The sequence below is a fragment of the Typopeltis vanoorti genome, chromosome 18 (assembly GCF_054136105.1).
Source record: "Typopeltis vanoorti isolate ZY-2024b chromosome 18, IOZ_Tvanoo_1.0, whole genome shotgun sequence".
NCBI lineage: Eukaryota > Metazoa > Arthropoda > Arachnida > Uropygi > Thelyphonidae > Typopeltis > Typopeltis vanoorti.
Genome location: NC_143566.1, coordinates 89048607 through 89192785, shown reverse-complemented (window position 1 = coordinate 89192785; position 144179 = coordinate 89048607). Strand labels below are relative to the sequence as shown.

Below are 144179 nucleotides of genomic sequence, written 5' to 3'. Positions count from 1 at the left end.
CGTTTATTTTAATCGATTTAGTTTAAAATGCCGTAGAGACACCACCATATAATTAAATTATTCAGAAAAGCATAGTACCAAGATGTTCCCATTTTGGAAAGAAATGTAAGTTAATTTTTTTTCTTTAACTTAAACATAACAATTGATAATGTAATTTCAATACTCAATGCTCGTATGTTTCAGTAAGCATAATTCTAATACTGAATAGTTATTTTTTTTTCATAAGAATAATCATAGGGTACATATTAGAGTATCAACATGGATACATTAGAGTTTTCATGTATAATGTGTATGAGGGACACCAGCATATAATAAAATTATTCAGAAAAGCTCGAAACACAGCCGCCACTAGACTCTACTGTAAGAATTCCCACCCATTAACAGGAAAGAAATACCCCATAATGTATTGGAAATTAGTACACCATCTATAATTAAATTATTCAGAAAAGCTCGAAAGACTGCCGCCATCACGACTTACTCTAAGAATTCCCACCCTTTAACAGGAAAGAAATATCCCATAATGTATTGGAAATTAGTACATCCATCTATAGACAACCAAACAAAACATGACGACAATGACGGATGTATGTCACCCTGGGAAAATTCCAAGATATGTTATCTCAAAAACATCACCCACAATTCCATAGCCAAACCAAAATACCATGTGATATCACAGAGAAACATATGTTCCCCAGAAATTTTCAAACACATAACGTCACGATTCTTATCTCTAAATATCACCAAACATACCATGTGATGTCCCCGACAGACGAGGGACCCAGCGAAATTCCGAACAATGCAAACTATATAACACACACATCCACGTCAAAATTCCTTACCTTATTTTGATCTTGTCAGAAGTGTCCCACCAATAACGACACAATTCCTTATACACTAATATATCTCCTCTTCCATTCAAAACAACGTCACTTATTTACAACTAACAAATGACGTCACTTATCTTCATCTGATAACAACAAACATTCATGTCACGATTCCGTATCTTATCTTGATCTTGTCAGAAGTGCACCACCAATCACGACACGAATCCTTATCTCTAATATATCTTCTTTTCCATTCAAAACAATAACGTCACTTATTTACAACAAATGATGTCACTTATCTACATCTCATAACAACACACCCATGTCATGATTCCTTATCTTATCTTAATCTTGTCAGAAGTGTCCCACCAATCACGACAAGATTCCTTATCCATAATATCCTTTCCATTCAAAACAATAACATCACTTATTTACAACTAACAAATGACATCACTTATCTACATCCAAAAACAACACATATCCATGACACGATTCCTTATCTTGATCTTGTTCAAAGTGCCCCACCAATCACGACACGAATCCTTATCTCAAACATCACCAATAATACCATACATGAACAAAACACAAGAACTGAAGCCATTCACACGAATCCTTATCTCTAACATCACCCATAATTCCATACGCGAACCAAAACACAAGAAGTGAAGCCATTGACACATATGCCCACAGGGAAATTCCAAACATTCCAATCTCATGACGTCACGCCCAGAATGAAGTCATCAACAACACGTCACGAATCCTTATCTTATCTTGATCTTGTCACTAGTGGCCGGTATACTACTAACGTTCATACATTATTTTATGTTATGTGAGATGTCTTAATTTAGGCCTACTGTTGCACTACACTACAGTGCATTCTAGTTAGTAAAATTAAATAGGAATTGACTTCTATAATGAATAATAAAAATTTTTCGAATAACAAGTAATGAACGAAAATTTATTTGAATTGAACTGGATGTAATGATTAAATTGGAGGAACTGAGTTTATTGCATGGATCTTATTGTTGCTCTCACCAATAATGTAATATCTGTTGTAATGCAAATGGTTTGATTTATTGAACTGTGGAAGAACTTTTATGTATGGCCAAGTTTTGACAATATCATGTGTATTGGTGGTAGTTGACAATGAATTGAGATGTTATGGTAAATTTCAAAGTTTTTAAAATATAATTTCATTGCATGGACATTGTGCAATTGTTTAGATATCTCTTTACTTTACATTTCCTTACTATCTATCCCCTCTTCCTCCTCCCCATAACACTACTCCTAAACACCATTAACTGTAAGAAACAGGGTAGGCCTAAGTGGCTCTGCCATAGAAATTGATTCTAAAAAGGGCTCCATGAGTCAAAAAGGTTGGGAACCACTGAGCTGCAGTATATAGCTTAGACTCGCAACCCAATTCTGCTTCAGCTGGGAAAGCAAGAACAACTGCAACCTCCCTCCAACTCCTTCATTTCGTGGGAAAAATTATCAAAAGTACAACTGGAACACATTGGACCCGACATCAGTTCCAAAAAAGAAATTGGAAACGCAATCAAAAGTGTGATCCAGCAAATCAACACAGCCTTACACCTTTATGCCTAATCGACTACGTGAAGACATCATGAACTTAATTAGGGACAAAAACTAAGCAAGGAAAAGATCCCATAACACCCATGCACCTCAAGAGAAAAAGATCCTCAAAAAGCTAAACAATGAAGTTAGAAAAGCACTTAATCCTCTCGCGACCATGGGACATGTGTGTCCCCACATAAAACTCGATTGTGTAAGTAAACCAAAATAATGTCAATATTTTTTTCCAGTAAATGCGTAATCTGGAATGTATTTTTGATCATTTGATTACTGGAAACCTTACGTTAAAGCCACCAGTCAAAAGAAAGTTTCACAGCAAATTGTAAGTTCCGAGTGCAAAGTATTCAGAAATTTTCATAAGTGTTTCTGCATAGAATATAATATTGTTTGTTATGTTTATGGTGTAATATTTTCATTTGATGGTAAGAAAATAATAGTATTATTATGTTTTTCAATAAAATTTTGAAACAAAATTCCATAAAAACTAGTAAAAACATAAAGGAACACCATTGTCCCTGTGGATATCAAGGGGCACATTTTACAAGTAAATTACTTGTTGCTGCAATCGGTGTTGTTTTTATTTATTTTTCCCACTTTTGTACTTTGTCTTTTTATCATTAGAGACATGTCGAGAAAAGGGTGCAAGCAGTTTGAAACGAAAGATAACGAAATTTTGCAGTGTTCAGTAGCAGAAGATAGTGATGATGAAGATACACTAGAATTCGATGAGGAAGCAAGACTTTGTATGGTTGAAATTGAAGAACTGGCACAAAACACTGAATTATCAGCAACAGAAACTGAAACAGAAAATAGACTGCAGGTAAGTAGCCATACATTTATGTGGGGAAAAAATACATACCAAATAGCTTTCCTGTTGTTGATTATATCTTCAGAGAAGTTCAGATTTGTAGAGACAGATGATTCATTATTGACGCCCATTGAAATTTTTTATTTGACTACTAACTTCGAAGATTTAGCTAGAAAAATTAGAGTTGAATCTATACGGTACGCTGAGCAGAATGGCACACAATACACAGTCGATGGTGGTGATGATTAAATGAAAGTCTGTCTCAGCATGAATTTGATGATGGGTTATCATGTTTTGCCATCATTGAGAGATTACTGATCTACTGATCCACATATGGGCATTTCCCACATTGCAAATGTAATGCCTAGAAATAAGTTTAAAAATATCTGCAAAAACTCACTTTTTCAACAATGAAGACCAACCAGATAGAAATAGCACTATGACAGATCACATAAAATTAGGCCTGTAATGGATCATCAGAACAGTTCTTTTCAAAAAGCGAACGATACACCAAAACACAATCCATTGACGAACACATGATCAAATTCAAGGGGCACAATATTATGAAACAGTATATCAGAAATAATCCTATAAGACGGGATTTCAAAATGCGGTGCAGAATTGATGCTAAAATGGGTTATTTGTTTGAATTCTATCTGTACATGTGAAAAAAAAATCATCAAAAACTGAATGTGGGTTAGGTTAATCGGTAGTGCTGGAGCTTGTTGTGAGGTATACTTTGATAACTTTTTTAAACTCACCCATGCTGCAATATGAGTTGAAAACCCAAAACACCAAGGCATGTGTTTTGGGTTTTCGGTTAGGGTGAACAGTCCCAGACTGTTCACCCTAACCGAAAGCATCTTCCGAAATCTGCACCATCAGATAAACATATGAATCGAGGAGATATTCATACCAAACGTTTCGATGGTATATAGTATAGGTAAACTGGATGGACAACAAGTTGGTATATCTTTTGACGAACTTTATGTCACCTATACTTACAGCCACTATAAAGCAGCAAATGCAGGATCTGCTGAAAAGATTGACATAAAGTGCCCTGAAATTGACATCAAGTACAACAAAAACATGGGCAGTGTCAAACTTATGGATCAGTGCAAGGTGTGCTATGAATGGGATCATAAATCAAAGATAAAGTACTACCTCAATCTATTTTTTTATCTTCTGGATATAGCTGTCAATAATGCCTATATCATTTACACAAAGTTTCACAAAAATAAACATGCAGTGGAATCAGTACTATGCTGCCTCGAGTACAGACAGGTCATAACTCGACGTTTGAATGGCGATTTCTCTTTGAAGGTCATACCTATGACTCTGACAAGTACAAAACATGTATTTCTGAAATGTTCCATGACTAAACATCCCATGGCAAAAGCGAATACACGTAAAAGAAGTCTCAACTGAGCTAAAAGTAAAATTGAAAATCACACTAACAACAATTGCACTACATGTAACGTTCACCTATGGAACGTGTGCCAGAGGTGGCACATCCGAGAATTTTGCTGGGATGTCAACAATTTACAGGCGATATCCTTTTATATGCTTATAAATTATCCAACCTTTTTTTTAATTGTTACAATATGTGCAAGTCAAATTTTGTTTTAAACAACAGAGCAGCTATGAAGAGGAGCATATGATTGGTGCAATATTAACAAAAGGTCGCACTACTCAAAAATAACCTACAATTGTTGAGTTGAAATGCTAATTCTCTTTAATGAAATTCCATAACGTGTAACTGTCATAACAACATTCGTTATATATTTCTTAGTTTTAACATTCACGACTGGGTGTCGTTCATCATTCTGGCAGAATTTCTCTTTATCGTTGAATCAACTCAAAAAGTTTCCAACTTCGGTTGAATTTTATTACTGCTTGTTTGCATTTGAGCTGGTACAGGAACTCACGGGTGCATTATAAATGGCATATTTCAATTCATGGTAGAATTTTATTTGAAGTTAGCCTTAGTGTTCTGTCATAATTACATTGAGAATTCAAAATGCAATAAAACAAAACACTTATATCACGTAAATGAAAAATTGGACAAAAGTTTTTAGTTAGATACTGTGTTTTGGTGCAACATATGGTTTTGCTTGAGTCTATACAGCAAAGTTTCTGTAAGAGGGAGACATGTGATTCAATAGTTAGTGCCATTTTTATTCCACCTGTCTCTAATCACACTATTTTTTGGGAAATATATTACACAGACTACAAAAACCTCCATACTTCAATCAGGGATACAATAAAACTACTTGTTTTTCTTGCATCTCATTATGGCTGTTGGGGAGGGTTTGTTGTTACCCACAGGGTGCTGTAAAACTCGACTGTAGCTTAAAAATATCAAAGTGCTTTACATCGATTTTTACATGTCAAGTCTCATGAGAACTGTAAATAAACTTGTTTGTTTCTATGTATATTTTGCTAAATATTAATGTAGTTAACCTGATAGGAAGTGACCGTATTTATTGTTTTAATGTCAAAAACAAAAGGAATGCTTTGCCATCAGAATTTTGTATACAGCTATGTCTAAGAGCGCAGGAAAGTTATTTACTATTTTTATAAATAAGAAAGCTGCTTACAAGTTCTGCGCATAATACCTTTAAAGTTAGTATAACTTCTCTAAAAGTAGGTTTAGAGAAGTTTCCACAGCTCAAAAAGACAAGCAAAGTATCAAAGAGGTCTGCTAGTTTTAAAGACAAGTTTCTGCTGCCTGGCAAAATACGATCAACAGAATGCATGGAGGAGAACAAAGAGTGGGTCAAACTTAAAAGAATATGAAAGAGTCATGCCTAATTCTTCAGGGTTTACTATGCATAGTACAAGATCCCAAGATCACAAAATAAAAGGGGACTGAGCTGAGCATAATGGGCTTCCAGTTGTCAACAGAGAGCGAATCCGGTTGGCAGTCAGAGAAGTATAGGGCTTCCAGTTGCTGAAAGAGAGAGCTTCCAGGTTGCCAGAGAGAAGGCTTCCAGTCACTGAGATAAGAGAAGAATGACATTCAAGGGTCAAAGGAGAGAGTTGGCAGCAGCAATTAGAGCTATTGGAGACAGCAGATAGATAAAGGAGTCAGTCGTCAGGCAGTACGGCAAGCCCAAGAATGAGAAAGGCCGATGTAGATGTAAATTACCCAAAGCAGCTTCGCTCGGAAATTATTCTTTTCACCGTGGGAGAACAACCTTTTGCCAGAGCTGTATGAGTACTGCAGGTCACAGACCGCTATTTTTCCGATTAGATACTGCTGATGCCAGACATTCCTGAAGGAAGTTCAAGATCTGAGATGAAGGAAATACATAGAAACTTTTGTCCAAGACTGTTTACTGAATGTGTGATACAGAGCCTTTATAAGTTCCATACTTAAGTACAATCCTCTTTTAGTATTATATTTTATAGATGGACTATTAAGAATTTGTTTAACAGTAATAAGTGTGTTTAAGAGAATCAATTGGCATGTGGAAGTTAATATCAAATTTGTAAAAATAACTTTACAGAGAGTTGGCTAACCTCTTTGCGAGTATACTAGAAGTTTAATAAGTAGATAAAAGCAGAGAGTAAATAAGATTTTGAGTAAATAGACTCATTGGTGATTTATTTCCTGGTATTACTCTTGATAAAATGACATGAAGAGCTCCAAGAAGCTATTGCCAAAGAATGATAACTTAAATAATCACCGTTTCTGGAACCTTAAAGTTGTTCAAATTTAGTGCTGCCATGAAGGAAGATATCCAGCTTTGGGTAAATTATTTGACAACAACAACTGATGTTTTGGAACAATGGCTAATTGTTCAAAATTTATGGGTCTATCTGGAAGCAGTTTTTCTAGGTGATATAGCAAAACAGTTACCAAAGGAAGCAGCAAAATTTCAATCTATTGCAGAGCAGACTGAATTATTAACTTTATGGGCAGAGCTCTTTAAGTTAATAATGTAATTGAGTGCTGTGCTGTTGATGATCTGAGGGAGATAAGCAAAAAACTGCCTGATTTACTACAAGAATTAGAAGTTTGCCAGAAACCTTTGGTTGGGTATCTTGAATCTAAGAGAAGAGTTTTCCCAAGATTTTTCTTTGTCTGATTGCTCTGCTTGAAATCCTTGGCCAAGCTAGTGATTCAAACTCAAATCAGGCACATCTCTCAGGAGTGTTTGAAAATGCCAATGAAGTAACATTTCAAGAAGATGAATATGATCTAATTTTAGCTGTAATTTCAAAAGAAAAAAAGAAGTGCAGCTGTTGAATTCAGTGATGGCTTCAAGATTTAAAGAGGCTGAAGGGGCATGGATTTGAAATATACTCCGAAAGAAAAGCATGAAACACCTACATTACACACAAAGAATAATGCCAGACAAAATAATCCCTACCCTTCCCCAGTCGCATGGCAAAATACCCAAAATGTTCTATGAGATTGTGGAAGGATATAGGTTCATTAACAATTACATAACAATAAATGAATTCCTAAACATGAAACCCAAAACAGCACAAATCAATCTCATGCTAGCTGTAATACCACCCCCTCAGCACCATGAGATTGAAACAGGACAAATAAAACAATCCCTTGTACTAAAAAAGGTATTCACATTACTCATTTACCCTAAACTTAAAACATTCTTTTACAAAGTACACCATGCCTGTTTACCCACAAAACTATGGTGCATAGGGAAAGGCATTCCACTGCACCATCCAGCCAAATGTCATTTTTGTCTCCAACAAGAAACCCTACACCACATAATGCACTACTGCCATCATACGTCTAAAATATGCAACACCGTACAGCCTCATACACAACACGAACTACCCATCACAGAACACACACTCTTCTGGCTAAACGAAGGACACATTAACAGCACTACAGCAATAATCATCATTTCAGCGACGTATCCTATCTGGACCTGCAGATGTGATAAAGTTTATGGCAGAGAAGCAGGCCCAGATATAATTACAAAGCTGAACAACTACTTAAAACAAATCATTACAGACACTATACACAGAAAAAAGATTACAAGAAACCAATGATGCAGAACAGGTCTCAACAACAGAAAATGTGGAAGAACAAGTACTTATTCAAGAAATAAAAGACCCACCGTAAAACAAGAAATCAAGCCTATCCCCTATATACGCATAAAAGAGATAATGATGTAGCAATAATCCAATTAATGATATACAGCCAAAAATATATGAAAGAAACTATATGTATAGAATATGTATAATAGGTAAAATAATTATATCTATAGAATATGAATGATCATATGCAGAGAATATGTATTATATGTAAAGTAGTAATAGGCATATATGTATATACATATATAAATATGGTATATGGAAGTAGAATTTCAGTTGTCAGATTAATTCACAATGTAAAATCCGAACCTGTATATGTTAAACAAACCTTACATAGACTTGTTTTTTAAGTGTCTCCTAACAAGAGATAATAATGTAGATCGAATCCCATATATAAGTGGAAATATACAACAAAAATATACGAATATCATGTAATAGAAGGAAATATGAAAATAGATATGCGACTGTTAAATTCATATTATAGATTGAATGGATACAAAAGATATGTTATATTAAAAGAAAAAAAATACTGCTCAGCTCATGTTAAAAGGACTTTAGGAAGAAGCAGACACTGAGCAGATTATGATAAAAAATATGGAAGAATAAATGATAAAAACATACATATTGCTAAGATATGAAAAAATGTAAATCAAAATGCCCAATAGAATAAGCATTCTATGTACATGTGTATATATATTGTAAATAGTTGTACATATATTTATTTTGAATGTACTTAGATGCTTTGGTGTAAATAAAATATACCTATATACAGGGTGTCCCAAAATTCATGCATGATTTAAATTTAGCGCATTTCTGCGGTAAAGTGTTGCCAACGAGGAAAAAAAAAAAAAGACTGTGACAGCTGACAGTTCAGGGTTATTAAAAATGGAGAGCTCCACGAAAGAATAATGCATTTTCATTGTTGAGCAATATTTTTAAAATAATGAAGGTTTGGCAGCTACAGTTCGCAATTTTCGTACAAAATATGGTCAGAATAGTGATTTAACTTCATCAACTGTGAAAAGATAAATTAAAAAATTCAAGGAAACTGGATCAATTAGTGATCTTATACACTCTGGCCGTCCTTCAACAAGTCGTTCAACAGAAAACATCGAAGCAGTTTGTTTCATTTCAGAATCATTTCAAACCAGTGGTTAATTGTATTTACTTTGAATGCTCTCCAGGGAAGCTCCAAATCTTCCTCTCCCTTTCATTACCCATTCGTAATCAGGGACTGTTGATATTGACTTTATATACATATCAAACTCGTTTTATATTATTACTGTCTTACGAGCTAGTTTTCTGTTACCAATAAAAGTTTCGCATATACTTCACATGAAAAAACTTAAACAAGTTCATGTGGGGATATAGTAACTCCCTTGCAGTGGTAAACAACACGCCCTCCCTAAGAGCCACTATACTGCAGAGGCAATAAAAACAAGTACTTTTATTATGCCAGTGAATAAGGTATGAGGAGTCTGTGTGTAATATATTTCTCAACAAATAGTGCAATTAAAGTCAGCTGGGATAAAAATCACATGTGCCCTCACACAGAAACTATGCTGTATAGACTGAAACAAAACCATATGTTGCATGGGCAAACACAGTAACTAACTAAAAACTATTGTTATTAATTAGATGTGTGTGATTTCGATTTCCCAAGCAGTAATAAAATTCAACCGAACGTGTTAAAATTCCGTATAAGTGTTAAAACTAAGTAATGTATATATATATATATATATATATATATATATATATATATATATATAATGAATGTTATGGCAGTTTCACATATGGAATTTGGTTGAAGAGAGTTAGCATTTCAACTCAATTGTCAGCTATGCTTTTATCTTTCGGTTGCGTGATCTTTTGTTAATACCGCACCAATCATATGCATGTTTTATTAACCTGCCTTTGCTGTCTGTTTTGCGTTAGGCTTAATTACCTTAAAGGGAGAAAAGTCACAAAAGAGAAAAATGTTCCTGGTCTGGGGATTCCCTTATTCAGGTAATATTCACTAATTTTATGTTATCAGTTTGTGGTGTGCCAGTATCGGTAAGTGGTGATATTATTTGATTTATTCTACATTAAAAAATTAACCTTGAGATCGATAGGTAGCTGATAAAAAAAAATAATAAAAAATTCACGCGAACAATCAGAAGCAGAAATAAACTCAAAAAAAAAGGGTATTTCATATTTTACCAGAACAGCCTGCATCATCTTCAGAACCAAATGGTAAGAGGCAAAAAAAGTAATATATGCATTTGATTTTTGCAATATTCGCTGTGTATGTTTTGTATTGAATATAAATACAATAAATATAATAATATATATCGATTACAATATTTTTTCGAGGGGGGGGGGGCCATGAAATATTTTAATTTTTGCAAAGGGGGCCCTGACATCCAGAGGTTTGGGAAGCACTGCTCTAAGAGAAGAAGGGGGAGAAGCAAACCGTTACCCCATACAGTCCCGTGCTGGCGAAACACGAGGGCGAGTAGCGAGAGAATCGGACGCTGTGACGTTACAAGTATGTAACGAACGATGTTTGCACCTTGGGTGAACGGCCAAGTTTACAGTAGCAGCCAATAGGAGAGGGATATAAAAGGGTTCGAATCCACACACCCCTCGAAGTCTTGATAAAGCAGGAGTGGTTATAGTTGGTTTCTGGTTTTGGTTTCATTCAGTACAGACATGTTTCTCAGCACTCTTCATAGTTAATGCAGCAGTGATAAAAGTTTTTGAGATATAATACTGATGATTAGTTCACAGTTCCTTTCTACATTAAAATAGTGACTTTGATGTTTCTCCTGTAGCATCAACAGCGTGCTCGATCAGCAGAGCAGGTAAGACTTATTTTCATCTCCAAAAAATTTTTTCAGGCCCTCTCCTGTTCCCGGCCCTGTGCAGCACTTGGTGGTTGAAGGGACAAGGCAGGTCCATCCCCCACTTCAAGTCTAGATTTAATTATGGATTCACAATGAAAATCTCCCTTTCAAGGAACGTGTAGTAGCTATTTTTAGGCACATCGGTAACATTTTACACAAGAAATGGCCAGGAAAGATTGAAGTTCATCAGATTATGGAAGTCGAGACAGAAGACCCTCAAACATCCATACTTTCTCCCAACTTTACACATGACAGCGTCATTTCCCCGCTACAACAATGGATGTAGCTGCTAATGATTACCAAGAGGTCAGCAGAAAGAAGAGAAAGAGTCTCTTGCTGCAGAACTTGAATTAGCACCTCAAATGAACACACCAGCACTATCTGGTGCAAGAACAGAGACAGATATATTGACACAGCTCAGAGATGATTCCACCTAATCTTGTGATCTAAAGAAAAATGGTCGTCACTTGCAGAGACGATGAAGAACAATAACAGCAAGTTCTCATCAGCTAAAAACACAGCCAATGGAGTCCGAATACAGCCCGAAGGAGCAACGGAGTACCGCCAGCTCACCAGACTTATGGAAGAACAGAAAGTCTCATATCACACATACCAGCTGAAAAGTGAAAAAAATCTTAAGGTAGTCATCAGAGGTTTGGTAGAAAACATAACATCTGAAGAGATAGCTACTGACCTCAGATCACAAGGCTTGGAGCGGATCAAGATTTCTCGCATGTATCGAGTAGCCAAGCGTCCCATGCCTCTGGTCTTAGTGGAGATCAGTAAAGATCAGAGAGAAATTTACGATCTTAGAAAAGTCTGCAACTTGATCATCAAGACTGACTCAGAAGAAAGGCATTGGCTGGTCAATGCCATTCCTGCCAAAAATGGGCATGCGCAAATGTTATGTAGAGCAGATTACAAGTGTGTAAAGTGTGGTGGCAACATTCCCTCGCACACTTGCGTCAAGCCAAAGACCACACCTGCTAAATGTGTGAACTGCAGCGGCCCACATCCTGCCGATTACAAGGGTTGTTCTCTCCACCCATCCAACCTCCAAAAGTCTAACCAGGAGCAAGTCCCGCCCATTCAGAAAAATATCATGAGATCTGCACCTGAAATCAAAGCGCGGCTAGTTACACCAGATAAATCTTATGCTTCTGTGGTTCCCTCGCATATCACCGAGGTACTCCCTGCAACTAGCAGTCAAAACTCCTCACCAATTCCCGCTCCCTCACTAGGGAATGCTAACGCCTTTAGCAAAACAAATCCAAGCCAGGCCAAAACTAAAAAATCCCTTAGGAATACTTCTCCATGATTAATGAACTAATCCGGCTTCAACATCAAATTCTATGCAGATAGTATTCTGGAATGCAAATGGTCTCAACAATAAAATTTTGGAATTACAGCAACTTGCAGATCATTTACAAATTGTTGATATTCTCATTAACGAGACTCACCTACGTCCCTGCGATAATCCCAAACTCAGAAACTACTCGTTACTTAGAAATGACAGGTGCAATGCTAGAGGTGGAGGCACTGCCATCTTTGTCAGGAGAAACATCCGCTATAACAAGATTAAGAAGACTAATACATCTAACCTCGAGGAGACAGGCATAGAAATTCATACCAACAATGCAGGCAGCTCAAAGATTTATTCTGTATACAACCTCTTATGGCAAACCTCTCCTACCCTCTGATCTCTCTCAGCTACTAGATACAAACGAAGCAATAATTGTGGCAGGAGATCTCAATTACAAGCATCCTTTATGGCAGCGCTTCCCAAACTGGGGACTGTGGCCTCCTTGGGAACAGTAGGTTTTGTTGAGGGAGGCCATGAAATAATGAAAACAAATTTAAAATGTTTTAAGACTAAGTAGATTTTTTTAGTTTAACTTTATAACGTATGATGTTAGATACGTATAAACATATAACGTTTAACGTATCTAACTTTTCTTTTTTATTATTTTTTATATTTTAATGGAAAAATTCACAGATTGGTGTTGGGTCAGAAACTTTTCTTCCTGGGTATTTCGGCGCTTAATGAATATTAGTACATATTGCTTATTCATATGTTTGATTTCAAAGAAGTGGTTAATTGTAATTACTTCGAATGTTCTCCAGGGAAGTTCCAAATCTTCCTGTCCCTTTCATCACGCGTTCGTAATCGGGGACTGTTGATATTGACTTTATATACATATCAAAACTCGTTTTATATTATCACTGTCATCCGAGCTAGTTTTCTGTTACCAATAAAAATTTCCCATATACTTCACACATGAAAAAAAACCTTAAACAAGTTCATGTGGGGAGATAGTAACTCGCTTGCAGTGGTAAACAACACGCCCTCCCTAACAGCCACTATACTGCAGAGGCAATAAAAACAGTACTTTTATTATGCCAGTGAATAAGATATGAGCAGTGTGTGTCTTGAGAAATAGTTGCCTCTAATTGCACTATTGTGCAATTAGAGGCAACTATTTCCTCTAAGTGCAATTAGAGGAAACAGGGATAAAAACACTAATTAATGAATCACATGTCCCCTCATACAGAAACTATGCTATATATACTGAAACAAAACCATATGTTGCATGGGCAAACACAGTATCTAACTAAAAACTATTGTTATTAATTAGACGTGTGCGAGTTCGATTTCCCAAGGCAGCAATAAAATTCAACTGAACGTGTTAAAATTCATTAAAGTTTTAAAACTAAGTAATATATATATATATATATATATATATAATGAATGTTATGGCAGTTTCACATATGGAATTCGGTTAAAGCAAGTTAGCATTTCAACTCAATTGTCAGCTATGCTTTTATCTTTCGGTTGTGCGATCTTCTGTTAATACTGCACCAATCGTAGGCACTTCTTAATAACCTGTCATTGCTGTCTGTTTCATGTTAGGTTAATTACCGTAAAGGGAGAAAAGTCACAAAAGAGGAAAATGTTCCTGGTCCAGGGATTCCCTTATTCAGGTAATATTCACTAATTTCATGTTGTTAGTCTGTGGTGTGCCAGTATCGGTAAGTGGTGCTATTATTTGATCTATTCTACGTTAAAAAATTTAACACTGAGATGGATAAGTGGCTGATAAAAAATAAAAAAAATCCCGCGAACATTCAGAAGAAGCAGAAACACAAACTGAAAAAAAAAAAGGACAGTATTTCATATTTTACCAGAACAGCCCGCATCGTCTTCAGAACCAAACGGTAAGAGGCAAAAAATGTAATATATGCATTTGATTTTTGCAATATTAGCTGTGTATATTTTGTATTGAATATAAATACAATAAATTTTATAATAATATATGTCTCTGTTACGATTTTTTTTTTGACGGGGGGGACTGTGAAATATTTTAATTTTTGCAAAGTGGGCCCTGACATCCAAAAGTTTGGGAAGCACTGCTTCATGGAACAGCAAGAGTTTTAACAACGGAATGATCCTCTACAATTTTGCCTTGAAACGAAAGTTATTGCAGACCCAATTGAGCCAACACATTACAGAGCAACCGGCAGACCTGATGCTTTGGATATTGCTATATTTAAAATATTTCTCATCAATTCGAACTTCAAGCGGTTGACAAGCTCAGCTCAGATCACAATTCCGTACTTTTAAATTTATGAGGGGATCCTGAGCTCATTCCCAGTCAATCACACACTGACTTTGCAAAATTCAAGGCTAAAATGAACACTATCATAGACTCAGTACCTACTATCTCCTCCCATTAAGAAATTAACGCAGCAGTCAGCAATCTTGATTGTAAAATCCATTCTGGCTTATCCGCAACTAGTTCTACTTCCACCCCAGCTCAAGTAAACTTACTTCCTGAAGAAATCCTTGCTCTAATCAGAAACAAAAATAGACTCAGATGCCGCTAGCACAACATGCTATCTCTGCAAGACCGTCGAGAACTAAACAGAGCGTCCAACACAGTCCGTTATGCATTAAAAGATCACAGGAATCAGCAATGAGAAAGAAAACTCTGTTCTCTCAAAACGGAAGATAATTCTCTGTGGAAATTGACTAAAGCTCTCGGTACGGATCGCTCTAACATCCAGCCGATTCACGGAGAAAGAGGCCTTGTTTACAGAGACGATGAAAAAGCAGAAGCTCTTGCTGACGCTCTTCAACTTCAGTGCCGTCCTAATTATGCGAATGCGGATTTGATCTTCACAGAGAAAATACACCGTTGAGTTCGTACCGTGCTTCGGCAGCCTTGTAACCGTGAAAATATCTGTCCCACCTCGCCTAAAGAGGTCTATTCAATCATTAAGAAGCTTAACAACAAAAAAGCCCCTGGTCCAGATGAAATTACCAACAAAACAATTAAGGCCCACCCACACAAAGCTGCCATGCATTTAGTAGCCATTATCAATGCAATGCTGAGATTAAATTATTTCCCTCACGATCGAAACAAGCTGATATATTCCTTATTTTCAAGCCTGGTAAGGCACCTCAAATGCGACAGAGCTGACCTAACCTATCAGTCTTTTATCATGTCTGGGAAAAATCGCAGAAAGAGTCATTCTCAATCGACTTAATGAGGAGGTGAATAAAAATAACATAATTCGAAAAGAACGATTTGGTTTCCTTACCGGACATAGCACTACACAGCAAATTCACGGACTTAGAATTCATCACTACAGGTTTTAAGTGGAAACAACACACAGGAGCTATATTTTTAGATGTTGCAAAAGCTTTCGATAAGGTGTGGCACAACGGTGTCATCTATAAATTAATTTCAGCCAACATCCCTCTTTACCTCACTAAAATTATTGACTCCTTTCTAAAGGTCCGTCAAATCCAGGTCGTTGCACAGAATTCGATCCTTACTGAAAAAAAAAATCACTGCTGGTGTCCCTCAAGGTTCGCTGCTCTCACCACTGCATTTTAACATCATTGTTTCTGATGTTCCTAGCACATCACTAACCACTATAGCTAGTTATGCGGATGATATGGCAATTCTTAGCAGATCTCTCTGCCGAATATAGCTACGCAGTGCTTACAAACTGCAGCAACAAATGTAGAAAACTGGTTCAGTAAATGGAGAATATCTGTAAATGCCGATAAAAGCACTGCCATTCTCTTCACAAGAAGACAAGCATCTCACTTCGGAGAAGAAACTTTTTAATACAGCCATCCCATGGAGATCTAGCGCCAAATATCTAGGCATTCAACTTGATAACCATTTAAACTTTAACTCCCACATAGTTTACGCATACAACAAAGCAAACTCTAAACTTGTGCAACTCTATTCTCTCCTCAATCGAAGAAGTCAAGTCAGCTCTGAAAACAAACTACAAATGTATAAAACAATTATCACCGTCGTTTACTTACGGATTGCTGGCCTGGGGTCACACTTCCCCCAACCAACATCAAAAAGCTACAAGTTATTCAAAACAAGTCACTCCGTATGATTTTCAACGCTCCGTGGTTTGTCAGAAATACCCTCTTACATCGCAATGCCGATATTCCAGATATTCCCACGTTTCTCCATAATATTGCCACTGCTTATTTTGCCAAAGCAGCTGTTCATCCCAATCAACTCATTCAAGAGTCATCTAACTATGACGAACACGGTAGGTGGAAACATAAGTGCCCAAAAGCAGATCTGCTTATCGGTTCAAGCACCTCCATACAGCCCTAAATAGGGTGAGCCAGGTGCTCGCTAACCTTTAATATGTCTATTTCATAGCGATGTAGGGATCAGAATCCATGGGATTGATATTCATCAAGCCACATCAGTTATCAGTCCCTCGAAGTCTTTTGGTCTTAGTCCTTGTGTCCCAGAGTTGTGCTCCTGAGATCTTCGTGGATGTCCCGGGGTTTTATCTCATGGTCAGCCGCGTATCATGGTGCCGATTCCATCACTAGCATGCGGAACGAAAGCTTGTCAGCGAGATTCCGATTCCAAACTTCCACCAAATAGCAGCATGAAGTGCCCAAGAAAGTTTGTAGCTGGAGTGCTAAGAAATTAGAGTTCTATAAAGAAGGTGGCATTAGCATATCGTCGATTGGAGGAAAAGAAAACAAAGCATATTGATGAGTAAAATTTTGTTCTCTGATTTGTGTGAAAGCAGAATCTAAGAATTGTAAAAAAATCAATTAGCAAAGAACTCTAAGAATAGTTAAAAATAAGGACTGTAAGAAAGTGATTAATTTGATCTAAAGAAAGTATTAAATGAATAGGCACTGTATGGTTGAAAATGTTAAACTTCTCCAGGAATATTAGAATGATATTTGATCCCAAGAGTGAATGCTTTTAAAATTGTTAATTCAAAAACTAGTAGTGCATAAAGGATATATTGAATGGAATAATTAAGGTTAAATGAATGGTGGCCTGTATGATCCCTTATGACTAAGAATGTATGATTATCGCATAGCATGTGTATGAATTAAGAGCTTAATCTCACATAGAATTATTGTAACAAAGAACCCAGAGACAATTATTATGAGGATATCAGGACAAAGAGAGCCAAGTGTGTGGAATATTATGAGTAATCTGATGAAATGTGTATTAGATTAATACCTGTTTATAAGAGGATTAATAAGATTGTGTCTAGAATGATATGTAATTAGAGATTGTTTAATTGAGGTTTATAGAGTTAAATAGTTGTAATAAGAGATATATAAGGTTAATTGAAACTTACTGTGAATTTTTATTTGAGTGACTTAGTATTGTTAGACTTGACTTAACTCTAAACCCTTATTGGATGAAAAACTTTTTTGTGTAAATTGTATTGTATGTCTTATGTTAAATAAATTTTGCTATTCTTTAACTAATTCCTGTGTCTGTATGGAATTTAATGCACCACCTGTTAAATAATACGGATCTAAGCGGGGAACACATTCAGTGTAAATTTTTGGTCACGATTGCAATTTTTGTGATACTTTGGCAAAGCTCTCTACAATTCTCTTGATTAACAATTCAATTAATCTAAGGGTCCTAAGTGGTGCAGTGAAAAAGAAATATTCTTATGGCTTAACGAAAGGTTGGTTAGGAAGAATCATCCATATAGGTTTTGACTCGACCCTCGGAATATTCCTTTGTGAACCAGAGATATCACGTCACACACAAGAGATTCCTTTGAGGTAAAATAAATAACTAATATATATAGAAGTATGGGACATAACACAGTGAAGTTAGCATGCCTGGATTTTACAAATATCTTCCAAACCAGAGAAAGCATGAGACATGATACAGAAAGATTTAAATAAAAAATTTTCATGGCTTAAACCTGCCAGGTTTAAAAATGCTCGAAAATTCGCATATGAAATTATATCCATGTTTGGAAGTACTTATTGGTGTGAGCAGTTATTTACAATTATGAAGGGAAATAAGTTTTCTGTCTGATCCAGAATTACTGACATTCACCTTGGACCAGTTTTGAAAGTAATCACTGCAAACAAGATTTACCCCGAAGTAGAAAAGATGGTAGCAGAGAAAAGATGCCAAGGAGAGAGTTGGTGGCAGTTGGTTATTGGAGGCGGCAATTACAGCTATTGGAGATGGTAGATAAAGGAGCCAGTCATCCAGGCAGTACGGCAAGCCCAAGAAGGAGAAAGGCCAATGAAGATGCAAATTACCCAAAGTAGCTTTGATGGGAAGTTTTTCTTTTCACCGTAGGAGAACAACCTTTTGCCGGAGCTGTATGAGTACTGCAAGTCGCAGTGCGCTATCGTCCCGATGAGATACTGCTGATGCCAGACATTCCTGATGGAAGTTCAAGATCTGAGATGAAGGAAATGCCATAGAAACTTTTGTGCAAGACTATTGACTGAATGTGCGATACAGAGCCTTTGTAAGTTCCATACTTTTGTACAATTCCTCTTTTAGTATTTTATACCTGGAATAATTAAGAATTTGTTTAACAGTAATAAGAAGTGTCTTTAAGAGAATCAATTGGCATGTTGGAAGTTGATAACAAATTTGTAAAAATAACTTAACAGAGAGTTAGCTAACCTCTTTGCGAGTATACTAGAAGTTTAATAAGTTGATGTAAGCAGAGAGTAAATAAGTTTTTGAATTAAAGAGATTATTTAGTGTTGAAGAAAAAGGGTTTTAATTTTATGGTAAAGATAGAGAAATCGATAGAGAAAGCAACCTCCCTATTGTTTAATTTATGTATAATATGTGATAAATGTGTTTTAAGTGTTAGTTAAAAGAGTACTGCCTGATTCTTTATTTTTCAACTGCACTGTTTCTAAATATAATTGGACTTGTGAGCGGGAAACAATTAAGGCAAAAAAAGTGGTTTAATTACCTAAACACCATGACTGTTTATGTAAACTTTGTTGAAGAAATTTACTCTAGTAAAAGAGAGAGAGAGAGAGATCTACTGGAAGTTTTATTTTCTTATGCCGAATATTTGATATACTGATGGTGCAGTCTGACAAATTTTTCAGTGTTCATAGGCATACGACTAATAAATACAGAAGATGGATAAACATAACGTGCAGTAGAGTAAGTGAGTAAGTTTATGAGAGAGAAAGTGCACACTGCTAATTAGTAAAATAAAGTATATGAATAGCAGTATATAAATAGCAGTAGACAGCATTATTATTACAATGCTGCAGCGGACAGAATTCGAACCTGCAGGGAAACCCCAATGGATATGAGCATTTCTTTAATAGTCTCATTGGTGATTTATTTCCTGGCATTACTCGATAAAATTACATATGAAGAGCTCCAAGACAGGGTTGCCAGATTGGCCATTTCATGGCCAAATTTCAAAAATTTGGGAGTTTTTTGAACTCTGGGGACATGAAAATATCAGTTTGGCCTTTTATGCAAATGTGGCCATTAATTTGGCCATTTTTACAAAGATTTCAAATCATATTCCTTATTTACTAGTTTAATATTGTTGTCGCATTGTAAGGCTAGCTGTTGGTACCCCTTTACGTGCCGTTTGGTTGTAAATACGAACGGTAGTGATGCTGCTATGGTTGGCAGTAACAATTCCCTGTGGACTAGGATTAGAAATGAAAATCTGAACTGCATTCAAATGAAGTGCATTTGCCACTTTCTGGCAATTTGTATACAGCATGCATTTTCAAAGTTGCCATCCAATGTTCGATGCATTTTGACTGAAATTCCTTTGTGATTTTCAATTAGTAATATAAGAAAAGAGAAGATTTTAAGGCTCTTTTTAAAGTGATGAATTCAGTAGTTGAAGTTGACCAGGAACGAGATGCACCCCTTCCATTTATGAAATTGTCCAAGACAAGGTGGTTAGTGAGAAGTAGTCTTCAATAATATACTACTATATTGGGAAAAATTAATTGTCTGCTTCACCTGCTGTGAAAAATCTGGAGGTCAGGATACAAGCATGGTTGATAAAAGAGATGTTACAAGATAAGATGAATTATTTGTACCTTGTATTTGTTACTCCCATTGTTAGTTTGAAAGGCTTAATGTTTTGTTTTTCCAGAAAACCTATGCTGATCCTTACGATCTTGACAAAGAACACCGCACACACAGCAATAGTCTTTATCAAAGGCTGTACAACGAAGATTGAACAAGCAAAATAGCAGAAAATGTACACTTTGGAATTAAATTTGATCAAGAAATTAGGACATACTTGATCAGCTTTAGCACTTCTCCTAATATGGAACAAGAAAATAATAAAATAAAGTCTGTGAAATTTAGGTGCCAAGTCATGCTTCGAGAGCCATTGAATCAAGTGAACAAGCAGCTTCCTGAGTCAGCTGATATATTTAAAGGTCTGTCACTTTTAAATCCTACTGTTATTCTAAGCCAAACAAAAAATGGGTAATTTTCTGATCTGCCATTTTTCCACCTAATAAACGATGTTGATGTAATCAAAGACCAATACAGAAAAATTAGCCTTGTTGCGTGGAATGAAGAAGAAAAGTTCAAACAAGATGGAATCCCTAAGGAAGCTTTAGAATTTTGGGCAGTATCCAAACACAATAATTTTAAAGAACCGTAGAATTATGCTCTAACATGCCTTATCGTGCCAGCAAGTAACGTAATAGTTGAATGAATTTTTTCTTATGTAAAATCTATCAAAACTAAACCCAGAAACCGGAATGCAAATTAAACTGCTGGATTCAATTGTAAGAATCCATTCATTCTTAATTGATAACAATATGTGCTGCCAAAACTTTAAATCGACTGCAGAAAAAGAACAAGATATTCAATATCTTGAGGAAGTGCTGTCAAATTAACAGCTGAGTTTCACAGTAAGTATTTTAAGTTTAATTAAAAGTATTTTTGATGATATGTAATCGAATATATAGGCGTAATTTATGCGCACTTAATCATTGGCATGTTAATTCACACAATTCAATCATTTTATATCTTTGGCCATATTTTTCACCTAATACTTTACCAAAGTGGCCATTTTTGGCCATAAGCTGTTGTGTTCATCTGGCAACCCTGCTCAAAGAAGCTATTCCCAAAGAAGTATCTAATGATGACTTAATCACCCCTTCCTGGAACCTGAAAGTTGTTCCAATATAGTGCTACCATGAAGGAAGATATCCAGCTTTGGGTAAATTATTTGACAACAACAACTGATGTTTTGGAACAATGGCTAATTGTTCAAAATATATGGGTCTATCTGGAAGCAGTTTTTCTAGGAGGTGATATAGCAAAAGAGTTACCAAAGGAAGAAGCAAAATTTCAATCTATTGATAGTGACTGTGTAGAAATAATGAGCAGAGCTCATCAAGTTAATAATGTAATTGAGTGCTGTGCTGTTGATGATCTGTGGGAGATAAGTAAAAAACTGCCTGATTTACTACAAGAATTAGAAGTTTGCCAGAAACCTTTGGTTGAGTATCTTGAATCTAAGAGAAGAGTTTTCCCAAGATTTTTCTTTATGTCTGATTGCTCTGCTTGAAATCCTTGGCCAAGCTAGTGATTCAAACTCAAATCAGGCACATCTCTCAGGAGTGTTTGAAAATTCCAATGAAGTAACATTTCAAGAAGATGAATATGATCTAATTTTAGCTGTAATTTCAAGAGAAAAAAAAGAAGTGCAGCTGTTGAATTCAGTGATGGCTTCAAGTAAAGATGAACATGTGGTGCGAGATTTAAGTTGAGCGTTTCACATGAGTGGTTAATTCTCCAGGATACCTCCAGAACTAGGGAAAAGATAGTTCTTGGAACCGACTTTTTAGAGAGACCTAAGTTCTCTTGTGATTTTTCTAAAAGGGGAGATTTCCATATTAGGATTTAACCAAGCTGCCCGGCATAGAGGTAGTCAAAGGCGCCACGCTGTTGAAAATGTTGATGAGAATAACACACGGAGCGATCGTTCCCAGTTAGGAAAGGGAGGTGTATAGAAAAATAAAATTCTTGATAAGAAAGACAGGGAAAATTCTTTGCCTGATTCCCCAGCTGTTAGAGATAGTGAACAGATAAAAAAAAGGGGGGGAGACCTTACACATCTTCAGTTTAAGTCATGGGTGTCAAACTCACAGCCCGGGACGAATATTTTTGCAACCCAGCCAAACGTTTGCCAATGAAAGCGATTACTACATATAGCTGTGTTCAATGCATTTCCCCCACTATTTCTACCAGCCGATTATATACCTAGTATCACGTGCCAGTGCCAAGCTCACGTCTAGTTGTCAGTCTTGTTTGAATGACTTGTTTCGTGTACGTAACAGGAAATATTTCGCTTTCAGTGAACAAGAAAAATAAGTTTATTTACGTTACGCTTATTAATTTGTGCAGTTATTTAGTGTCTGATAAGTTTATGTTCAAGAAAAAATATCAGTTTTTATTAAAATATTCCATTATTTTATGTTAACTATTATTAATTTTTATCAGTCCTTTGTACTCAGCATGTCTCTATATAAGCCAAGTGAGAGTAATAAACGAAAAATTGCTGACGAACATCGAAATTTCCAAGAAAAGGGGGAGTATTTGTTCTGTGAAGTAAAAAATAAAATAATCTGCTTAATATGTCATAATGTTATCAGTGTACCAAAGTTATACATTAATCGTCACTATGAACGACATATCAAAATATGATAAATACAAGGGATTAATGAGACAAGAAAAGTTGAAAGAGCTCATAGTCAGGACTGAAAAAACAACAGTTCATGTTTACTAAAAAATCACCGGTAAGTGAAGCAGCAGGGCATGCAAGCTACATCTAGTCGGAGTTGATAGCTAAACACTCGAAACCTTTCACTGAAGATCATTTCATTAAGGAATGGCTAATTAAAGCTGCAGAAATTATTTGTCCTGAAAATATGAAGGCTTTTTAAACAATCTCTTTGTATCGAAATACAGTTCTGGAAAGAATTACAGATTTGGCCAACAATTTGAGTGTTCAGATCAAAGCAAAATCATCTAGTTTCGAAGCTTTTTCCATTGTCTGTGACAAGTATGGACATTGGGGAGGGAGCTCAATTAATGGTGTTTCTTCGCTTGCAAATACGGATTTCAACATTTTTGAGGAATTATTGGAACTAGTACCAATGCATAACACTAGTACAGGACAAGATATATTCAATTGCGTTTTTGAATTTCAGCAAAAATACGATCTCCCTCTGTCGAAAGTAACTTCTGTAGCTACAGATGGAGCACCTTCTATGACCGGAAAAAACAATGATTTCATGGCATTACTGAAAAAAAAAACAAAGTGAAATTTATCACGGATCCAATATTCATCATACGCATTGCATTATACATCAAGTATTATTCGCGAAAGTAATCAAAATGGAAAATGTGTTGACATCTATCAAAAATATTAATTTCATAAAATCTCAAGGCTTATTAAATCAGCAATAGTTCTCTGCTTTCTTAAGTGAATTAGACAGCAAATATTCCGGTTTGTCCTACTATACCGAGGTACATTGGCTATCCTGCTCCAAGATTCTTACACAATTCTGGGACTCGAAATAAGAAATATGTCACTTCTTCATAACTAAAAATCTAAACACAAGCCTGTTTTTTGACAGTGTGGTTGCAAGATTTATCCTTCATGATTGATATAACAAAACACTTATATGATTTAAATTTCAAACTGCAAGGGAAAGATAGGATCGTTACGAACATGTGTGAACAAGTGAAGGCATTCAAATGTAAACTAGTTCTTTTGGAAAAGCAGTTGAAAAATGAAGATATAACGCACTTTCCAACAAGTAACATGAACAAATCAAGTCTAAGTGAAACTGCATCGTATCAAAAATACGCAGAAAAAATTGTAAGCCTTAGAACTGAATTTGAAACAAGGTTTGCAGATTTTAAATTTTTGGAAGACAAGTTTTCTTTGTTTTCTTCAATTTTTTCAATAAATATTAAATCAGAACCTAATCAAATGCAAATGGAGGTAATTGAGATCCAGTGCGATTCAGATTTGAAGGCAAAATTCAGTTGTTTTACCCTGATAAGTTTAGAATGTCATGATTCTACTTATGATTGTATAACAATGTATAAACTATATATATAAACCAAATACAACACAGATAGATCCCTTCTACAAAACAAAACTGATATTAACGCCCTGAAAGCCAAATTGAGACAATTCGAAATTAAAGAGGCTGAAGGGGCATGGATTTGGGCGAAGTCCAACACTATGGAACAAGATGAAGGTAAAACTAAATCAGGGTTTCTGTTTGAAGACTTAAGAATGCAAAAAACCACCTTCTGTAAAATCAAACGAGGGGATGGCGCTCTAGGGAGACGCAAATCTCATCCGCCACTTCCACTCAGAATATACAAAGATCTTTGCCGGAAAAGACAGTTACACAAGAGATGCAAAAACCATTAAAAAACTTTCCTGCACTCAAGGAGACAGAAGCAGAACAAATAGACTCACCAATCACATTAACAGAATGCAAAAACACCATTAAGGCCCTTCCACTACACAAATCACCAGGACCCGATGGTCTCACTTCGGAATTCTATAAAGCGTACTACCCACTTTTTGAGACACTATTTGTGAACATGCTTTAATCAGAAAGCATCCCAGACTATTTCAATCTTGGATACATAACACTTGTACCCAAAAAGAAAGACAACACAAACAATGGAAACACACAATGGAGAGGCATAACACTTCTCAATACAGACATTAAAATCATGTCAAAAATATTGTCACACAGAATACAAACACACATTCATAAATTAATATCGCCATCCCAAGCCTGCGGTATAAAAAGCAGGAAAATATCAGACAGCATCCTACTGGCTCGTTGCGTATATGAGCATTATCAGACTACACAGTAGCCTTACCTGATGATAAGTCTTGATACTGAAAAGGCCTTCGATTCAGTTAGCCACCACTATCTGAACGAAGTCCTCATAGCTGCAGGCTTTGGGAAGACATCCCAAAACATAATATCTAACATATACAACACAGCACAGTCACGCCTCATAATTAACAATAAACTGTCAGCATCTATTAAAATTGACTGTTCAGTCAGACAGGGAGACAGTTTATCTATGATTCTTTTCGCTCTTGCCTTAGAATCGGTGATACGCGCAATCTCAGAACATCCCGGCACAGCGGGTACTCACATAGGAGGTGAAGGACAAACAAAAGTGCTCGCCTATGCCGATGATGTAATATTAACTTCAACAACAGCCGGGTTCTTCGTGCTGGCTCTCGATATATTCCACACATTTCACAAAGCTTCAGGTCTAAAGTTAAACCTAAACAAATGTCATGCATTGTTCGGCGGCAGGTGGACAAATAAGCCAACCTTGCCGAACGAAATAAAAATCAACGAATACCTCACACTCCTGGGAATCACAGTAGGAAAAACCAACAACAAAACGCACCATGGGAACTAGCCCTTAGAAAAATAGAGAAAATATCACAAATGAAAACCAGACAACTTTCGGTTAGGTCGAGGGCAAAAATATGAAACCAATACCTACTATCAAAGGTATGGTGGAAAACATCAATTATAACAGGAGACAAGTAGAAAAAATACACCGAGAGTGTGCGAAATACGAACGCCTAAGAAGGACCACAATTTTCCATGATGTTGAAGCCCGGAGGACTTCGCCTGGTCAATGTACACCTCAAAACTCTAAGTACAAGAGCAAAGCTCATAGAGAGAGCCTACTCCGAAAGAAAAGCATGGAACACATATATTATACACAAAGAATAATGCCAGACAAAATAATCTGTACCCTTCCCCAGTCGCATGGCAAAATACCAAAAATGTTCTATGAGATTGCGGAAATAAATAGGTTCATTAACAATTACATTACAATAAATGAATTCCTAAACATGAAACCCAACACAGCGCAAATCAATCTCATGCGAGCTGTAATACCACCCCATCAGCACCGTGAGATTGAAAGAGGACAAATAAAGCAATCCCATGTACTAAAAAAAAAAGGTATTCACATTACTCATTAACCCTGAACTTAAAACATTCTTTTACAAATTACACCACGCCTGTTTACCCACAAAACTATGGTGCATAGGGAAAAGCATTCCACTGCACCATCCAGCCAAATAACACTACACCACATATTGCTCTACTGCCCTCATACGTCTAAAATATGCAACACCGTACAGCCTCATACACAACACAAACTACCCATCACAGAACACACACACTCTTCTGGCTAAACGAAGGACACATTAACAACAATACAGCAATAATCATCATTTCAGCGATGTATGCTATCTGGACCTGCAGATGGGATAACGTTTATCGCAGAGAAGCAGGCCCAGATATAATTACAAAGCTGAACAACTACTTAAAACAGATCATTACAGACACTATACACAGAAAAAAGATTACAAGAAACCAATGATGCAGAACAGGTCTCATAACAGAAGATGTGGAAGAACAAGTACTTATTCAACAAATAAAAGACCCACCGTAAAACAACAAATCAAGCCTATCCCCTATATACGCATACATATATACAAGATATAATGATGTAGCAATAACCAAATTAATGATATACAGCCAAAAATATATGAAAGAAACTATATGTATAGAATATGTATAATAGGTAAAATAATTATATCTATAGAATATGAATGATCATATGTAGAGAATATGCATTATATGTAAAGTAGTAATATGTATATATGATGTATATACATATATAAATATGGTATATGGAAGTAGAATTTCAGTTGTCAGATTAATTCACAACGTAAAATCCGAACCTGTATATGCTAAAACAAACCTTAGACTTGTTTTTTAAGTGTCTCCTAACAAGAGATACTAATGTAGATCGAATCCCATAAGTAAGTAGAAATATACAACAAAAATATACGAATATCATGTAATAGAAGGAAATATGATTTATGAAAATAGGTATGACTTAACTTAAATTCATATTATAGAATTGAATGGATACAAGAGATATGTTATATTAAAAGAAAAAAAAAAATACTGCTCAGCTCATGTTGAAAGGACTTTAGGAAGAAGCAGACACTGAGCAGATTATGATAAAAAATATGGAAGAATAAATTATAAAAACATACATATTGCTAAGATATGAAAAAATGTAAATCAAAATGCTCAATAGAATAAGCATTCTATGTACATGTGTATATATATTGTAAATAGTTGTACATATATTTATTTTGAATGTACTTAGATGCTTTGGTGTAAATAAAATATACCTATGTACAGGGTGTCTCAAAATTCATGCAAGATTTAAATTTAGCGCCATTTGTGCGGTAAGGTGTTGCCAATGAGGAAAAAAAAAAGAGTGTGTGACAGCTGACAGTTCAGGGTTATTAAAAATGGAGCGTTACACGAAAGAACAACGCATTTTCATTGTTGAGCAATATTTTTAAAATAATGAAGGTTTGGCAGCTACAGTTCGTAATTTTCGTACAAAATATGGTCAGAATAGTGATTTAACTTCAACTGTGAAAAGATCAATTAAAAAATTCAAGGAAACTGGATCAATTAGTGATCTTATACACTCTGGCCATCCTTCAACAAGTCGTTCAACAGAAAACATCGAAGCAGTTCGTGAGAGTGTTGCTTGAGAGTCCAGGAACATCAATTCGGCACCTTGGTCTTGAATTGGGCATTTCGAGAAGCTCTCTACAGCGTATTCTCACGAAAGATTAGCATCTTTATGCTTACAAAGTTCAATTGACTCAAGAATTGAAGCCTACTGACCGCACACAGCGAAGAGAGTTCGTTGAATGGATTAAGGAACAAGTGGATGCTTATTTTTCGAACAAAATCATTTTCAGCGATGAGGCTCATTTTCATCTTGATGGCTTCGTTAATCGACAAAATTGTTGCATTTGGGGTTCAGAAAATCCACGAGTGATTGTTGAGAAACAAATGCATCCACAACATGTCACTGTTTGGTGCAGAAGGCATCATCGTTCCATTTTTCTTCGAAAATGCAGCTGGTAAGGCAATAACGGTTAATGGTGCTTGCTATCGCGACATGATAATCCAGTTTTTTGTGCCTAAATTGCAAGATTGTTGAATCCACATGTGGAAGACGTGGTTTCAACAAGACAGTGCCACATGCCATACAGCCCGAGAAACAATTCAATTACTGCATGAGTCATTTCCTGGTCGTGTAATTAACCGTTTTGGTGATCGGAATTGGCCACTCAGATTATGTGACTTAACGCAGTTGAACTTTTTTCTTTGGGGTTTTTCTGAAATCTAAGGTTTATGCCAACAAGACCACCCACGCCTTGAAGGAGGAAATTGAATGCCGTATCAACGAAATTCAGCCACATTTATGCAAAATGGTCATGGAAATTTTTGACAAAAGAGTGCGTAAATGCCAGCAAAGCCATGGAGGCCATTTACCCGATATGCTATTCCATGCATAACCCTATACTGTATACTTTATCAATAAGAAATTACACTTTTTAAAAACCTGTGTTATCTATCAAAATTACCTTTTGCATGAATTTTGGGACACCTTTTACAATGCTTACTGAAAAATACTTGTCTAGGTAATAGTAATGTGTACTTTAATATCAAGTGTATTAACAAGAAAAGAAAAGGAAGAAATTATAAAATATCTAAAGGAAGTGTTATGTACTAGTGTAAAAGGAAAAAAAGTTGTTTACTTTAAGAAAAGGAAAGAATATTTAAGAAAGTAAGCTAACATTATAAGTGATAGTAATGCTTAAAGTTTGGACAAATTGTTTTTTTTTTTATAAAACAAAATAATCAAGAAAATTCTATGCTTACGTATGCTCTGAGAGAAGAAGGGGGGGAAGCAAACCGTTATCCCATACAGTCCCGTGCTAGCGGAACACATGGGCGAGTAGCGAGAGAATCGGATGCTGTGACGTTACAAGTATGTAACAAACGATGTTTGCGCTGCGGGTGAACGGCCAAGTTTACGGTAGCGGCCAATAGGAGAGGGGTATAAAAGGGTTGGAATCCACACACACCTCGAAGTCTTGATGTTTCTCCTGTAGCATCAACAGCGTGCTCGATCAGCAGAGCAGGTAAGACTTATTTTCATCTCCAAAAAATTTTTTCAGGCCCTCTCCTGTTCCCGGCCCTGTGCAGCACTTGGTGGTTGAAGGGACAAGGCAGGTCCTTCCGCCACTTCTAGTCTAGATTTAATTATGGATTCACAATGAAAATCTCCCTTTCAAGGAACTTGTAGCTATTTTTAGGCACATCGGTAACATCTTACACAAGAAATGGCCAGGAAAGATTGAAGTTCATCAGATTATGGAGGTCGAGACAGAAGACCCTCAAACATCCGAACTTTCTCCCAACCTTACACATGACAGCGTCATTCCCCCGCTACAACAATGGATGTAGATGCTAATAATTACCAAGAGGTCAGCAGAAAGAAGAGAAAGAGTCTCTTGCTGCAGAACATGAATTAGCACCTCAAATGAACACATCAGCACTATGTGGTGCAAGAACAGAGACAGATAAATTGACACAGCTCAGAGATGATTCCACCTAATCTTGAGATCTAAAGAAAAATGCTCGTCACTTGCAGAGACAATGAAGAACAATGTTCTCATTAGCTAAAAACACAGCCGATGGAGTCCGAACACAGCCCGAAGGAGCCGCGGAGTACCGCCAGCTCACCAGACTTATGGAAGAACAGAAAGTCCCATATCACACATACCAGCTGAAAAGTGAAAAAAATCTTAAGGTAGTCATCAGAGGTTTGGTAGAAAACATAACATCTGAAGAGATAGCTACTGACCTCAGATCACAAGGCTTGGAGCGAATCAAGATTTCTCGCATGTATCGAGCAGCCAAGCGTCCCATGCCTCTGGTCTTAGTGGAGATCAGTAAAGATCAGAGAGAAATTTACGATCTTAGAAAAGTCTGCAACGTGGTCATCATGACCGACTCAGAAGAAAGGCATTGGCTGGTCAATGCCATCGCTGCCAAAAATATGGGCATGCGTAAATGTTATGTAGAGCAGATTACAAGTGTGTAAAGTGTGGTGGCAACCATTCCTCGCACACTTGCGTCAAGCCAAAGACCACACCTGCTAAATGTGTGAACTGCAGCAGCCCACATCGTGCCAATTACAAGGGTTGTTCTCTCCACCCATCCAACCTCCAAAAGTCTAGCCAGGAGTTAGTCCCGCCCATGCAGAAAAATATCATGAGATCTGCACCTGAAATCAAAGCGCAGCTAGTTACACCAGATAAATCTTATGCTTCTGTGATTCCCTCGCATATCACCGAGGTACTCCCTGCAACTAGCAGTCAAAACCCCTCAGCAATTCTCACTCCCTAACTAGGGGAGATGCTAACACCTTTAGCAAAACAAATCCAAGCCAGGCCGACACCAACAAATTCCTTAGGAATACTTAATGATTAATGACTAATCCGGCTTCAACATCAAATTCTATGCAGATAATATTCTGGAATGCAAATGGTCCCAACAACAAAATTTCTGAATTACAGGAATTTGCAGATCATTTACAAATTGTTGATATTCTCCTCATTAACGAGACTCGCCTATGTCCCTGCAATAATCCCAAACTCAGAAACTATCTCGTTACTTAGAAATGACAGACTCAATGCCAGAGTGGAGGCACTGTCATCTTTGTCAGAAGAAGCATCCACTATAATCAGATTAAGAAGACTAATACATCTAACCTCGAGGAGACAGGCATAGAAATACACTCTAACAATACAGGCAGCTTAAAGATTTATTCTGTATACAACCCCCACGGCAAACCTCTCCTACCCTCTGATCTGTCTCAGCTACTAGATACAAACGAAGCAATAATTGTGGCAGGAGATCTCAATTCCAAGCATCCTTTATGGCAGCGATTCCCAAACTGGGGTCTGTGGCCTCCTTGGGGACAGTAGGTTTTGTTGAGGGAGGACGTGAAATAATGAAAACAAATTTAAAATGTTTTAAGACTAAGTAGATTTTTTTATTTTAAAAGAAACGTATCTAACTTTTATTTTTTTATTTTTTATATTTTAATGGAAAAATTCACACATTGGTGTTGGGTCACAAACTTTGCTTCCTGGGTATTTAGGTGCTTAATGAATATTAGTAAATATTGCTTATTCATATGTTTCATTTCAAAGAAGTGGTTAATTGTATTTACTTCGAATGCTCTCCAGGGAAGCTCCAAATCTTCCTGTCCCTTTCATCAAGCGTTCGTAATCAGGGACTGTTGATATTGACTTTATATACATATCAAAACTCGTTTTATATTATCACTGTCATCCGAGCTAGTTTTCTGTTAACAATAAAAATTTTCCATATACTTCATACATGAAAAAGGGCTTAAACAAGTTCATGTGGGGAGATAGTAACTCGCTTGCAGTGGTAAACAACACGCCCTCCCTAACAGCCACTATACTGCAGAGGCAATATACTGCAGAGGCAACTTTTATTATGCCAGTGAATAAGATATGAGCAGTGTGTCTTGAGAAATAGTTATCTTTCAGTTGCGCGATCTTCTGTTAATACTGCACCAATCGTATGCACTTCTTAATAACCTGTCATTGCTGTCTGTTTCACGTTAGGTTAATTACCGTAAAGGGGGAAAAGTCACAAAAGAGGAAAATGTTCCTGGTCCAGGGATTCCCTTATTCAGGTAATATTCACTAATTTCATGTTGTTAGTCTGTGGTGTGCTATTATTTGATCTATTCTACATTAAAAATTTTAATCCTGAGATGGATAAGTGGCTGATAAAAAATAAAAAAAATCCTGCGAACAATCAGAAAGAGCAGAAACTCAAACTCAAAAAAAAAAAAAAGGACAGTATTTCATATTTTCCCAGAACAGCCAGCATCGTCTTCAGAACCAAACGGTAAGAGGCAAAAAATGTAATACATCCATTTGATTTTTGCAATATTCGCTGTGTATATTTTGTATTGAAAATAAATACAATAAATATTATAATAATATATGTCTCTATTACGATTTTTTTGAGGGTGGGGGGGGGGGGCTGTGAAATATTTTAATTTTTGCAAAGTGGGCCCTGACATCCAGAAGTTTGGGAAGCACTGCTTTATGGAACAGCAAGAGTTAAAACAACGGAATGATCCTCTACAATTTTGCTTCGAAAAGAAACAGTTATTGCAGGCCCAATCGAGCCAACACATTACAGAGCAACCGGCAGACCTGATGTTTTGGATATTGCTATATTTAAGAATATTTCTCATCAATTCCAACTTCAAGTGGTTGACGAGCTCAGCTCAGATCACAATCCAGTACTTTTAAGTTTAGGAGGGGATCCAGAGCTCATTCCCAGTCAATTACACACACTAACTTTGCAAAATTCAAGCCTAAAATGAACACTATCATAGACTCAGTACCTACTATCTCCTCCCATGAAAAATTGACACAGCAGTCAGCAATGTTGATTGTAAAATCCATTCTCGCTTATCTGCAACTAGTTCTACTTCCACCCCAGCTCAAGTAAACTTACTTCCTGAAGAAATCCTTGCTCTAATCAGAAACAAAAATAGACTCAGATGCCGCTAGCACAACACGCTATCTCTGCAAGACCGTCGAGAACTAAACAGAGCGTCCAACATAGTCCGTTATGCATTAAAAGATCACAGGAATCAGCAATGGGAAAGAAAACTCTGTTCTCTCAAAACGGAAGATAATTCTCTGTGGAAATTGACTAAAGCTCTCCGTACGGATCGCTCTAACATCCAGCCGATTCACGGAGAAAGAGGCCTTGTTTACAGAGACGATGAAAAAGCAGAAGCTCTCGCTCACGCTCTTCAACTTCAGTGCCGTCCTAATTATGCGCATGCAGATTTGATCTTCACAGAGAATATACACCGTCGAGTTCGTACCCTGCTTCGGCAGCCTTGTAACCGTGAAAATATCTGTCCCACCTCACCTAAAGAGGTCTATTCAATCATTAGGAAGCTTAACAACAAAAACGCCCCTAGTCCAGATGAAATTACCAACAAAACAATTAAGGTCCTCCCACACAAAGCTGTCATGCATTTAGTAGCCATTATTAATGCAATGCTGAGATTAAATTATTTCCCTCACGATGGAAACAAGCTGATATATTCCTTATTTTCAAGCCTGGTAAGGCACCTCAAATGCCACAGAGCTGACCTAACCTAACCTATCAGTCTTTTATCGTGCCTAGGAAAAATCGCAGAAAGAGTCATTCTCAATCGACTTAATGAGGAGGTGAATAAAGACAACATAATTCCAAAAGAACGATTTGGTTTCCTTACCGGACATAGCACTACACAGCAAATTCACGGACTTACAGAATTTATCACTACAGGCTTAAGTGGAAACAACACACAGGAGCTATATTTTTAGATGTTTCAAAAGCTTTCGATAAGGTGTGGCACAAAGGTCTCATCTATAAATTAATTTCAGCCAACATCCCTCTTTACCTCACTAAAATTATTGACTCCTTTCTAAAGGTCCGTCAAATCCAGGTCAAGTTGTGCAGAATTCGATCCTTACTGAAAAAAAATCACTGCTGGTGTCCCTCAAGGCTCGCTGTTCTCACCGCTGCTTTTTATCATCTTTGTTTCTGATGTTCCTAGCACATCACTAACCACTATAGCTAGTTATGCGGATGATATGGCAATTCTTAGCAGATCTCTCGGCCGAATATAGCTACGCAACGCTTAAAAACTGCAGCAATAAATGTAGAAAACTGGTTCAGGAAATGGAGAATATCTGTAAATGTCGATAAAAGCACTCCATTCTCTTCACAAGAAGACAAGCAGCTCACTTCGGAGAAGTTAAACTTTTTAATACACCATCCCATGGAGATTTAGCACCAAATATCTAGGCATTCAACTTGATAACCATTTAAACTTTAACTCCCACATAGTTTACGCATACAAAAAAGCAAACTCTGCAATTGTGCAACTGTATTCTCTCCTAAATCGAAGAAGTCAAGTCAGCCCTGAAAACAAACTACGGATATATAAAACAATTATCAGACCTTCGTTTACTTACGGATCGCTGGCCTGGGGTCACACTTCCCCCACCAACATCAAAAAGCTACAAGTTATTCAAAACGAGTGCCTCCGTATGATTTTCAATGCTCCGTGGTTTGTCAGAAATGCTCTCTTATATCGCGATGCCGATATTCCCACGTTTCTCCATAATATTGCCTGAGTCGTGCTCCTGAGATCCTCGTGAATGTCCCGGGGTTTTATCTCATGGTCAGCCGCGTATCTTGGTGCTGATCCCATCACTAGCATGCGAAAGGAATGCATGTCAGCGAAGATTCCGATTCCAAACTTCCACCACATAGCAGCAGACTATACAGCATGAAATGCCCGAGAAAGTTTGTAGCTGGAGTGCTAAGAAATTAGAGTTCTATAAAGAAGATCGCGTTGGCATATCGTCGATCGGAGGAAAAGAAAACAAGCATATTGATGAGTAAAATTTTGTTCTCTGATTTGTGTGTAAGCAGAATCTAAGAATTGTAAAAAATCAATTAGCAAAGAACTCTAAGAATAGTTAAAAATAAGGACGGTAGGAAAGTGATTAATTTGATCTAAAGAAAGTATTAAATGAATAGGCACTGTATGGTTGAAAATGTTAAACTTGTCCAGGAATATTAGAATGAAATTTCATCCTAGGAGTGAATGCTTTTAAAATTGTTAATTCAAAAACTAGTAGTGCATAAAGGATATATTGTATGGAATAATTAAGGTTAAATGAATGGTGCCTGTATGATCCCTTATGACCAAGAATGTACGATGATCGCATAGCCCATGTATGAATTAAGAGCTTAATCTCACATAGAATTATTGTAACAAAGAACCCAGAGACAATTATTATGAGGATATCAGGACAAAGAGAGCCAAGTGTGTGGAATATTATGAGTAATCTGATAAAATGTGTATTAGATTAATACCTGTTTATAAGAGGATTAATAAGATTGTGTCTAGAATGAGGATATGTAATTAGAGATTGTTTAATTAAGGTTTATAGTGTTAAATAGTTGTAATAAGATAAGGTTAATTGACACTTAGTGTGAATTTTTATTTGAGTGACTTAGCATTGTTAGACTTGACTTAATTCTTAACCCTTATTGGATGAAAAACTTTCTTTGTGTAAATTGTATTGTATGTCTTATGTTAAATAAATTTTGCTATTCTTTAACTAAATCCTGTGTCTGTATGGAATTTAATGCACCACCTGTGAAATAATACGGATCTAAGCGGGGAACACATTCAGTGTAAATTTTCGGTCACGATTGCAATTTTTGTGATACTTTGGCGAAGCTCTCTACAATTCTCTTGATTAACAATTCAATTAATCTAAGAGTCCTAAGTGGTGCAGTAAAAAATAAATATTCTTAGAGCTTAACGAGAGGTTGGTTAGGAAGAATCATCCATATAGGTTTTGACTCGACCCTCGGGATATTCCTTTGTGAACCAGAGATATCACGTGTCACACGCAAGAGATTCCTTTGAGGTAAAATAAATAACTAATATATATAGAAGCAGGGAACATAACACAGTGAAGTTAGCGTACCTGGATTTTAGAAATATTTTCCAACCCAGAGAAAGCATGAGACATGATACAGAAAGATTTAAATAAAAAATTTTCATGGCTTAATCCTGCGAGGTTTAAAAATGCTCGAAAATTCGCATATGAAATTATATCCATGTTTGGAAGTACTTATTGGTGTGAGCAGTTATTTACAATTATGAAGGGAAATAAGTCTTCTGCCAGATCCAGAATTACTGACATTCACCTTGGACCAGTTTTGAAAGTAATCACTGCGAACAAGATTTCCCCCGAAGAAGGAAAGATAGTAGCAGAGAAGAGATGCCAAGTGTCAGGGAGAAAACAGTAATTTTATCGTTGTTCTTTTTTTACACTGTACTTTTCAAAATAAACCTCCGTCTTTATGAAAATTGAAGTTTTTGTTTTTTGCGGCCAACATAAACTTAAAACCACGTTTATTTGGCCCGTGTTAGCCTTTGAGTTTGACATGCTTGGTGTAAGGTCTTCGGTAATCTCCGGTGGAGGAAAATGAGAAACAGGAATTAGAGGCAAAAAATAAAAATGCAAAGAATGAAGTTGAAGTAAACATTATAGAGAGAAACAGTAATAAAAATCACCACCCAGGCAACGGGAGAATTAGACGGAGAGCAAGGTATCATAAAAGGGTAAAATGCCCAAGATAATACAAACATGAGTCACAGCGCCAGTCGCGTCAAGAAGACCCACTTGGTCAGGCTGATGGTGTTCCCTCCTCAAAATTAAAAGACAAATTTGAGTATTTTCCAACCCAGAGAAAGCATGATACATGATACAGAAAGATTTAAATAAAAAATTTTCATGGCTTAAATATTTTTCATGAAGGGGGTGGGCCTCTGTAAAACTTGATTGAAAATTAAAACTATCAGTGCTTTACATCGATTTTTAGATAGGTCAAGTGTCATGAGAACTGTATATAAAGTTTTGGTTCTATGTATATTTTGCTAAATATTAATGTAGTTAACCCGATGGGAAGTGACTGTATTTACTGTTTTAATGTCAAAAACAAAAGCAATGCTTTGCTTTTGTTTTTGACAGGAAATTGTTTACTATTTTTGTGAATGAGAAAGCTGCTTAGGAACTCTGTGCATAATAGCTATAAAGTTAGTATCTAAGAGTGCCGCTACGTTTAGAGAAGTTTCCGCAGCCCGTAAGTACAAGCAAAGTATCAAAGAGGTCTGCTAGTTTTAGAGACAAGTTTCTGCTGCCTGGCAAAATACGATCAAACAAATGCACGGAAAACAAAAAGCAGGTCAAACTTAGAAGATGAAACAGTAATGCCTTATTCTTCGGGATTTCCTACGCCTAGTACAAGGTCCCAAGATCACAAAATAAAAGGGGAATGAGCTGGGCATAACAGGCTTCCAGTTGTTAACAGAGAAAGTGAAGTGTAGGGCTTCCAGTCACCAAGAGGAGAGAAGGATCTCATTCACGAGTCAAAGGAGAGAGTCGGTGGCAGTTGGTTATTAGAGGCAGCAATTACAGCTATTGGAGATGGCAGATAAAGGAGCCAGTCATCCAGGAAGTATGGCAAGCCCAAGAAGGAGAAAGGCCAATGAAGATGCAAATTACCCAAAGTAGCTTTGATGGGAAGTTTTTCTTTTCACCGTGGGAGAACAACCATTTGCCGGAGCTGTATGAGTACTGCAAGTCGCAGTGCACTATCGTCCCGATGAGATACTGCTGATGCCAGACATTCCTGATGGAAGTTCAAGATCTGAGATGAAGGAAATGCCATAGAAACTTTTGTGCAAGACTATTGACTGAATGTGCGATACAGAGCCTTTGTAAGTTCCATACTTTTGTACAATTCCTCTTTTAGTATTTTATACCTGGAATAATTAAGAATTTGTTTAACAGTAATAAGAAGTGTCTTTAAGAGAATCAATTGGCATTTTGGAAGTTGATAACAAATTTGTAAAAATAACTTAACAGAGAGTTAGCTAACCTCTTTGCGAGTATACTAGAAGTTTAATAAGTTGATGTAAGCAGAGAGTAAATAAGTTTTTGAATTAAAGAGATTATTTAGTGTTGAAGAAAAAGGGTTTTAATTTTATGGTAAAGATAGAGAAAGCAACCTCCCTATTGTTTAATTTGTGAGCGGGAAACAACAAAGGCAAATAAAGTGGTTTAATTACTTAAAAACCACGACTGTTTATGTAAACTTTGTTGAAGAAATTTACTCCAGTAAAAGAGAGAGATCTACTGGAAGTTTTATTGTCTTATGCCGAATATTTGATATACTGATGGTGCAGTCTGACAAATTTTTCAGTGTTCATAGGCATATGACTAATAAATACAGAAGATGGATAAACGTAACATACAGTAGAGTAAGTGAGTAAGTTTATGAGAGAGAAAGTGCACACTGCTAATTAGTAAAAAAAAAGTATAAAGATAGCAGTATATAAATAGCAGTAGACAGCATTATTATTACAATGCTGCAGCAGACAGAATTCGAACCTGCAGGGAAACCCCAATGGATATGAGACTTTCTTTAATAGTCTCATTGGCGATTTATTTCCTGGCATTACTCGATAAAATTACATATGAAGAGCTCCAAGACAGGGTTGCCAGATTGGCCATTTCATGACCAAATTTCAAAAATTTGACAGTTTTTTGAACTCTGGGGCCATGAAAAAATCAGTTTGGCCTTTTATGCAAATGTGGCCACTAATTTGGCCATTTTTACAAAGATTTCAAATCATATGCCTTATTTACTAGTTTAATATTGTTGTCGCATTGTAAGGCTAGCTTTTGGTACCCCTTTACGTACTGTGACGCACTTGATGCAAGTTGACTGTTAATGAAAACGTTTCTTCGATGACGTCATAATGAGTCTTTGGTAGCTTGCTTATAGTTTGTTACTACGACTGCCTCAATAACTCCAAGCATGCTTGAGCTTCATTCTGTACTTGTATAAAACAAGTACACAAAGCACTTGCTCGCTATTGTTGCAATAAACTTAATCCAGTTATGTTGATAAATACCACCAAACATGATGCAGCTTCGTTTTGTACTCGTATAAAACATGTACGCAACAGCCATACCAGTTTGGGTCCATGTCTGTTTTGATCGTCTCTAATTAGTTATGGCATAGACTTTGTGTTGCAAGTATCGTTCTGTTGAGTGATATCAGACATTTGGTGCTGTATGGTGATAGTTCTATCACATAAGCTTTCATAATGGAATATTTTGCATAAACTTTACCCGCATTATGACAATATGAAAGTAATATGTTCAATTTCGTAAGAATGATGATTAAGTGATTTTAGTATAATTAATGAATAATTTTGTAATATCGTTTATAAACTTCTTTATCTTGCTTATATTTTTGTTATTTTTTTTTCCATTCAAAACAATCACAGTGACGTGATTGTTTTGAATGGAAAGGGAAATATATTAGTGTATAAGTAATCGTGTTGTCACTGGTGGACACTTCTGACAAGATCAAGATAAGATAAGAAATTGTGTGATTTTTAACATATATTCACGGCCCAGAACACAACTCTGAAATTCATTTGACTTTTTCATTTTAGGTTTTACTTTTTAAAATTCAGTTAACTACATATTATAACAGAATAACTGAGTAAAATAAATAAATTGTGTGTGAATTATTTTCCCACACTGTTAATTTTCATTAACTTTGTTTGTAGATAACTGAGTGACTCATTTCCGGTCAGGGAATCATTGTTCGTCTCATAGCAGTAGCGGTTCTTCAAATGTAAAAATTTTCTCAGTGATGTGTATTAGTCATCTTTCTGATTTGACTAATGTTTAGACTAGTGTTAGGTAGCAAAGTTTCGTAATTTGACCTTTGTAATTATTACAAACTAATTTGTTCACATCACTTCCTATACGTATCACGCTTTCTTCAAAGGTAAGTTCCCGAGGATCATGTATTACTCAACCTTTCTATTGTGACTAAGCGTTTTCGAGGTGTTACACTACTGATGGGTAGCAAAGGTTCGTAATTTGACCTTGTGTGATCGATGAGAACTAAGTTATTCATTGTCACATGATGTGTATTTTGGTTTTCCATTGGTTCTAATTTTTTTTTATAAATAGACTAAAGGGTCACTCTTTGATTACAATTTGAGTTTCTAGTAGTAACTTTCTAGTAGTATTTGTAACAGTTGTATACATTCAGAAGATTATTATAGTTTCAAAATGAGTTTTTCTGGAGAACAGGTAAGTTAATTTTGTCATTTTATAGCAATGTCATTTGAATTTTAGTGACTACATTAGCGATTTTTGTCTATAAAGTTATAAGGTGGTTTTTGCAATGGAAAAATAAAAATCATGTTTATGATAATCAATCTGTTTTGTTTTTAGTGAAATTCAATAAATATATATATATATTATATATATATATATATATGTGATTTTTTTTTTTTATTGGGAAAAGATATTGAGTGTGGTTATTTAGTAATATTGTGTTAGTGAAACCATCGCGTAGTGTCGAAATTGCTAAAAATTATGAATAACATTTAGTTTTATTTTTTTTTTTGGTTATTAGGATTTTTTGAGGAAAATTTTTGAGGGGTGATATTTAGTAAATGTGTGTTAGTGAAACTCTCACGTAGTGTCGAAATTGCTAAAATCACCTTGAGTTTTTTTTATTTCTGAATGATATTTCTGAAATCTAGAAAGTATTTTTTTTTTTTTTTTTTTTTTTTTAGTGACCATCTGTTATTTGTTATGTTGATGGTAATGGGAATATATTCAATCATCAACCCACCATTGTAGAGGTTGATTTGACTGGAGAAAATGGTTGCGAAAGGGTACAAACCATAGGACGTGGTTCTAAGTCTAATGTAACAATCGCTGGTGTGGTTGGAGGAAGTCGCGACCCTCCCCAAAATTCATATGATTAGTTTCACATTCAGTTACTGGATGTGAAACTAAACTCTCTACAACTATTGAACCCTCACTCTACAGGGACTTTTATACTGTTTCAGTGGCCCAATCACGTAAATCTATAAAGTATCAAACTCGACAATTGGAGTATCAAGTTCGATTTCGTGATCTGGAACTCTTTTCACCAGTGTTTTTTTTGATATATTTCGAGATATGCTTAATGAGATCATTCAGCGTTTATCGGGTTCTGGAACTTTTTCTCACGTTCAGTTAGGCGTTAGTGCATCCAGTTTAGAAAGCAACATTAACTTACTGTTCATGTTGCTTTCTGAACTAACTATCCAAAGGATAGTTGATGCTTTTTATGCTGTCGCCCAATCGAAACGAGAGTTTCTTTTGGCAAATGATCTTGTGATCGATGTCGTACTTATCAATATCAATGGTGGTGGTAGAAAAACCAATGTTAAAAGAAGAACGCTGCTTAGCCTGGATGAATATGTGAAAATCAAAAGAGCTATTGTGGAAATTAACAACAAAGACAATCTTTGCATGGCCCGAGCACTTGTTCTTGGTGTTTCTGCACAAACTGAAGATGTCCAAACATACAGACAATTGCGTTTAGATCGTAAAAAGTTACAAACCAAAAGGGCTTTAACTTTGCACAAAATTGCCGGGATTCCGCTCATTTCTTGCGGTATTCCAGAAGCAAATCTCTTTCAAAAGCATTTGACTCCGGAATACCAAATCGTAATTTTTTCGGCAGATGCCGATTTTTCTGTGCTATTTCGGGGCCCAAATGCAAGTAAACAGATCTGTCTTTTATACCGCAACTCTCATTATGATTTAGTGCGTAGCGTGCCAGCTCTGTTTGGGAATAACTATTATTGCCCCAGTTGCATAGTCATTCAAAAATTCAATCAAATTGCATATGCATAGATGCCAAAATGTGTGCATCCGCTACCGAACAAACGCCACTCATAGTGTGCGGGACTTTGTTTTGTGCAAATCATGCAATAGATTTTTCTACGGCAACGAAGGTCTGAATTTGCACATACAAAATAATACTTGTTGAAAATTCCATCGTTGCGGATAATGTTTGGCTACTTTCTCTACAGATAAAAGCCACGTTTGTCCACCTGAAACTTTCTGCACTCACTGCAAATTAGTTCACGCAAAACAGAAATGCTTTGTGCAAAAATCAGGTCTCAAATAAACAAGTTTCTATGATTTTTTTTGACACAGAAACTATAGCTAAAAATCATCGTCATGTACCAGTCTTATGTACAGCTGATTTTGGTAGTTCTGGGGTGAAAACTGTGTGGGTCAGTTTCTAGATGAGCTGTTTTCTGTCAAGAATATCATGAAAAGAGATCGAGATGGTAAGATCCTTCAGACTGTCAAACCAAAATACCAAAATATTCGTGTGATTGCACACAATTTTCGTGGTTTTGACAGGTATTTTATTTTGGAATATCTTTTTTCAAAAAATTTCCAACCCCGTGTAGTGTTTGATGGTTCGAAGATACTTGCTATCTATTATGACCCTTTAAACATCATATTTCTTGATAGTTTTTCCTACATTAGTATCGCTCTTAGGTAACTGCCAGCCATATTTGATCTCCCAGAAGTTCGTAAGGGTTTCTTTCCTCATAAGTTTCACACATCCAATTCTCTGGATTATCGAGGAGTCAATCCCCGAAAAATCATATTTCCAGCCAGAATTTATGAATAAAGAAACTCATACAGAGTTCGAGCCTTGGTACGAAAATTGGCTAGACACTGAATACTGTCTGAAAGCGGAACTTTTAGCTTATACTAAAGATGATGTGCGTGTTTTGCGTGACAGTTGCAACACTTTTCGCACTCTCTTCATACAGCTCACCCAGATTGATCCCTTTCTCCATGACATTACAATTGCAGGAGTATGTTTGAGAGTATTTCTCCAAAACTTTTTGAAACCTAATACAGTGGCCATACTTCCTGCTCGGGGTTACATAGGGGCAAACATGCAAAGTCGAAAGGCTTTGGCTTGGCTCAAATGGCAAGAACAACAGAACAACATAACCATACAACATGCACGTTCTGTGGGGGGAAGTCTGCATCGGACCTTATTTTGTCGATGGGAAATGTGGAAGCATTTTATATGATTTGTACGGTTGCTTCTTCCACGGTTGTCAAAAGTGTTACAGGCCAAATACATTCCAACCATACAGAAACGTTGACATGATTTCCCTTTTTGAGCAAACGAAGGATCGCGAAAACTTCTTTCGTAGCAAAGGATTCGACGTTATATCAATTTGGGAATGTCAGTTTAATGCAATAATTTCTGAAAACACAGCCTTGAAAAACTTTATTGCTGCTCTTAATATTCCAGATCCCATATTACCTCGTAGTGCTCTGCATGGTGGCAGAACCGACTGCTACAAAATGTAATACAAAATTCAGTCAAAAGGAGAAGTTATTCGCTATTTGGACTTCAATAGCCTTTATCCATGGGTAATGAAATACCAGGTATTTCCTATGGGGCATCCCAAAGTTATTATCGATAATTTTGACTATTCTCCTGGGGTATACTTTGGTATTTGCCATTCAAAAGTGGAAGCACCTACCGATCTCTTTTTACCGGTTTTGATCATCACAGTTAACGAAAAATTAATCTTCCCCCTGTGTGGAAAGTGTGCTTCCGAAATGGCCCCATTATGCTCTCATACGGACTGATCATTTACAGGTTATTGGTGCAGTGAGTTAGATTTAGCACGTTCTCGCGGTTATAAAGTTATTGAATTTTACGAGGTGTGGCATTTTTCTCAAAAATTTGAAGGGGAAGAAAACTTCTTTGCTCACTATATTGATACCTTTCTGAAGCTGAAACAGGAAGCATCTGGATGGCCTGAAGGTCAAAACCAACAGCTTATCTGGATGATTTTTTGCTAAGGGAGAGTGTTATGTTAAATAGTGAACATATTAGCAAAAACCCTGGTAAACGTTCACTTGCTAAGCTTTGTTTGAATTCTCTATGGTGAAGGCTTGGCATGAGAATGTTAAGAACTCAGACCCAGGTGACTTCCTCTTATGAAGATCTCGTAGAACTTTTTTAGATAACAGTAAAGTTATCCAAGATGCCAGGTTAGTTTCAGAAGAGCAGATGATGGTTGCCTACTCTCCTATTGAAGGCACTGAGTCTGAAAATAGGAAAGGAAATGCCATCTCCTCATTTGTAGCTGCCTATGGTAGGATAAAGTTATACGAGGTCATGGAACCTATGCAAAGACTGCTTTTATACACAGATACTGATTCTGTCATTTTCAGTGAAAAACTGGGCAATTACTCAACGTCCATTGGTCACTACCTTGGGGAGCTAGGTGACGAACTCGACGGTGAGTTTATTGTTGAGTTTGTTACCACAGGCCCCAAATCTTATTCCTACAGAACGCATGGAGGTAAGATTGTGACCAAATGCAAAGGCATTACTTTAAATTCTTGCACATCCACAGAGATTAATCTGGAAAATCTATGATTACAGCAGTAAGGGGTGAGCCACAAAATATCCAAATTCCTGTACCATTTTCTGTCCACAGAGACAAATGGAGCTGTCAACTCAAAACAACCTCCATAACAAAAAGATTTGGATACACTTTTGCGAAGCGCATAGTGTCAACAGACACATGCACTTTTCCCTATGGGTATTTTAAAGGATAATTCCTTACATTCACATACCCCATAAGCAAAAGATGCCATCTATGGGACAGAAAACTAAACACCTTTCTACCTGATAGGTAAAAATCCATGGTTGTTTCCCAACATGATTTGCAGTGTCGCCCTTCTCTTGTGCTTTTTTACATCAATGTTATTGTTACTATTATTCCACAATAGCTTTTTTTTGTTAGAATTAAAAATAAAAATTCGTCTTGGCATGATTACATGGTGACTGTGATAAAAAAAATGTTGACAAGGAGATTTTTTTGATATTAAAACAAGTATCTATTTGTTTTTAGATGATCTCTGATTATATAAAAACAATCACAGTCTTATTATGTTATCATTTATTATTTGATTATTTATTGATGAATTATTTGTACCTTGCATTTGCTACTCCCATTGTTAGTTTGAAAGGCTTAATGTTTCGTTTTTCAGCAAACCTATGCTGATCCTTACGAACTTGACAAAGAACACCGCACACACAGCAATAGTCTTTATCAAAGGCTGTACAACGAAGATGGAACACTCAAAATAGCAGAAATGTACACTTTAGAATTAAATTTGATCAAGAAATTAATAAAATAAAGTCTGTGAAATTTAGGTGCCAAGCCATGCTTCAAGAGTCATTGAATCAAGTGAACAAGAAGCTCCCTGAGTCAGCTGATATATTTAAAGGTCTGTCACTTTTAAATCCTACTGTTATTCTAAGCCAAACAAAAAAGCGGTAATTTTCTGATCTGCCATTTTTCCACCTAATAAACGATGTTGTTGTAGTCAAAGACCAATACAGAAAAATTAGCCTTGTTGCGTCGAATGAAGAAGAAAACTTCAAACAAGATGGAATCCCTAAGGAAGCTTTAGAATTTTATCAAGCAGTATCCAAACACAATTTTAAAGAACCGTCGAATTATGCTCTAACATACCTTATCGTACCAGCAAGTAACGCAATAGTTGAACGAATTTTTTCTTATGTAACATCAATCAAAACTAAACCCAGAAACCTGAATGCAAATTAAACTGTTCGATTCAATTGTAAGAATCCATTCCTTCTTAAGTGATAACAATATGTGCTGCCAAAACTTTGACAAATCAACTGCAGAAAAAGAACAAGATATTCAATATCTTGAGAAAGTGCTGTCAAATTAACAGCTGAGTTTCACAGTAAGTATTTTAAGTTTAATTAAAAGTATTTTTGATGATATGTAATCGAATATATAGGCGTAATTTATGATACTTAATCATTGGCATGTTAATTCACACAATTCAATCATTTTATATCTTTGGCCATATTTTTCACCTAATACTTTACCAAAGTGGCCATTTTTGGCCATAAGCTGTCATGTTCATCTGGCAACCCTGCTCCAAGAAGCTATTCCCAAAGAAGTATCTAATGATGACTTAATCACCCCTTCCTGGAACCTGAAAGTTGTTCCAATATAGTGCTACCATGAAGGAAGATATCCAGCTTTGGGTAAATTATTTGACAACAACAACTGACGTTTTGGAACAATGGCTAATTGTTCAAAATTTATGGGTCTATCTGGAAGCAGTTTTTCTAGGTGGTGATATAGCAAAACAGTTACCAAAGGAAGCTGCAAAATTTCAATCTATTGATAGTGACTGGGTAGAAATAATGAGCAGAGCTCATCAAGTTAATAATGTAATTGAGTGCTGTGCTGTTGATGATCTGTGGGAGATAAGTAAAAAACTGTCCAATTTATTACAAGAATTAGAAGTTTGCCAGAAACCTTTGGCTGGGTATCTTGAATCTAAGAGAAGAGTTTCCCCAAGATTTTCCTTTATGTCCGATTGCTCTGCTTGAAATCCTTGGCCAATCTAGTGATTCAAACGCAATTCAGGCACATTTATCAGGAGTGTATGAAAATATCAATAAAGTAAAATTTGACGAAGAAGAATATGATCTCATTTTAGCTGTAATTTCAAGAGAAAAAGAAGAAGTGCAGCTTCTGTGTTTAGTGATGGCTCCAGGTACAGGTGAACATGTAGCTGCCGGATTTTCAGTTGAGCATTTCACCTGAGTTGTTAATTCTCCAGGATATCTCTAGAACTACGGAAAAGATAGTTCTTGGAACTGACTTTTTAAAGAGACCTAAGTTCTCTTGTGATTTCTCTAAAAGGGAGATTTCCATATTAGGATTTAACCACATTGCCCGGCAGAGAGGTAGTCAAAGGCATTGCGTTGTTGAAAATGTTGGCGAGAATAAAACAAGGAGCGATCGTTCCCAGTTAGGAAATGAGGGAGTACAGAAAAATATAATTCTTGATAAGAAAGACAGGAAAAATTCTTTGCCTAATTCCCCAGCTGTTAGAGATACTGAAAAGGTAAAAGGGGGAGAGATCTTACACGTCTTCAGTGTAAGACATGTCAAACTCATGGCCCACAACAAATATTTTTGCAGCCCAGTCAAATGTTTCCAATGAAAGTGATTACTACATATAGCATGCATTTCATTTACTTGCAAGCGAACTAATTACCCCACTATTTCTAGCAGCCGATTATACACCTACTATCACGTGCCAGTGCCATGCCTAGTTTTCAGTCTTGTTTGAATTAACTTGTTTGGTGTGCGTAACAGGAAATATTTCGCTATCGGTGAACAAGAAAAATAAGTTTATTTATGTTACACTTATTAATTTGTGCAGTTGTGTAGTGTCTGATAAGTTGATGTTCAAGAAAATATATCAGTTTTTATTAAAATATTCTACTATTTTCTGATAAATATTAATTTTTATCAGTGCTTTGTATTCAGCATGTCTCTATCGAAACCAAGTGATAGTAATAAACGAAAAATTGCTGACAAACATCGAAATTTCCAAAAAAAGTGGGAATTGGAGTATTTTTACTGTGAAGTAAAAAATAAAATAACCTGATTAATAGGTAATAACGTTAATCGTACAAAGTTATGCAACATTAATCGTCACTATCAACAATATAAATCAAAATATAAATACGAGGGATTATTGAGACAAGAAAAGTTGAAACAGCTCAAGCCAGGTATGAAAAATATTAACAGTTCATGTTTACTAAAGTATCACCAGAAAGAGAAGCGGCGGTGTATGCAAGCTACGTCTTGTCGGAGTTGATAGCTAAACACCCGAAACTTTTATTGAAGGTGAATTCATTAAGGAATGTCTAATTAAAGCTGCACAAATTATTTGTCCTGAAACTATGAAGGCTTTTCAAACAATCTCTTTGTCTCGAAATACAGTTGCAGAAAGAATTACTGATTTCTCCGACAATTTAAGTGTTCAGATCAAAGCAAAATCGTCTAGTTTTGAAGCTTTTTCCCATTCCCTGTGACAAGAGTATGGACATTGGGGATGTAGCTCAATTAACTGTTTCTATGTGCTTGCGATACAGCTTTCAAAATTTTTGAGGAGTTATTGGAACTAGTACCAATGCATAACACTAGTACAGGACAAGATATATTTAATTGTTTTTGAACTTCTGCAATTATACAATCTTCCTCTGTCAAAATTAACTTCTGTAGCTATAGATGGAGCTCCTTCTATGACGGGGAAAAAATGGTTTCGTGGCATTACTGAAAAAGTTCTTAATAATAACGAGAAATTAAGACACAAGCCTGTTTTTTTGACACAGTGTGGTTGCAAGATTTATCCTTCATGGTTGATATACCGAAACACTTATATGATTTAAAATTAAAACTGCGAGGAAAAGATCAGATCATTACGAACATGTGTGACCAAGTTAAGGCATTCAAATGTAAATTAGTTTTTTGGGGAAAGCAGTTGAAAAATGAAGATTTAATGCACTTTCCGACATGCAACATGAACAAATCAAGTTTAAGTGAAACTGCATTATATCAAAAATAAGCAGATAAAATTTTAAGCCTTAGAATTGAATTTCAAACAAGTTTTGCAGATTTTAAATTTTTGGAAGATAAGTTTTCTTTGTTTACCTCAATAAATATCGAATCAGTGCCTAATCAAATGCAAATGGAGGTAACTGAGATCCAGTGCAATTCAGATTTGAAGGGAAAATTCAGGTGAAGTTGGGGTGCATAGAATTTACAAATATTTACCTGTCAGGTTTAAAAATACTCGAAAATTCGCATATGAAATTATATCCATGTTTGGAAGTATTTATCGGTGTGAGCAGTTATTTACAATTAAGAAGGGAATAAGTCTCCTGTGATATCTAGAATTACTGACATTCACCTTGGATCAGTTTAGAAAGTAATCACTGCAAACAAGGTTCCCCCGAAGTAGGAAAGTGTAGCAGAGAAGAGATGCCAAGCGTCAGGGAGAAAACATTCATTTTATCGTTCTTCTTGTTCTTTTTTTATACTGTACTTTTCAAAATAAACCTGCGTTTTTATGAAAATTGAAGTTTTTGTTTTTTCTGGCAAACAAACTTAAACCTCATTTATTTCGCCCGTGTTAGCCTTTGAGTTTGACATGCTTGAGTTACAGTCTAACTGCCGCAGAAGTAAGTACTTGTGAATTTTAGTGTGTTGATTTTAGAAAAAAGAAAAATTATACCGTTATAATATCAAGATGGATGAGACTAATAATAATTATTTGGATGTGGAAAATGATGAATCTGATGGTTCTTCAATACGATTTATTAGCAGAAAGCTCAGCTCAAGAAAACGTTTATGTATTTCTTTTGATTTGTCATCTGATTGTAGCAGTGAAAACATTACAACAAATAATTCAATTGGGCAGAAAAGAAGTTGTAATCCTGATAAATGAGCTCGAAATGTCCAAAGCCATAGAAGAATAAAAGGTTTGGAATACAGAAATAGAAGGTGAAATTTAATACCTGTAAAAACATTTGTACATGTAATATGTCGAAGTCATCAGAAGTGCAATGAAAAAATTACTTCGGATGAAAGAGAAGCTGCCATGGAAGCATTTTAGAATTTGGACAGTCAACTTGAGCAAAATATTTTTTTAAGAGATAGTATTAAAGTTAACGAAATAAAAAGAAGGCTTTTTTTTTATTTCGTTAACTTTCGTTTTCTTGCAGCGAATTCACGTTCATAGCGAATAATTTTTAAGGTATATTTGAATTGCATTTGATTTAATGCATATATTTCATGTTTATTACGATTTTGTTTCACAGGAATAGCAAACGAATAATACACGTTACTCGTTCCTTTACTGACATTTTGTACATACGCATTTTCTGTTTGTGGAAAAATGTCAGTTGCCAAAAAAGTAGAAATTATACGGAAAGGTGGAAAGTGTGCCAATCAAATCTAACAGTAGCAAAGAAGAATTATGGTTTGTCCCCATCTACAATATCAACAATTTGGAAGAATTGCGAGTTGACTCTGAAAGCTTTTGAAAACAATTTATCAAAGTGTAAAAAACTTAAAAAGCGTAATAAAAGTGATGTTGATGAGGCACTTCTTTCGTGGTTTAAAGTGCAGAGAACCACTGGCCTCCCTATTAGCAGACCAATTTTGAAAGTACAAGCTGAAAAATTTGCTGTTCAACTTGGTTATAGCGATTTTAAATGCAACAAATGGGAGGATTGATCGCTTTAAGAACAGAAACAATACTGTCTATACAAAAGTAAGTGGCGAGGCATTGTCCATTGACAAAAACGTTTCTGACTGGATTAAGAATGTATGGCCAGACATCAAACGACGGTATGGATACAACAACATTTATAATGCAGACGAAGCAGGGTTTTTCATAATTTAATGCCCGAAAAAACTTTTCAAAAATAGACTCACAGTTTCGGAAAATCGGCAAAGGCTAGATGCTTTAAAAACATTAAGATACTTTCCGTTGATTATACAGTGAATAAGAAGGCCTGGATGACATCTTCAATATTTTGAAATGAAATTCGCAAGTGGGATTAAAATCTTAGCAGTGAAAACCAACTGTTAAGTCGGAAGACTTAACATTATTATCGCTCATATAGGAAAAATAATAATTTAGCAGAAATAAAGGAACTTATATAAAATAGAAACTTAATCTTATATAATTTTATTTAGTATTGTAAAGTTTCATTATTAAAAAGTTTTGTAGTTGCTTAGTCAGAATTAGTATGTGAACAATTAACCATTTACTGGACAAAAGTAAAACAAAGTACTAAACTAAATGTGAAGCAGCCAACTTTGGGATATCTGTTATGTAGCATGGTGCCTTCCCCCCTCTTTTTCCACTGTAAAGTTACGAGTTTCGGTAGGTTCCCGCAAGTGGCGCTATGTGCAGCGAGACGTAAGGAACATGTGACGCATGCTCAGATGACGACAGAGAGAAACGGCACGTGGTTTGAAGGCAGAGGTATCGCTACTAACCAGGCTTTTTTGAGGCGTTTTTCCTGCTGCTCATTCCTGTGCCACGGAAGTCTGACTGACATGGAGCATCCACATGGGTTTTCTTTGTTAGTGGAGGATATGACCGAGTGACAAAGAGAAACTACCAGTCAAAGACAAAAAGACCAGCAGAACCATATGGTGAAAAACGAGTGAAGAATTCCATTCGAAGTACAAACAAAGGGAAATCTAGTAAGAGTCCTATGGAAGTGAAGAAGTAAGACCATAGTCTGATATAAGATCTGAAGTGGCCTAAAGAGAAAATGCTGCAAACCGGTAAGGTGAGCTTTATGTCTACTACTTAGAGAATTAATTGAGAAGATCTGAATTGTGTGCTGAGAGACATTCCTTGAACTATAGCTGAGTATTAGGAAAGAGAATATGTTAGTCTCGTAAGATGTGTCTGAAAGAAAATTAAGTTTTGTTAAGGTTTAAGAAAGAGATAAATGTGTTAATTGGATAAGACTGTTAAGAGAAATCTTGAAGGGAATCTTATGTGTAATTAAGAGAGAGAGAGATGAGACCAAGTGACTAAACTTTAAGATTTAGTATTCTGTGATATGAAATTTGAAGTGTTTATTTAACTATGTGTATGAGAGTATGGAGATTTATGAAAGATTTTTACTGAACGATTGAATAAGCCTTTTCTAAATGTATTATATAATTTATCAGTGTAATTAAATTGTTTCATTATGAATTTTGTCTTACCTGTGTCTAGAACTACTGCACTTGCTCATAAGATAAAACGAAGAACACAAAGGCAGGAAAGGTTAGATTAAGGTCACGATTGCAGGTCATAAAATTTTGCTGAGAAAAGTGAACGCTGACTGGTTTCTAACTCCCTGGTCATAATTTTCAGTATATCCTAGGATTCAGAGTGGTGCAGCTCACACAAATAAATTTCTCTGAGATTGAAGAGGAAGATAGAACCAGAGCCAAGACAAAGAAATCTGCCATCTGCCAATTCTTTGTCTCACAAAACCTCAGTTTCATTCTTATCAGAGATACGGCCAGAGATGTGTTGAGAGATAAGAAAGGTATTTTAAAGAAAAGTCGACACGACACAATTGTCCTGCCCATCCTGTAGTGGCTAATTTAACAAACATAAAACTTGTTTTTTTGCCACCAAATGTGACATCTGTCTTGCAACCACTTGATCAAGGCGTAATTAGATGTTCTAAATCCCATTTTTGTCGTCTGTTAGTCTTGGAATTGATAGAACACAGAAAAATCTACAGGAAATGCTTATGCTTACGAATCGAAGATCAGTGTACTTCATGCAATATGTTTAAAGTGTGATGCTTGGAATATGGTGTCATCGTCTATGATACAAAACTGTTTTAAGAAAGCCGGTCTTGCAGAATACGAGTGCGAATCTGAAGAAGATAAAGAGGATAACTTACCGTTATCAGAGTGGGTAAAAGTGTGAAACTTGAACACTTTTGAAATGTGTGCAGAGATTGATAATTTTATAGACATTGATAATGGTGTCGCAACATCGGATATACTGACAGACGCTGACATCTTAAAACAAATCTCTCGTACACCAGAAGAAGATAGTAGTAGTGACTCTGAGGAAGAAAATAGCAATGATGAGAAAATTGTTACCTGGTGTGAAGCAGAAAGTGCTTTACATATTTTAACAAGATTTATGGAATCACATTCTGTAAGTTCAGACAACACATTCAAGCATTTAGTGGTATAAGGAACAATTTCAAACGTATGAAATATGCATCTCGTGCAAAGCAAAGCACTTGATATTATTTTTATGTAAAAATGTGAAGTTTTAAAAATAAATTTTTATTCTTTATATGTATGTATGCACATATGTATTTATGTTACCCAATATACCTATGCTGATAAAAATCTGAAAACATTTTTAATTCGCTCAAATTATGACCTTCTTGGATATAACCAATAACGGTTATTACGAACAAATATATGAGGTCCCGTGGAATTCGTTATAACCGAGTTCTCCTGTATTACTATAAGGTATTCTTCACTAAATTTAATTTACATTTCAAACAACTGTCTAAAGATACACGGCAATCTTGTGATAATAAAAATTTTTTATCACATTTATCACTTTGCAAATAAAAATTCAGGCTTCGGATAGTCAGGGAATTCGGATGGCAAAACTTGAAAAGGATGCTCACTTACAAGAGGCCGAACAGCCTCGTAGTCATTTGCTGCAGATGGAATGGCAGCATCCGAAGAAATTTTCTTTCATATTGGAAAAAGCTTTACTCTTTCCTAAACTAACTACATAAGCGAAATTTATGTTTATAATTTCGGTTGCCACGATTTTAATAAAAATATAAGCTGCATGTTCGTTTGGCCAGAAACTTAAGGATCTCGCATGTCTCAGGAAATTTCATCATGCCTAATAAAGTATATAAAGACTTATGCTAAAAATTATGAAAAAATAATAACCTATTCAGATTCGTGTACCACACAAAATAAAAATATCAAAACTGTCTTAACTTTATTAAAATAGGTTTAAAGTATAGAAAGAAGAGCTGAGGCAATTGAAATGAAATTTTTGGTAAGGTGGACATAGTTATTTGTATAATGATTCAAATTTTGCCATTATCGAGTCACATGCAAAAAAAATTCAAAATATTTTTTCATTAGATGATTGGTACAATATAATCAAAACCAGTAAAAAGAAAGCACCATTTAATGTGGTTCAAATGACTCATCAGTATTTTTTCTCAACAAATCCTAGAAAATTCTATCATTAACAGAAAAGTAACAGTTACAGGATTACTGGTATATTGGCTTAAATTGCACTGGATAAAATTAGAAAGGTCAAAACCATACAATTCGAATATGACTTTAACGAAGATTCAGAATTTCATCCCATTAATATAGGAAAATCTGTAGCAGGTAGACCACTAGGTCTGAAAAATGTAGACCAGCCTTTGTTATATCCTACAGGTAGAACTGTGTCAAGAGAAAAGATATGATGGACTGTTGAAATTCATTCCTCCTATTAAACATGATTATCATAAAAACTTAAGAACAAATCGACATGACGGGACCTCAAATACAGCTGACAAAGAAGACATCGTTTATGTTGATGATGAATTTAAACAAACTAATAATGATAATTGTAACAGTAACAGGACAGTTATTCATTTTTGCAAAACAAAAAAATGTTTAAAATATTTTTATAATGAAGTTTTTCTGTAATAAAAAAAATAATTTGAAGACTGAATTTCATGTTATTACTTTTTTTCAGTTGCCAAATCGACTAACTCCCTAAGTCACGAAAAAATTGTAATAATAATAATGATTACTCCAAGGATATTCCATCTTATACATTTTATATGTTGTTAGATAAAAGCTACATCTGCAATAATCCATTCTACAATGTTTATTTGAATTTATATTTTAAAAGGAATTTTAGAAAATAATGTATATTATTTTATCACTTTTCTCCACTTTTTGTTTAATGGAGTTAATCGATTTGGTAAGTGAGCGGTTCATATCTCTGATGCTTTACAAGAACTCAGGTGGTGCAGTCATAAATAAAATCATTTTCCTGACTTCGTTTCTAATAGGAGATAGTTATCTGTACTCGTGAATTAGCCTAGTTCACAGGCATATTCACCAGTAGTGTCACCGTTTTGTGGGAACTTTAAAGTTTAAGTAATAAGAAAATGGGATAGAATATTTCAGAAAGAAACATCAATGTAACTAAATTCAAGTAATATAACAATTCATCATCGTAATAGCTAGGGTGCAATCTAAGAAGTTAAAAGGGCTACACAACAAATAACACCTATAAGAACAATAGAAATTGCAAGAAGAGAAGCAAAATACAATAAGAAACAGAAGGAGAACACACTCAAATAACAAATATACAAGATATAACACTGTGATCAGAAAACAAAGAAATAGTTTAGAAAGTTCTCGCTTTTTGAATATCCAGGCTTAAGGACAAATAAAACCTTAGATATTAGAACGATTTCAGTTTAAATGGTGTTAAGTAACTTTTAATGGATAACAAGCTTGTTTGCAAATTACATTCAATTCCAAAGAATTTTTGGACTGTGCTTTTACATCCCTCTCTCCCTCTGGAAAAAAAAATTCTATGAATTTCCTTTTACATCAAATTAATCTTAATTGAAAATAGCAAACCATAGCACATCAGATTAATTAATGTGTTCAAATTCAGTACCCAATATTATTTTTGCTTATATGCTTTTATTTCAAATGCATTATAATAATCCCACCAACCACACCACAGATCATGTGATTACCATACGTGAGTTACAATACACACAGCCGTGGATTGAACACATCTTAAAACGTTAGAAATAAGCTTTCCTATCAGTATTATTCCAGTTTCTATACAAAATGATGTGCTATCCAACACATCTATTCTATAATTTCCGAATATAGAACCACAGCACTGCTGTACACTCCTACCATAATAGCATTCCCAGGTATAACAAGCTACACTGGTGCACCTGACCTCGAAACTGTCCCCAGGAGAAAGAATCTTTCGTCACATGTAAACACAGACACCTCAGCACATTCACTAATCATTAATGCTTCATTGAAGATTCTTGCGAGTCGATTCCACGCAATGACAAATTCAGTCATCCTTTTTTAAGACTAGCAGCAGCCAACCACTTCCGTAATGAAAGAAGTTAAATTGTTAATCCCTGAATGTCATGTAACTACATGTGTCGTTTTCGATAAACCATCATGGAGAAACACCACTTCACATGAACACAGCTCTGCCTTTCATATAATTAAATGGAGAAGCCGGCAGGGCCAAAAACCTCTTCTGAAATGAGGAAGAATGCATAAGGCCTTTGGTAATCTGAAAGATAACAATCAGAAGTTAAACAATTGAATGAAGTCATTATTCAGAAAGTATTATGTGTTCAGTGCAGTCACATTGTTTCTTTTATATTATAATTCCCTTTGTTCCTTTAAAACGCATTGTGAATACCGATTTAGAGTACCATTACTTTTAAAAGCAATGTATAGAGGATTTTGCATGTCCTTGAACAGCATCTCTGCCCAGTCTTTTTCATCAAAATAATTTTGATGTTTTCAACATGGTATTAACGGATTTCTCTGCAGTCTCAGGAATATATGCACTGATAGCCTGTGGTTGTTAAGTGTTAATCACTGTAGGCTAACGATTAATATTACCATCCACTAGCATGCACTGCATAAATATTTATATATAAATACATAAATATTTGCTATTCTAACAAATCTGAAAACGCAAACGTTCATAAAACAAAAGTCTGACCTTCCTGCAGTTATCCTATAATAAATTCAGATGTGGACTGAAGACCCGTAATTCTCACAAAACCCAAAATGCTCAATGAACATTTTTAATTGTTCTATAAGTCTCAAAACATTGATTCGCATATTATCAGATAACCACAATGGTGATAATGCAATGCATGTTACCTCTGAATATAACTTCTACATACTGATGAGTTAAACATGAGCTCTCTACCTAAAAGTTTTTGAATCCCAGAAAACAATGAAAAAATCCAGTTACATATACCAACAGAAGAATGAACAGTACTAAAAATTATAAAGAAACTAATAAATTTTGCAATATGATTATAATTTTAATACTTATTCTTAGAATGAGTTTATAATAATCTCTAAGTGCTTTTGTTTGTTTTATTTAAAAAAAAGTATCTATCTACGTCTTTTCATTTGATTTAACACTAATGGTTTCAACATATTTTGTTCAGTTTCAGGAATTTTCAGCAATGCATTGTTGTTTCTAAAAAATTAATTACGCGAAATAAACTTTTCTGACCCACGAATTGGAAAGATTTTCAATTCATGGGTCAGAAATGCTGGTTGTTTTAGAATATATTTGTTCCTGTATCAAATTTTTGATTTCGGCATCATTCAATTTGCTATTGGTTTAATAGATAAACCTCAAAAATAAAATAAGAGCAAGTATATAGTAAAATTAATAATGAAAAATCTATAGCATCTGAATGAATAATAAACGTTTGAAAATATATAGATATAATTATTTTAAATAATTTAATGCCACAATTGAAAATAAATATGAACCCTTTTAAAGAAAGAAGGCAATTTCAAACCGATAATTTTTTTGTATCATTCCAAATGTAATACAGTAACACCTCTAAGTTACACTGTAGGTGGGACCAACAAAAAGCACGTAAGTTGAATTCGCATAACTCAAGGTATAATTATGCATGTAATTTATATATACAAACATACAATTGGGACCAAAGGTTTACAAAAACACCTATATTTTTTAAGACATAATAATAATTGTAGTTTTTCGTACATGAAAAAAAGTTATTTCGATGTCGTTGGTTTCATAAAATCTAAAATTCGTCTGACGGTATAACGTTTTTCTTGTCATGTAAAATTTCTTCATAGCAAGCTAATGATTTTTTTATTCCTTGCCTTGTGGCCACAATTCATTCCTCATTAGAACCTATGTCCTCCAAAATCTGTAAACCTTTCTTTTATGATTGTTCTTACTGTGGATTCCTGCAGATCGAACTTCTTTGCTAGCTCACAAATTTTCATTCTGGTTCAAAATCCTTAATAATGTTGAGTTTTATTTCCAAAGTCAATGTTTTTCTTTTTTTGCTAGCTGTAGAAGAATCGAAATAGCTTCTTTTGGATAGCATTATAATTTTTTATGTGATAAAATTTTTATCAAGAACATAACATTAAACAATCGTAAGGTTTGTGGACTATAAAAAAATCGTGTAGGAATGGAGACCACGCAAAACATGTCAGTGCTTGTCGAGTTGAGCGTAGCGATGGAGGCTGTAGCTACACAGAAAGTGATGTCAGAATGAATACCTGTGTAAGGACTTATGCAACGAAAGCTTGTGAATTCTCTTCAAACTGTGCACTGGTGGCGAGGAAACGTTGCTGACGTCATTTCTTTTGTGAAGGGGAGCGTCGGTGAGAAGGAAAGATATAAAACAGTTAAGTGAGTTTTGTTTCGGAAGAGTGCAGAGTGTACACGCTCTGTAGTATGGCGACATTTAGTTGTGAATGTTATATTTTTTTTATCCGTTTGTTCTGTGCTGCTGTGTGTTTCATTTCAATAAAGGATTAGCAGCTAATCTCAGTGAGCATTCATTCTGCGTAATGATCACCACTTTCACCAGCTTTACCACTCACCACAAGTCCGAGTTTTACTGGTGCAATCGACAGGATCTACAAGGTGAGAGCAATTCGTTATCTAAATGCACGCTCCCATGTTTTAAAGTCCTATTTTGATTGTTTGGGAAAAAATCTGTTTTAATACAAAAAATTGGTGTTCGGAGTTTGTTCCATCCTGGAACAGTAGTAGTTTTGATTTCTCGCCAGAGAAAGAATACATCAGTATTCAGGTTTTGTTCCATCCTGGAACAGTAGTACAATAGTTTGGATAAAAAAACACGCCAGTGTTCAAGCTATATTTTCGTCCCAGATAATTCAGAATAGTTTTTTTTTTTTTTTCATTTTAAATTTATTTTGTTCTGTTTTGCATTTACCATTTTGTCCTGTTTTGCATGTTTGTTCCATCCTGGAAGTCAGTACCTTTGATTTCTCGCCAGAGAAAGAACATGACAATGTTATCATAGTTCATTTTTGCATACTGCTTTGATATTTATGTTCTGGTTTGATATTTATGTTCTGGTTTGATATTTATGTTCTGGTTTGATATTCTATTTGATAGTTCTGTTTTGAGATTTAAGTTATTATATAGTAGTGGGGTAAAATCGAAACTGTTTTTTTGTTTTGTTTTTATATATCCACATATATAATATATATATATTTGTGTATTTGAAATTGTAGTAAATTGTGTAGTTGAAGTTTTATCTGATAGTATTGTAAGATTTATCTATGTTTAGAAATGACATGTTGAATTTAATTATGAGTCCCATAATCACCAAATATATACATCTCTATTTGGGCATTCAAAAAATTGTCATTGATTTTTTTTTTATCAGTAAAGAGGGTTATTGTTAAGCACCATGGCTTATTTAACCAAAGGTAAAATGGAAGATTTACCTAAATTGGCTGAAGAATTGGGAGAGAAACCAATTGAAATGTAATGTTGAAATGAAAGTGATAGATCTTAAAATGATTATTACGGAAAGTAAATTTTATGAAAAAGAATTTGTTAAAGGGATGTTAGAGAAGATTATTAGTACCAGACTCGGGGAAGAATTGATGAAGAAAGAAGAATTAGAAGCTCAACGGTGGAAAGAACTAGAAGCCCATTGCCGGAAAGATGAATTGGGAGCACAACAGAAAAGAGAACAAATGGACTTCAAGTTGAAGAAACTGGAAATTGAAGCGAGTGTTCAACCAACCTCAACTCCAGTATCCAGTGACAATAAACAATATTGTCTTGAACTAATTAAACTAATGCCTAGGTTTAGATTCCAAGAGGATGACATTGTGATATACCTATCTCTGTTTGAAAGACAAGCTAAGAAAACCAAAATAGATGTTAAAGACTCAATATCATGTCTCTTGACTTTGTTACCATTTCAGATTGTCCAATTAATTGGTAGAGTCAGAAGAAAATTGCGAAGATTATGAATATATTAAAACAATTCCACTAAAAAGATTTAAACTGAATCCTGAAAGTTTCAGAAAAAAGTTTGTGATGCACCAAAAGGTTGCTGAAAAATCTTGGAGGAATTTCTGTTATGAAATAACTAATTATTTCGAAGAGTCGATTGGTGGCCTTGATATCAAGGATTTTGAAGGGTTAAAAATCTAATTATTACGGATCAACTGAATAAGAAAGTACCATATGAAGTGAGAGAACATCTCTTAGACGACTAGCCAAAATTCGTTTCTCCAACCAAGTTAGCTGACAGACTGGACGAACACGACAGTGTTCATAGTACATCAAAGAAGCCCATTGGAGCTATTCAGGAGGGCAAAGTTACTGAAAAGTTTAGACCTTATACTCCACGTTCTGAAGGAACATTCAAGAATAAGTCATTATCACCCTCTCAAAGTCCACCAAAATGATAATTCATACAAGTCTCACTACAAACCAACTTGTTTTACTAGTAGAAAGGAAGGTCATATCGCCAAGTTTTGTGTGAAAAATTGCCAATCAAAAGTTACCCCTGCTACAGCACACAGTAACATAGATCAGACGTCTACCACTGAGAATGACAATAAACAAGGTGTGTTGAATGCCAAAATTTCCATTCCAGTACCCAAATCAGTGGACATTGATCGAAACGATGATTTAAAGGTCGTCAAAATCAAATGTGGAAGTAATGTTATAAATGGAATAATAGATACGGGAGCGCGAATATCAGTAGTGCGTGAAGATTTAGTGGCAGATACCCCTCATGATGGAGAAAGTAAGATAGAAATATCTTCTGCTTTCGGAGAAAATGAACCCCCCCCCCACCCCAGGATTTTTGAAATGAAAATTGATGATAATTCACAGGGTAATGTTCCAGTCACCTGTCTCAAGAAGACTGGTTACCAATCTGCTACTAAGCCCCTCTGCCTAAGAAATGCTGGTCGAAAGTGTCAAGCTACATGAGAGTAGTCACCATTGGGAGACACCGGTTTTGAAATCAAAAGATTTAAGTGATAAACGGTCAGAAGATGAAGATGAAGACATGCCTTCGAAAATAACAAGTACAGTATTGGCAATAAGTACAGTAGAAGCCCATCGGAGCCAGAAAAAACAAAACTCGAATTCAGCAAACTTCAAAAGGATGATGTGACGCTTCGAAGGTGTTTTGAATGGGCAGAATGGCAGGAAAATTCTTATGCATTTGACGATGGGTCTACTTCATAACGAACATATTTGTATTAAGAATATTAGACAAGTAGTGCTACCGCATGTGAAACGAGAAAATGTCTTAAAGATGGAACATGAAATCCCGCTTGCTGGCCATCTTGGTGAAAAGAAAACCTGTCAGCGAATCAAGTACTCATTCTTTTGGTCTACCATTAAACAAGATGTGAAAAAATACTGCGAAAGTTGCAAAGAATGTCAAATGAATAGGACTGCTACATATACAGATAGAAACCCCATACGACCTATCGTCAGACCAGAAAATCCATTTGAGGAATGGATTGTCTAAAACTATATGTAACGTTCTGATGAGGATTTTTACTCAGACTAGATTTCCTAAAATGGTCTGTACTGACCAAGGTACGAATTTACATCTAAACTCACTCAAGCTTATGAAGATCTGCTAGGCATAGCTCCACGTTTTTCCACTCCAGGACATCCTGAGGGTATGGGTGCTGTTGAACGTTGGAACAGAACTGTAAAAGAGATGATGAATAAGAATATACAGGGACATGGAAAAAATGGGATTTACATCTTCCCTATCTTTTATTCACATGCAGAGAAATACCACATAGCACTACTGGTTTATCACCTTTCCAGTTGGTATATGGAAGATTACCTCCAGGCTCTTTATCTTTGTTAAAGGAAATTTGGACTGGTAAATGAGGCATTCCAACCGCGGCCTCTCGCTCGAATGAAAATTATTTACAAGAGCTTATTGAAAATCTAAGAAAAGCTCATTAAATTGCATCCGAGAATGCCAAAGGTCTCAAGAACAATACTCCTCCAGATATAATCTTCGTTCCAAAGAAAAATCCTTCATTGTTTGTGAAAAGGTTTTAGTATTGTTACTTTCATCCTCTCATAAGCTTCTAAATACTTGGATAGTACCTGCTACAGTTGTCCAACTTACTAGATCACATTCTGCGAAGGTTGAGATGGAGGATAGAAGTATCATGGAGCTCCACATAAATAAGCTGCAACCATATATTCAAAGAATTAATTATGTCGGTCTAAATTTTGAACTAGATGAAGACTTCGGAACCACTCCACTATGCACCCGCTGACAAGATGAAAAAATCAGTTGAAGATATTAGGAAACACCTTGAAGGATATGAAAGCTCTCTTGACGGGAGAACAAAAAGAACTTTTTGACATCCTCTGGAAATATGTAGATGTTTTTAGTTCCAAACCTGGTCATGTCAAAGTTGACAGGCACTCCATCAAAGTTACAGAGAACTGTTCCCCTAAAAGACTGAAACCCTATAGCATGCCAACCACTCTACAAAAGGAAGTAGATCGACAAATCAAAGAACTGTTAGATATGGGTCTCACTGAGCCAAGTGTCGGTGAATGGGCTCATCCTGTGGTTTGTGTGGCTAAGAAAAATGTAGTGTCAGACTATGCATTGACTTTAGTTTGCTAAATAGTTTTACTATTCCAGATGCTTATCCAATGAAAATAGCTAGATTTATTATTTGAGGTAGGACAAGCAATATTTATTACTGTAGTTGACCTCACCAAGGGATATTGGCAAATCCCTATGGAAAGGGAAGCAAAGCCCTTCACTGCATTCGTGACGCATTCTAGTCACTATCAATGGAACGTATTACCGTTTGGAATGAAGAAGGCTGGAAGCACATTCCACAAATCATTAGATAAAGCACTAGCTCCTCATAAGGCATACTGCCAATCTTATATCGATGATTTGGCTATAGTTTCTAAAACATAATCTGAACATCTCATCTATATAGATGAAGTCTTGAAAACATTAAGAGAGGTGGGTTTAACAGTAAACCTAGATAAATGCTAATTCGGGAGAAATCAAGTGAAATTCTTAGGTCATTTCATTGGATCCGGTCAACATTCCCCAGACCCAGAGAAGGTCGAGGTTATAAAAGGTTTAGCGAAACCAGCTACAAAGAAGATTATAAAAGGTTTAGTGAAACCAGCTACAAAGAAGGAAGTAAGAAGTCTACTTGGGCTGACTAGCTACTACCGTGACTACATTCCACGATTCTCCCAAATTGTATTACCGCTGACAAATCTGACCAAGAAAAGTGTCCCAAACAATATTCCTTGGACTACCGATGCTGATGAAGCATTTATGAAACTCAAAGAAGAGCTTATAAAAATGTCCTCTTTGCATACTCCAGATCTCGACAAACGTTCCAGTTGTATACGGATGTATCAGCAACAGCAATTGGTGCATAATTAGCTCAAAACAAGGAACAAGGGAAAGAATTGCCCATTGCTTTCTTCAGTAAAAAACTAAATTCCTGTCAAATGAAATGGTCAACCATTGAAAAGGAAGGTATTTGTGTCTTGGAAGCATTGAAAAAGTTTGACACATGGGTATTTGGTGCTGAAATACAGATAATTTCAGATCATAACCCTCTGACCTATCTAACTAAAAGTGTCCCCCATGGTGCCAAGTTGTGTCGACGGGCTTTAGCCCTACGACGTTATAACATGATCGTTAGATATAGAAAATGTAGTCGGCATGGTAACGCCGATGCCCTTTCCAGATTAAAAACTGATATAATTAATTGTTATTTACTTGTTTTCTTAATAATGATTATATATTTTCTTGATGTTTAGTTAGTGATTATATAGTTTTTTTTTGTGGGAGCTGCATCGCATCATGAAGCTCTCACCTCATTTCTTGTATTTTAGAGTCAATAACTCGACCTGAGTTTTCATTTAGATGCAACATCGACACTCCTGTGATGGATGTGCTTCCCCCAAAGGGAGTTGTAAGGACTTATGTAATGAATGCTTGTGAATTCTCTTCAAACTGTGCACTGGCGGTGAGGTCATTTTTGCTGACATCATTTGATTTGTGAAGAGGAGCGTCGGTGAGAAGGAAAGATATAAATCAGTTAATGAGTTTTTGTTTCGGAAGAGTGGAGAGTGGACACGCTCTGTAGTATGGCGAAGTTTAGTTCTGAATGTTTTTTTTTTATCCGTTTGTTCTGTGCTGTTATGTGTTTCATGTCAATAAAGGTTTAGCAGCTAATCTCAGTGAGCATTCATTTTGCGTAATGATCAGCACTTTCACCAGCTTTACCACTCACTATGAGTCCGAGTTTTGCTACCTGGAATAGGGTAATCTAACAGATTAGGGAGAGTGTAGGATCACCCAAGGGGGATGAACAATGCGGTTCGTGGGTAAAAAACACATCGAATAGAGGACACCCGAAAGGATGAATCAAAGACAATATTACACGGCTTTTTCTTCATTTCCTGGATTCCAGTTTTTGGAGGTTTGTCGGGGGATTCATGAGAGAGCGGTGGGTCGACTACAGTGATGTCGGACGACGAGGCCTATTCTTGAGGATGATTGAGGATTTTCAAGCGAAGCTAATCGTGTTATGATGGCCTATGCAGAATCGAGCCTTCGAATAAAGTCCCATCTAGCAGAATTGAGAAAATTTCCTATGAAGCGGTAGACAGCACGCCACAGTCCAGAAATAATTCAAAGAAAAGCGTAGTGCATTGCCATGTGCAAAGACGGCCGATAACTATCCAGTAAGGTAATCTAGACCTACATGAGATGGCTGCATGAAATCTGAAAGGATCCGGTAATGTAAAGAATTTCATTCCATGTTAAAAATCGCTTAGAAGAATAAGAAATTTGTGTATACTGTAAACTAAAAAGACACTAATAGGCCTTTTAAGTGAGAATTTGATTTAATTAGTTAAGACCTCATGGAACAAAGAATTGTTGATAGGTAGTACTTTGATTGAGAATGGCTAGGTTTGACTAGTGAAATTTAGGATTAACATGGTTATTGTTATTGAGTATTAATGAAAGTCTTCAATGCATGTTCTGTAAATAACTTGTGAAAGGAATTATATCCTAGTAGTGTTATGCTAACACTTAATCTTATCTTTTTGTAATTGAAGGATTTGGCTTACTCAATTTCATTGTTGTGAAATTGAGTAAGCCAAGTTTAGTTTAGTTTGAAGTTTAGTATGAACCCTTAGCTTAGAGTGAGTTTTGTTCTATTGAGTATTTGAATTTTCTTAACTGTAAATGTTTTGTGCTTTTTTCCAATAAATGTTTTCTATCTTATACCTGAGTTTCTGCCTGATTACGAATTCAAACCACCACTTATGAAACAGAACCTTTTGGCAGGAAGGAACTAGATATTATTGCTTAAGTGAGATTCAGGTCACGACTGATAATTGAATCTGCACAGCGCTAGCATAAGATTAATAATTGTGTGCATCCCTTTCGAATTTAGAATTATTTCCCTGAACAAGAGTCTCTTCTGTCATAGGATATTGGCTGGCGCAGTATAAAAATAAATTTTGTCAATATCCAAAATGGAAATAGTACTAAATTAATATTTTAAGGGCACAACAGTAGATTAGAAAGCAGGCTATTTAGAAGTAGAACAACGTAAAATATAGTGAAAGTAAAGACATAACAACTCGGGGACAGAATAATAATTTGGCCGCCGAATTAGAAAAGGTTGCCCATGCCTGTTCTAGAACATCAGTGCAAAAGAGGTGCTCTGAAACGAGATCGGGGGGGGGGGGGGGGGAGCTTCACTGCACACCATAGTGAGATATTGGACAAGAATGAGTTAAGTGAAGTCAACACTTGCAGAATGTAGTGTAGCCATAGCAGAGATACAAGGAAGGATGCCACTGTCCCTAGTGGAACGATTTGTTGAGGAGGTCCCATGCAGCTTCCTGTTCGACACTGGAGCCCACGTGTCAGTGATTCCCATGTCATTGTTCAAGAAACTCAACACTTTGACTCCCGATAGTTGCACTGAATTGCAGAAACCAGTTAGAATCATAGGTATTGACAAAGTTGAATTCCTTTCAACAACCAAGGTTAATTTAAGACTTTCCATACCTTCCTTCCCCGTGAGCCTCGCAGATGAAATGCTGATCCTCTCTGAGCTCGCAGACACGAGCAATCAGGTCATATGAAAGTCACACACGAAATGATGTTTAGAAAAACATCATTTCGTGTGCGACTTTAATAGCCAATCACTATCTCTCTGTGGGAAGACATTCCGACCGAAGTTTGAAACAGGCAGTGAATGTGAAGTGCATGAGACTATGCGAATTGATTTAAAAAGCTTAGAAGGAGATCCAAATGGATGGAAGGAAAGACTGATGCATGATGCTGTGTTTGTCTAACTCTGATCGTGAGAAAGCGGAGATCGAGCAATTTTTTCAGTCTGCATACAGAAAATATCCCAATGTATTTACCGAAGAGATTGGCTCCCTATCATGCACTGATAAAGTTGAACATGTTGCATAGAGCATCAGTCTTCCATATATGTCAAACAATATCAGACCCCACTCAAGCACTTTGGCAAACTAAAAGGCTGTTGCAGAGTATGAAAGGGCAGGAATCATCGAGATCTTATTCCCAGTGGAACAGTCCTTTCATCCTCGTGGAGAAGCCGAATGGTAGCCTAAGGTTTGTTCTAGACTTAAGAGAGGTTAATAAGGTCACCAAACCCATAGATTTCCTCGTATGTAAGATTGAGGATCAGCCTGGAAGGAGCGAATTACTTCTCTAAATTAGACCTCAACTCTGGCTATTTTCAGATTCCCCTCAGGAAGGATAGGAAATATTTTGCTTTCACCACCAGATGGCAAAAATATCAACTTTGCCGACTTCCCCAGGGAGCCAGAAATTCAGCTGAGTTTCCAGTATCTAATCCAATTAGACTCTAATGAATTCTGTTCTGTCTGACATGTTGGGGAAGGGAGTCATATGCTTCTGGGACGATCTGCTAGTTTACTAGTCTAATTTAAAGGAACACAAGAAAACCTTGATGCGAGTTCTGGGCAGACTAAGCGAAGCTCGACTATCACTGCAATTTTCAAAGTATAAATTTTTCCTAAAAGAGGTGGAATATCTAGGGCATGTGGTGAACAAGGCTGGAATAATTCCCAAAATAAACAATCAATGGATAATCCAAGAAATCCTAAGCACAATAGAAGAAAAAAGAGGCCAAGATACTTGTAAGCCAACAGAAACAAAGAGAATATAAAAAATGCACTAAAAAATAAAGTTGATAACCTGTGAAAAAAGTCAAAGAAAAATGGCTAGATAAAAAAGCTAAAACATGCTAAGAAGTATACTAACAAAACAGCCTAAAAGTTTTCCATGACACTACGAGAGAAATCATAAAGGAATTGTCAGCAAAAAAAGTAACAGTGATAAACAAGATGACTGAAACTAGGGATACTGAAGAGATAAGGAAAATATGGTCGAACCATTTTAAGATTATCTTTCATCAAGGAAATAAAACTACAATGCCAACAACAGAAGAAAATAACGATCAACCAAAAATTTTAAGTTAGATATGAAATAAAACAAATGAAAATCAATAAAGCACCAGGTATTGCTACTATCCCTACTGAACTGTGGTCATATGGATACAGCACATCAATAATATATTTAACCATCTTATTAAACAAAATACTAGAAATAAGAGATACCAACTGACTGAAGAACTGGAAAGATCATCCCAATATACAGGAAAGAAGACAAAAGAGACTGCAGAAACTACAGAGCAATCAATTTACTCTCCCACACAGCTAATATATTCATAAGATTATATAAAAGATTAAAAAGCACTTATGAAGAACTGATAGCGTTAAAGTTTGATAAATTGAGATTCCTAAGAATTCGAATTTTATCATCATTTAACAGGAAAAACATTGTAGGGAATTGCTTGCTTCTGGGTATGTGCTGTATGAAACTGGTAAAATATAGATTACATTATAAAGAAAAAAGATTGTGAATATTTTGAGGAAGGAATACTTGATTGTATAATGCCAGTGATACGTTATAAATTAATAATATTTTGTTAGAATTGATAATACATTGATAATACATTGTTTTGTAGTATGAGTTGAATTAAGCTGCTGTGAACAAAAGTTCAAAGTGTGTGGGCACGCCAACGGAAGGCAGTCGTGCGCCCACGACACGTGCAGAAGCGAGTGGTCAGAAAAAGCAAACGATATGAAACGAGACCCATATGGGAGAAATTATACACATTGGGCGAGCTACGTGAGTTACAGTGATTGCCGATAGGGGAGATGATATAAAAGGGTTAGGACCCCCCCCCCACACACACACACACAAGGGCTTTTTTTTGTTCTCTCTTGGCTGGTAGGCTCATGTATTCTGGTGGATAGACTGTTGGATGGAGGAGCGTCTCTGTCCAGGAGTGCTCAGACGAAGGATCAACGAAGAGTTCTGTTAGGAATCCCGAGGGCGATAATAGGAAATGCCGCTTACGAGTTGGAAGGATCACTCGCAACTAATCGTACGATGAAAGAACACATCTCCATTCGACTGACAGACAATCCATGGAAAGGGCTCGGCATCTAGGCAACAGGCCTCACGGAAGCAGAATCGCCTTATGCGATCATTATATCTGGAGTGATCTAGTTATGCTGGGATCGTGTGGACTTGTCTTTGACCGGAGAAATCCGTGAAATAGCATCGACTAAATGAATCGGAAGGGAAATCAATCAGAGAATGGCAGTCAGAAGTTCAAGGAACAAGTATGAAGAACCAATGTGTATGGTAACTGGTAACTTTGAAAATTCTTTGTCTATATTATGTGTGTAAGAACATTTAAGATGCTATAAATGAGATTAAGGGGAATTGAGGATTTTCATATAATTAAGACAGGACTGTAGCACCTTAATATTAGAACACATAGTGAGGTAACTCCTATACGGTTAAACTAATGTGTATGTTTTTGAAAGTATTAAGAAGGTCTGAGTAATGTGAATATTGCAGTCAAGTTTTGTCAGTTTGTGAAATAACATTGATGTTGCTTCGTAATGTCCTTACTTAAGAAGGATACGTATAATTTTCTCTGATTAACATTGAAGTTTTGGATTGAGTTTCTTTGTATTGTAAATTGTATTAATGTGTCAAATAAACCTTTGCTATCTCTAATCCGAGTGTCTGAGTATTAGAACCTGATGCACCACTTGCAAAAAGATACGAATCTAAGCGGGAGAAAATAGATTATGTTATAGGTCACGAATGCAAATCAGTAGTCATTATAGTACACCTTTGAGATCACTTCTTGATTAAGAAGTGTTTAACTTAATCTAATAACTTAGGCGGCACAGTAAAAAAAATATAAATATTCCTAATGTTTTAAGAGAAGTGAGATCTCAAACTTTCCCAAACTGGTTTTGGCTTGACCCCTGAGGCAATTCCTTTGTGTTTTAGAGGTACCATGTGACTCAATAGGAAGGCCCCAATGTATAGTACATATATCAATAATATTTAAGAAAGGGGGACACAACAGCAGCATTGAACAAGCTGGTTTTCAAGGAAACTATTCAACAATAGACCAGATTTTCACATTGCAACTAGCAGAACTATATTGACCCATAAAGACCTATATTGCTGTTTTGTGGAATTTAATCAAGCTTTTCATAGCATTAGTAGAGATCCAGAAAAGAGTAATGCAAGGATGTCCATTCTCCCCATGCCTATTCAACATATATCTAGAAGTTGTAAAGAATGCAATAGATGAGCCTGGAATCAATATCAAAGGTTTAAATATAGTAGACCACAGGTTCGAAAAAAGTGCGCGAAACGGTCGAGCGGCGTGCCGATTGAAACATGTATATGCGCAGGCTGAAAACTTGTCAAAACACTTGTTTTTCTAGGCATGTGGACTTAAACATGCGTGTTTGTTCATGTTTTGTTTTACTCAAATTGTCGAAGAAAGCAGTAAATTGTCTGTCGTTGCAATTAAAAATTGCATTAAATTCATGCAAATAAATTGTGAAAAATTTTTAAATAACTTCAAAACCGAAGAGAAGACGTGAAGTGCTCAGTATTAGTAAAAAATCAAAGATTATCAATATGATTGAATTAGAGAAGAAAAAGTCAATTGCAACCGTTGCCAAGATCTATAATAAAAGTGAATCTTTGATACGTGAAGTGATGAAGAACAAAGAAAAAAATCGTGCCAGTCTTTCCATTGTGCCCAAATCTGCAAAAGTTACAGGTACAGTGACTGATAAGGTATTACTGAAGGTAAAGAAAGACATCAAATTTATGGGTGGAAGACATGAAAAGAAAAAGGATTCCTATTGACAGTAACATGTTACAACAAAAAGCATTGATCCTAAATGAAGACATGCGGCCGCAAGACAAAACAGAAGAGGAAGAAAAGACATTTACAGCAAGCAAGGGCTGGTTGTATAGATTCAAAACTAGGTTTAATCTAAAAAACATAAAAATTACGGCAGAATCTGCATCGACTGATGAGAAAGCTGCTGCACTGTTCCCAGCAGAATTCAAAAAAAATTATTGCAGAGAAAAGTTATCCTAATCAAGTTTTTAACTGTGATGAAACCAGCCTCGTTTGGAAGAAAATGCCCCAACAGACCTACATCCATAAAACTGTGAAGCAAGCACCAGGCTTTAAAGCATTTAAGGCCAGATGAATGCTGGTGCTTTGTGCAAACGCAGCTAGTCATATAATTAAACCTGGCCTTGTTTACCGAGCACAGAATCCACACGCCCTTAAAAACAAACGCAAAAGTTGTCTGCCTGTTTTTCAGCAATCAAATCCGAAAGTGTGGGAAAGATGGGACAGCTATGGGATCCCTCCCTTCTACATAGAACATCTGGAGAAGCTAGCTATCAACAAAGCCACTCTCAAACATAGTCTCTGGTGTCTCAGGACAAAATTACATGGGATAAAACTGCACTGCAAAAATTACGAGGACGAAATTACAGAGATAAAAATACACTAAGAAAAAATTAAAAGAAAATTTAAAATAAAAACAAAATAAAATTTACCAAAAATTGTACAAAATTTATAACCAGCAAGGGGTAAATCACTAGTGCAGATTTAGGCAAGGGGATTAGGGAAGTGGTTGAGTTGGAAACTCAAAATGATGTAGTGATTAGCTACCCTAATTAATACTTACCTCAGATTTACAAGGAATAATTTCCTAAGGTAAAACCAATCGACAATTGTTAATCACCATGAACTGCTCAAGAATTTCTAAGAATTGTTTGGGTGAAGATATATAAGTAAATTATTGTCACATTCTTCAGTAGGTAAGGTAAAGAGATTGAGACAGGTGATCACAAAGTATAGTGATTCTGAATATTGTACAGCAAACTGCAGACTAGTCTTAATCATCATGAACAGTTCGTACAATAAACTAGACTTTAAGCAGCTGCTTGCAATTTTCCGACATGTAGGAAGCCTGCTACATACAAAATGGCTGGGCAAAGTAGAGAATCTATCAAATCGCATAAGTCGAATCTGAGGACTATCAACCTTCAGAACCTCTCCCCACTTCTCAAGATGACACAAGAGACAACAACCCAGCCACAGATACTCAGACCCCAGAAGAACCAGACAACTACCAAATGGTGAGCAGAAAAAAGCGACGAAAAGAGACACCACCAGAAGAACCAGAACACCAGCCAATGGACACAGCGGCACAAATCAAAGAACGAGTCCTACCAGTAATCTTAAGAGGCAAAAAAACAATGGCCAACAATTTCAGAGGCCATGAGAAACTCCGAGTTTAAATTCAAAACAGCCAAAAACGGTAGTCTGATGTCCCTTTGGGCAGGATATGAAGGAGTTCGTATCCTGCCCAAAGGGACATCAGACTACCGTTGGCTAACAAAGTTAATGGACGAGCTAAAGACCCCATACCACACTTTCGAACTGAAAAGCAAAAAAAAACCTAAAAGTTGTCAGAGGACTGGTAGAAGAAATCACGTCCGAAGAAATAGCCATCGACCTCAGATCTCAAAGACTGGAGCCCATAAAAATATCAAGATTGTACCGGGCAGACAAACGTCCCATGACACTGGTTCTCGTGGAAATTAGTAAGGAACAAAGAGAGAATTACGATCTCAAAACAGTTTGCAATCTCAGGATTAAAACAGAACCACTCAGAAAGAAAGCAACAGCAAGACAATGCCATCGCTGCTGGAGATATAGGCATGCACAGAAACTGTGCAGAGCAGAGTACAAATGTGTGAAGTGCAGGGACAGTCACCCTGCTCACACATGCTCCAAACCACACGCAACTCCAGCCACATGTGCAAACTTCGGCAGCCCACACCCAGCCAACTATAGAGGCTGCACTCTCCACCCAGATAACCTGACAATAAACAGAAAAATAGGCACTCCACCAGCTCAAAAACGTGCAATGCCCCTTGAAGAAGGAATCTATCAGCGAACATCACACAGCTCATATGTTGCAGCAGTCACCTCAAAGGCTAAATCAGCAGAACCTATGCCCGACAGTCAGAACACAGCTATCCTAGCTGCCACCCTAGGGGAGATGCTAACGGCTTTCAGCAAGACCAACCCCAATCAGAGTGTACAAACAAGTTCTTAAAAAACACTCAAGTCATCTTTACAATGATAAACAATGAATAATACACCTGGTTCGAACAACTTCATACAGATCGCATTTTGGAATTCCAACGGCCTAAACAACAAACTCCTGGAACTACAAGAATTTACAGTAAGACATAGAATAGGCATCCTCTTAATCAACGAGATGCACCTTCGGCCCTGCGACAACCCCAAACTAAGGAACCACGCACTACTTAGGAATGACAGACTCAATGCCAGAGGAGGTGGAACGGCTATCTTTGTCAAAAAAAGACATAAGATACGAGATCAAGAGAAGACTACTACACACCTGGAAGAAACTGGAATTGAGATACACACCAACAATGCAGGTAACCTAAAGCTATATTCAGTCTACAACCCTCCAGGCAAACCACTACTAGCTTCGGATCTCTCCCAGCTCCTTGATACAAACGAAGCAACAATTGTGGCGGGAGACCTAAATGCAAAACATCCTGCATGGAACAGTAGGAACTCCAACTACAACGGGAAGAGCCCACACACGTTCACTATGACAAGAAACATAAATAGCAGTTCCCACCGAACCAACACACTACCGCTGGGAAGACCTGATGTGCTGGATATAGCCATTTTTAGGAACATCTCGCACCAATTCCAGTTACAGGTAGTCAATGATCTTAGCTCCGACCACAATCCGGTACTACTAAGCCTAGGTGGGGAAACAGAAATCATCCCCAGGCAGTCCACCACAAATTTCAAAAAGCTGAACGCTACTCTCCGCAACCTCACAGGACCCGTTCCAACCATCTCCTCACCTAAAGAAATAGATACAGCGATCAGAAAACTGGAAAGCACAATCCAAGCTGCCTAGCAGCAGCTTCCACCGTTACCACTCCAGCTCAAGCCAACCTGCTCCCAGCAGAGATTCTAAAGCTCATCCGCAGCAAAAACAGAATCAGACGCCGTTACCATACACCACTATCCCCCAGGATAGACAAGAGCTAAACAGGGCAACAAACCTAGTCCGATATGCAATCAAAGATCATAAGAACCAGCTGTGGGAGAAGCTACGCTACTTTAACACCAAAGACACTTATTGTGGAAAATGACTAAGCTTCACAGCGACCGCCCCAACATTCAGCCAATCCAGGGAGAAAGGGGCGTGGCCTACCGAGACGACGAGAAAGCAGAAGCCTTCGCGGATGCCCTGGAACTGCAATTCAGCCCAAACTATGCACATGCGGACTTGCTCTTCATTGAAAAAATACACAGGCATGTCCGCTGTGCACTCCATCAAACCAGCAGCCAAGAAAACACAAGCTATGTGACACCAAAGGAAGTACACCAAATCATCAAGAGCCTCAACAACAGAAAGGCCCCAGGTCCTGACAAGATTTCAAACTATAAAAGCACTCCCCCATAAAACAGTTGTGCATCTAGTGGTGATCATCAACGCGATGCTAAGACTCGACTACTTCCCCACTCGCCGGAAACAGGCAGATGTAATCCTCATCCACAAACCCGGAAAAGCACCTCAATTCCCCCAGAACTACAGACCTATCAGCCTCCTATCAAATCTGGGAAAAATCATGGAAGAGATAATTCTGAACCGCCTACAAAACAAAACAGACAAGATCGACCTAATCACAAAAGAACAATTCGGATTTCGCAAAGGCCACTGCACAACCCAACAGGTCCACAGACTTAAGGTGCAATCTTCCTGGATGTGGCAAAAGTGTTAGAAACATTTTTAGAAGTTGCTGATCTGTTATCTAATTTAGACGAATATAATGAACAAATTGAGCAATTTCTCCTTTACTTCGAACATACACATATTCGAGGTCGACAGCTCAGGAATGGCACATATAGACAACCTTTATTCAATATTTCTACTTGGAACCATAGACAATTTGCAGCCAGCTGTATAGCTAGAACTACAAATTGTATCGAAGGATGGCACTATGGACATCAGTCGCTCTTTCAGTGTTCCCATCCAATTGTTTGGAAATTTTTGGATAACATTGTTAAAGAATTAATCTTTACAACATACGAACTATTTGCAGCATTTAACTGGTCAACAAAACCCAGGACGTCTTAGGAACATTTCGTTAAAACAACGTATTTCAAATATTGTACAGCATTACGACTCTAATAGACAATTGGATTTTTTACGTTGTATAGCTTATGACTTAATGTTTTTTATTTTTTAAAATAAAATTAATTTTTGCAATATTAAATAAGTTTGTGTTTAATTTGTCAACAAAATACATTTTAATCGAATTAAAGTCAACAGGTAGGTCTTATAAAGTATTACAAAATTAATAGAACTGCAATCTGAAAATAAATATAAAATTCATCATAAAAAAAATTTAAAAACTCTAAAGTAAAAAACTTCAGTGTAAATATTCAAATTTGAGCAATTTTTTCTTAGCATATTTTTATCTATATGCAATTTCATCCTTGTGTAATTTCTTCCCTGTGTAATTTTGGCAGTATAATTTTATCCCATGTAATTTTAACATGTAACCGTCTCTGGCTATGTTATGTTGATGTGTTTACTATTTGGCCACATGGCCCAGACACATTGAATACAATTTTAGTGCATCTAAATAGCCAGCACACTAAAATCCACTTTACAATGGACTAGAAGCCAATGATTGCCTGCCCTTCTTGGACACACTGATCACACGTCTTCCAGAAGGTTCCTCATCATTTTCGATTTATAGAAAACCCAAACATACAGGGAGATATTTACACAATCACACCACCCTTCTCAACAATATATGGTATCTTAAAAACACTAACACAAAGAGCTAGAGCACTCTGTTCCAATGAAATTGCTCTCACTGCTGAACTTTCTCGCCTGAGTCACACCTTCCTAACCAATGGCTATAATCCCCATAAGATAGATAAAATACTAAATGCTGCCCAGAAATCCCCCCCACACTATCTACTACAGAAGACTACAACAAAACTATCACCATCCCATACATTAAAAGCACATCTGAAAAGATATCTAGGTTGCTTAACAAACAGCAAATGCGCACTGTATATAAACCTTATATGAAATTTGCAACTGTCATCCGTTCACCTAAGGCCAGATTCACTCCTTTATCATATCCAGGAGTCTATAAAGTGCCCTGTTCATGTCATCGAGCCTATCATGGACAGACAAGAAGAAGAAGAACTGTGGACATCCGCCTCAGTGAACCCAAAAAGTATATCCAGCACTTTCGCTATGGCAAGTCGGGTCTGGTAAACCATGCTTTGGATACCCCCGCACACAGGATCAATTGGAAAAAAACAAAAGTACTGCACAGAAGCTTCTACAAGTCAGAGAGGCTGTTCCTGAAATCAACAGAAGCCTTAAAACATACTCCAAACCTTAACAAGTATGGCTGTATAAATCTACCCAAAGATTTAGGAGAGAGTCATCCTAAGACCAAATTAATTTACTTTTTATTTTTTTTTTCAAAACTATGGACTACTATTTTTCAAAAATTTCAAAGATTACTATTTTTTCAAAACTCTGGACTACTGTTTTTTTTTATTCTTAACTTAGATGGCACCTTATTATTAGGACTTTAGTCTTGTGTTGCATACTGCAATTACTTATACTAGCCCCATTGTTACACCGGATTGTGGTTGTCTCGCATTTGTAACTAACTTTGCTTGTGTGCTCTCAAGATGCTGGATATAATACCAGCGAAATATTAGCTTTAAGTTAATAAATAGTTATTTTCTTGTCAATCTGTGTTCGCATCAATACCGTTTAAACCCAATTCAACAGATAGTTTGAATTTGCACCTAAAATATATTTTTCCAAAATTCCATCGTTGCCGTGCTGTTTGGCTACATTCTCTAAAGATGAATGCCATGTCTTTCAACCTGAAAATTACTGTCGACATGCAAGATTCAACAGCCTAAAATTATGTACTTAAACTAGAGGTCCCCAAAAATCAGATATCAATGATCTATTTTGACACAGAAACAACTGTTCACCAACTGTCATGTACCAGATTTAGTTTCTAGACGAGTTGTTTTCTGTCAAAAATATCATGAAACAGGGCAAAGATGGTAGGATCCTTCAGACTATCACACCAAACTACAAAAATATTCATGTGACTGCACACAATTTACATGGTATTAATGGGCATTTTATTTTGGAATCTCTTGGCCAAAAATTTCCATCCTCGTATAGTTTGATGGATTGAAGATACTTGCTATATTTCATGACCCATTAAATGTATGATTTCTTAGCAGATTTTCATACCTTTGAACAGGGCTGTCCTACCTTAGATAATCCGAGGACAGCATCACAATGCATATCTAGTAATTTAGTGAGCAGCAGTGACACAACCTCGAAAGCTGAACAAACGAATAACACTAATTGTGCACTCACATTCCCCGTGAGTGCCCAGAGCATGCACGTTTGAACAAAACAGTGTAAGAATGCCTTTCGACACATCTAACATTTGAAAAACACGTGGATATATAGTGATATAAAAACACAAAAAAAAAATTACCAACATGTCGAGATTATCGATCCGTTCAATTCAAATTGTCATTTTATTTTTTCACTTGTGAAAATCAAAACCCGCAGGCGTGCCGCACAAAATCACACCACTTTGGACAGCCCTGCCTTAGTGTACCTATAAGGAAACTATCAATCATCTTCAAATTTCAAGAACTTCATAAGGGTTTCTTTCCTCATAAGTTTCATACTGCCAATTCACTGGATCATCATGGAGTCATCCTTGTTGAATCATATTTTCAGCCAGAATTTATGAATCAGTGTTCAAAACTTCGTACGAAAATCAGTTAAGCCAAATACTGCCTGAAATCAGTACTGGTTTATACAAAGGACGACGTGTGTTTTGCACTTGCTTTCTGGCATCTCTTTGTAGAACTCACCCCACGCAACCTGATTCTTCATGACATCACAATTGTAGGAATATGTTTGAGAGTATTTCTTATGAACTTTTTAAAACTCAACACTTTAGCCATACTTCCCGATTAGGATTACAGGGGACCAATATTCAAAGTCAAAAGGCTTTGGCCTGGCTGAAATGCTTAGAATAGAACATAACCATACAACATGCACGTTCTGGGGGGGGGGGTCTGCATTGGACGATATATTGTAGATGGATCTCAGCGAGCATTCATTTTGTGTAATGAACAGCACTTTCACCAGTTTTACCACTACCACGAGTCTGAGTTTTACTGGCGCAGTCGACAGGATCTACGAGGTGAGAGAAATTCTTTATCTAAATGCATGCTCCCATGTTTTAAAGTTCTATTTTGATTGTTTGGGCAAAAATCTGTTTTAATACAAAAAAATGTGTTAGGAGTTTGTTCCATTCTGGAACAGTAGTAGGTTTGATTTCTCGCCAGAGAAAGAATACATCAGTATTCAAATTTTGTTCCATCCTGGAAGAGTAGTACAATAGTTTGGATAAAAGAAAAACACGCCCAGTGTTCAAGCTATATTTTTCTCCCAGATAATTCAGAATAGTTTTTTTTTTTTTCATTTTAAATTTATTTTGTTCTGTTTTGCATTTTTGTTCCATCCTGGAACAGCCATTGCTTTTGATTTCTTGCCAGAGAAAGAACGACAGTGATCAGTTCCTTTTTGCATACTGTTTTGATATTTCTGTTTTGAGATTTAATTTTTATATAGTGGTGTAAAATCGAAACTGTTTTTTTTTTATTTTGTTATATCCATATATATATATATATTTGTGTATTTGAAATTGTAGTAAATTGTGTAGTTGAAGTTTTATCTGCTAGTATTGTAAGATTTATCTATGTTTAGAAATAATATGTTGAATTTAATTATGAGTCCCATAATCACTTTTTGGGACTCTATTTGGGCATTTAAAAAAAAAAATTTTGCAATTGATTTTTTTTAAGGGCGATTTTTTTTTTATCAGTAAAGAGGATTATTGTTAAGCACCATGGCTTATTTAAAAGGTAGAAAGGAAGATTTACATAAAGTGGCTGAAGAATTGAGAGAGAAGCCAATTGTTGAAATGAAAGTGATAGATCTTAAAATGATTACTACGGAAAGTAAATTTTATGAAAAAGAATTTGTTAAAGGGATGTTAGAGAAGATTATTAGTACCAGACTGAAAGAATTGATGAAGAAAGAAGAATTAGAAGCTCAACGGCAGAAAGATGAACTAGAAGCACAATGCCAGAAAGATGAATTGGGAGCCCAACAGAAAAGAGAACAATGGAGTTTGAGTTGAAAAAACTGGAAATTGAAGTGCATGTTCAACCAACCTGAACTCCAGTATCCAGTGACAATAAACAATATTGTCTTGAACTAATTAAGCTATTGACTAGGTTTAGATTACAAGAAGATGACATTGTAATATACCTATCTCTGAAAGACAAGGTAAGAGGCCCAAAATAGATGTTAAAGACTGGATATCATGTCTCGACTTTGTTACCATTTGAGATTGTCCAATTAATTGGTAGAGAGTCAGAAGACAAATTGCGAAGATTATGAATATATTAAAACAATTCCACTAAAGAGATTTAAACTGAATCCCGAAAGTTTCAGAAAATAGTTTGTGATACACCAAAAGTTTCTGAAAATCTTGGAGGGATTTCTGTTATGAAATAACTAATTATTTCGATGAGTGGATTGGTAGCCTTGATATCAAGGATTTTGAAGGGTTAAAAGATCTAATTATTACGGATCAACTGAAGAAGAAAGTACCACACGAAGTGAGAGAACATCTCTTACACGACTGGGCAAAATTCGTTTCTCCAACCAAGTTAGCTGACAGACTGGATGAACACGACAGTGTTCGTAGTACATCGAAGAAGCCCATCGGAGCTATTCCGGAAGGCAAAGTTACTGAAAAGTTTAGACCTTATACTCCACCATCTGAACGAGCATTCAAGAATAAGTCATTATCTTCCTCTCAAAGTCCACCGAAATGGTACAAGCCATGGTGAAATGATGATTCATACAAGCCTCACTAAAAACCAACTTGTTGTACTTGTAGAAAGGAAGGTCATATTGCCAAGTTTTGTGTGAAAAATAGTCAATCAAAAGGTACTCCTGCTACAGCACACATTAACCTACTTCGGACGTTCACCACTGGGGATGACAATAAACCAGGTTTGTTGATGGCCAAAATTTCCATTTCAGTATCCAAATCAGTGGACATTGTTCGAAACGTAGATGATTTAAAGGTCGTCAAAATCAAATGTGGAAGTAGGGTTTTAAATGGAATAATACATACGGGAGCGTGAATATCAGTAGTGCGTGAAGATTTAGTGTCAGATACCCCTCATTATGGAGAAAGATAGAAATATCTTCTGCTTTCGGAGAAAATGACCCCCCCCCCCTAAGGATTTTTGAAATGAAAATTGATAATTTACAAGGTAATGTTCCAGTCACCTGTGCCGTCGCAAGAAGACTGGTTACCAATCTGCTACTAAGCTCCTCTGCCTATGAAATGCTGGTCAAAAGTGAAAAGTGTCAAGCTACATGAGAGTAGTCACCATTGGGAGACACCGGTTTTGAAATCAAAAGATTTAAGTGATAAACAGTCAGAGATGATGAAGACATGAATTCGGAAATAACCAGTACAGGGCAATAAGAAGTCTCAATCAGGTGCAGAAAATGAGTGTATACCAAAAAAACAAAACTCGAATTCGGCAAACGTCAAAAGGATGATGATACGCTTCGAAGGTGTTTTGAATGGGCAGAATGGCAGGAAAATTCTTATGCGTTTGACAATGGGGTTCTGCTTCATAACGAACATATTTGTGGCAAGAATATTAGAAAAGTAGTGCTACCGTGTGTGAAACAAGAAAATGTCTTAAAGATGGCGCATGAAATCTGACTTCGTGGCCATCTCGGCAAAAGGAAAACCCATCATCGAATCACGTATTCATTCTTTTGGCCTACCATTAAACAAGATGTGAAAAAATACTGCAAAAGTTGCAAAGAACGTCAAATGAAAAGGACTGCTACATATAGAGATAGAATCCCCATACGCCCTATCGTCAGACCAGAAACTTCGTTTGAGGAATGGAGTGTGGATTGTATCGGACCGTTAGAACCTCTATCGGGAAGAGGACATCGATTCATAATATGTGCTGTTGATTTATGCAATAGATGGGCCGAAGCCATACCTGTCAAAGAAATAAGTGCTAAAACTACATGTAACGTTCTGATGAGGATTTTTACTCAGACTGGATTTCCTAAAATGGTCTGTACTGACCAAAGGTACGAATTTTACATCTACACTCACTCAAGCTTATGAAGATCTTCTAGGCATAGCTCTACGTTTTTCCACTCCAGGACATCCTGAGGGTATGGGTGCTGTTGAACGTTGGAACAGAACTGTAAAAGAGATGATGAATAAGAATATACAGGAACATGGAAAAAAACTGGGATTTACATCTTCCCTTTCATTCACATACAGAGAAGTACCACATAGCACTACTGGTTTATCACCTTTCCAGTTGGTATATGGAAGATTACCTCCAGGCCCTTTATCTTTGTTAAAGGAAATTTGGACTGGTAAATGAGGCATTCCAACCGCGGCCTCTCGCTCGATTGAAAATTATTTACAAGAGCTTATTCAAAATCTAAGAAAAGCTCATGAAATTGCATCCGAGAATGCCAAAGGGTCTCAAGAACGATACTCCTCCAGATATAATCTTCGTTCCAAAGAAAAATCCTTCATTGTTGGTGAAAAGGTTTTGGTATTGTTACTTTCATCCTCTCATAAGCTTCTAAATACTTGGATAGGACCTGCTACAGCTGTCCAACTTACTAGATCACATTCTGCGAAGGTTGAGATGGAGGATGGAAGTATCAGAGAGCTCCACATAAATAAGCTTCGATCATATATTCAAAGAATTAATCATGTCGGTCTAGTTTTCGAACTAGATGAAGACTTCGGAACACTCCACTATGCACCCGCTGACATGATGAATAAATCAGTTGAAGATATTAGGAAACACCTTGAGGATATGAAAGCTCTCTTGATGGGAGAACAAAAACTAGAACTTTTTGACACCCTATGGAAATATGTAGATGTTTTTAGTTCCAAACCTGGTCATGCCAAAGTTGACGGACACTCCATCAAAGTTACAGAGAACTGTTCCCCTAAAAGACTGAAACCCTATAGGGTGCCAATCACTCTACAAAAGGAAGTAGATCGACAAATCAAAGAACTGTTAGATATGGGTCTCATTGAGCCAAGTGTCGGTGAATGGGCTCATCCCGTGGTTTGTGTGGCTAAGAAAAATGGAAGTGTCAGACTATGCATTGACTTTAGATTGCTATATAGTTTTACTATTCCAGATGCTTATCTAATGAAAATAGCTAGATTTATTATTTGAGGTAGGACAAGCAAGATTTATCACTGTAGTTGACCTCACCAAGGGATATTGGCAAATCCCTATGGAAAGGGAAGCAAAGCCCTTCACTGCATTTGTGACGCATTCTGGTCACTATCAATGGAAAGTACTACCGTTTGGAATGAAGAACGCTGGAAACACATTCCACAAATCATTAGATAAAGCACTAGCTCCTCATAAGGCATACTGATAATCTTATATCGAAGATTTGGCTATAGTTTCTAAAACGTGGTCTGAACATCTCATCCATATAGATGAAGTCTTCAAAACATTGAGAGGTGGGTTTAACGGTAAACCTAGATAAATGCGAATTTGGGAGAAATTCTTAGGTCATTTCATTGGATCCGGTCAACATTCCCCGGACTCAGAGAAGGTCGAGGTTATAAAAGGTTTAGCAAAACCAGCTACAAAGAAGTAAGAAGTCTACTTGGGCTGGCTAGCTATTACCATGACTACATACCACGATTCTCCCAAATTGTATTACCGCTGACAAATCTGACCAAGAAAAATGTCCCAAACAATATTCCTTGGACTACCGATGCTGAAGCATTTATGAAACTCAAAGAAGAGCTTATAAAAATGTCCTCTTTGCATAATCCAGATCTTGACAAACGTTCCAGTTGTATACGGATGCATCAGCAACAGCAATTGGTGCATGGTTAGCTCAAAACAAGGAACAAGGGAAGGAACGGCCCATTGCTTTCTTCAGTAAGAAACTAAATTCCTGTCAAATGAAATGGTCAACCATTGAAAGGGAAGCTTTTTGCGTCTTGGACGCGTTGAAAAAGTTTGACACATGGGTATTTGGTGCTGAAATACAGATAATTTCAGATCATAACCCTCTGACCTATCTAACTAAACGTGCCCCTCATGGTGCCAAGTTGTCTCGATGGGCTTTAGCCCTACAACGTTATAACATGACCGTTACATATAGAAAAGGTAGTCGGTATGGTAACGCCGATGCCCTCTCCAGATTAAAAACTGATATAATTAATTAATGTTATTGACTTGTTTTCTTAATAATGATTATATATTTTCTTGATGTTCAGTTAATGACGATTATATAATTGTTTTTTTTTTTTTGTGGGAGCTGCATCGCACCATGAAGCTCTCACCTCATTTCTTGTATTTTAGAGTCAATTACTAGCCCAGAGTTTTCTTTTAGATGCAACATCGACACTCCTGTGATGGATGTGTTTCCCCCAAAGGGAGTTGTAAGGACTTATGTAACGAATGCTTGTGAATTCTCTTTAAACTGTGCACTGGCGGCGAGTAGGCATTGCTGACGTCATTTGTTTTGCGAAGAGGAGTATCGGTGAGAAGGGAAAATATAAACTGTTAGTGAGTTTTTGTTTCGGAAGAGTGCTGAGTGTGCGCTCTCTGTAGTATGACGACGTTTAATTGTGAATGTATGTTTTTTTTTATCCATTTGTTCTGTATTGCCATGTGTTCCATATCAATAAAGGTTTAGCAGCTAATCTCATCGAGCATTCATTTTGCGTAATGATCAGCATTTTCACCAGCTTTACCACTCACCACGAGTCCGAGTTTTACTAACCTCTTCAGGAAGTTCATTGCTATATCAGCCTTTTGCAGTTGCGGTTCAGAAATTTCCCTCTACTATCTCTCCATCCTGACCATGAACTCAATTTGGGTTTCTTTTGATAACCTGTGCAATAGTGAACAATTCCTATGTCTAGTTACTGAAATACTTTTCTAGATTTATGAGTAACATTGCTCAGAACCACGCTATCATGTAAGTGAAATTTTGGTTTGAAATGGTGATCGTAGGTTCCATACAAATACTTCCAAACACCATCCTCATTACATATGTTAATGTCCAAAGAAGCTATACTGCTCATGAAATGTGGAGTGAGGTTATAAGTAGGCACAAGGGTCAGCAATAAATTCATAGTAGTTGTCTTTAATATGTCATCCATTTGTAGATCTGTCTCAATGTTCTCATAAACCTTTCTGCGACAGGTGCTTTCATTTTGCACCTAGTCATATAGAAATGAATATTACGTTTCATGAATGCAACATGGTACTTCTTTAAAAATAGACTAATGCATTAACAGCGTCTGCTGATTTCTTAAGTGTTTGAACATCACGCAATGTCACATCCCCCCCCCTCTTTACTCTAGCCAATTTGGTTCATGGTGACCAGTCACATCTGATGCTGTTACTAAATTATCAGCTGATAATAAAGCTAAAGAAATGTACGTAATAAACAGAATTTTGGTCCAACTATTCCAACTTATAGAAAGGATATTAATTTCCAGACATTTTGAGGCAAACAAAAGGAAAATGTTTTACTGTTTGACTCTGAACTCAAACCCAATCGCATTGTTATTTTTACCAGCAAAAGAAATCTGCAGCTTCAAGCACTATATGAGGACTGGTATGCTGACAGGACCATTAAAAACCATACCTCACCTTTCTTGACAACTTTACACGATACATGTTCTCCAAAGCCATACCCTCGGTTTATGCACTGCTGCCCAACAAAACGAACAAATTTACGTTACATTAAAAACAGAGAAAAATTTAGAGCCATCAGTATCTGCTAATACTGACTGATTCTGAAACTGCAATTAAAATTGAATTTCCACATTCTAGACATGGCAAATGCTTTTTTCACTTTTGCCAATGTATTTTTCGCAAAATTCAGGCATGCAGTCTCAGATACAAAATGGATGTTTCCATTACATCTTAGGATGTCATCCACTATTGCATTTGTTCCTACAAGTCATGTAGCAAATATATTTGAAAAATTTTCTGAAGAACATTTTTTTCCTGTAGAAGCACAACTAGTTCTTTATTCTGAAGATACATGGATTGGACGTAAAACTAGGCATTGTTGCTATACATGTTTTCCTCATGAAATGTGGATCTGCATTGAAAAAATTCAATAGGGCTTACCAAAAAAGGAACAATTCTATTGAAGTATGGCATAGAATATTTCAACAGCAAATTTCTGCTAGTCATCCTACTTTATGGAAATTTGTAGTGGCAATAAGGAGAGAACAACATCTTAGTGAACTGCAAAGCAAATGTATAGAACTTGCCAAAAATCTCCTACTGAACGGATATAAAAAAAAGACAATTTTGCACTAACTGATATTTGTGATTTACGTTGTTTTGCACACAATTTCATGTTTTAACTGAGTATGCAACTTTTTATTGTTTATCCAAAGGTGTTTAATTATTATTATACTCTTACACCACTGTTATAACATTTATTGTACTTTGAAAATTGATAACATTATAGATATATAACAACAATCGTTGTCAGTTTTTAATTTTATGGGTACAAAAATCAAAATAAAGAACTTATTAAAATTAAATATATTTGGTTGTTTGAAAGTTAGGCATAAAACACATTTTTCCCTCATAGTCAAAGGTCATATAAACTGTATATCAGGCTAAAAAATATCTATACACTTCATTGGCATTTATAAGGGAAAGGATTCAGAACACGAGGTATGAACTTACTCAAAGTGATATTAATTGCCGTAGGTTCTTTGATGAAATTTCCAACAATTTAGAATATACCATATGGAACCAAATAGATCAAGATATTTCACAACGCAGTTATGAAAACACTTTCAAACTTTATAAAGAAAAACAAATCAAGAAATTCAATGAACTTTACAAGAAAAAAAAAAATATCGGACACAGAACAACCTCCCGGACAACAAAGTGACTTTCAATTTGTCGAATCATAGTCTCACAAAAAATGAATCTGACATTCTCAAAAAAGGCTTTAACTTTGCAATTACACCAAGGCACATTCCTAAAATGGATTTTGTGTGTGGAATTGAAAAAGACCTATATCCACTACTGCAAATTGCAGCCAACACTATTATTCAAAAAGTACCATAATCCTAGCCAAAGCTAAATAACCTATTCTCAATATATCTCGTTATGATAGAAAGGCAATCCTTAACTTAAAGAAAAACAAAGATATGATCATTACTAAGGCAGATAAGGGAAACTCAGTCATTCTTAACTCTAAAGACTATTATGATAAATTAAACTTATTACTATCAGACAACTCTACCTATAAGATCCTAGACAAAGATCCCACCATAAAAAATCACAATGAAACAAACCAACTAATCCGTAATTGCAACATTTGGCCAGAAGAGGTGAAGAGAAGAATAAAATCCTCACATCCCATTACTCCCAGACTATATGGGACACCTAAAATACATAAAAAGGATATACCTCTTCTTCCAATCATTGATGGGAGATCATCCCCAACTTACCTTTTGGCTAAGCACCTTGTAAACTTATTAAATAACAAAATAAGGTCAACAGAATCCTATATCAAGACTAGTCAGCATTTTGTAAATAAACTCCAAGCCATTAAGATTGAACTAACAGACATACTAGCCAGTCTGGATATTGTGTCCCTCTTCACCATTGTACCAGTAGAAGAGGTAATGAACATCAATCAAGACCTCTTTCCTCTAGACATCACACAGCCTTCAGTCTAATTTCTTCAAGGTTAATAACACCATATACCAACAATTAGAAGGCCTAGCAATGGGAAGTCTGCTATCACCATCTTGTGCAGACCTTTTCATGGAAAAACTTGAAAAAGAAATTCTCTCAACGATCTCCTCTAGACCATCTAGACGGTGGAGATATGTTGACTATATTTTCATTATATGGCAAGATAGCTTAGAAAACCTAAAATCGTTTGTGAATAAAATCAACTCCATACATAACAAGATAAAATTCACTCTGAAAGTTAAAAACAACAACCATCTGCATTTTCTAGACATCTTGATAAAAAGACAATCAAATAGTGTCAATTTATCTATTTACAGAAAACCGACAGACACTGGAAGATACCTTCACTATACTTCTAACCATCACAAGACACACAAACTAAGCATTATATATGTTGAAAAATAGAGCATGTAAGTTTATATCAGAAGAGGAAGATACACAGACTGAAATCTCACTAATAGCCAAAACATTATCACAAAATTGATACCCTCCGAACATCATCAAAAAATATCTATACGGTGACAACCCCACACATCAAAAACCAGACTCCCAGCACATTTCTACTGTAGTGATTCCCTCCATCAAGTCAATTTCTTATCAAATAACTAGAATACTAAAAGCCCACATCAGATTGATTTTCAAACCAACCACCAACATCAAACATTTTTTAGAATCACTAAAAGACAAGGTGCCATTCTACAAATATCCAGGAGTATATTATATTCCTTGCTCCTGTGGTCTCGCCTACATCGGACAAATTTCACGGAGTTCGGAGATCAGACAGAGAGAGCATGTTGGTGATGTCAACCACAACAGAAGTATTTCTTCCGGCTTAGCACATCATTTCTGCACGTCAAACCACACGATAGAGTGGCAAAATAGCTCCATATTTAAACGATGTTTCTAGACATTGATAAAATATCGAGGTTGAGTTCGAGGTTATATCGTAGTGTGTAGTGTTCGTGCAAGCTCCTGATAAGATAAGTATTATTTTCAGTTATCGTTGATAAAATTACTTAATATTGCGTAGTTTTGTTTGCCTTGCATATTTTAGTGCGTTTGTTTGAGTGTTTTTGGTGTGTTATAACTTATTATTTGATAAAACACGTTGCAATAATTATGGCACCTGTACGAAAAAAAATGGCGGCCAGTAATAATGGTTTGCAATCTTTATCAAAGAACGGTAGTATAAAAGAAATGAGTCAGTGTACCAGCTGTGAAATGTACGCTTTGCGGAGTGCGGTCGGAGTGTGGATAGATGATGATAAAGGATTGAATGTGTGTAGAAAATGTAGGGAGAATGAGGAATTGAAGTATATTTCGGATCGTGATTGTGATATTTTTGTCAAACTTCAGAATGAAAGAAAATAGCGATATGACAAGAAACGGCAAGGTTGTACATGAGAATTATGAGAGTGTGAATGATAGTATTAATGGATTCTCAGAGAATAAAAAAGATGAGATAGATGCATTGGGTGAGATCGCGTTGTTGAATGGTGCGATAGAAAGGGCAAAACAGCAGCTAGAGTGCATGAACAAAAGTCGACTGAATGAACCAACCAATAATAAAAGGTATGACAGGAAAAATAGATGTATGAATGTGAACATGAACAAAATGAAGGATAATGCTGTATGGAGACTCGTTAGTACGAGGTGTGTTAGTAGAGGATTTGACAAAATCGTACCAACCTGGTGCGACCATAAAGGATGAAACTGAGTCTATTAGAGAGCAAAAGGAAAGGGTGAAAGAAATGACTGTTGTGGCAGGTACGAATGATTTGAAAGGAGATAAAATGGAAATGATAGAAGACCTGAATGAATTGTTTGAGGTAGCAAAAGAAAAGAGTGAGAGAGTTAGAATGATTAGTCTTTTGCCACGGTATGACAGTGAAATGTTTAAAAGGAGGGCCATAATTGCGAATGACTTTATGCGTGGGTTATGTATGACGAGTGGAGTGAGTTTGATGGGCGAAAGGATCTGTATAAGATGGATGGCTTGCATTTGAATGGTTACGGTGTAAGAAGACTTCAGAAAGTGTTGCTGAATATAGTGGATGTGCAAATTCAGGGAAACTAGATTTGTTAAGGAGGGGGAGTAGATATACAGTCCTTAGGGAGGCAGTTGAATGTAAGAATGAGTATAATATGCTAGAGCAAATAAGGACAACAAACCAGAGTGGGATAGTTAATATAAGGCATCAAGGTAGGGTTGGGGCTAATGGGGGTCTTAAATTCATGTACACTAATGCTAGGAGTATTAGGAACAAGAAGGAAGAGTTTTTGGCCATGGTTGGCACTTCCAGACCACAGGTTATTGGTATTAGTGAAACATGGCTGACTGTAGATGATATAGCTAGTGGGATTGACTGTGATGGGTATAGTGTGTTCAGGAATGACAGAGAGAATAAAATGGGGGGAGGAGTATTGTTGATGATAGCTGATGAGCTACAGCCAAGGAGAACAGAAGTTGAATTGCAGGATAGAGAAAAGAGCACATTTGAGGCCATTTGGTGCGAGATTGTGGCTAGCAGAACTAAATATACAATTCGGTGCTGCTATAGACCAGGTGATGTAAAAGATGGTGGTGACAGTATGCACAAGCAACTAGAAGAAATGAGTGGAAGGAGGTTGATTATTATGGGAGATTTCAACTATGGTCGCAATGATTAGAGTGAGGAGAGGACACACAGGAGGAAGGAATTGGATTTTATGCGGTTATTAAGGGATAACTATCTGCGACAGCATGTAATGGAAAATACTAGGGGTCAGAGAGTGCTTGACCTAGTAATTACATCTGAGGATTTGGCTGTAACAAATATGACCACATTGCCACCAATCGGTGAGAGTGATCATAGGGTCTTGACTTGGGAGGTGACTAAAGGTGTAGAATTTTCAATTAGGACAGGGTACATGTGGAATTATTGGGCTGGAAAGTATGACAAGCTTAGGAGTTTGATTGGCTCAGTGCCCTGGCATGTACAACTGCAAGGACTAGAAGTTGATAGTGCATGGGAGGTAGTTAAGAAGTGTTTGCATGAAGCAATGGCTGACTGTATACCTAGATTCCGAATAATAAATCAAGTAAGGGTTAAATGGATGAATAACCCCATTAAGCTTGAGCTGCAAAAAAAGAAACTATGGATGGAATTTAAGGAGAAAGGTGACCGGCAGGCACATGAATGGTATAAAGCACAGGCCAGAAGGGTGACGAGCGTGGTAAGAAAAGCAAAAAAGCATTACGAAAGAACATTGGCCATGCAGGCTAAAGAGAATCCTAAACAATTTTTTAGATATGTAGCAAGTAAAAGGAAAAATGTACATGGCAGAATGATTTTAAAGAATGCCAATGGTAGGGAGGTAACTGAATCAGCTGAGATAGCTGAGTTACTGAGTGAGCACTTTGCAAGAATATATCATCCAAGTGATGACATTGCAGAAACGAATAAACCAGTAGATTATACAGGAATTGTGGTGAATGAAGTGGAGGTGAGTAGTCTATTGCATAACCTCAATGTCAATACATCTGTGAGATTGGATGGTATACCAGCTCGTGTAGTATGAGAAGCAGCTAAAGAATTGTCAGTACCCTTGACCATTTTGTTTAATTTGAGTCTCGGGTCTGCGTTAGTCCCGAGCGGGTGGAAAGAGGGGAAAATAGTTCCACTGCATAAAGGTGGTTCCAAGACTGCTGTTGTAAATTACCGACCGATTAGCATATCAGGAATTAATGTCAAGGTCTTAGAGAAATTAGTCAAGAAAAGAATACAGGATTGGATAGATGAAAATGGGATATTGTATGGGGGACAACATTGTTTTGTGAACGGTAGATCATGCCTCAGTAACTTGCTCACGTTTTATAACACAGTGACGGCTGAACTGGATAGGGGTAATGGGTTTACAGTGATACTACTGGACCTTGCCAAGGCCTTTGATAGGATACCACATGGAACCCTAATCAGTAAACTGGAGCAGATGGGGATAGATATAGGGTTGGTGAGATGGATAGGAGGGTGGTTGAAGGAGAGATACCAGAGAGTGGTTTATTCAGGAGTGGAGTCAAAAAGACGTCTTGTGACCAGTGGAGTGCCGCAGGGTTCTGTTCTTGGACCACTGCTTTTCAATTTGTTCATCAATGATATTGGAAAGGATTTGAGAGGTGATGATACAAAGTTGGGTAGAGCAATTGTGAGTGCAGAGGATGTCAAAATTTTACAGGATGATTTGGATAGGTTGTAGGACTGAGCTAGGAAAAATGGATGTCAGTTTAATGTGGTAAAGTGTAAGGTTATGCACTTTGGGGTAAAAAGAATAGCAGCAGTATATCGCATTGGTGGAACCATACTCCAGGAGATTGATGAGGCCAGGGATTTAGGAGTGCTGGTGGATAGGGAGTTGAAGTTTAGGGGGCACATTGCAAAAGTGACTAAAACAGCTCACCAAATCACTTGGCTTAGGAAAAATACTTTAACATGCAGAGACAAACAAGTTGTTGTTCCTCTGTATCGAGCCTTGATAAGACCCCATCTGGACTTCTGTGCCCAGTTATGGGCACCGTGTTTTATTCGTGATGGGGAGGAAGTGGAGAGGGTCCAGAGACGAGTGACCAAGATGATAGCAGGTCTGTTTAATGAACCTTATGAGAATTGGTTGAAGATTTGTGGGTTGCAGAAATTGGCCGATAGGCGAAGGAGGGGTGATATGATTGAGACATTCAAATTACTGAAGGGTTTTTATAAGATTGATCCAGAAGATATTTTTGAAAATATGACTGGTGGTGGGAGGACTAGGGGCCATGCATGGAAGCTGGGCAACAGCATGGTTGACAAGGCTGTTAGAACTAGGTTTTTTACTTGGAGAGTGGTGAATGAGTGGAATAAGCTTCCAGAGTCTGTTGTGGGTGCTACGACCGTGAATGAGTTCAAGGCAAGATATGATAGATACTGTGTGAATGTTGAATAGTTGTTCCAGATATGATGTTAGGGCCTCCCTCGATGAGTCTGTCGACTCCTTGGAGTTTTCCAGAACAACAATAATAATAATAATTCAAGGAAGTCGCAGTAGTGTTAAAAACTGGCGGAAACCTCAACAGAAACCAGGGTACTATTCTTAACAGCTCATGGAAAAACCTCATCCTCTCTCTAAATCCATCTGAACAACTGCTAGCTAGTAATCACATTATACATTTACAACAAACACGCATGCATGATAATGATTAAGAACAATAAGTCCACTCAGTCTCTGTAACGCGAACGTGCAACTTTAGCTACTAACATTTTTAATGTTCCTTTCAATTTGCATTTACTAGTATTTTTTATACTTTTCCGACAACGCCTTGAAAATGCTAGACAGTTTGCTAGCATTTTCAAAGAATGTTAAAATAAAGAAATTGTTATAATCCCTGTTAATAAAATGTTCTAACATCGTAATGAAGTTATCAGATAGATTATTCAATTACTCCAGTTATGGAATGTTCGTGCGTATGATAGTTCTTCAATTTATTATATAAGTGCATAATTTAGATTTGTCGGTGTAAATTTCTTTTTTTTTTTTTCTTTTCATTTTCATACCTTTTTGGTTTTCGCAAAGCATTATTGTCAGATATAGCATAGGTTAGTGTTTCTCAACCTGTGGTCCGAAGATGGGACAGGTTGTCCGCAGGCAGACTTAATCAAATAAATATTTTTTTTAATTATCCAAACAAAAATTAAAATTGAATAAGTAAGTAAAAATTATTGAAATCAAATGCGGCTTTAAAAATCCAACATCAGAATGTTCAAAGGCGGAAGCAATAAAACTATATTGTTTTTCACTTCACCCCTCTTTTATTATTCGTCATTCTGCCGTTAAATTTGTAGCAGCAGAATGACGAAAAATAAAAGAGGGATAAAGTGAAAAACAATATAGTTTTATTGCTTCCGCCTTTCCTTGCTGTTTTGTCAGATTTGAAGTGAACATGTGTTATCTACATTTCAACCAATTGCTTGTTGTGTATTGATTTTTATTATTGAAGGTTTCCTTCAACCAAGGCTCAGTATATCTTCAGAAGTGCTAAGTGATACTTGAATAAAATATGTAGTGAGTTAACCCCAGTATTTTTATATTTATATATTTTTCGGAAATGTTTTTTTAATAACGGAAAAGTGGCTTAGAACTAGGACTTTGAAAAGAAGAGCAAATGAAACAGGTAATGCTAACCCTAATTGTAATGCACATGTTGTAACTGCCAGTAAATCTGATACCATTAACGTAGAAGCAACAAGCAGTTCAAAGAAAAAATACAGTAGGAAATATAACAGTCAATATTTTGAATTCAGGTTTACTTGGTTTGGAGATGAAAGTGAATAGAAACCTCAATGTGTTTTGTGTTATGAAGCGTTGTCGAATGAGTGCATGAAACCTGCGAAACTCCGACGACATTTAGAAACTAAACATTGTGATGTGAAAAATAAGCCAAATTTTTTCAGCAATGCTTAGGAACATTAAATCATGGGAAAGATATAATTTCAGCCATGGGTTCCATTAATAGCAAAGCAGTGGAAGCATCCTATCTCTTAAGTTTGCACATAATGAAAACAGGGAAACCTCATTCTATTGGGGAAAATTTACTACTTCCAGCTATAAAAGATGTAGTAAAAACTATGCTTGGCAACAAGTTACTAAAAGATGTTGATTTAATTCCTCTTTCAAATGACACTGTCAGTAACAGAATTAATGACATGGCAGGTGACATAGAATCTCAGTTAATCAAAAGAGTTAAGAAGAGCCCTTATTATGCGCTACAAATAGATGAGACTACTGATGTTACAAATGATGTGCAGTTAATATGCTATGTAAGATAATCGCATGATAACATTCATGATGATATATTGTTTTGTAGAACTTAGTCATTCCAAACAACTAGAGAAGAAATATTTCACACTCTCAATAATTACATAATACACAAAGGGATCCAGTGGGGAAAATGTATATGCTTCTGTTCGGATGGAGCTCGCACTCTTATAGGCACACATAGTGGGGTTGTTTCTAAGGTCAATGAAGTAGCTCTGGATATGAATTGGGTGCATTGTTTCATATATAGGGAAGCGTTAGCCTCCAAAGGAATGCCACCAGAATTTAAAACTGTGCTATACAACACTGTCAAGCTAGTTAATTTTATTAAAGCTCGACCGTTAAATAACGGGTTGTTTTCAGTACTCTGCGATGAAATGGGCAGAGCATATACACAACATTTGCTTCATTCTGAAATTTGCTGGCTTTCCAGGGACAAAGTACTAACAAGGTTATTTCAATTAAGGCACGAAGTTTTATTATTTGTAAATAAACTTATTTCTGATTTTGCATCAATCCTTGTTGCTGAAGCATGGTTATCAACACTATCCGATCTTTCAGACATTTTTTCGAAATTAAATGAACTAAATCTCTCCCTTCAGGGAAAGTTTTTAACTGTTTCTTGATGCCTACAACAAAATAAAGGCATTAGAGAAAAAAATGATTTAATGGATTAGTTATGTAAAAGACAGACGATTTGCACCTTTTCCAACATTGGAATCCTTTTTATTGGAAAATAATATTTTTGTTCATTCTGAGTTTGTGGAAAGGGTTTGTGACCACCTCAAAAATCTGAAACGTAATTTTGAAACATTTTCCGAATAACTTTTATAAGAAATTTCTGCGGGTTCGCGATCCATTTCAGGCTTGCAGTCAAGAGAACGACCTTTCATTATTGAAAAAGGTACAGTTAATCGAGCTTTCAAGTGACAGTGGACTTAAAATGCAATTCCGTGATCTTGGTTTTGCTCGATTTTGGATCTCGTCTTCAGTGAGAAGTGAATATCCGGAATTATCTGAAGAAGCATTGAAAATTGTCATGCAGTTTTCTACAACCTATCTTCGTGAGAAAGGATTTTGATCGCTTCCTCAAATAAAAACAAAATACAGAAAGTGTCTTAGTATGTGTGCCGATCTTCGAATGAAGCTGACCAATATTGAGCCAGATATCCAGCAACTCTGCAAGGGTCGATAAGCTCACCATCTCATTAAAAGTAAATAGTAACATAATTAGATCATCTTATTTATTTGTTTAATAAAAATTAACACTTTGTTCAATGATGATACACTTTTAATTGTTTACTTCCAATTTAATTAATTATGTTGCCATATCTTTCAAAACATGCTTTTAGATTTATTAATGTTATAAATGGCACAGTTTTTCCAGAATGTTGGTAATTCCTACACAAGTTTTTTTTTTTTTTAATTACAAAAAGTCAAAACGAGACGTATAGGGAAGTAAATTAAAAACAGTATGAAGTAAAATTTTAATTCCAACATTCTAAAATGTTTTTTTTTTTTTTTTTTTTTTTTTTTTTTTTGCTTTTCTGTTCATAAAGTCATTGATCACATTGTTGAAGTCTATTTCATCGCTCAGTTCGTTTTATAGACAGTAAGGCAAGATTTCATAAACGGCAAAAAAGGTGGCACCAGGAGTGGATCCTCCCCCAGCTACACCTCTGTAATTTAGTGGTCAGCAGAATTGTTTTAGGCATTTTACTGGTCCTTGTGCCTTAGAAAGGTTGAGAAACACTGGTATAGGTTCAATGGTCAATTTTCGGGACAATAAAACGATTTTCCGGTAGGGGCACTTGAACATGCCAGCAATCGACTAATTCGTGAATCTGCTGAATAATCTAATAAATTTGTGTGTGTATATATATACACACACACAAAACTTTATGAAGAGCAAAATGTTAGCAATTTATGGTTACTTTCAGTATGTAGTGCTAAACACTACAATAGAGTTCGCATTCATCCCGTTTTATATAAAAAATGTCCCGAGTTAATTCCAAAAGTCCCGCTTTTTAAGTATCTTTCAGAAAAAATTGGATAAACGGATTATATCTCGTTTTTAGTACCAATTTCTATTACAATGTTGATAATAAATTTTATAATAACTAATAGCGACGTTCTTTTTTCCCATGCTTCTGTTATAACAGTATCTTACTTGATCAATACTTTGCGTGTCATAATTTTTGTTTTTTACCCCTATAATACTGAAACATAAGTGCAGTGTTAATGATAATATTAACAGAGAATTTCCTTTCATTAAAGGTGTAGATGTAAATGTGGAATGTACTTTATGCAACTGTAAATTTGTATTTCACATTGTGGTCAGTCTGATGTAGTCAGCCAGGTGAAAACGAAAAATCATAAAGCTGCTGTTTGAAGTAAGACTTCCAGCTGCAGTATAAGTAATGTTTTAATTGTGAAAACCAAGAGTTATCACTGGCAGTGCAGGAAGCAACCTTCGCATATCACACAGCGGTGCATAACCACAGCTCCATGGACTGCACAACAACCATTGTGAAAAAAAGTTCCAACGATAAATTCAGGTGTTCGCAAACAAAGCACAAGGCAACAATAACCAATGTTATTACATAATTAGCAACAAAACAGATTCAGGAAGAGCTAAAAGAAGTTTGCTTCATATCAGTACTAATCGATTCATTAAACCACTTTGATGAAATTAGTGCCTCTGGTCATTAGATAGTATCATCCAGAAAAAGGTGTGAAGGTGAATGTGTTGGAGTTAGTTAATTTAGGTGGCGAAACTTAAGAACTTTTATTTTCTTATGTGTTGGAAGTGTTACAGAAGTTAGATCTCCTGAAAAATGTTATTGCTATATTAGCAGATAATACAAATACAAACTTTGATGGAAAGAAGAGAAAGGGAAAGGATAATCTGTACTTCAAAATGCAAGAAAACACTGTGAACAATTTAATTGGAATCGGTTGCCCTGCACATGTGATACATAATGCTGTGCAGACTGCTTACCTATCGATCTCCAGTTAATAATTAACAAGATTTACCAACATTTCCACATATATTGTGTAAGAGTTGAGGAACTAAAATCATTTTTTGAATTCACAAACACAGAGCATAAAACTGTTTTGCATAGCAGCAAGACAAGATGGCTCTCTCTCTTCTGCCTGCAATCCAGAGGGTTATTGACATGTTCCCTTCATTGAAGTCATATTTTCTTTCTATTGACAAATGTCCTATCAGTCTCAAAAATTTTTTTGAAAATCCACTTTCAATTACACTCCTGCATTTCCTTGCCAGCCAGTTAAAAACCTTTTATGATACCATTAAATGTATTGAAAAGGAAGATATAACAGTAATTGAAGTGAAGGATGAAACAAGCAAACTGGTGGAAAGGTTAAATTGCAGGAAGGCAGAAAAGTTTCTGTAAGAAAATAGTTGCAATAATTTCACACATAACAGTTGAAAAGTTTTAAAGCTATGCAGTAGATTTCTACAGCACTTGTATTGAATATATTCAGGAGTGGTGTACACCATTTCTCACACCTCTTCAAGTCTACGGATTGGATTAATCTGAAGGGAAAGGATCCTGTAACTTGGAAGAACATACAAGAAAGCTACATATTCATGCAGACAGTGAGAACAAGTTTTACTTTGAATTAAAAGGACTTATTTGAGTTTCTATGTGTGAAAAAATATTGTGAAAGCAAATTTGAAGTGTGGAGTGAACAGAAGGATCAAAGTGTCAGTGACAAATGGTGTGAAATGTTTGCTCATTTTACAAAGCAGGGTATAAATTCTGGGAGTATTAAATGCCTAGTTAGTTTTTGTTTAGCACTACTAGGAACTAATGCAGCTGTTGAACATGTTTTTTTCATTAAAAAAATGCACTCTGAACAGAAAAACTTAAAATTGAGACAGTGAAAGCTTTAATCATTGTCAATATATATTTTAAGAATCTTTTGTGCTGAGTTCTATAATCAAATATCAAAAAAAAAAAAAAAAATTCTTGAACAGGTCCATAAATCTGATAAATATTTCTAATCAAATATGTTTGTGATTAATAATCCTTTTTTAAAGTGGATTTAACATTAATGTATGTTTATAGCAGTATTTAATTTAAACTGCAAAATACATAACAGTTTTATTTTTGGTTTTCTTAATTTTTAAGATATCCCTTTTTTTTTTTTTTTTTTTTTTTTTTTACAAAACATCCTGGGTTTTTTAAGTAAAAATTTCAGAATGTCCCAGATTTTAGTAAAATATTATGGGAACCTTACACTACAACGAAAGTGTAATTAAGAATATGGGCATTAATAATTATCTTTATTATTAAAACACTTAAGGAATTGAACAACGTAGTTAAGGATATAAATTAAATTAAACTTTAATAAATATTTTAAGATATTTTGGCAACGTCACGTTGCCATCTTCTAAAGGAACTTACAAAAAAAGTTACGTGCACGTAGGCAATACAACACAGAAACTGGGAATGAAGAAATGAAGCTATTGTTCTCGTAACAGTCCTGATGGTGCCCTCTAGCGGGCTAAGTAGGTGTTCTTGGCTGTTGGGCTGAGGTCTGCTGATGTAGGCCTCCCAAATTTGGGGCAGTCGCGTACAACCAAATTTGTTGAGGTTTGGAGAATTTCTTAGGGCTGAGGCTGATTCCATAAACAGTCTTTCAAATTTGTATTTGCTATGAAATGATTTATGAAATGATAATTAATAATTATCATTTCATGTTAAGAAAAGCAAATCATAAATTATTCATACTTATTTTTTTCTTAATTTCTGGTTTTCTTTTAAAGTTCATATAGTTCAAATGTGTTTTTGAAATCTTTTGGTTTATTTCTATATCAATTTCATTATCGAATGTAACACTGCATCTTAAACAAAATGGCAGCAATTTGTGAGTGTTCGTTAACTAATGGCAGGGCTGCTCCATGTGGGTGTGCAGGTTGTGTCCTGCATAAAGGTGCCCGATTAGGAGGAGGGCACCATTTCAAAAAGAAAAATAATAGTAATATTTTGTACACAATTGTCTTATTCAGATGTGAACTGTAGACTAAAATAGACAAAGATTATTGAAGAAAAAATGAAAGTTTGAGAACGGGAAACAAACCTTGGAGATTCAGTGGCAAGCCTTGAAGAAAACCCTGACTGATTCAGCTAGAGAGGCATGTGATGAAGTTGTCTGCAAGGATAGAAAAATTAGAACTCCATGGTGGACACAGGAAGTTAAAGAGGCAGTGAAGGAAAAGAAGAAAGCATATCAAACGTTCCTGGCAAATAATTCAGCTTGTGCTCTTAGAGGATACAGAGACAAATGTAAGAAAGCTAAACAGTGTGTAAAACTAGCTAAACAAAAGTCATGGAAGGACTTTGGCAAGAACATAGAAAATAAATATCAAGAAGGTGGTAAGATATTCTGGAGGCTGTTCAAGCTTAGGAATGGAGGAAAAAAATGTGCTGAAAAAGAAGTTAGAAATGATAAAGGTGACATGAAAACAAGAGAAAATGATATCCTTGAAGTATGGAGTAATTACTTTGAAAAACTACTAAATGAAACAAGCAGTGATGACAGCACAGTAATTAAAAACACCGACCAAGCATGCAGTCAGGAATACATATCCATACTTCAAGTAGAAAAAGCCATCAAAAGCTTGAAATGTGGAAAGGCAGCAGGAGTAGATGATATTCGACCATACTTATCTTACGGTGCATAGTTCAGAATGCCTGGACAGAGGGGCGAATTCCCGATTATTGGAGTAGAGCACTAATAGTGCCCATATATAAAATGGGAAATAAAACTGAATGTGAGAATTGCAAAGGTATTTCCTTACTGAGTATTCCTGCCAAGATTTATGCAAATATACTTGAAGAACGGTTGAGCAGAATTGTGGAAGAAAAGCTTGGTGAAGAACAAGTTGGATTCAGGTCAAATAGAAGCTGTCGGAATCAGATCTTCACTTTACGACAAATAGTGGAGAAATCATGGGAATATAACAAAGATCTGTATTTAAGTTTTGTCGATTTGGAAAAAGCATATGACAAGGTGCCAAGAGAGAGATTCAATACACTACAGTTCTATGGTGTCAATGGGTCATTATATCAAGCAATACTTAGTCAGCAAATAGAATTGAAGTACAGGAAGATGGTTTAATGTTAAATCTGGTGTGAGACAAGGATGTACATTATCCCCTCTGTTATTCATTATCTTTATGGATCACATTATGAAGGAAAGTGTTATTAAACATGATATCAGAATTGGAGATGTTAATGACAGGTGTTTGCTTTATGCGGATGATGTTATACTTCTAAATAAATCCACTACAAATCTGCAAAATTCTCTGACTAAATTGAATAACTGTTGTAATAAATATGGTATGAAGGTCAGCAATAAAAAAAAAAAAATGAATAAAAAAAATGAAAATAGGCAGAATCATTGAAAATGTCAACTGCATTGTGAACGGAGAACCTGTGGAACAAGTAAAACATTATTATTATCATTATTTATTATTGTTCTGGGAAACTCCAAGGAGTCGACAGACTCATCGAGGGAGGCCCTAACATCATGTCAAAAACAACTATTCAACAGTCACACAGTATCTATCATACCTTGCCTTGAACTCATTCATGGTCGTAGCACCCACAACAGACTCTGGAAGCTTATTCCACTCATTCACCACTCTCCAAGTAAAAAACCTACCTCTAACACCCTTGTCAACCACGCTCTTGCCCAGCTTCCATGCATGGCCCCTAGTCCTCCCACCATCAGTCATATTTTCAAAAATATCTTCTGGATCAATCTTATAAAAACCCTTCAGTAATTTGAATGTCTCAATCATATCACCCCTCCTTCGCCTATCGGCCAATTTCTGCAACCCACAAATCTTCAACCTATTCTCATAAGGTTCATTCCACAGACCTGCTATCATCTTGGTCACTCGTCTCTGGACCTTCTCCACTTCCTCCCCATCACGAATAAAACACGGTGCCCATAACTGGGCACAGAAGTCGAGATGGGGTCTTATCAAGGCTCGATACAGAGGAACAACAACTTGTTTGTCTCTGCATGTTAAAGTATTTTTCCTAAGCCAAGTGATTTGGTGAGCTGTTTTAGTCACTTTTGCAATGTGCCCCCTAAACTTCAACTCCCTATTCACCAGCACTCCCAAATCCCTGGCCTCATCAATCTCCTGAAGTACGGTTCCACCAATGCGATATACTGCTGCTATTCTTTTCACCCCAAAGTGCATAACCTTACACTTTGCCACATTAAACTGACATCCATTTTTCCTAGCTCAGTCCTACAACCTATCCAAATAATCCTGTAAAATTTTGACATCCTCTGCACTCACAATTGCTCTACCCAACTTTGTATCATCACCTCTCAAATCCTTTCCAATATCATTGATGAACAAATTGAAAAGCAGTGGTCCAAGAACAGAACCCTGCGGCACTCCACTGGTCACAAGACGTCTTTTTGACTCCACTCCTGAATAAACCACTCTCTGGTATCTCTCCTTCAACCACCCTCCTATACATCTCACCAACCCTATATCTATCCCCATCTGCTCCAGTTTACTGATTAGGGTTCCATGTGGTATCCTATCAAAGGCCTTGGCAAGGTCCAGTAGTATCACTGTAAACCCATTACCCCTATCCAGTTCAGCCGTCACTGTGTTATAAAATGTGAGCAAGTTACTGAGGCATGATCTACCGTTCACAAAACCATGTTGTCCCCCATACAATATCCCATTTTCATCTATCCAATCCTGTATTCTTTTCTTGACTAATTTCTCTAAGACCTTGACAATAATTCCTGATATGCTAATCGGTCGGTAATTTACAACAGCAGTCTTGGAACCACCTTTATGCAGTGGAACTATTTTCCCCTCTTTCTACCCGCTCGGGACTAACCCAGACCCGAGACTCAAATTAAACAAAATGGTCAAGGGTACTGACAATTCTTTAGCTGCTTCTCGTACAACACGAGCTGGTATACCATGCAATCCCACAGATGTATTGACATTGAGGTTATGCATTGGGGTTATGAGGTTATGCAATAGACTACTCACCTCCACTTCATTCACCACAATTCCCATATAATCCACTGGTTTATTCGTTTCTGCAACATCACCATCTGGATGATATATTCTTGCAAAGTGCTCACTCAGTAACTCAACTATCTCAACTGATTCAGTTACCTCCCTACCATTGGCATTCTTTAAAATCGTTCTGCCATGTACATTTTTCCTTTTACTTGCTACATATCTAAAAAACTGTTTAGGATTCTCTTTAGCCAGCATGGCCAATGTTCTTTCGTAATGCTTTTTTGCTTTTCTTACCACACTCGTCATCCTTCTGGCCTGCGCTTTATACCGTTCATGTGCCTGCCGGTCACCTTTCTCCTTAAATTCCCTCCATAGTTGTTTCTTTTTTTGCAGCTCAAGCTTAACGGTGTTATTCATCCATTTAATCCCTACATGATTTATTATTCGGACTCTAGGTATACAGTCAGCCATTGCTTCATGCAAGCACTTCTTAACTACCTCCCATGCACTATCAACTTCTAGTCCTTTTACCAGTTGTACATACAAGCACTGAACCAATCAAACTCTTAAGCTTGTCATACTTTCCAGCCTGTTAATTCCACATGTACCCTGTCTTAATTAAAAATTCTACACCGTTAGCCACCTCCCAAGTCAAGACCCTATGATCACTCTCACCGATTGGTGAGAATGTGGTCATATTTGTTACAGCCAAATCCTCAGATGTAATTACTAGGTCAAGCATTCTCTGACCCATAGTATATTCCATTACATTGTCGCAGATAATTATCCCTTAATAACCGCATAAAATCCAATTCCTTCCTCCCGTGTGTCCTCTCCTCACTCCAATCAATGCGACCATAGTTGAAATCTTCCCATAATAATTACCCTCCTTCCACTCATTTCTTTTATTTGCTTGTGCATACTGTCACCACCATCTTTTCCATCACCTGGTCTATAGCAGCACCCAATTGTATATTTAGTTCTGCTAGCCACAATCTCACACCAAATGGCCTCAAATGTGCTCTTTTCTCTGCAATTCAACTTCTATTCTCCTTATCTGTAGCTCATCAGCTATCATCAACAATACTCCTCCCCCCATTTTATTCTCTCTGTCATTCCTGAACACACTATACCACCACAGTCAATCCCACTAGCTATATCATCTACAGTTAGCCATGTTTCACTAATACCAATAACCTGTGGTCTGGATGTGCCAACCATGGCCAAAAACTCTTCCTTCTTGTTCCTAATACTCCTAGTATTAGTGTACATGAATTTAAGACCCCCATTAGCCCCAACCCTACCTTGATGCCTTATATTAACTATCCCACTCTGATTTGTTGTCCTTATTTGCTCTGGCATATTATATTCATTCTTACATTCAACTGCCTCCCTAAGGACTGTATATCTACTCCCCCTCCTTAACAAATCCAGTTTCCCTGAAATTGCACATCCACTACATTCAGCAACACTTTCTCAAGTCTTCTTACACCATAACCATTCAAATGCAAGTCATCCATCTTATACAGATCCTTTCGCCCATCAAACTCACTCCACCCATCCACAAATTCCACACCACTCGTCATATATAACACACGCATAAAGTCATTCGCAATTATGGCCCTCCTTTTAAACATTTCACTGTCATACCGTGGCAAAAGACTAATCATTCTAACTCTCTCACTCTTTTCTTTTGCTACCTCAAACAATTCATTCTGGTCTTCTATCATTCCCATTTTATCTCCTTTCAAATTATTCGTACCTGCCACAACAATCATTTCTTTCACCCTTTCCTTTTGCTCTCTAATAGACTCAGTTACATCCTTTATGGTCGCAACAGGTTGGTACGATTTTGTCAAATCCTCTACTAACACACCTCGTACTAACAAGTCTCCATACAGCACTATCCTTCATTTTGTTCATGTTCACATTCATACGTCTATTTTTCCTGTCATACCTTTTATTATTGGTTGGTTCATTCAGTCGACTTTTGTTCATGCACTCTAGCTGCCGATTTGCCCTTTCTATCGCACCATTCAACAACGCGATCTCACTCAATGCATCTATCTCATCTTTTTTATTCTCTGAGAAACCATTAATACTATCATTCACACTCTCACAATTCTCATGTACAACCTTGCCGTTTCTTGTCATATCCCTATTTTCTTCATTCTGAAGTTTGACAAAAATATCAGACTCACGATCCGAAATACACTTCAATTCCTCATTCTCCCTACATTTTCTACACACATTCAATCCTTTATTATCATCTAACCACACTCCGACCGCACTCTGCAAAGCGTACATTTCACAGCTAGTACACTGACTCATTTCTTTTATACTACCGTTCTTTGATAAAGATAGCGAACCATCATTACTGGCCGCCATTTTCCATCATACAGGTGCCATACTTATTTGCAATGTGTTTCATCAAATTATAAGTTATAACACACAAACAGACGCACTAAAATACGCAAGGCAAGCAAAACTACGCAATATTAAGTAATTTTATCAACGATAACCGAAAATAATACTTATCAGGAGCTTGCACGAACACTACGCACTACGATATAACCTCGAACTCAAACCCCCAATGTCAACATTTCAGCTACTTAGGTACGATTTTTAGTACCTAAAAATCGTACCTAAGTAGGTAGGTACTTAAGTACCTACCTACTTAGGTACGTTTTAGTGAAGATGGTAAATTAAATATGGAAATAGACGATAGAATCAACAAAGCTGGTATCATAGGAAGTCAATTGAATAAATTCATATGGAATAAGAGAGAAATTGGCTAAATTAGCTGTATACAAGACAGTGTTCAAACCAGTTTTAACTTATGGATCTGAGAGCTGGGTCAGAAGTAAAACACTTGACCAAAGACTAGAGACTGCAGATATGAGAGTCCTGAGAAAGTAGGTATGAGCAGATGGCATCAATGGCAATATCATATTAAAAATTACAAACTCTCCCACCACCACCCCTCGCAACAATATGGCATCATTAAAACCCTTACCAAGAGAGCCCACAATCTTTGTTCCAGTGGAACCGCCCTCACTACTGAGCTTAACCACATACACAGAACTTTTCTCTCCAATGGCTACAGTGAACACAGTATCAAAAAAATAATCAATTCCTCCCCCATTCCCTGTTCCTCTCGTCAACAAGAATTTAAAAATGCCATCACCATACCCTACATCCGAGGCACTTCGGAAAAAATAGCCAAAATACTAAAAAAGTATAACCTACACACAGCATATAAGCCCTACCGCAAACTTGCTGCCCTTATCCGTTCTACGAAAGATCAGCTCCCCCCCCCTCTCTCTCTGCCTGGAGTTTACAAAGTACCCTGTTCCTGTAAGCTTGCGTACTTTGGACAGACAGGCAGATCAGCATCCGTCTGCCTGGAGGAACACAAGTCGTACATCGTTAAACACAACTATGGCCATTCAGGCTTGGCTGACCATGTTTTGGACACCACCCACAGAGTATCATGGAAGAAAACCATCATGCTCCACCACAGCAAATTCAAGAAAGAGACTTTTCTTAGAAGCAGCAGCAGCTCTCAGAAATCAACCAAATCTTAACAAATACGGTTGCATTAAGCTTCCGAAGATTTGGGAAACACTCATCACCAGAGATCCCACCTTACATTCCAGGCCACCTACTACCGCCCTTAGAGGGCACTCCATCTAGATAGGACTTTAGTGTCACCCACGTGGTTGGTCTTAGTATTGCAAGTTTTTGTGTGCATGTTACATTAATTGTTTTTGTAATCCCCGTAGATGTCCTGGTGACTAGGACGAAATATAGGAGTATTAAATTCTAATTTAATTCTTTCTGAGTGTTGTAAAAAATCCATTAAACCTCCAACATGATATCATGCAACTATTTCCTGAATATTATAATCGCATTGTGATAAAAGCAATAAATCTCAAAGGTGAGCAACTATATATTATTTATTACTTGTATCACAACATTCGGCTTACTGTAATTAAAATTTTAATGTCTTTATTAAAGACCATCTCATCATGACAGACCCTCTTCATGGAATTGTGTGTGCCACAGCTCCATTAGCCAGCAATTTTCAGGGTTCTCTGCAGGGTGTGATGTAACAATTCACGTGGGAAAAAAAAAAAAAAAGAAAGAAAGAAAAGGTGGTTGCAGGATTCGACAAAAGTAAACTTTGATAAGATACTACAAAGTTTTCTGGGTTTGATGTAACCACCCAACTCTTAAAAAAAAAAATACAATAAAATAAAAAAATTAATTTCATGCTACCATATTGGTGCCACACCCTACAAAGCAAAACCCTGCTTCTTGCCATTTCCACCTTGCATGTGGGCAAAGGCCTCAGACATGGGGGTGGACGTCTGCAAGGTCAATCTTGACAACAACAAAACCATCTCATACCCGCGGCATCATCCACATGTATACTTTTCTTTGGATAGGTTACTTTCAACTTGACTTATTTTACAGTTTACATTCTGCCAAGTATTTTTAAAGGATTTATGTGCTCAATTATTTAAGTCGTATACTTTTGAAACAAAGTGCAAGTTAATTCCAGGAATTTATAGAATAAATACTGCATATTTTTATTGCAAAAATTATGCATTTTATGAAAAAATAAAATATGTTGTTGTAAAAAAAATTTTTTTTCCTTAGATACGTACAGGGTGATTATAAAATAACGTCAAGTGTTCAGAGCCCTCTAGCGAGTAATGTATTGGACAAAACACACCAATATATTCGGTAGACGTACACAGTGGAACATGGGGATTCGATTTAATGAAAAAAGTACCAAAAGTCACCAACAGGGGAAATTTTGGCGCTTCCAAATTAATTTTAGTAGGTGTGACTAATGAATGACTAAATGGCAAATGAGAGACAGCACACATCAATTTCATGACATTTACTGTTAATTACAAATGAAGTTCAATATGACCACCATTCTGATGTTCCAGGAACTGCATACAGTGCACGACATTTTCCACAGTGGCTCGCAACATATCAGAACTCATTTGTCTAACGTGTAATGTTATTCGATCTTTCAAAGTTGGAATATCAGGTACATGACCTTGATACACAATGCTTTCTAAGAAATCCCCACAGCCAAAAGTCACAAGGATTGAGATCAGGCGATCTCGGTGGCCATGGCGTGGGAAATGCACAACTAATGATTCTTCTGTCAGAGAAATGTTGTCGCAAAACACGTTGTACCTGAAGTCCGATGTGGGGTGGTGCACCATCCAGCATGAAGATGGTCCAATCAAGACATCCTCTTTGCTGCAGTTGTGGAACCACCAAGTTCTGTAGCATATTGGCATACCTGTTAACATTGACGGAGCAGGTCACTGGTCTATGGCGATTTTCCTCATAAAAGTACAGACCAATGATAAAAGATGCCGTAAATCCGCACCACACTGTGACTTTGGGCGAGTGAATAGGCATCTGCAGACAAGTTCGGTATTAGTTGCAGCCCAAATGCGACAGTTGCGTGTGTTAATATCACCGTTCAAATAAAAGTGCGCTTCATCACTCCATAACATCTGCCACGGTTATGCATCATCCACTTCCATGCGCGCGCTAAGAATCACAAAGATAAGTCAATTCGTGTGGTCGTATCACCAGAGCGCAAGTCTTGAACATGACTGATTTTATAGGGATAAAACTTCAACATCTGATGTAGGATTTTCCACACCGTTGTGTATGCGATATCCATTTGTCGGGATATTGCTCGTGTACTGCTGGTACCCTGCACATTCGTCATCTCCTGTTCCACAATAGTGGTTGCAACTTGTTCAACTTGTAGGTGATTGATTGGTTTGCGTCCCCTGCCTATCTGCACTGCTAGAGTTCCAGTAGTTTCAAATCACCGAATCAGTTTTCGTTTGTTACGCTAATCAGTCCTTTTCATAAATTTTTCATAAGCCAAAAATCACGAAGAACAGCACTGGCATTATTGTTCTGCTGATAATAGAGTTTAACTAACAAGCACGCTCATGTAAGGTAAGAGGCATCGAAAAGCAGTTCGTCTACGAATGATAAGAAATCTCACAGGCTTTCCTTTTATTGCATGATCGCTCACAAGAAACGCGATAATGCAAATTAATGCATTTTACTGGTAAACAGCGCCAAAATTTCCCCTGTTGGCGACTTTTCATACTTTTTTTTCGTTAAATCAAATCCCCATGTTCCACTGTGCACATCTACTGAATATTGGTGTGTTTCATCCAATACATTACTCACTAGAGGGCTCTGAATACTTGATGTTATTTCATAATCACCCTGTATATTAAACCCTAAATGTCAGAAAAAACGTCAAAGAATTTTCAATTTTAATGTTGTAGAATTTTGTATCTCCAAATTCCCATCTAATCCTAAATATTTGCATACATAATCTAATACATTCTTCCATTATCCTCCTAATGTGTCTATCTGCCCATCCCAAATTTATTATCTTCCATATTATAATTTTAATCCCTTGATGACCTCCTTTTGGAGCTCACAATAGAAAAAGATGATTACAAGAACAGATCGAACATAAATTAGCCAGATCACTGAAAAAAATTCTAACTTCAGTACTACCAAGAGCAACTGTAAAGAAACAAAGAATGGAAAGTTTTGACAAAGCAAGCTTTGAGTACCTCTACACATATACTGAAGAATGAACCAGTGGCAGCCCATACCTAAGCACTGCGACACTGCAGCACCCCCAAGGAAAAAATGAAAAAATTAAATTTTGTTTGTGTTTATGAATAATAACAATGCTTACAAACATTATATAAATGCAATACATGTTAAAGGTTACAGCTTATGTTTCAACATCGGTTGAATAGTTAATAACTGGAATTGCTCAATTAACACTTTTGATTAATTATGAAACAAATACACTGAGATCTAATGCAGTGTCGAAATTATCACATTCAACCAATTGCAGCCAGACTCGCCAATATTCATTTGTGCTTCTCATTGCATGTAACTAGCGAGTCTGACACTGCTCTTTGGGCAGTGTATTGTATGCTTGTGCACGTTATTTCTGTGAGATACGAAAGGGTGAACTATTTTTTGCATTATTTTATTTTGTTAAAATAACAATTATTTATTATAGATACAAAGCATCACTGACAAGCATCACTGTTGAAAATAATTATATTTTTTCAATTATCGTTACACGAAGCAAATACACTGCAATCTGGCGCAATGCGAGAATGATCGTGCCAATTGTATGTAGACTCGCCAATATTCGTTTATGCTTGACACTGCTCTTTGGGCAATGTATCGTATGCTTGCGCTCATTATTTCTGTGAGATATAAAACTTTTATTATTGGTGTTTATTCGTGGAGAGGGCGAAATATTTTTAATAAAGCAATTTTTTAACATGTAAATTTATTTATTAATAAATTGGTTACTGATTAGGAAAAAAATAATTTTTTTTAATTTTTTTTATTTTGTATATACAGCACGCCCACTTAAAATTTTCACCAGCTGCCACTGGAATTAACAGTACAAGATAAGTTTGAAATAACTGATAAATCTAATGAAGATGAAACTGGCCTCACTATAATGTCACCAGAAGTTGCATTTAAAGAAATCTTAGATTCAGAGAAACGTGAAAATTCGAATTTTACTTTTAATGTTAGCAATAAAGTTACTTGGTCAAAACATGTAACCATAAAAATTCAAGCCTGTTTAGTCAAAAATTGCCCACGTCAAATGGTTAATAGGATTTTCCTAAAGACGAATCAGGCCATAAGTTTTCTGGTTCATTATTATCGCATGTTACCAAATGGAGAAAAAAAATTACCAGACGTTCTTATTCAGAATCGCGAAATTCGGTTTTTTGTTATCATTGTGACATACTTGGTGATCAAAATGCACAACTCACTAATGAATACGGTTGTAATGGTTAGAAACATTTGAGTGATATATTAAAATAACATGAAACAAGTGCAGCACACATTAAAAATGGTTTGAAATATAGAAAACTTGTTAAGTAATAAATGTACAATTGATTCAACACAACGAAGATTACACAAAACTGAGAAAAATTATTAGCAATCTGTTATAGAATCTATATAGTACAATATTTGTCAAGACAATGTATAGCTTCTGGAGGTTCTTCAACAAATCTATTTGGTAATGATAACAGTAACTTTTTAAAAATAATGGTAACTGTCGCTAAATTTGACTCAATCGCAGAACAAGTGCATCATATCCAAACTTCACAAAAAAAAAAAAAAAAAAGGAATGTTGCTCATTATTTAGGTAACATGATAAAAAATGAAATATTATTTCTGAAGTCATAAAACAAAAAATTTTAGAAATGATTAAGGAGTCAAAATAATACTCTAATTCTTGAAACTACCCTGGACTTGAGCCACACAGAACTATTGGTATTAGATTTATCATAATAAATAAATTGCCGTAACAAGGGTGTGGTACAAGAGGCACCGAACAGAGGCCCAACTAGGTTTGGGATGCAAAACATTAAAAAATAAATATAAATAAATATAAAAGTGTGCTATTTCATACTGTATTTTGAAATTTGGCAATATGCCGCTTTAGACATACAAATTCTGCAACACAGTGGAATTCCACTACATTTGGTAACACCGGCGAGTTCCAATTTATCTCGAGTTAGATGGCAATGACAGCGCCTAATATCACGACTTAAACATAACATTTCTTTGCAATTGTTCACGTTTTTGTCTCAAGTAAATTGTTCTGTTGCACCATTAACTATTAATGAATGTATTTTCCAATTTTATGATTTTGTAGAATTTTCTATCTCCAAATTCCTGTCTAATTCTAAATATTTGCATACATAATCTAATACATTCTTCCATTATCCTCCTAATTGTCTATCTGCCCATCCCAAGTTATCTTCCATATTATAATTTTAATCCCTTGATGACCTCCTTCAATATCATTCCATCTACCTGAATCCCTCGTTTCATGACCCACCCACAAAAATTGTTCATCAGTCCTTAGTTACATCCATCAATTATGATTTAATTACACTTTAGTTACACCCATCAATGTGATTTTCAAAAGATCCACCAGGATCTAATGAAAATCACAATCTTCCCACCCTCAAAATTTCCATTCATCTCTACTTTTTGTAGATAAGAGAATTTCAAAACTCATGTAATTATTATTGTCTTGTTGTCATTCATAAAATCAGTTGTGTTGTTGCTGTGTCATAATTATTATTAGATATTTTCCCTATTTTGTGCAACAAAGCACTGGAAGACAGACAATTTTGTTTATATACAACATCATACTGGCATACTGAGTATGCCAGTATGTTGTATATAAAATACAAAATATGCCACCAAAAAAACCTTCTGGTGCAGTAAATAAGAATAAGATAAAAATAAGAGAACAGAAGATTGAAAATATAAAGAAAAATATAACTCCAATTGATCTTTTTATTAAAAATCATCTACACCACCTCTAGTTCATTCAAGCTTAACAACTGAATTAAATCTGCCTTCTACAAGTAATCTGTTTCATGTGAAATTGAAACAGAAGAGAAAAGCATAAATGAACATCAAAACCAGGAAATCCAGAAGCAATGTAATAATGATAATTACATGGTGAATGTTAAATTAGAAAATATTGATAATGCTAAAATAATAGATTTTAATGATCCCACAACATGGCACATAACCGATAGTAACATGCAAATATTTGTTCAACATGAACCCAACTTGTGCGATAACATTGTGGTGCTAGTGTCGCCATAGCATGTGGCAGTGAATTTGAGCTGTGCTGAAGATAATGAGTTTTTAAATCGGCAAATAGTAGTTTTTTTTTTTTTTTTTTATGTTTTTGAGTGCTAAATTGTTTCTCTGGAATATGAGTGTACTATGAGTGGTTGTTTTTTGAAGTTAGTGCTGTCGCGATGTTGTGTATTTTGTTTACCAAGACAGAGGCGGATGCATAATGGTGGAAGACAAGACAAAGCTAAGTTTTCATTACTGTATTTAGTTTTATTTCATTTTATTTAGTGTACTTAATGTTTTGTTTTGCTTGTAATTGTTTACTTATTTAGCGTTTATTTTTGATTTTGAATAATTAACGATTACGCTAGTAGTCCCTCAGCAGTAACGAATGATCGCGGATTCAGCTGCAGTAACAAATGGCGTGTCGCCAAGTTCTCCGCCATTTGGGCACTCTATTATAAGCAATATAATAAGGGAGTTTGCGGAATGCAGTATTTGCGGCATGTATGCCTCTCGGGAATTGGATGTCAGGCTTGTGAGAGAGGATGGAATACGTGTGTGTTTAAAGTGCAGGCAGTGGGAGGAAATAAATGCAGCAAATATCTCAATAACCGACCTTGTTGCTCCAGGAACGGGAAATAAATAAAGGAAGACGAGTAGTGTGATAGGAGAGAATGAAGAAAAAAAAGTGAATGAGAAAATAATAGTTGATAGTGTAGAAGGTGTGAGTGACTGAAAATTTAGATAGTTTTGTTTGGGAGAGTGAATTTCAATTTAGAGTGACTGACCTGCAGAGGGAGATAGAGGAGCTGAAAGAGGTGAAATGTCTTGGGAGAAGTACGATAAGTATGAAAGATGAGATTAGAAGAATGGAAGAGATAAATGCAAGGCATAACGGACTAGGTAAGAGAGAGTTTTGGGAATGATAGGAGAAGAAAGAAATTTGTGAATGATAAAAGAGGAAAGAGGAGAGAATGGAATTGGACATGGAAATGGAGAGAATGGAAACAGGAGAGAGAGAGGTATGGGAATGCTAGAAGAGGAGAAAATGGAAACAGTAGGAGAGAGGGAATGCTAGAAGAGGAGAGAATGGAAACAGTAGGAGAGACGGAATGAGAGAGTGGTATGGCAGTGCTAGAAGAGGAGAGAATGGAATGAGAGAGGTATGGGAGTGCTAGAAGAGGAGAAAATAAAAACAGTAGGAGAGAGAGAGAGAGGGAATGAGAGAGAGGTATGGGAATGAAAGACGAGGAGAAAATGGAAATGATTGGAGAGAGGGAATGGTAAGAGGTATAATGTATGGGGACTCAATGATCCGTGGTGTTCAAGAAAGGATGCGTGAGGAGTGTTTGCCAGGAGGAACGATAGAAAGGGTGGCTTTGGCAGTTAAGCGAGGTGAAAGGGTGGATGAGATCATTGTGATGGTGGGAACAATGACTTGAGTGGTGGTGTAAATGGGGCAGCGAGAGATATGAGATTCTTGCTTGAGGTGGTACGAAAGAAGATACAGAGAGGAAAGATTGTGTGTGTGTGTGTGTGTGTGTGTGTGTGTGTGTGTGTGTGTGTGTGTGTGTGTGTGTGTGTGTGTGTGTGTGTGTGTGTGTGTGTGTTGCCTAGGTATGATAATGATGAACTGAGCAGAAGAGCAGTAATATTGAATGACATAATAGCTAGAATGCGTGATAAGAGAGGACTGGAAAATATGTGGATGCTTGGAGTGCATTTGAGGACAAAGAGGAATTGTATGCAATAGATCACTTACATTTGAATGAGGAAGGATGTAGGCATCTGGAGAGATTGCTGTTCTGAAAAAGTCAGTGTGTCTCAGGGAGGATGGTAGCAGGGGTGGCCTCTTGTGGGAATGGGTACTTGGGAGAAAGGGGATGACATCAGGTAACACTGAGCTCAGTGGAGTCTAGAGGGGATAATGTTGGGTATAGAAACAATCACAATTTATATGCTATATACTAATGCCAGGAGTATCCGGAATAAGGGAGAGGAATTGGTGGCGCAGATAGCATCAGCCTGGCCAAAAATTATTGGGATCACTGAGACATGGTTGAGAGAAGAGGATATAATAACAGGAATAGAAGTCGCTGGGTACAGCATTTTTCGGCAGGATAGGAAAGGAAAGCATGGTGGTGGAGTACTTCTTATGATAAGTGACGACCTATGTCCTCTAAGAGTGGAGATTTTGGAAGGCATTGACACTAATGATTTTGAAAGCATATGGTGTGAGGTAGAGGTGGGCAAGACAGGTTATGTAGTGGGGTGTTGCTACAGACCAGGAGTACAGAGGGTGGGGATCAGGAAATGTTTAGACAGTTGAGTTTGGCAAGTGCAAGAAGAATGATTGTTAATGGAGATTTTAAATACAGTAGTATAAACTGGGGAGAGTAAGATGCATGTAGCAATAAGGGAATGGAATTTCTAGAATTCTTGAGGGACAGATGTCTTAGGCAACATGTATCTATAGAGGGAACAAGAGGTTCAAGAGTTTTGGATTTGGTTATAGCATCAGAAGAGTTGATAATAACTGTGATGACATCTCTCCCACCATTTGGAGAGAGTGACCATATGGTTTTGACTGGAAAATGAACAGACATGCAGGGGTCTCAAAGAGATGGGAACGTATGTGGAATTATAATGCAGGTGATTATAATAGTCTAAGACGTCAACTTGGGAAGTTTCATGGAGGGAGGAATTGGAAGGCCAGGATATCATTAGCGTGTGGGAAATTATAAAAGAATATTTGTTAGCAGCAATGGGAAGTTGTATACCACAAGTGAACAAGACACAATTTGGAGTAAAGTGGATGACAAACAATATTAAACAGGAATTCCATGCAAAACAGAAGCTGTGGAAGAGATATAAGGAGACAGGTGAAGAGAAGATGCATGAAGAGTATAAGACACAGGCCAGAAGGGTGACTAATATGGTAAGGAAGACGAAACTGGAATATGAGAGGAGATCCAAAGAAAATCCTACGAAAATTTTTAGATATGTGGCCAGTAGGAGGAGAAATGACTGTAGAAGAATGATATGTTATTGTGGGATAAAAATGGGAATAGAGTGACTGATGCAGAGGACATAGAATTGTTCAATGACCACTTATTAGAGTATTTCATCCTAGAGGAGTCAGTTTTAATGCTAGAGGGATAGGGCAGGTTCAAGGTTTAGAGGTACAGGAAGAGAGTGTGTGTTTCAAATACTGAGTACTCCGGATGTCAGTAAAGCTGTGGGACTGGATGGTATTTCACCACGAGTTTTGAGAGAATGTGCTACGGAACTGACAGTGCCTTTGACCTGGCTTTTCAATGAAAGTCTGGCTACTAGAAAGGTGCCCATGGAATGGAAGGAAGGTAAGATAGTGCCATTGCAAAAGAGCGGTAGCAGACTGGAAGTGTCTAATTATAGACCAGTTTGTGTGTCATCAGTAGTTAGTAAGATCTTGGAGAAAGTAGTGAAGGACCGTATACAGCATTGGGCAGATGAGGGTAATGTTATCTGTGAGGGTCAACATGGATTTGTGAAGGGGTGCTCTTGTTTTAGCAATATGCTAGCCTTTTATGATAAAGTTACAAGAGCATTAGATGAGGGAAAGGCATATACTGCCATTTTCTTAGACTTAGCGAAGGAATTTGACAGGGTGCCACATGATAAACTGATATTTAAGTTGCAGCACATGGGTCAGCATGTCAGATTGGCCAACTGGATTCAGGATTGGCTGTCCGATAGATATCAGAGTTGTGTATGGTGAGGCAGTTTCAAGGAAGAAGAGGGTTACAAGTGGGGTCCCACAGGGCTCAGTGCTGGGACCTATATTGTTTAACCTTTATATCAATGACATTGTCAGTGGATTGCAGGGGGATGTTCAGTTCTTTGCAGATGATGCAAAGCTGGGAAGGATTATTAGTAATAGTGCAGATGCGGCAGCCCTTAAAGAGGATTTGAATAAGCTAGATAGATAGATGGGCAAATGAATGGGGATGTCGGTTTAATGCAGCAAAATGTAAGGTCTTGAGGTTTTGGAAACATCGATGGGACACTGCATACTCTATGGGAGGAGTTATACTGGAGGAAGTAAGGGAGACAAGTGATCTGGGGTTGATGATTGATTGAAACCTGAAGTTTAGGGGACATATTGCAAAAGTGGTGAAGGTAACACAGAGGATTGCTGCAATAATGAGAAGGACACTGACCTGCAGAGATAAAAGTTATCATTCCATTGTATAAGACCCTGATCAGACCACACTTGGACTATTGTTCTCAGATTTGGTCCCCAGGATTTGAAGGGGATAAATTAACTGTGGAAAGGTGTTCAAAGGCGGATAACAAAGATGGTTTCAGGACTGTACAATGATAGTTATGAGGATCAGCTGAGGGAATGTGGACTGCAGAGTTTGGTGGATAGAAGGAGAGGTGATATGATCGAGACTTTTAAACTGTTGAGAGATGGTTGCAGGGTTGACACTGGGGGGTTCTTTCGCTTGGTTGAACAGCAGGAAGGAGTAATGACAAGAGGCCATCCCAGTAAGTAACGAAAGGAAACTGTGAGCAAGATGGTGAGGAGTGGTTTCTTTGCATGGAGGATGGTTGAACCATGGAATGCATTGCCTGATGGAGTGGTGAGAGCGAGAACGGTCAATGAGTGGTATGACTGTATTTCTTAGGGGTGGACCTCCCCTCGATGACTCTTGATAGACTTTGTATTTCTTAGGAAGGACCTCCCACGATGAGTCTTTTGACTACAAGGAGGCCTGAATAATAATAATAACATAAGTATTTATCCTGATACAGAAAATTGGCATTTTTATGTCAAATAGAAAAAAAAGTACTCAGATATTGGTTGATATATCGAAAGCGAAAAGATGCACTGTTCTATTTTCCATGTATTTGTTTTGGAAAAAATCAGAATGTATGTACCACTGCAAGGTTTCGAGACCAGCAGCTTTTGAATCCAATGTTACTACGTCATGAAAATTCATTATATCATAAAAAAAAAATTACATTGAATGGAAAACTTTTGAATTCAAAATTAAGAAAAGTAGTTTTATAGACTATCAATTACAAGAAGCAATTTTAAAAGAAAAGTGGATGCCATTCTGCACTGCATAAAAAATAATGACACTTTGAGAGGAACTTGTGAAAAAATTGGTGAAAATTTTTGAAAACAATAGAATTAATTAGTCATTACAATCCTATTATTGCACAGCATTGAAAGTCATAAGAAAAATCAAGTTAATTATTTCTCTCCTATAATACAAAATGATATAATTAATATAGTTGCTTCTAAAATTAGACAGTATATTATTTCAAATATTCAAAAAACAAAATATTTTTCTATTTTATTTGATAACACCTGACACTTCTTGCCAGGAACAGATAACTCAAATTTTGTGCTATGTTAACATTGATCCTAACACGAATAAATGTAGCATTGAAACTTCATAATTTTATTGTGACATGAAAAAACTGGCAAAGCACTTGCGAATGACATCGAAAAAAAGTTAATATCAGACCAATTAAATATTAGAAATATAAAAGGACAGTCATATGATAATACAGCGAATGTGGCAGGTAAATACAAGGGGGTACAAACAGGATAATATGTTTAAACAATATGGCGAGGTTTGTTCCAAGCACTTCTCACCACCTTAATTTAATAGGTGTTCATGCTGCACAAACATCTGTTCAAATGAAATCATGTTTTGGAACAATTCAAATATTGTTTAACTTTTTTGTAAATTCTATTAGCAGATGGGATCTTTTAAAGGAAAAATTATCTTTCGTCTTAAAGATTTAAGTGACATGAGCTGGTCTGTGAAAGCTACCGTGGTAAAAGCTCTACAAAATCAGGACAAAGTCAAGTTACAGTAGACTGTAACAAATGCTTGAATGTTGCTAAAATTAACAAAATCTAATTTTGTTGCACTATTAATATTTTGGGATACAATATTAGGAAAGATAAATAAAGTAAATTCACTTTTACAAGAAATAAAAACCACAGTCGAAAATGATAAAAACTCTAAAAAATAAAATTTAACAGTACCGAAATGATTTTTTTTTTTTTTTTATTTGCTTCACAATTCGGCAAAAAGTTTAGCTGAAACAATAAATATTGAATCCTTTCTTTTTAATCAACTAGTAGCTGATAACAACACACATAAAATGGTAAATTATAACCCAACAAATAGGATAAAGGATAAAACAGAGAAACTACTCAAGTCCATTACTTCTTGGCCACCAGACATGGTTAAAAAACTCAAACCCCACTAGGCCCCCCCCCCCCCCGAATATATAGGGTCCCGAAAATACACAACAAAATGTGCCCCTTTGACCAATCGTGGAAGGAATACAGTCCCAATTACCACTTAGCCAAAAAATTAGCAGCAACATTCAAGGAGTTGGTAGGTCATTCCCTCTCCTATATAAAAAACACACAACACTTTATAAACAAAATTAAAAACATAACACTTGACAAAGACGACTTATTAGTCAGTTTCGACACTTCTGCCCTTTTCACTAATGTCCCCATCAATTACACAATTCTCCTACTACACAACAAATTTCCGCCTGACAATTACAGCCCTCTTTGCCCACGTACTACAGTCCGGTTACTTCGTGTGGCAAAACAAATTTTACCTACAAAAAGAAGGTACAGCCATGGGCTCACCACTATCCCTCCCCAATCGCTAACTTCTACACGGAAACCTTTGAGCAAAGGGGTCTTGATTCCGCCACGCTAAGACCAACAGTCTGGCTTAGATATGTTGACGACATGTTTGTGATCTGGCCGCACAGGAGACAAACACTAAACACATTCCTTAGCCACCTGAACAAACAACACGAACGCATACAATTTACCATCAAAATCAAAAACCAAAATTCACTCCCGTTCCTAGACACACTAGTCACACGTCTTCCTTCACAGTCTACCGAAAACAGACACACACTGGCCAATATATACATGCCAATTCATACCCACTCAACACAAAAATATGGAGTCATCAACACCCTTAAAAACAGAACTACAACAATTTGCTCTAACCAGCAAGCCCTGAAACAAGAACTAAAAATCATCAGTGACACATTCATAAATAATGGCTATAACAAAAACTCTATTAATAAAATACTCCATAAAACAACAACAAAAACGAATCTAGATTACAATAAAACCATAGCCATCCCATACACATTAAAGGGTTATCAGAAAAAAATCAGCAGAATCCTACAACACTATGACCTTAATGCCACCTTTAAACCACCCACTAAACTTAAAACCATATTCAACTCCTCTAAGGATCCTCTCCTCCCATTAGCACATCCTGGAGTCTATTGCATCTGCTGCACCTGTAACTTACCGTACATTGGTGAAACAGGACGGACAATCCCTATACGCAAGAAAGAACACATTAGACACATTAAACATAACCATTATGGCGAAGCAGGCCTGTCAGACCATGCACTCAACACCTTACACCAAATCAACTGGAAAAGCACCCACTCTTTACAACGTATGAAAGGAAATTTAAGGAAGCCTGCAAAATCCTGATAAACCACCCAAATATCAACAACAAAGATGACATGAAAATTCCAAGGATCTGGATGGCACACATTCAGCCTACCTAATATATAAGATCCAGCATAAGTCAGGACTCTAGCCAATCTTCAGCTAGTATTAGAAACCATTCCATACCAACTGGCTGGAATGTACATGTTGTTAATATATGTATATAGATAGATACTTGTAGTTCTGCCCAATGCATTACTACAACTAAGAGATAACACTAAAAATAGGACTCTAGCATTGATGTATAACTTTTTTTTTTTTTTTTGTTCATTCACTAGAGGTCAGGCCAACAATTGTTGTAGCGGTTGGTCAGTTTCTTTAACTAAACTGTTTGATTGTAGTGTAGCCTGTTACTGTGTGTAGTTGTATGCTCCAGAAGATGACCTTGACATAAAGGTCGAAACATCGAATGTAGATTTTAGTTATATTAAACTAAAGTTTTTATTTAAACACGGTAGTTGTCTCCATAATTTTCAAAAATGCAATAAATATTGAAACTTACATTCCAGAAAATAGACCGTGCAAATAAAAAATATGCCTGGTGAGAAAGCTACTGATGATTCGTTTACCATGAATGAAACTGCATTACTAAAAAAAGAAATGTGCGAAGTTTTAGAACTCAACGATAGATTTAGTGCTTTACAAGAGGTCGCAAACAACTTGTTTTTTAAATGGACACACTTTAAAAAATTATGAACTCTCATTACATAACACATATCCAAATCTAGACATAGCATTAAGGACTTTTCATAACAATGCCTGTAACAGCTTCCTGCGAACGTTTGTTTAGCAAATTGAAAATTGTAAAATCACACCTTTGTTCTTCTATTGGACGAGCGATTGACAAACATGTCTATAATCATATCGAAAAAGATATTGCAAAAACATTAAATTATGACGATATAATAGATGTTTGCAAATGAAAACACTAAAAAAATCCTTTATAAAATATGCTGGAATTATGTTTTTATTATATTATTTTATATTATACCTATGTCATATATTTCTTTAATTTATTTGTCATTGAATATGAATAAAAATTTGTTCTTATTTAATCAATTATTTATACAAATACATAATTTAAATTCGATTTACAGGCAACTCATTTTGATGTGGTTAATAGTAAGTATTTAACATATTGCATTTAGTAAAATTTAACTTGTTGCATTTAAATTTTTCAATATTTTTGTCATTTTTTGGGGGGTGGGGGGTACAAGTTAGACACTTGCCACAGGCGCTTCATACCCGTTACAGCACTGCATAGCTTTACCCAATGATCAACTGCAAAAGTAAACTTCATGTACACAATAAACTGCTAATATACAAGATGGTGATACATCCTGTAATTACTTATGCCTCCCCAGCATGGAACCTCACCTCACAGTCTAATATCCTAAAACTCCATTCAAAATAAGTGCTTATGGGTGATTTTGGATGCACCGTGGTATGTCAGAAATACCCAGATCCCTTGGGAGACCAAAATCCCATACATCCCCCTACTACATGATCTAGCAGAAAAGTTCTTTGCCAGAGCAATCACTCATCCTAATCCACTGATCAAACAAGCCTCAGGATACGATGAGACAGTATACAGCAAGCACAAAAGCAAACTTGCTCCCAGCTGAAATCAACTAACCACATTGCCCATTAAGCGAGAGCATAAAGCTCAAAACTCCCATTCATCAGTTTACCTACACAGACAAAGGGGAATATAAAAGCATATTTGCTTCGACCATCTAGACAGTAATGTTGTTGTGCCCCACATTGTGATTGTGGAGCTCAAAGACAAACTTGGACCATATTGTGACCCAATGTTCTCTTAAAGCATATTCAGTAAGCAAATCAGACTTTCTAAGTGCTATTCCCGAAGCTACGAACTATTTGACATATGGATATATAGGTATCCCTCGATTAACGCGGTTAATTAATCCCTTGATGTTACCACACATATAAAAATTGCATTAATCAAATCTAATAATCAATGGTAAAAATTACAATTCTTCCATGATCGATTACAGTATTAATAATTCGTTTTATATGGTACTCTTCCAGGAAAGATAAAAAATGAATGTAAAATAAATGTTTAATAAATACTTGTACCAACATTTACTGCAATTTTTTTTATCAAAAGAAGTTATCAAGAGTCGTTTGAACAGTTTTAGCATCGGCATAAATTCTGCGATAATTAGCAAAATGACTCTCCAGACCTCGGCAAACAAGCAATAAAACAAAGAAACACTGCAAATATAATACATGATTTAGTGGATATTGAATCCAACATTATTTCATAGCCAAATAAAGAAACTACAAGAGTTTCGTGCCGAATATATAGAAACTTAACGTTTCGGCAGATGCAAGCATAAGCAACCTTATAGGCAACTAGTAGTAAAGGTGGAGTAAGCTCCAGATCACTTTCCTCAGTATTTTACATAATGTAAAGCACATCTCCTAGAAGGCATGTATGACAAATAAGCCTTTGGCTCTCTATTTCAGTAATACATGGTTTATTTATTTTCAGTTACAATCTAGAAATCATTGAACAAAGAATAAAAAAATAAAAACCAAACCATACTATACTGACATCGGAGGTCGTGGTATCTCTCAGACACCATTTATTGTCAAATATCACAAACCTTTACACAACGTGTTAAAAAACCAAACTGATAGCAAAAAACAGTGCGGAATATCACTCATAACATATGAATGTGTTGGATCTTGAAAGGATTTCCTTGGAAAATTATTTTGTTTCAAGATCCAACAAAATTTAACTAAAACAATAATGAAAATGCTTGTAAACAAGTGAAGATGCTAATTTATTTAAAGAATTATACTAATACAAATTTTGAAATATTAATTAAAGGTGAAAGATGTCATTTATTTGTAAAAGATTATAATGTAAGAAGTTTCTCTATAAGATATATGTTAGAGCATAGTAACGAAGGTTCAAAGTACGCTAACAACAACTTCGGATAAATTGTGTAGCAGATGGCAAATTGTTTACGTGCGAACAGCACACGCACAGTGTTTTCCGGGAAGATGCAGCATGCGTACGAAGTATTCCAGGAAGATAGAAATGAAAATAGAAGCCGGGCAAAATAATAAAGTGTCAGGCAGAAAGTTTTGGGTAACAATTTGTAAAAATTTGTAACAATTCTTGTAACAACAGGTCATCCATCTTTTACACATACAAGCCACTGAATTAGAAACCTTTATGGAGATGTATGCAAATGTCACTTATGCACCATATAGCAAAATATTTAGTCTGTTGGTATGGATCGGGTCCCCTGATACTGCTGGAAAATGTCCTCCATGGAATATCTGAACATTGTTGCTGATCAAGTCCATCTTGCAATGTTGAATTTTTATCAACCAGATGACAGGTGTTTCATGGATAACAATGGTACTATCCATTGGACAAGAATCGTTCAGCAAGCATGACAGCAACTTCCACCATCTTCCTTGGCTACCACGAAGTCCACATTTAAACCCCATTGATATGTATGGGAGATGTTAGAAAAATAGATCTTGGAGAAAAATCCTCTGCCATCAAATCTGAGAAGGTTAAAGGACTGGTGAATGCATGGTATGTTGTAGACATAGATGCAATCAAACACCATGTAGAATATATATCAAGCTACATATGTGCAGTAATTCAGGCTAAAGGAGGTCCAAACACAGTATTAAATATTTCTAATTCAGTGGCAGACATGTTTAGCTTTCAGTCAGTGGCATGTCCAGGAAACTTATTTTAAGTGGCATTGGTACAAAATAAAGAGCTCATAGATGACTGGGTAAATTGCTTCCGAGAGACATCCCCAAGAGGGGTGCCACCTGAAGTTGGCCTTTCCTGCTCGGATTAGCAAAACACTCCCAATCAAAGCCCTTGCCTAACATTGTTAAAAACAAAATCACATTAAAAAAATCAATATTTTTAAATCCCTTATTCTCATAAACTGCCACTATACAGTGTAACTGCATTGCAGTAAGAAGTGCATTAATTGCACTTCTTAAAAAACACTCACCTCAATTTGACTGGTTTCTTTCATCTATTACCTCAACAAAAAGCAAGTTCACTTTCCACTTCACAGCAATAGTAATTGAAGGAGCAAATCAGATGCCTGCTGTAGCTCACTGCTTTGCAGAAGTACAAACACGTCTAAGATAATAGACTTCCTTGCATGTCATCCCCAGTTCTAAGAATGTCATTTGTTCACAGTCAAATGAAGAGCTTCAGAAATCATTTCCTTTATGTGATATGCTGCCCAACCAAACAACAGTTTGTTATACATAGTGATATATTGGTTAAAAATTTTCAGTCTTAAATGTCCCTTTCTAATATAAAACTACTTCCATCCAGTAAAAAGCACATATAGGTATTTTTATTTCTTTGCTGCATATAAATGATTTTCTGTTCACACTTAAGGAAATTCTAACTTGCAGTCAAACAAAGTTTTCTTTAATAAGATTCCTTTTATGTCTCTGGAGAGCAAAATTTTAATTCTTCCTGTTAAAGATCCAGCAAAAGATGCAGAGAACACAGATTTGATGCTTAGTACATGGCAATTGACCAAGAGAAAAAAATGCATCAAATGAAAACAGAAATATTTATCTGTTCTTCCCTCTTCTGACACTAATGCAGTGAATTTTTTTTCTTCTTCATCATGACCTGTCAAAAGAAAGATGAAAATTAATGTATCAAAAACTGAAAACAAAATTGTGCGCGTGCACACACACACACACGTTTATTACTGTTGGTTATTATTTTTGACAATACCAATTCATTTAAATATAAAGTTAAATGAAGTAAAATAAAATCAGAAATTTCAACCAGTGTATCATTCCAGTTATGAAATATGGATGAGTAACATGACCGATAACCAAACAACTACTGAAAAGAATGAGGAATTACTGAGTGCAGAATGGAGAGAGAACCATGTTGCACAGACTGCAAGACAAAATAAGAAATGAAGTGAAACAAAGTATTTCACGAAATTAGTTGAAACAAGCAGTTTCCATTTGGCATCTGTGTTTGTGGTTTCATACCGGAAACAAAGGTTCTAAAAAAGTCCTATCTCCACAGAAGAATACACGAGATAGGGGGAAGGGATTTTAAAACTGAAATGGTGATGATCAGGACATGTTACATGGATGAAATGTGATATATGAACAAAGACACCTAGTGGCATCCATATGAAGTAAGATAAATGCAGGGACATTGGATGGTCATCCTAGTGGAGATGGCTGGAGAATATTGGCATTGGGAAACTTTCAACAGAGAAAGATAGTAACAAATGGGACACACATATAGCCAAGAATGGTTATAAAAAGTGCTTAGAAGATATACATTGCTCTTATTCTCTTTTGAAATTTCTAGTAAGCTGCAATGATGCCATTTGAAATATTCCCTTACGCTTCTTATGCATAATTCTGCTGGCACCTACACTGCCAGATTGTATACATCATCAAATTCCTGCCATGTACCCTCAAGGAGTGTACAGGATATGATAGTACTACATGAAACAATTACATCATTACTAACTTCCTATCTACAATTTTCCTCCAAATCAGTGTTACTTGTCGAGACTTCAACATTATCAGATCTAATATTTCTATCGTCTAAGGCACTTTGTACCATATCAATCCACCTATATCTTGGTCTTCCTCTGGGTCGTTTTCCTGCCAACCTGGCAGAGAACACTTGTTTTGCTAATCTTTCCTCTCCCATTCTATTTAAGTGACCATACTACCTGAGATTAGCTCTGCTAACGCAGTCCTGGATGCTGACAATGTCAAATTCTTTCCTAATATCCTCATTTTTAATATGATATTGCCATTGATGCCATCTGTTCATGCCTCTAATCTTTCTCAGGGCTCTCATATCTGTGGTCACTAGTCTTTGGTCAAGTGTTTTACTTCTGACCCAGCTCTCAGATCCATAAGTTAAAACTGGTTTGAACACTGTCTTGTATACAGCTAATTTAGTGTTCCGACTAATTTCTCTCTTATTCCATATGAATTTATTCAATTGACTTCCCACCATACCAGCTTTGCTGATTACCATCTTCAATAAAAATTGTTCCTAAGTAGCTGAAATGTTTTACTTGTTCCACAGGTTCTCCATTCACAACACAGTTGACATTTTCAATGATTCTGCCTATTTTCATTGTCTTTGTCTTTTTATTGCTGACCTTCATACCAAATCTATTACAACAGCTATTCAATTTAGTCAGAGAATCTTGCAGACTTGTAGCGGATTTATTTAGAAGTATAACATCATCCGCATAAAGCAAAGAGCTGACAATTTTGATATCATGTTTAATACCACATTCCTTCATAATGTGATCCATATAGATAATGAATAACAGAGGGGATAATGTACATCCTTGTCTCACACCAGATTTAACATTAAACCATCTTCCTGTACTTCTTTCAGTTCTAACTGCTGACTTACAACTCAAAGACTAAGTATTGCTTGATATAATGCCCCATTGACACCACATAACTGTAGTGTATTGAATAGCTTCTCTCTTGGCACCTTGTCATATGCCTTTTCCAGATCGACAAAACTTAAATACAGATCTTTGTTATATTCCCATGCTTTCTCGACTATTTGTCGTAAAGTAAAGATCTGATCCTTTTTTTTTGCGGATTCTTATTGAAAATCTAGTCCAATTAGCAGGCCGGATAAAATCATATTGCGGGCCGCATCTGACCCACAGGCCGCAGTTTGGAGATCCCCCCCCGATCTAGAGGGAGTATTAAACTGTATACCAGCGAAAGGAGGGTTAATTGGGTAGCAGTTAGATGGATAAGTAATATCCATAAGCACGTGCTGCAGAAGAAGAAAATGTTCTGAAGGGTATATAAAAAGAAAGGTGACTAGCAAACTCATGAAAAAAAATGCTCAGGGAAGGAAGGCAAAATCAGATTAAGAGAAGAATCTAGCCGAGCAGGGTAGATGAAATCCAAAAGTTTTTTCATTACATGGCAAGTAAGAGGAAGAATGATAATGGAAGATTAACCTTAATGAGTGATGGTCACAAGGAGAAGGAATCAGATAAAATAGTTGTTACTGAGAGACCACTTTGCAAGGATATATCATCTTAGTGAGGTTACTGCTTTAACCTATGTGACAGACACTAATGTGGAAACAGGGATGAATGAATTGGAGGTTCTTAGGATATTGTATTGTAGAAACTCAATGTAAATACAGATGTTGGATTAGATGGGATATTAGCTATGGCTAACGCTAGTGTCGCCGATACTTTATAGTTTACTATATTCGGCAAGAAACTCTGATTCCTATCTTTGAGTTTCTTATTCGGTTTTAAAACTATGTGGGATTTAATATCCCCTTAATTTAAGTAATGTTTTCATTGCCGAAATGAAGCTTATTAGCTCTTTATACTTAAGTAACTTAATGGTTGCACCTGTTTGGAAAATTCATTCGCAGAGTATATAAGTTCTTTTTGCTATACACTTTGGTATTAGGTCTAGCTACTCACTGATGAAGCCTCAAAAAAGGCTGAAACCGGTCTGGGTAGTGACCTCCCTCCATAATGCAATGACAGCATACATTTCCTAGGAAATGTGTTTTTACATTATGGAAAATACCTAAGAATAACGATCTGAACTTCCCCCACCTTTGCAACGAGTCGTCCGGTATTGTACTACGTACTAGGATCACTTGCATTGGCTAACGCTAGTGTCGCCGATACTTTAATAGTTTACTATATTCCGCAAGAAACTCTCCGATTCCTATCTTTGAGTTTCTTATTCGGTTTTAAAACTATGTGGGATTTAATATCCCCTTAATTTAAGTAATGTTTTCATTGCCGAAATGAAGCTTATTAGCTCTTTATACTTAAGTATTAGCTATGGTTTTGTAAGAATGTGCAAGGGAACTGACAGTGTATTTGACTAGGCTGTTTAATTTAAGTCTCAGCTCTGATAAAGTTCCAAGGGAGTGGAAAGGGGGCAAAATAATTCCTTTGCATAACAGAGGTTCTAAGACTACAGTAGGAAATCAAAGACCAATCAGTATCTCAGGTGAGAAAAGTACTAGAAAAATTGATTTAAAAAAATTCAACAGTGGACAGATAAAAATATGGCTTTATATGGATTAGCGATTTTGATAAAATACTATTATTATTAGAAATTCTGCATTGTCTAAATCCGTACTTCAAAATACCGAACTGAAAGGCCTGGGATTCCATGGAGGCGTCATGTAATAATATTAATAATAAAACAAAACTAGATATATGACTTGGGTATGACTTACCGTGTGATGTCTCGTTTGTAAAATTTCAAAATTGCATGACACACAACTAGTTTTGTTTTATTTTTAATATATTTACATGACACCTCTATGGAATCCCAGGCCTTTCAGTTCGGTATTTTGAAGTACGGATTTAGACAATGCAGAAATTAATAACAGTATTTTATCAAAATCTCTAATCCATATAAAGCAGTACAACCAATAATAAAGGACATGGGAAGTCTTTTCTTTACGAATTCACGAAAAACAACCTCCCATTTCGCTAAAGTCGAAAAAATCAAGAGCTCGAACGAATACTCTCGCTCCAAGATGGAGCGTGTAAGAGTACCTTCTATTTATTTAGAGCCTTAATACAAATACACTACTCGGCACGGTACAGTATACTGCGTAATAAACTATGCAGTTAAGAAAGAGGATTTGGTACTTAGTTATGTAGACTGTAAACTTACCTTGCACATCAAACCGACATGCCAATAATGACTTCTTCACCGATCTCCTTCCTTTCGAGCGAAGCTGTTACCACGTGTTCACCAGAACCCGGATACTGTGACGTCATCGTACAAATATGGGGAAATTAGCTTTGTTAAGTGCATCTGGAAAATGCTGCCACATACTAAGAAGGAAGAAAAACAAGAAAGAAGTTTAACCTTTAACTACTTCCTTTCTTTTTTTTTTTTCATTAAAAAAAGAAGAAAAGAAAAAAGCGGCAATACATGGAGATTACCCGATGATATATATATATATATATATATATATATATATATATTAATCAAACAGATTTCATAATGGTCAGGCAGAGATGTCAGAATAAGCCATCAAAAGTCAGTGATACTGTGAATGAGCAACACAGAATGTATAAGATTAATCTTAGAAAGGAATTTTACCTAGGTACATGGAATGTCCGGGATTTACAGATGGGTACTCTTGAGATTGTCTGTAAAGAGATGGATAGGTATAAAATTGACATCTTGGGAATTACAGAGACCAGATGGAATGGAGAAGGTCACTTCAAAAGCCAGGATGGTAAGCTAGTTATTTACTCAGGAGGTGACTCAAAACATCATGGGGCAGCTGTGATACTGAAGACAGCTCAGGCAACAAGCCTTCTTGGTTATAACCCCATTAATGATTGGATACTCTCCATTAGACTTAAGGCTCAACCTACCAATGTATCGATTGTGGTAGTTTATGCACTCCACACGGATAGGCCTGAAGAAGAGAGTGAATAATTCTATGAAAAATAAAAAACTGTTCTGGACTGCCTACCAAGGAGAGACATACTGTGCACATCTTAGGAGACTTAAATGCAAAAGTGGGAAAGAGTATGAGAGTCAGGCCGAGTGTGGCATGTTTGGTCTGGGTGAACGTAACACCCATGGTGAAAGACTGTTGGAATTTGCCCATGCTTACAGATTAGTTATTACCAATACCTGCTTCCAGAAACATCCACGATGGACCTATACTTGGACATCTAACATTGATAGGTCAAGGCACCAGATTGATTACATTCTGGCTCTCCAGCAGTGGAAGACAAGCATCTCTGATGTACATACTTGTCCTGGAGCAGATTGTGGTAGAGACCATCAGCTGGTAAGAACCAAAATAAGAGTAAGACTCTATAAACTTCCAGGTCAGGCACATTTCACTAGATTGGATGTTAAAGTAATTCCTAGTGGATTCACAAGAGAAACATCAACTCGGCTGGATGATTTTTTGGAGACCAATGAGGAAATCTCACCAGAAATGCTTTGGGAAGGAGTCAAGATGATAATACAGGATACAGAGAAGACGTATCTCGGTCCAATAAGAAAACAAGAGACCCATGGATATCAGATTACATGGGAACTAATCAAAAGAAGGCAGTTGGAAAAACAAAGAGACACAGGGACCAAAGAATATAAGATATTACATAGAGAAATCAGAAGAGCCATCAAGCAGGACAAGGAAAAGTTCTATACTAATAAATGTGAAGAAATAGAGTTCCAGATGAGAAAGCATAATTATAAAAGGATGTTTTATTTAGGGATAAGCGGGTTTTTCCTCCCGGAAACTCTGGTTTTTCATGCTGTAAACGCAAGAAAATCGACGTAGAACCCTCATTATTTCAGACATTAAATATATTGTGTTAGGGTTATGGACCACGAGATGGCGGTACATTTGAGCCGTCTCTCTTCACTGTGTACCACTTAATTAGTAATAGCCTTGGGCCATCTATCTCTGATTGGTACCAGTGGAGATTGAACTGCCCACTCAGTCTCCAAAAGTCAGATAGGGCTAAATGGCCTCGCCTACTCCCCGTATACTGGAATAAAAAGGCGTTAGCTGATTTTTTTGTTTGTTTTATTTAGTTCGTGACTTAAAACACAAGTTTAAGCCTAAATTGAATGTCATCAAAGACAGGAATGGATCATTACTAACAGAAGAGTTGGAAATCAAAAACAGATGGAAAGAATACTGTGAGGAACTGTACAGCAGAGTGGATAAAGAAAATGTGGAATCCTCCCACCAAGAAAATTTTGATTTCGAACCTCCTCCACTTAGGCATAAAGTTGAAAGAGCAGTTAAGCAGCTCAACAGCAATAAGGCCCCAGGTGCAGATGAAATCTCAGCAGAGTTAATTAAGGCCACAGGAGACGGAGGGATAAGAGTGTTTCATAGGTTGATTACAAGGATATGGGACACAGGATCATGGCCTAGAGACTGGAAGAAGTCAGTTTTCATACCACTACACAAGAAAGGTGATATGAAGGCATGCATGAATTATAGAACTATAAGTTTGATATCTAATGCAAGCAAAATTTTATTAAAGCTCATGCTAAATAGGATTGAGGCCAAAGTTGAGGCAGAGATGCCCGAGGAACAAGCAGGTTTTAGGAAAGGTAGGGGCACCAGAGATCAGATCCTTTGAATTAGACAGATCATAGAAAAATATAAAGAATTCAGACTCCCTCTGGTAATGTGTTTCTTAGACTACTATAAAGCTTTTGACTGTTGAGCATGTGAAACTGTGAGAAGTAATGAAATGAATGGGCTTTCCTCAACACACTATCAGGTTGATAGCCAACTTGTATAAGGAGCAAGAAGCCACAGTAAGAACAAGGTGGGATTGACTGGCTTCAAGTTGGAAAAGGAGTTAGACAAGGATGTTTACTTTCTCCTCACTTGTTTAGTATATATGCAGAGGACATAATGCGGGAAGCATTGGATGAGCTCAGGACAGGAATTACGATAGGCGGTAGCTTGATCAGTAATCTGAGATATGCTGATGATACAGTACTCCTTTGTAATGACATGGAAGAACTAGTACTAATTCTTGACAAAGTTAACAAGATCAGTAATAACAGAGGACTTCAACTGAATTCTAGCAAGACAAACATCATGGTTCTCAAAGGAAAAACAAACAGAGAAGCTCTTGAGAAACAAATGTATCTTAATGGAGAAAGAATTGAGGAAGTCAGCAAGTTTGAGTACCTGGGATCCATTATTAATGTGAAGAATTGCTGTTCAGAAGATGTCAGAAAAAGGTTAGGAATGGCTAAAACAACAGTCAGAGACCTGTCTAAAATCTGGAAGGATGGATCTATCTCCATGGGAACAAAGTTGAGGATTTTAGATGCAGTTGTTTTTCCAACAGCGATTTATGGATGCGAGATTTGGAACTTAAAGAAGTCAAATAAGAAACGGATATCTGTTTTTGAGATGTGGTATTACAGAAGGCTGTTGAGGATATCATATACTGAAAGGCGTACAAATGAATGGGTGTTAGAAAAGATTAGTAGAACTTTAAGGCTCCTTAAGGATATTGACAGAAGAAAGTTAAAATATTTTGGACACATAGAGAGGATAGAAGGAGGACTTCTCAGAACAGTAATAGAAGGTAAAGTTCCTGGGAAAAGAGGCAGGGGTAGACCATCAATGAGATGGATGGATGGCGTGTGTGGAGTGACTGATCTTCAGAGAGTTGAGACTGCCAGAAAAGCAAACAACAGGACTACATGGCGAGGCCTGGTGTGGAACATCATCGAGTATCGGAGTGACCATACGGCATCTGTAGATGCCCAGTGAACATAGAGAGAGATTCAGAGATGTAGAAATGGAATTAAAAAAACAAATAGAGAAGTTACGTAAAGTGTCTACTGTAGATCAGATTTGTAAGAATTATAATAAAAATAAAATTTAAAAACAAAATAACTAACAGATACCGAGCTTTCGAATGGGATGCAAGTTGCAACTAAAGTAAATAACAGTAACACTGAGGCTATTTGAAAATGGGATAGTTCTGTACAGTGGCGTAACTAGAGTTATCGCCGTCCGCGGTCGGCCCTGAGTTTGCCGCCCTTCTCAATACACACCAAAAATACTACAAAAAAAGACAGCATTTCTGACAATCTGAGGCTTAGTCACCGTCACCGCTGGTAAGACTGGCTGGAGTTTTCGCCGTAAACTCCCAAGAACTCAGCAATATTATAGATTTGTTTAAATCTAGGGCAGTGTTTTCCAACGTTTTTTGCGTCATGCCCCACCTCAACGCCTCAAAGATTTTGATGCTCTCCCCTCTAGCATAATAGTCAGCCAAGTTCTGAAAAAGTATAATATAAATATGTACTTTAAATAAAAAAAAAAAAAAGAAACGTAGGTAAAACTGTTTTTAATTTGACTTTCTTCAATGAATATAAATTTTATATTACATTTTTTATATTATAAAACATAAATCGAACTTAACTCGGGAAAATAAAATCCAAGTTAATGCGATCCTTGAACTTGTCTGCTGCAATAAGTTTTTATTTAAGGTACTAATTTAGTCATTTTCAATCTCAAATCCCCATGATTTGTGATATCCAGATGATTTCTTTTTTTTCAGTAACAAGTCATTTACAGCAGTGCTTCCCAAACTTCTGAATGTCAGGGCCCCCTTTTGAAAAATTAAAATATTTCACGGCACCCCCCCTCGAAAAAAATCGTAATATAGACATATATTATTATTATATTTATTGTATTTATATTCAATGCAAAAAATACACAGCGAATACTGCAAAAATCAAATGCAAATATCACATTTTTAGCATCTTACATACATATTTGACATGCCACATTATCTCATATTTTTATATAGATAGATATATTGTTATTGTACATTTGCAGTACAAGCACATGAAACGTAAAACGATTAGTAATAAAGAAAGAATTAAAAACATAAAAGAAGTTTAATAACAATTTAATGTGATGAATGTGATTCAAATAGCTACACAAAAAGTAAATATCAGGTGAAATATTTGAAACTGCAATTCTTAGATTTCTGCTTTGAAATGAAAGTTATATGGATAAGCATATATTTACTGATATTCATTAAGCGCCGAAATACACAGGAAACAAAATTTTTGAACCAACACCAATGTGTGATTTTTTTTCATTAAAAAAAATAACAAAAAAGAAATAATAAATAATAAAAATTAAATATGTTTCTTGTAAGATAAAAAAAACTCTACTTAGTCTTAAAACATTTTAAATTTGTTTTCATTATTTCACGGCTCCCCTCAACAAAACCTATGGCCCCCAAGGGGCCCGCGGTCCACAGTTTGGGAAGCGCTGATTTACAGCACTAAAGCCACATTCAACTAAATATGACAACGGGAAGGCAACAGTATTTTTTTTTTTTTTTTTTTTTTTTTTTTGCAAAACTAGTTGAATTTCGGTATTTAGTTTCTGTCTCGTCAGAAAGCCATGCCATTGTTCCTTTTATGATAAATAAATTTCTAATAGACTCATCATTTTGCTTTTCTGAGAGTTCTTGATACTGTATTCATGTTGACTGCTGTACTAGTGATGTCATTATTCTTGTTGAGAGGCTTATACGCTGGTTAGACATAATAACTAATATTTAAGGAATTGACAGCGTATACTGGAAATATAGATTAAATAAACTTTAATATACACTTTCCGATATTTCGGCGAACGTTACGTTGCCATCTTCTTGGGAACTTACTAAAAAGACACGTGCACACAAGTACTAATACAACAAATGAGACTGAGGCTAGGACGCTAGCGTTTTCCTAAAGTCCTGATGGTGCCCCCTGGCGGGCTATATTGGTAGTTCTTGGCCAGAAAAACTGGCATCCCTTATCCGCTCCACCAAAGACCAACCACTTCCCCTAGACCTACCTGGTGTATACCAGGTCCCTTGCAGCTGTAAACTGTCCTACTTTGGCCAAACAGGCAGGACAGCAAATATCAGAATCTCAGAACACAAGGATTACATCCGATTTCACCAGTACAGCCACTCTGGGCTTGCAGACCACGCTCTGGATACTCGCCACAGAATAAGATGGAAGAAAGCCACAGTAATACACCGCAGCAAGTTCAAGTATGAAAGACTATTCATGGAATCAGCCTCGGCCCTTAGGAACATGCCAAACCTCAACAAATTTGGATGCATGAAACTGCCCCAAATTTGGGAAACTTTTATCAAAAGAACTTCATCCCAAAGGCCAAGAACTACCAACATAGCCCGCCAGGGGGCACCATCAGGACTTTAGGAAAACGCTAGCGTCCTAGCCTCAGTCTCATTTGTTGTATTAGTACTTGTGTGCACGTGTCTTTTTAGTAAGTTCCCAAGAAGATGGCAACGGAACGTTCGCCGAAATATCGGAAAGTGTATATTAAAGTTTATTTAATCTATATTTCCAGTATACGCTGTCAATTCCTTAAATATTAGTTATAGTGATGTCAGCTTTTTTTCTCGGAAAGTCAGGGTTGCAACCTCGACAGTTTATCGCCAACAATGGTGATTTTTTTTGAGTATATCAGTGATGAGGTGACGAATGCAACGTCATTTTCTAATTGCCCCAAAAATATTCAAATTGCCCCACTTTGAGAAACACTGAATTCTAGACACTAGACCAGGGGTGGGAAACTTGTGCGTGACAAAATTGCCAAATCTTTGATACAAAATTTTCTCGCGTGCCAACCGAAATTATTTGGGACATATTATTATTTGCTGTCTTTTAAGTATTGAGAAGACCTTTTCAAATAATGGTAAAATCAAAGAATGTTGTAAGAGTGATTATTGTAAAGATTGAATGAATGTAAAAATTAGTGGCGGAATTTTTACTTAAAAGTCCTTCTACCTTGTTGATAGCGTGAATATTTTTTATTTGCATTTAAGTGTAATTCTAGCTGCTATATAAAGCCGCATAATTTAAAGACGCAATTTTTAACATCAGCAAAAGACTAAACAATAATTCTGCTTTTTTTTTTTTTATAAAGATCAATCAGACATAAGTTTTTTCAAGTTTTCCCAATATATTGCAGTGCACAATCTCGTAATCATTTTACTTGACTAAAGCACAATAAAATAAAATAAAAGATATAATTGTATTACTTCTCAATCTCTTACGAGTAATACATAAAAATTTCAAACAAAATAAATTGTTATTTTACCTACAATAATATATTAAACAGAAGTTAATTTGTCTTCTGCTAAAAATATCATTTTTAGCAGAAGACAAATCAAAACTAGAGAAAGAAAAATAGTGGACATTTTATTTATTTAGCATCAATGAGACTTCTGCTACATCACTAATGATAATTAATTTATACCAGGTTTATATTTTGTTGTAACCTTTAGACAAGGGCTCGCCTGTACAGTGTGCAATTTGTGCGACGCACACAGGCGCCAGGATAGTAAAGGCACCAAAGATTTCAGGGGAGGAGGAAATACTCAAAAAAAAGATATTATTCATTAATTATATTAAAAAAAATTACATTTTTGTTTACATTTTAATTATATTTTATTGATCTGTCTTACCTTCTATTTCTATACTACTTATGAATTAGCAACACATAAGGTGGGAATCACGGCCACTGTGAACGCAAGGCGAACGAAGTAGTACTCGAGCGCTACTTCCTTTGTTTGCCCGAGCCGGGACGGAGGAGATCAGAGGTATCATGTATTGGCGATCACTGCAGATGCTCAGGCATAGGTAGTATGCAATGCGTATTGTGTATTCTCAAATCGTCTACTCAACTCGTCCCACCCCAAGATTAAAGTTCTTGATTAAAGTAAGATTAAAGGAACTTCTTGAAGTTCCTTTAGGCCAGCTTTTGCACATAAATTCTCCTCATGTATGATGCAATGAAAACCTATCAGTGGATGACCAACGTGTTTTGCAAACAGACTTACAAATCCTGCTTCCTTACTAATCATGCTGTGCGCACCATCTGTTGTGACTGATACCACTTTTGAAAGTTTTACATATTTCAACCCGACTGCTTGTAACACTACGCTATGGTAGCGTTACAAGCAGTGGCGGCCAGTGAATTTTTAAATGGAGGTGCTGCCTATAATAAATAATAAAAAAAATTCAAAAATAAATCTGTAGATTTATTTATTAATGAATTGGTTACTGATTACGGGAAAAAAAAAAAAAAATATTATTTTGTATAGGCAGCACTCCCACTTAAAATTTCACCGGCCGCTACTGGTTACAAGGTTAATCATCTGTTGGTCATCCCTACAAAATCGAGCAAAGATTGCTAGCCTAGCTGATGATGTAATGTCTGTGCTCTCATCAACAGAAATAGAAAAGAACTCGCATGAAGCCAAATCTTTTGTTAATGGCTCTGCTGTGTTCCTTTCCAACTTAAGTATGTTATATCCTTAATTGTTTTTCTACTCAGACAATTCTGCGCTGAATAATTTTTACCTTTTCTGAAAGATTGTCAAAAAGGAACGGAGCACATTCTAGCTATGCTTCCCTAATATACTCCCCATCACTGAGTGATGGGGAGCATATTAGGGAATCTGAGTGATGGGGAGCATATTGATAAGTGATCAGCGAGAGGTTGGCACAGAACTGCTGATTGGATTTTGTTTCTTAAAATTCTTCCGAATATATGATCTAAGCATGGTCTAACACATTGAATTCTCTCATGGGGACATTAATATATTGTTCGAGTACATCAAGTAAATCTTGAGAGGAGCCGCTGTTCCTCAGCTATATTCATATCCCCAATTATGAGAACATTGTCATTTCTTTTCTCGTCTGGACTACACTCTAGTTCGTGTACAAAGTTGCATTCTGTCTTTAAAAGGCATTTTGTTTATTAATTATCATGAAAAGGGTTTAAAAAAAATAACCGGGGAATATTATTCAGATCTGTCTTTAAAAGGCATTTTGTTTATTAATTATCATGAAAAGGGTTTAAAAAAATAACCGGGGAATATTATTCAGATCTTTTAACCAGACTAGACGAAAAAATTCGTGAGAAGAGACCCTGTTTGCACAAGAAAAAAAATCATCTTTCATCAGGTCAATGCACCTGCCCACAAACTGTTTTGGCAATGGGAAAATTAAGTGATCTGCACTATTAATTGTTGGAACATCCACCCTATTCCCCAGATTTGGCTCCTTCTCACTTCTATCTCTTCCCAAAACTAAAACTCTTCCTCACTGGTCAGCATTTTGATTCGAATCAAGAGGTGATTGCAGCTGCAGAGGGATATTTTGCAGATCTTTCTGAGAACCACTACAGGGACGGGATAATGGCGCTGGAGCATCGCTGGAATATATGTATTATTCTTAAGGGAGATGATGTTGAAAAAAAAAATTTTTGAAATTATAAGTTAGTTTTTTCATTGTTAGACCGAATATATATATATATATATATATATATATATATATATATATATATATATATATATATACAGGGTGTTCGGGATAAATTTGACATATTTATAATTAATTATATTTTTCCGTAAGTTACATGTATTAACACACACTTCTCTTCATTTAAAAGTTTGGACCCTTCTTCATTCATATACAAGATGTCAGAAAGGATGGATAGCTGGAACCCACCTGAATCATGGAAGAGAATAACTTGTATCATGATGATTCGTGCCCGCCATCAAAATAAGGATATTACGACTGCTGCCCAATGCTCCCTGAATACAGTAAAAACAATCAGGCATGAACTAGAGACTTGCAATGGTGACTACGAGGATGTAGCAAGAAGAAAGATCCCTAGCAGACGATCTGATTGCGTTCGTACAGCAGAATTCCTCGCAAATCTGCAGGAACAGGTGTTGAAGAACCCTGGCATTGGAATTCGGGCTTTGTTCGTGGAGTTGCTAACTGTAGTCAAGCCCTGGATAACAAGGGTAGCCAATGGTAGGCCGTATGTATGGCAGCAGGATTCGGCCCCTTGCCACACCTCTGGGAAAAGTCAAAAATGGTTGTCTGAAAATTTCTACGACTTCACCAGTCCAAATGTTTGACCTCCAAACTCCCCAGACCTTAACCCCATGGATTATTTTGTATGGGGCGCAGTTGAAAAAGACACCAATCGCACTTCCAGTAATACAAAAGCCCAGTTAATGGATAAAATTAAAACAGTTTTTGCGGCCCTTCCCAGGGAGACTGTAGCATCAGCTTGTTCGAGGTTCCGAAGCAGAATTGAAGCTGTGATCGATGCTAATGGTGGTTATTTTGAGTAAATCTTGTTGATAGTATTGTAATTAACTCTGCCTGTAATGTTTTTTTGTCAATTCATTAAATTTAATAGATACAAAGAAGATTTTCTTTTTCCTTACGAAACTGTCAAATTTATCCCGAACACCCTGTATATATATACGTGGGTGGTGCTGTATATACTGTATATACGTGGGTGGTGCTGTATATATATATATATATATATTCGGTCTAACAATGAAAAAACTAACTTATAATTTCAAAAATTTTTTTTTTCAACATCATCTCCCTTAAGAATAATACATATATTCCAGCGATGCTCCAGCGCCATTATCCCGTTCCTGTAGTGGTTCTCAGAAAGATCTGCAAAATATCCCTCTGCAGCTGCAATCACCTCTTGATTCGAATCAAAATGCTGACCAGTGAGGAAGAGTTTTAGTTTTGGGAAGAGATAGAAGTGAGAAGGAGCCAAATCTGGGGAATAGGGTGGATGTTCCAACAATTCATAGTGCAGATCCCTTAATTTTCCCATTGCCCAAAGAGTTTGTGGGCAGGTGCATTGACCTGATGAAAGATGATTTTTTTTCTTGTGCAAACAGGGTCTCTTCTCACGAATTTTTTCGTCTAGTCTGGTTAAAAGATCTGAATAATATTCCCCGGTTATTTTTTTAAACCCTTTTCATGATAATTAATAAACAAAATGCCTTTTAAAGTTGCACTCCGTGTAGCCATTGCTACACAGAGTGCAACTTTGTACAAGAACTAGAGTGTAGTCCAGACGAGAACAGAAATGACAATGTTCTCATAATTGGGGATATGAATATAGCTGAGGAACAGCAGCTCCTCTCAAGATTTACTTGATGTACTCGAACAATATATTAATGTCCCCATGAGAGAATATATATATATATATATATATACAGCAGCTCACTCAGGATTTAATCTTGGGGGGGGGGAAGACTTGAGTAGACGATTTGAGAATGCATACGACCTATAATTGAGCATCCGCAATGATCGCTAATTCATAAGTAGTATAGAAATAGAAGACACGACACAACATAAATAAAAAAAAATTAATTTTAATTAGGAAAAGAATTTTGAAAATTTTTCTAGTTTTTTTTTTCCTTTTATATATATATATATATATGTGTGTGTGTGTGTGTGTGTGTGTGTGTTCTAAATATAACATTTTCAGCTGTTTTCATTTTTATGTTAGTAATGTTATTAACAGATATGGAATTTCGAATTAAGATAATAACACCTCCAGATATGTAATAATTTCTACATTGATAATAATTTTTACATCCGCATAAATAGTACGGAGAGATAGTAATGGCGGCTCGCATATTAATGGCGTGTTTTGATCAGTGAGATAGTTTTGAATGATATATATAGAGGTAAGGGTTCTTCATTTTCTGAAATTTATTATGCTATTGCTTTGCGCATTTAGCTAATCGCTCGATATTGCTGGCAATCCTTTTCATCTGCAATATCCTCTACAAAATTTCTGCTGGCAGGTCTCAAGACCTGCTGGATTTCTAATTGCGATCACAAGCAATTTCCCAGTCACCACCTAATAGATATAACAACGAATAAAACATTAAAAAAAAAAAAATCAGCTAACGCCTTTTTATTCCCGTATACGGGGAGTAGGCGAGGCCATTTAGCCCTATCTAACTTTTCGGAGACTGAGTGGGCAGTTCAATCTCCACTGGTACCAATCAGAGATAGATGGCCCAAGGCTATCACTAATTAAGCGGTACTCAGTGAAGAGAGACGGCTCAAATGTGCCGCCATCTCGTGGTCCCTAACCCTAACACAATATATTTAATGTCTGAAATAATGTGGGTTCTACGGTCGATTTTCTTGAGTTTACAGGACAAAAAACCCGAGTTTCCGGGAGGAAAAACCTGCTTGCCCGCGCCAGAGATCGACTAACTCGGGAACCGGTCGAAAAAAGGCTTAGAAAAATTTCCGCTAGTCGCCGACTAGACTCGAAACCAAGTCTTCCTTCGTGCGGCCAAGCGCCGTAGGTGGCAAACGCCACATCCACTGAGCTACACAGGCTCTTCAAATAAAACAGACATGGATAACATTAATGATCTTCTAGAGCATCTAAACAAAGATCAAGCACTAAAACTGTTTAAATTATTGCTTAAAAAATTCGATACGGAATGGCCAGGTTTCCTAAACGTGTACACACAACCAGAAGAATCCGAAGATATAGAGGACGAAGTAGAAGAGATCAACAACATGACCATCTCCCTACCGGAGAACCACAGTCAGACAGACTTCACAGAAGAACAAACAAAAAAAAAGACGCAGAATCGAGGATGATCATATGGAAAAAGAAACACCCTCACAAACAGTGCCGGAAAAAAGGGAAAGGGTCCCCCCCGGTAATTCTCCGTGAAAAGGAAAAATGGACCACAGCTCCAAGAAACCTGAGAGAACATAAAATTGGATACTCCTGGGCCAGAAACACCGAAGGAGTAAAAATTCAACCAACAACAGTCATAGACTAGGGATAACAAACATGATGGATAACAACAAACTACAGTACCACACCTTCGCACTAAGCAGCGAAAGAAATCTAAAGGTTGTACTGCGAGGTGTCACCGAAGGCATTACCTCTGAGGAGATCGCGGCAGACCTCACCCAGCAGGGCCTAACACCAATCAAAGTCAGCCGGATGCTCAGATCCGATAAACGACCGATGATATTAGTATTAGTTGAGATCCAGAACACACAAAGACAAATTTATGACATAACTGCGGTCTGTGAACTTAAGATAACAATAGAACCACTCAGGAAAAGGGCATCAGCAGGGCAATGTCATCGTTGCCAAAAGTTTGGCCATGCCCAAAGACTGTGTAAAGCCGAGTTCAGATGCCTGAAGTGTGGTGAGAAACATCAAACCATTACATGCACAAAACCAAGACCCACACCAGCCAATATGACAACTGTGGAGGTCCCCACCCAGCAAACTACAAAGGATGCAACCACCACCCCAGAAATCATGGAACTACAAGACCCGTCCAACCTCCCCCAATTTGGACCACTCAAAGCATCTCTGCTGCACAGTCATCAAACCAACAAAACCCTATCCACAAAAGTCAGGAAAGGGCTCAACCTTCCACCAAGACCTATGCAGAAGCAGCCCGTCCAAAGAACACAATGCAAAGCAATCAAATAGGCTCCAACATCACAGCAATACTGATTGCCTCGCTAGCCACTATGCTGCAGAAATTCAGCAGAACAAATCCATCCTCCACAAAGAGATTCCTGCAAGGAACACATTCTCTACTGACAGCGCTCAACTATGAATAAAATAAAAGTAAAACCCAACTCGCTTCTAATTGCAGCCTGAAATGCCAACGGCCTCACCAACAAGACACTAGAACTACAGGAATTCGCACAAAGACACAACCCGGACATAATGCTGATCAACCAAACCCACCTAAGACTTGCCAACAACCCAAAAGTGAGAGGATACACAACGTACCGAACGGATAGACTCAGCACCAGAGGGGGAGGCACTGCCATCTACATCAAACCGTACCTCCACCACAATTCCTTATCCAATCCACAGACTACAAACCTGGAGACCACAGGAATACAAGTCCACACAGACAATGCTGGAAGCCTCAAGATATTTGCTGCCTACAACTCACCAAGCAACCCTCTACTGAAGCAGACCTGGATGCCGTCCTTGGCACCACAGACCCCACCATCATAGCAGGAGACTTGACGCCAAACACACAGCATGGTTCAGCACCACCAACAACAGAAATGGACGCATACTACACAACTTCTCAACACTTAACTCAGTTGTGGTAGCAGGACCCACTGAGCACACTCATTACAGCCCGCATGGCAGATCAGATGTACTTGACATAGCTATCCTTAGAAACATCAGTTATCAATACAAACTAGAGACGATCAATGAACTATCATCTGACCACAACCCAATCCTGATCAAACTTGGCACGCAAGACCAACTGGCCCACCAGCACACCTTCATATCATGGGATAGGCTAGCTAAAATCCTACCAGAATACATAAAGTCCTGTACCCATCATCCACAAAAAAGAAGAAATAGATGAAGCAGTAAGCAATCTAACAAACCAAATTAAAAAAGCACTAGAAGCAGTCACCAAAACCACAACCAACTACCCAACCAGTCGGATCCCAGAAAACATCATGGACCTCATCAGAACAAAAAACAAAGCCAGGAAAAGATACCACAACGCAAGAGCCCCACAGGACAAAAAAACACTGAACAACTTGAACAACCAAGTCAGAAAAGCACTTAAAATCCACAGGAATCAGGATTGGGACAATAAATTATCATCACTCAACCCAGAAGATCACACAATATGGAAATTTCTGAAGATCCTGAGCACAAAACACAACCCCCCTACCCACATGCGAACTGCTCATGGAACGGCGCACACTGATAAAGAAAAAGCAGAAGCAATTACAGAAAACCTAGAAAAACAATGCAGCCCATCATATGACAATATAAACATCACCCACATATATAAAATCCACTAGCAGGTCAAGCATACCTTAAGACAGTCCGAAGACAAACCAGACAGCATTACCCCCACTACTCCAGTTGAAATAACCAACATCATAAAACATCTAAACAACAAAAAAGTTCAGGTCCGGATGGAATTACTAACAGAATCATCAAATTACTTCCTCGAAAGGCTATTATACAGCTGGTTAACATAACCAATGCAATACTGAAGATACAACACTTCACCACTGCATGGAAAAACAGCCGACATCATACCTATAAAAAAGCCAGGAAACAATCCACAACTCCGGCAAAGCTACCGTCCTATAAGCCTGCTTTCCAACCTAGGAAAGATTGATGAAAAAATTATCCTTTCAAGAGTACAAGAAAAATTAGACCAACTAGGAATAATTCCAAACGAACAATTTGGCTTCCACCGTATGCACAGCACAGTGCAACAAATACACCGACTAGTGGAGCATATCACTCAAGGATACAACTGGAACCTTCACACAGCTGCAGTTTTTCTGGATATTGCCAAGGCCTTTGATAAGGTATGTCATCAAGGATTACTCTACAAACTCATTCAGGCCAACATTCCAACAAACCTTACCCGTCTAATAAAATCATACCTCACTGACAGATCCATGCAGATAAAAATAAATGGCACCATCTCAACTAGGCGCCAAATCCTGGCAGGAGTACCACAGGGATCTCTATTGGCTCCTTTACTTTTCACAATCTACGTGGCTGACATTCCACAGAACCTGAGGACTACCATCACAGCCCTATATGCTGACGACACAGCCATAATGACAAGATCTCTCCGCCCACACCTGGCGATCAGTCGTCTCTGGGATACCATCACAAAGCTAGAGAAATGGTTCTCCGACTGGAGGATACAAGTAAACCCCGTCAAAAGCTCAGCTATATTATTCACCAGACGCAAAGCCTTCATCCAAGATGATATTGAACTTCTCGGAAAAAAGATACCATGGCAGACAGAAGCCAAATACCTTGGAGTACAGCTAGACAAAAAGCTAAATTTCAACAGCCACATCAAGCTCATAGGCACAAAGACATCCAGAACCATAGCCCAACTCTATCCCCTGATCAATCATAACAGCAAATTGGATAAACGCAACAAGCTGTTACTATATCAGATGGTAATACGACCAGTAATCACATATGCATCCCCGGCATGGAGTCACACATCCAAATCTAACATCCTGAAACTACAAAGGATACAAAACAAATGCCTGCGGATGATCTTGGACGCCCAATGGTTCGTCAGAAACACGCAGATCCACAGAGAAACCGGAACCCCTGACATCCATTCTCTCCTTCATGACCATGCGGAAAAGTTCTTCAGCAAAGCACACTCTCACCCCAACCGACTAATCAGACAAGCTTCCAGTTATAGTGAACATGACTACCACAAACATAAAAGACTAAGGTAATCCTGCTTTCAGCAGAATAGAGCTAACTCCATAGTTCACAAAGTGCGAGCATAAGACTCACAACCCTCGCCCCCATCAAGCTTCTCAACACAGATAAAGGGGGAAATAAAAAGCATTTTATGCTTCACCCAGCAAGCCAGTAACGTTGTTGTTGTTATAAATAGTACAAATAAATTTCTTCGTCTTTAACCCAGATTTCTGTTAATATCAGAACATCTAGCAGATAGTTTAAATTGTCTAGTAGTAATTCAATGTGTTCTGATTTATCTGGAATACTTCTTATATTCATATGCAAAATATTCAAAGTACATACAGTGTCTGAGGATTAAAAGTTTCTTAAATCTACTGAATCATGACGAATTTCACATTTAGGAGAAGTGACATCACATCTGTTATTCTCATCTGCCATTGTTGTTCGTGAGTCAGTTATTACCCTCGCTTTTTTCTCAGAGTTTACAAAATTCTTCTTCGTATCTGATTCGCCATTATTAGATGTATCGTCTCTTCTCATGAATTGTTTGCCCTGCTTGACCTATACATATTTGTAGTGACTTCTTCTTTACGTTTATTCGCAATAAAACAGATGTTTTAGGTTTTCAGTCAAGTGCTCGTTAATTATATTTTGCTGTCCTTAAATTTGTCACATACAGTATATTAGTTGTGCTTAATTTATATTTGATACTTTTGTTTCCGTCCAGCCGTTTGTCTCTAATAGCTTTATTTTTAAATTTTATAATGATTGGCATTGCTCTGTTTTTTTCTTCCCACTAGGGAAGAAAAAAACAGAGCAATGCCAATGTCTGTTTTTTTCTTCCCAATAGCAAAGAAAATTCCCACATGGAATTTTCTTTGCTATATCATGGATATTTTCGCTTGGTTCATGAGGAACACCAACAATTTCCAGGTTTGAGCTAACTGGCAGTTGATTCAAGTCATCCACTGTTTCATGAATTTTTTAAATCTCCCTAAACAGCTCCATATTTGCATTTTCTAATTCAAAATTCTTTAAGTTCCTTAGCTTCATGTGTCAATCCAGCAACGATAGTCATAAAGTCATCTATTTTGTTCGAGGTATATTCAGTCGAACTTCTTAAGTCGTTGACATCTTTTTTTACTTCTTTTATTATCCCCATTAAAACTGTTATACATATATTGTCCATGTTACTAATCCCTGGAATGCA

At 36.6% G+C, this 144179-nt stretch overlaps 1 long non-coding RNA gene across 1 annotated transcript; it reads right to left on the bottom strand.

The window, feature by feature from the left end:
• Nucleotides 1–54991: 54991 nt before the first annotated feature.
• LOC150096921 (uncharacterized) lies at nt 54992–127061 on the bottom strand. The gene is made up of 3 exons (XR_016549815.1): nt 126997–127061; nt 122292–122935; nt 54992–55817 (listed from the first exon to the last, which is right to left on the bottom strand). It is a non-coding gene; the product is annotated as an uncharacterized LOC150096921 (long non-coding RNA).
• Between the last annotated feature and the right edge of the window lie 17118 nt (nt 127062–144179).